The following is a 144,179-nucleotide window of genomic DNA, read 5'->3' as shown; positions in this document are numbered from 1 at the left end:
AGCGCTGGCAGTGTTGTCTCCCTTTCCCACTGCTGAAATAAAAGCAGAACCTGCTTCATGTGAAAGCCAGTAACTGCTAAACCAACACTTCTTGTAGGATTGATAACAAAGACCGCCTTCAACACCAGCTGAAGGGCAGTTTTGCTGCATGGGTTTTCCTACTCTCACAAGTAAGCAACAGGCACATCAAGCAATCTGTCATTGAGAGGCAATGTTGGACTGAGGGATGTGGGGGAAGGAATACAGCAGTAACTCACAGGAGACACAATTAAAACCACTGTAATTAAATAAACCTTCAACCTCAAAATGACAATCAAAATGACTACATCAAAAAGGACGAGTCTGTTTTTATTAAATCGGGACCAACTTTTTGCAAAGAGATGGGCTGGTAGGTAATTAATTCTGTTTGTTTACTCAAAGTTCAATTGTGTTCCACCAGTATTAAATATTTATTTAATTTCTCTGTGAATAAATGATGGGACATACTAGCACAAAATAGTGACACTAAAAGCTATATCCATTAACTGATGCTTTGCGGGAAGAGGAAAAATGCTACCATGGATCTCGCATTATCATCTAACGTAGGAAATAGAGAGGAAATGGCCTTTTCAATTCCCCAATGCATGCAATTTGGCAATTCTCAGCACTCTTATCTTGTGCAGAGATTAGAACTAGGCAAATAAATTAAAGTAGTGTGATCAATGAATGCATTCCTTTTTCCTGTCTGTGAAGAAAGGAGGGAGGCTGGGGTAACATCAGGCGGCCAGGTTAATAAATGTGTTCACAGGCCAGAATTACTAAATGAGTATTTGTGCACACACACATACACTGAGCTATTGATTACTCAGAACCTTATTTGCAAAGAAAAATCTGAATAGTTCTGATTAGACATCGGAGCTGTGAGGCTATCTGTAGGGACTGCAATTAAAAATATCCATACCAGCCTAACTTACCAAGATCATTGATTTAACTGCACCAGCAGAAGAACCTCTCTGCTGTAGGATATTGAATGTGCATTACAGTTTAGTGGTTGTATCATTACATCAAGTCAACTGAATATAGACAACATTCTACCTGAGTGATCTGCCTGAATGATCCACCTTCACAGATGACTTTGGACCCTAGCTAAAACCACAAGAAGATTGGACTCATATCAAACATTGCAGTCAAAAATAATTTAAAAAAATACAGGGGAAAAGCTAATAGGTAGAAATAGGGATACAACCCAAGCAAAGAGCCTGGTTTAAGAGTTGCTGACATGTTTGCAAATTAATTGTATTTTGCAACTTTAGCACCACTGTTTTGTACTCCTCAGTAAACAATATGAAATGGAGTTAACATGAGTCATGAATGATTTGGGTTGGAAAGGGACCTTAAAGATCATCTAATTCCAATATGGCAGAGATACCCAATAGACGAGGTGGTTCAAAGCTCCATCCAACCTGGCCTTGAACACTTCCAGAGATGAGGCACACACAGCTTCTTTGGGCAACCTGTTCCAATGTCTCACCAGCCTCACAGTAAAGAATTTTTTCCTAATATCTAACCTAAACCCACCCTGTTTCATCTTAAAGACATTCCCCCTTGTCCTGTCACTACATGCCCTTGTAAAAAGTCCCTCTCCAGCTTTCTTAAGCTTGTGTTTAGCGCAAATGTTCTTCCAGAAATAAAGTGATAGGAAGCATTTCTAGACCAGAGATTCAGGGCTGAGACCTTAAAGTTTTCTGCACTGCTTCAGGCTCCCTCAGGGTCAGAGTCTACAGTATTTTCTCATCAGGAAGCTGAGTGAAGCACACAGGGCTGCCTCACCTCCCAAGCACTATGTAAGCAGGGGTGATCAAAGGTCAGATTGCTCCAGCAGCAAAGGCAGTACCCATCCCAAAACCTCTCACATTAATCCAGATAGCTGGCAGAGGGATTTACTGCCATAGCTGAACTATCTGATCTGGCTAGCCTTTGTGCTTATCCCTTGGGGAGTGCAGATTATCTCCTCTCTAATCTCCTCTCTCCTTTCCCTAACCTGCAGACTGCTACCTGCAAACATGCAGTGTTTGGTTTAGCCTTAAGCTGTTAGCTGTTCGCCTCAAGGCCCTACCTTCTATTCGGTCACAAAGTCCCAGGCACATTTTGGCGTGACATAAATAAAAAGAGAACCCATTCGATTTGCTCCTCCTTGTCAGCCGCAGCTTCCTCAGGTTACCTCTTTGTTTGGGAATAATAGCTCTTTTCATACCTTAGATAAATACTGTCAATCCTCTTATAATATTTCCCCTGTGTCTCCACATTCACTTCATCTGTTTGCTCTGGGATGCTTCCAGCTATTTTCGGTGTCTTTCTATGGACATTTATAAGCAGGTCTTTGTCTCCTACAGCAAGGTGCCCGGTGAAACGCAGAGTGGTGTCCAGCTGCATCAGTACTGGAAAGAGGCAGATTTTCAGATTACCAAAAAGAGCAGAGGGCGGGAGGAATCACCATAACACAACTACAGACACAATTCTTTCCTTCTGAAGGCCTCACTGCCAAAGATAGGGAACAAACTACTAGAAGATACACCCTCCGCTCCGTATTTGCAGGTTTCCTTCTCCAAGACACCAAACGAATGAAGACACCCAGCAGCCTGCTGCATTCGCCATCAGCCCCTTGCTGCTCCCCACCACCTCCAGAGCCCGGACTGCCTTCCCTGCTTTCCCCAGAAACAGACTTCTCTCCCTCCTCTGCAAGTGAAATCCAATACCCTGGGCTCCCCCACCACCACATCGGGTGTTTCAACAAGAATACGAAGTAGTTGAATTTATTACCAGGGCGGTGCGAAGCTTCGATCACAATTGCAAATGCTGCTTTTCAATTTGTAATAACATATAATGTATTGCTAGAGGGAGCCATTACAGTAGCAGTGAAGACTGAATAGTTTCTGCCCCCAGCAGATACGATGCAGCTAGAACAAAACCATCAGGTCATACACCAATTTTTCTTTCTTACTTTGCATTGCAGTTAAACCTAGCTGAAAACTGCTTTGTCCTGATACAAGCTTTTCTGTACATTACAATGACATCAGGACTTATTTGCTAGCATTTGCCAAGCCCTCAATTGCATTGCTATGCAGCCAGTTAAAAAAAAAGTCCCACTGAAGGGTAATATTTGATGGTATAACTTTGTATAGCATAACAGGGAAAAAAAGCCCCACAGTGCTTTTCGAGTGAATTCATAGTGTTTTATAATGGGGAGTTTTATGGGAAAAAAAAGCAGGGATAAAGTAAAAAGGAAATCAGAAGCACACCACAGCATACAAACCCTCCTCCATTCAGTTACTCCAGAGCAGCAAGAACAGCTCATATTTGTATGAGTTGGAAAGTAAAGTCTGCCAAACCCTTTCCCAGGAAATTATTTTGGGGAATGCTACTGAATACAGAATAGCAGCAGCACTGTTATTTAACTTCAACATAGAGCTGACAGTTTGATTTTGTCCTTTGCATCTCAGATCCACCAAAAGGCAGCCATTCTTGCAAGAGGAAGGGGTAGTGCTTGGCAATACAATGGAGAGCCTGCGGAAAACTTTGGTTAATGATTCACAGACAAAGCTTTGCCCTCAGAAGAAGAGCTCTAAAATACCATTAGAACTTTATTAGAGCAGGCAGTTTTTGATTAATAAGGTCTCATCCGAACAAATGTTAGCTATTAGACCCGTTTTAGAGACCAAAGATAAAAGCACAAGTACACCTGGGATTCTGCCTCTGTGAGCTTTTTAAGTGGGGGGAGAAAAACAATGGAGAGCTGTGCAGCTGAAGGAAATACAAGGCCTGCTCAGATATGGAGGAGAGATGAGACCTGCTCCTGCTCAAACTCGAAAGCAACACTTATTCTCTGTAGAAGGAATAAGAATAGGCCACAAATCATCTATGTTAATGCAAATGCCAAAATCTTCTGCTAAGTGAATCTGGCTGTTAGTGCTAACTGGTCTATTGCTTTCTTATTGCAGCTTCCCTGAATAAATTATGGCTTTCGGTCTTTTACACCAGAATTTGTTCTTCAGCGCTCTTTGACTGGGCTTTTCTCTTTGAGAGTAAAGTGCCCACGGTGATGACAGCACAAATCACCTCCCATAATCTCTCCAATCTGCCTCTGTGCTTGAAGGACACATGATGGGGGCTCAAGTAGCGCTGCCCAGCCACCCTCTTACATGGCAGCTGGGAACTACTGCCCGGGCTCAACCAAGCAAAGTGCTCTGTACCAGCTTACCTCAAGGCTACAGAATCACATTGGCTGCTGCATAAATTAACACCAGCACCTGAGAGCAGAGTCTCACATGCCTGCAGTCCTATGCTTGCACACGAATTTTACGGTAACTTTTCCCCAACATGGTTTGGTGAGGGGATGCCTTTAGAGCTGATGGTTCCCTGATTAGAAATAGCACTAAAAAAGAAATCCAAAAATCCACCAAACAAACAAACAAACAAAAAAATCAAATGCACATTCAAAGACAAAATTTGGGAATATTGGCCAGACATCTTAAAATCTTACTATAGGATCTTTTTCTCTAAAATTGAAAGCAAAAGGGTGAGTTTAATTTTTTTCTCCCTTTAAAGCTGGCAAGTGTCTCCCAGCTCTATAGTGAAGACATGAAGGTGAGGGGAAATGCGAGAATGGTTAGTGTTTTCTTGTTTTCCTGTGATGCTTCAAGGTAGGATTTTTCTTATGCTTACTGTACATGAAGCATTATTTTAAAAAACAAGCCAGGAAATTTCCATCAAAATCACTACAATTTATGGATACAAATCAGCATATTTTTTTCATCAGGCCTTTAAGAATGTTTGCCTGAAGAATTCCCTATTGAATCACCTGAACATTATGACAGATGTATAATAACGTTGCTAAAAATATAATATCTATTACTAATAGATATTAGTACTTACTGCAGTGTCTTGAGTCACCTTTTACTCCATATAGCCCCAGCAACCAAACCGCACAAAACCCACATTAACCTCTTTTTAAAGTTCTTGGTTGCAGCAGATCTGAGATGAGGAGAAGCACAGTGAGGCCACTGAGAAATTCTGTCTAATTGAAATCAGAGTGCTCTTCTTGTCTTCTTGATGGGTAATTCCTCCATGGTGCTGTCAACTTCCCCTTTCATGAGAAAGGAGGATTTTTTCACTTGGGTAAACCTCAAAGCAAATTTTTTCACAGTCCTCCTCCCCTCACCAGGCAGAGTGGGCTCAGTGGCCCCAAGATCCTTCTGTTTCTGCATGCAGCTGGTGGTTTCTTGGTGTTTCAAGATGAAGGTTTATGCTAAAATAAAAAGAGAGGAAGCCTGCAGGTTGTCCAAAGGACAATACTTTTGCAGTTGCCAAGAAGATTATCGTTCAGCCCAAGGACCCAAACTAGTGGTGCTATCTGGCTGCGAAGGATGATGATGAGGCAGAAGAGAGGGACAATGTGCTTTCAGGATGACTTATTTTCAGAAAGAATGGCAGACAGGGGATTTAGAGTGAAAGAAACTGGATATTAGTAAACAAGAGCAGAAATGGTGGCCAACAATCCTGATACTTTTACATATATTTCAAATTTTAGAAAAAAACCCAAACTTTAGAACTGGAAAATCATTATGGACAGTTGGAAACATCAGAGATGTGGGCAATCAAGTCTGCAGGTCACCAGCAAACAGTAAGTAGAAAAAAATTCAAGCCTGCTTATGAGTCCTTCCAGGATACAGAGCGTGTTTCCCCATGCTGGCATGGTTGCTATTTTCCAGGGATGGGATCTGAGCTGCTGGCTGCACTGATTTCCTCAGTAGTTATTTTCTTGGAACTCAGCTTGGTATTTCTTCCTTTTTTTCCCTCCCCAATAGAAAAATATGTAATGTTTAATGTGACACACCAGCTTTCCCATCATTTTAATTTCTTTCCAGGAGAAGCACCCCACAAGGAAAATACACAACGTCACATAATACTGTACCAAAAGGTCTGAGTGGGGAGCAGGGAACTCTTTCAGGGATTGTCTAAGAGGGTGACATGTAATGCAGAGTTTTTTCTTCATTTTCTTTTATTTCCCTCTCTTTTCAAGGCTTTCAGTCAAGTGACATTTTGTTTGATATTCACATCATTTCCCAATTACAGTTCTTCTAAAACTCTTGTGAACAGCTGAAAAATTCCTCGTGTGGCTTTGTTACAGCTCATTTCACTGCATTAGCTTCCACTACCTCTCCTCTTCAGAGGCTGAACTCGGAGATGCAGTTCAAATCTCCCTCTCGCATCACTCCCTCTCCACTTTCACTTCTACTGAAGCACATCTCTCTTATCTCAACTTCCATTTCAAAACTTTTCTATTATGACCTGGTTTAGTGTAATTCTCCTGGCATATGATAGCTAAAAGAAAAGTTAAAAGGTATCCCAGGGGTATAAGTGCCCCAGCAGCTCAGTACTACTTACCTGAGGCATTCATGATCGGGCAGGGCACTCAAAAACCAGCAGGATCAAGAGCTGTAACATGACTGTTGTGTTCAAGACTCTCCAGCACATTTTGCAATTGAAGGAGAGCAGTACATTCGGGGTAGGATATTCTGAAGAAATAAAAAAAAAAGGAGCAATCCATTTTTTTATGCCTTTGAGAAGATGGATGCTCTTTGAATATCTGTCCTGCAAATATTTGTACTCACTAGGAAATTCTTAGATATAACACAGCCCATTGAACGCCACTGACAGGCCTCTCTCAGGTTAGACTATTCACAGGGGAAGATGTCTTTTTTCCCCCGGCACAGCAGTATAAAGTCTGTTAGCCCAGAGGCTATCCTAAATGGTTAGTGCAGTCCTGGCTCTGCAGACCAAGTGCTTAGCAATCTGGTTTCTCTCATCTCCCTCGCCCCAAATTAAAATAGCTGTGCAAAAGCAGAGTGGAAAATGACAGGCTTATGGAGGAGCCTTGACCATGATCATTAGTGAATTCACCCACAGCTACACCAGCTGAACAGAGATTCAGGTGGTAGTCAGCCAGCCACAACTCTGAAGGATTTTTCTGCTGCACATGCAGATCAATTTTGCGTGTTGTGACACCATGGACACTCAGTGGTGCTGGAGGGGAGCTTCCTGAAACACATGAAGTTTGTTTAAGATGACAATGCCTAGAAAGCCACTGAGGAAACAATTCACTAAGTCAGTCGACCAACACCTACACTTTGGTGCTTTGTTTTTTTTCTGAAGAGATTGCAGGTATAGCTTAAGCTGCTACCAGGGCTTAGTAGAAAAGGGACTCCTGGAGAGTCAGGAGCCTTCAACTGCTGTCTTGGCTATGCTGTTAATGCTATGCAATGATGAGCATTGCAATGACCCTAAGTAGACTGAGTTATGCGTCCACAAGCTGGTCTCAGCACTGAGGTTAACACAAGTTTTTTTCACACTTCCCTTCTTTCCCCATGCACAGGGAACAAATTCCTCCTCCACTCATAACCCACACCCGAGCTCACACCTGTGCCAAGAGGTTGAGATGTCCTTCCTTCCTCAGCCCAAAAGATGAACAAAGGTTATCTTGAGGTCACCTTTGCAGCAAGAGGCATATTTCTGAGAACATTCCTGACCACAGAGTACCCACCATGCTCTGCTTCTGCTTCACTGAGCCAAGAGTCTATAGATTTCCTGCTCTTAAAATACATTAACGTAATAAAAGTCAGAATTACACAGCGTGGTATTTGTGATTTACAGTCCTGGGCCAAACACAACAAGTAAGAAATAAGAACATCCTGTGGCAACTCAAACAATCCAAGCCTGTTATGCAGAGGTGAACTTTTTACCTGCAATGAGCTACTGTGTCCATTACAGCCAAAACAAAAGTGACAGAGAAACATCTGCAATACCCTTTTTTCTGGTTTTCAAGTGAGTAGATCAACATAACTAATGACTGCCCTTGGCAGCTGTCCTGTCTAATTACCAGCTGCACTTGGACATTATCATCTAATATTAATACCACTGGAAAACCTTGTTACATTCAGTTTATCATGATGTCATGTCTGGCTTCTTTTATGTCTTCTCCAAGTCTGCATAGTTAACCTAGACCTGTATCATTCCCTGCTTCCACACTGAGCGGACATTTTCAGACCTTCTTTGCTGAGGATGGTTTTTAAGAAAAACATCACAGAGCAAGGAAATCACTGTATTAGACATTCAGTTTTTGCTCTACAACTAGCTTTGGTCTGTCCAGAGGTTCTTATTTTCCATATCACATCAGTATTTAGTCTTTATGTATAAGCACAACCGCAACAACAAACTAATAAGGCTGAACTTTAATTTTAAAATGTGTTCTGACCTGAAGAAAAGTGCTATTACTGGCACTGACTGAAAGACTTCAATGAACAGCAGCAGCACTCCAATATTGCACCTGTAGCACTCAGACACAAGACTTTTGCCTTTCAAGCCTATGTATCAATAGTTGAGCCATGCTTCCCTGTTAGCTTCAACGTGCAGAAAAGGGTGAATTTTCTAATTGCATTTAAATGAATTATCTTAATGACATTTCTGAAGGGAGACCAAGGATAAGTCCAATTCAGGAGAAAACTCAGGCTAATGATACATTTTATTATGTGTTTGAGGTTCTGCAGTACCAAACCACCAGGAAAAGATGCATTGGGGCTCCAACTCAGGGTCTACATGCTCTTCTGAGGGCAATGTAGGCTCTGTCACATTGAGACCAGAGAAAACCAAGTTTCACATGTACTGATATACTGATCTCTAGGTTAAACTTGCGGCTGACAATAGAAGCTTGTTTTTTCTTTCTGGTACACTTCATCAGCCAGACACCCAGAGGAACACATCTCCAGGGATGAGGGGGAAGCCAGATCTTGCCTTTGAGGTTCAGAAGCGTTTAGGCTTTCTCTTGGTATCAGCTTCTAGGAAATGGGCCCTGTTTCCAAAAAGATGGATATAAACTGGGCATTTTCCATAAGCCAGTTGGCTTGTTGATGTTTATGAACTATTTTTTCCCCTGTTCTTGCCAGACCTCTGGGGGAATGGGCACCCCATTCCTTCAGCCTTGCCACTCAGCCTCCTTTCATCATGCTGGCAGCAGCTGCTGTGGCAGCGCTTCAGAAACCAGATGCTGCTACATCTGGGTTACAAACTGCATGACCCCACTCTGTATAAAAGGGTCACATTAGTCATGGAAAGTGCTTCCAGGAAGGCTAATGGAAGGAAATGGACCTTAGCACTGATGCTTTGCATATTACATATCTCTTACTGCAAGGATCTTCTCTGCTCTTCAATTAAATAATATTCAAAGGAAGTATTGGTCATGAACCTTCTCCACCATCACCCTTAATAGCTGGTAAAACAGTTACTTTGACCCCTTGATGATGTTGCATGACCACAAAAGCAGTGAAGGAATGGATGCTGTCATCAAGCGCAGTAAGTCAGAAATGACAGCACACACAAGGTTGAAGTTTTCTCATGGGCATCTGCTTTGAGGTCCTTAACTCCCATGCACCCCTCAGCTGCCCTCAGTTTCCTCCATGTTATTCACTTGCCAGAAAAACAGCAGTTGTTTTAGTGAAGAGAACTCCTAAATTGGGAGCCAAAGTTATGATCAGACCACTAATATATACAGGTCTCCTCTTCAGAGGGCACACTCGAGTACTGAGTCGTTACACACAAATTTAGGCAGAAGTCTAATATAAATGAAAAAAATGCCTTTTTAGCATGTCATTAAGCATAATAACAAGTCTGAATTAGAAACAAGTTACCCTGGTATTAAAAAGAAATAAATTACAAGTGAACATTGAATGATACTATACTGAGGATCCTTTCAAAATCACAAATAGGTTTACTGTATCTGGAACACATGTAAGCATACATACACTGTCTTATTATCATCATCACTGTCAACTGAAAGACCTTAACCACCTAATCTCCTTCTGTACATTTTGTTTTTTCCACTAGCATTTAGTTTTCCTTTTTCTCTTCAGTGCAAATGGCAAGAAATAGAGTAATTACATTTTTGAGTATTTGCACTATTTGGGCAGGTGAGGGTTTAAGCAGATCAAGCAATACCAGGGTATACATGCCACGAGCAAGGAACAGTTGAGTACTAGGGCTAAATATGATCAAAGGGCGTATACGTATCTGGATGTGCTTCCTCTGCTTTTTGCTTGCAAGTAAGTAGTAAGTACTAGGATCTGTGTCCATAAAACAAACAATATAGAGCACAGGAATGACAGAAAGGAAAGTGGAGAAGACAAACAGAAATTTTTTGATATAAACCCTCACATTTGAGCTTTTCTTAGAAAACATAATAGTGCTCCAGAAAACAGAAGGTAAGGGTTTCCATAGCATTAAATGCTATTTGCTCAAATATGGTACCTAGACAAAAAAAGAAGTCTCTGTATGGTAGCAAAAGAAAACAAAAACACATATCTGGTAGCAGCTGGAAATTCGAACAGCCAAGTAAGGATCTGAATTAGGTAAAACTCAAATGGATTTGAACAAAACACTAATGTGCTGTGTCTCCAGCCAGTGCGCAGCAGTAGCTGTAGTAGAGCTCCATCATTTCCCACCCTGTGCACCAGGGCACTCCAGGTTCCTGACATCATTCTCTCTTTTTCTCATGCTGGTTGGTGGTCTTCCATGCATCTATCAAAATGTTTTTAATGTCATCACCTGTTAAAAAAAATCAGATGTTTTAAAAAACATTATTTTTCTCCTTCCAATGAAGTATGGTTTTCTTTAAGCTTCTGAGTTCAGGATAGCAGCTGTAGTGCAAGTTGAGGATGATTATTTATTTTCTTGCACAGCAAGCAAGAGCCCTAAACATCTCTGGAATAACTTTAGACCCCAAATGGTACTTTACATTAATTTCAGTCCATCAGATTTTTTTTTTCAGGTGAATATTCTTACTGCTTCTGAGTGTATTTTCTCAGGACTGGCAAATTCCCACTTTTGTGAGAAACATCACAAAACTGAAGCACTCCCCAGCTGGTTGCTTGCTCCCTTGGGATGCACATGTATGCCTGATATCAAGAAAGTTGTTGTCAGTCCACCTGTGAAGAGGAATTGTTATTTTCTCATTTGAATGTTGAAGCGACCCCAGGTGAGACAACAAACCTTGCCAGATGGAGAGGTCAAGGGAGCTCAGTCTCATTTACAGGACTCTAAACCCAAGTTTTTTGTCTCTTTCAGTGTACAAGCCCCAGCTGTGTCTCATTTGCTGGTGACAGAGGATACCACCTCTGCAGGTGGGGCAAGATGCCAGGTGAGATGAGCTGTTTTATTCCCTCCCCAATTCCAGGTGACTCTGACCAAGGCCAAGGTGGCCCCAGCAGGTTTCAGATGGTGAGGGAGAGTAGATTCCCCCTCTGAATTTTGAGGCTATCGCTGATTCCCCTTCCCCACCCTGCCAAACTAGCAGGGTGAAGGAGGCATCTCTCCCCCCACCCCAGCATTGCAGGCATCTCTTCTGCTGCTGTTCAGACCACCAATCCCTCATATTAGGCCATGACATGAAACACCAAATGAGATCATGAAAAGCAGTGGTGTGTGTGCAGCACAGCTAAAGGTCACTGCTGCATGTGAATTCACTTTTAAAAATAATTAATTGAACAACAGCTTGACATTTACCCTGCAAAGGGATTTTTGAAAGTTTGCTTGCTGAACCCTGATGTTCACAGGCTGCAATGTTTACTGTTGGAGGAGCAGAGGATCATTGTTATTCTACAGCAAATAAAAGAAAATGGATCAAATTCAACTCAGAATAAAAGGGGGGAAAAATCCCCTGTAGGCAAACTTTGCTTTAGATTCACTCAGTTTTGCTCTTTTTCTCCTGCTTTGTTTCATGAGATCGGTGAATACCATTAGGCTGAATAAACATTCCCAATGCAAAAAGTAATTTTCGCTTGCAAGTAGCAAGGCTGAAGTTTCATACACACCTTTTCCAACCTCAGAAACACTTTTAATAATGCTACTTGGAGGAATTAGAGTCTGAACAATGGTCGGGCAGGGGTCTCTTTTAGGATACAGCGGAATAAGAAATAAAAGAAAGGAAACTGTATTCTCCTTACATCTTCTTTTTAACTGATAGCTCAGTTGCAGTGTCTCACCCCTCTGTTTCACAGATGGGTTGGGTGGCATGATCAGCATCAATTGTGATGGGCCAACAACCCAAACTCATTCATTTTATGTACTTGGCTTCTGCATGTCTCTGGGCCATTAATTTCCTTCTGACTATACATGCCCTTTTAAGTCCTGGAATGAGCAGGCCACACTCTCATCATTGGTGACGTTGAACACAGTGGTTATTCACCCAGAAGCCTGTTCCACACAATGTTCATTAAGTATTTTGTCTCACAGGACTGCTAAAATGTGAATTTTCATTGTGGGCTTGGACCAGGATCTATTTTATTTTCCAAGCCTCTGAAATTTGAATGGAGAGAATCTCATCCTCTAACCAAATTTCTGCCTATTAAAAAAAAAAATTTAAACAAGTCTTTCCCCCAGTCCCACAGCAACTTAGTTTTTTTACTAACCTCTGGTGTAGGCCCTTGACTCATGCTGTTTGAAAATCCATGTACAACCCCCTCCCAGGCTCTCCTTATCCATATACTTAGTGACGCCACCACTTGGAGGTGGTGGACCCAGAAGGCTACAGTGGTAGGTTTCCCTTTACCAAAGCCCTGCTGACTGCTTCCCACAGGCCTTGTTTATATCTACCTGCCCAGTGCTCTTATTCCGTCCTATCAGCTCTAAAATCTTGTTGCTGCTGAGAGTCAGACTCACTGCCCTGTGGTTCCTGAAATACCCACTAAAGCTTCATTTAGAAAGGGAGTTTACAATTAGGGATTTCAACATGCCTTTAAAGAAATGTGCTCTTTATATGCCACGATACTGATTTTAAGTTTTGGCAAAGAAAATCTCAGTCTGATGTCTGTATGTTCTTCTAGCCACAGCCAGTTCTGTGATTTTCAGCATTACAGCAACTGCAAACAAAAATTTGATTCTTCTTTACGTATCATATGTCTTGCCCAATCACCTGCTACTTATTAAGACACAATTTAAAGGGAACTTCATACACTATCACATCATAGCATCTGGCACTAGAATACATAGAGACAGCATATACATCTCCCAAATCCTCAAATATTGATCCACAGGATCAACCAAACATTTTTCTTTAAACAGTATATGTTTTCTAACATATTTGCATAATTAGATTTTGTTTGATTTATCACAATTGCAACCAGCTTTCTGAAGACATATTAATACACACAGCATCATATTGCAGACTGTGTGCAATACTGAGATACACAAGCCAGACTTTCCAGCTCTGCTACTGTACAGCTACCAGGGAAAGTAAAAAAGCTGGCTACTGTGTCAAGGTGGTCCCTGCCATCACATGAGACTGACTGGATAATTTACCTCATTAGTTTATTTCTAGTTCTGAAATTAATGGTGCAGCCTGAACAGACCAAGCTTAAGAAGCAGGTAGTTTTGCAGATTTACTGCAAATGCATTTAGGTCAATAATTTAAAAAATCATTTTAATTTTCTGAAGGGACATTATGAAGCCAATTAATCTTATGGCTGACAGCTAGATGTGACCTGGGACATCTTGTACACCTTGGCTTTGGATCCCTGCTCTCCTGTCTAATGACCAGGCTTATTTATGCTTGACCTCTGTGACAAGCCAGGTGTGGTACCCAGCCACCAGGGCTGGGGTCCTTTACAGGCCACTTGTTTCTCAAGCACAGCTGATACAAAGACACACTTGGCATGTTTGTCAACACTCAGTACTAACATTTTGTAATTCCTTTGTCTGCACACTTCATCAGCAGTTTCTCCTGTTCACAGACTCTGGTCTAAATGCCATTCTGAACTCTATAACCTCAAGAGAGCTGAGCAGGCAGAAAGATGGCAAGTGAGAGTTGGTGTCAAGGTAAGCAAGGAAATACACCTAGAGAAAAATAGCCTACCTGTGCCCACATGGTGTGAAGCTTGGAAAAGGCAGTTACAAGTAAGAAAGGAGAATTTAGAGTGATCATTGACAGCTCTTAGCAGTTTCTAACAGCATATAGGAGATCAGAAAGAAGGAAAACAACACAAGTTGGGTGTCATCAGGAAGGGTAATGAGAACAAGACAGAAGGAAACGTTTTACCACCACATATGAAGTTGATGGCCTACATCCTGAAAATGGTGTGTGGCTTCGGTCTCTACAGCTCTAGAAGGACATAGCAAATATAAAGAAAATACAGAGAATGGTAACTAAAGTGATTAAGAGGGCAGTGCAGATGCCCAACAAGGAGAGATTGTAACACACTGGGACTCCTCAATTTGGGGGGTATCACACAGTGCAAATCAATATCATGACATAATATCAAAGCTGATGGCCATTCTGAGTGCCAAACAGTTGTTCACCAAATCCCATACTGCAGGAACTAGAGAACACTGCAGGAAACTGCCAGGAAACCAGTTTAAAAAAGCTGAAAGAAAATAATTCCTTAAACAGAAAGTAGTGAACTTCTGTGACTTGCTACTGCACGAGATTGTGGATGTTGGTAGTGCTAGCTAGCTAAAAAGGTAATTAAACAAATTCATAGACAATATATAAATGATTTCTGAAAGGACTGCACAAAGCTGTGTTCTGTATAATTTTTACGATGGTGTTTGTGGATGTTGGAGAACTATGAAGAGCATGGACCAACACAAATGGCAGGGCTTGCAAAATCTCCTTGAACAGCCCCTCCTGTTGCCAATAAAATCTGTGTGAATTTTGCAATCATCTTTGCAATCTATACCACAGAACCAGCAGAAGCTTCTGCATATCATGAATGGGACTTGTTGGTAACCCAGCAGCTAAAGGCTGTGATGGATTAAAATCTGCTTGGTAAGGAGGCTCATTGTCAGGCTGGATAATCCAGTTCCATCACACATGGCACAGAGTGGACTTCATCAGACCTTGAGCAAACTCTGAATGCAAACATTATGACATACTGCTTACCAAAATACAAGAAATATGTTGTTAACAATCCGCAATGCACTTCATTGTAACTGAATACTGTAGAGTCACACATATTTCTGTCAACATACTAAAGACATCCTTGACCTTCAAATTTTAGAATAGAGACAGACAAAACACACCATTTGGGAAAGAGCCAACAAACTGGGATTCAATTAATTGGGCTGCATCAAGGTTTATCTGAGCTTTTCTTTTTCTTGATTTAGAGAACTCTTTGGAAGAGCCGATAGGGATACTCTCAAGAACAATATTCCCACTTATAAGTATCTGCAAATTATCTCCTAAGCTCCCTGCCTCTGTATCACATATTTTTAAACAGCAGGAAATCCAGACTACAATAAAACTCCCTTCATATTCAGCTCTTCCAGCAAAATGCCAAAACCACATGGTAACTTATTCATCTAGTTTGAGCTGAGCCTTTAACAGAGAATGGGCAAGACTGAAGGATGGGGCTATTTACAATGGTCTTTTCTATGCCAGTTCTTGGTTGGAAGGGTAATACTAGTCACAGTAAAGAGCTTAAATCATGCTCTGTATCAGCTGATAACATCAAAGAGAACACACAAGGGAAACGACCCTTGTAACTACAGATGAGACAGAAGTCCCAGATTATTCATGGCAAAAGGGATGTCTGGCAGTGAGAGAACACTGCAGGTAAAACCTCCAGGAGTTCCTTGGTAACCCCATACCTAAGGACCATGCTACATCACACTCTGCTCATTAAGGTGTCTGTCTCAGACACTTGGTAGGCAACTCAGGCTTCTATAATTCAGGTAGGTGAACTGGAAAGTATTTGCTTTGGTTTTGCTATACCAGAGACTGTGAGGGTTGCAGAAATTTCCTAGGTCTAATTTATGTGTGCCAACCTACAATTTACTACCAACCTGTGTCAGTAAGGAAATCTGAGAGAAGGCTTGCAGGAAAGCACATGAGCATTATATCTCAAGAATCAGAGCTAAAATTATACACATAATCCACTTACAAAGCCTGCTATTCATTGCAACACAGGTGATCACCCCTGTGATTCTGCTAATTGATATGTGTGTATGGTGTGTCCCAGTTAATATCTTGTTCCATCGGGTCTGTTTAGATTCCTACAGATCAACATCAGTTTAGAGAGTCAGAGATGGCAACTGTTACTCCTCCTCAGCTATCCGAAACAGTAATCACAGGTACTAGGCACAGGTAAAAGTGTATTGGCAGTTAGTTTCAGAAGCAATAACCTTTTGCCAAGATACACAGACACCTTTTACTCCACATGAACTCATGACTTTTGGAAATAAAACAAAAATCAAAAACCCCAAACAAACCCAAGTCTATTTGCTTCATTGCAACAATAACTTTTTTTTTTTTGCATAGATTAATGTTAATGATTAGCTAAACCCCACTTCACCTCCTTACCACAATGATGCATTTGTGGGGAGCAATATCATAATTCCTCTCTAAGGTTCACATTACACAAACTCCCCCTTTACTCAGCAGCCAAGATACTTTATGAGGAATTTCTTAGGAGATGAATGAAGGAACAGGTCAAAACACGCTGCTGCCCAGTGCCATCCTAGATAAACCCTAGTAAATACTTACCTTGAAAGCTAGATAGAAAGAATGTGTTCATACCATCACAGCTTTTTGATGTGGTTGGGTATTACAACATCCTGAAAGACCAATCGCTATTTCAAAGCCTCAGGAGCAGGGAGGCTGATCCGCAACTTTCTACTCCTTTGATCCATGGATTTTGTTGGGAGTGAGGGATGGGAGTGGAAGTGTGTGAAATGCTAAATTACCACATCTGTGGTAACAAGCATTTTCCATCCACAAGCCAAGAGTATTTTCATCTTTTTACTTCCTTAAACAGTTTAGCTCTGTTTAACAACTGCTTTTAGAAGCATGTGCTGTAATATCAGCTCCTCCCAGATATTTGGTTATTCCTCTCCACTTCATCTACAAATACATGAGGTCATGTCTGTTGCTTGCTCGTAACCTCTGCTCCTTTCTTGATCAGAGAAGAGATTTCACATGCCTTCACGGACTTGGATGTGACACTGAAGGTCAGCTCTGGAGCAAATCTCCTTCTGCTACATGACACTGAGCCAACTTTATACTTTCTCTCTCATAAGTACACCACACCAGGGCATTTAGGTGTTAGACATTCTCTTAATGCAATTCTGTCCACATGAACTCCCGGTCTCTCTTTTTGATAACTGTATTTCCCCAGATAGAGTCTCCCCATTAGACACCACTTACAAGACGGGAGCACAAATGGAGAAACAGAAAGGCTATTCCTCTGATCCACTAATAGTGGAAGGCAGGAAGTAAAGGAATTGTACACACACAGGTTGACACTGCTCCTAACCTCAGACCTTTATTGGTTTGATTTTAAAAATAGCTAATCAGTAGAATACAGACATGAAAGATGCACAGTGTGTCTCTGCTTCTCTGTGATCATCTGTGCTCTGCCACCACCCACAACTTCTGGAGAAATGTGGTCCTTCCAAACCAAGTTATGAACTACAGCTGAAAAAAAAATAGCCAGTATGCACTAATCCAATTTGTGTATGACAACTGTCACTTTTATCCATAAACATGAGTGCAATATTGACTGTACAGGATACCCATGTGATATGTGGATGTGTGCTGCACATTACTGGTTCAGGAAATGTGAACTAAAAATCTAGCCTGTTTAAACAAAACTGAACTCAAAGTATGGCACTATACCTGCTCCTTATATGTCTGCCTTTTTTCCTATTCCTACAGGCACTTTTTCCCAGTTTGTTAAACTTCCTTTCCCTTTTTATACCCTTTCCCCTCTGAAGAACTTGCCCAAATACTAGGCAGCCTATAGCAATAGGCATTTCCAGTCAAGTGAAGGAACATCCAGGCCAGCATGAAGACTTTGCAAATTGCAGATTAAGGCCTGATAAAGCAGGACAAAAAGAAAAATGGACAAAGAAACAACTTTTTTTTTTTTTTCCACCTATAACTTACTGTTGCTAACATTCAAATAACAAAAATTAGTTTCATAGAGGTTGTTTAGTGAGGAGGAAAGGAAAGAAAATGTGGGGGCTGCGCATTAGCTAAACAGAAATGCACATCCATCCATCCATCCAAGTCTGCACAAAGCAGATAATGTACATTTGAGACAATCACCTGCTTCACCTGCTGACATGTATTGACAAGCATATACTCCTACACCTGGACTTTGCCTTGATGGAGGCAATATAACCCAAACTGTGCTTTAATAATATGACTGCACTTTCAAAAAACTACTGGTAACTTTGAGTGTTGTTATATTCAAACCCCTTCCATCTCTGGACACCTTCATTCAATGTGAAACCAGAGCTGATTTTCAACTGATTTTCTCTTCATGTGAGGTCAGTATGCCTTATCTAGTTAAAAGAAGCTCTACCTCTAGGATTAGACACCTGATTTCATTACAACGTCTGAAAGCTTTTAATTAAAGATTCTTCCTCTTTACACATTCCTGCAATCACACAGTATTGAAGACACCAGTTGATTTTCTCATCTTAATTTTGCCCCCAGTAGCTTTCCTTCAGCTGGAAGTCTTTTTGCTGAGCCCTGGCAACAACCCCCCCAAAAAAGCAATGCGATGTATGACAAGTGCACTTGCCTCTGGCATGTAACCAGAAGAAACTGCAGCTCCAGGCCTTCAGGGCACAATAAGGAGGAAAAGGCCATCCAGGTCTAGCGCTTACCTCAGTGGGCAGTGTGACTTCTGAGGTTGCGATACTGATGTAACCAGTCAGGAAAGGCAGCAAAGGAAAGGTGTGATTTCAGTTCAAACCGGGAAACATCTGAACTTAAAAACGTACAAAAAGAGAACAAACACTGAGAAACTAATATCAAAACAAAATATCAAATCAAAATCCAGAATTTTGCTTTTCTGATTTTTAAGGACCATTTATGGTCCCGAGAAAGTTTTAACACCATTCCTGACTTGGCATTTGTGCCACAGAAACAGAGAAAACAAAATGTGTTATGAGGTCCAAGACAAGCAAACTGTAAGGCCTGCTGACTCTGCCTTCTTTCCAGGGTGCTCCCAACTTCTTGGCTTCTTATATCCCCCCAACAAATCAGTTGCATGTTAGCAGCTGCAAATGCCACAGTGTGGAGAAGGACAACAAGGGCAGAGAGAAGAGTATCAAAGCAAGGAGGTGTTTATTGACAGGGACTACCTAGAGAGATTGCCATAAGACCATATTTATCCCATGGTAAGGCAATTCCTTTACTGAAAGTTGTGTACAACCTGAAATGAAGCTCAGGGAACACAAATAAGGCTTTAATGCTGCAAATAAGTCTGCTCACCTATAGAATTCTTTCTTGTTGCTAGACCCCAGAGAACCCAACAATCTCCTTCAGCTTTTTTCCCCCTCAGTGTCTCTATGGAAAATACAGGCACAGCCTTCCTCTCCAAACAGTGTTGATCTTTTGGAGCTCCTCGCTGATATTTCACTGTCCTAACCCAAACTTTGAGAAATTAAGTTCCTACCTTCAATTCCTCAGGTACCATAACCCAAAATTTATTAATCCATTATCTTCTTGTAAAAACTTAGATCTACCTGGCCAGACAAAAATATCCTATTCAAGCTTGGTGGATAAATACACTCCCAGAGATAAAGGTCTGTGGTGGGTGAGTTTCAGGTGCTGCAAGACAGAGGTTGACAGGAAAAGCACCCCAGCCCCCAAGCAGAGGGCTGTTTTCTCCCTGGCCTGGCTGCTGCCTTGCTGCCCAGTTGGACCCTGCAGCACGCAGTGCAGGTCATAGCTAGGCCAGCAGACAGCTGGCTCTTCAAAACAATGCACCTCACTTTGCTAAACGCATAAAATGCCACTGCTGAACTCTACAGATGAATCAACTACACACAGAGCATTGATGAACAGCAAATTAGCAAAGTAAATGACAAAGAGATTATGCTCAGCCTGCTTGTGTGCATGTGCATGGAACAGCAACTTAACAGGAAGGTGCCTAATAAATCGGAGGAACATATACAAGTGGACTAACAAAGACTGCACCTAAATGCATCAATACACAGCAGTTTGCCTATTTGGATATGTTTCATTTTGTAGGGCATTTATCTACACCCTCAAAGTAACTTTACTTACCAGCATAAAATTTCCATCAATAAATATGGACAGTGATTCAGTTGTCTTTTTCTAACTGTAAAACATGGTCCTCATGACTCTAATCCCTCTGTAAAATACCTCACCAAAGATACCATATAGACACACATTAATATATCTTATTTTTATACATGCGTATAGGCATATTTAATATTCATACAGCAGCTTATACTAAAAAAGGGTTCTCCAGCTATTTTCCACTGTAACTACTTGTTATGCTTTATTGCACACAAAAACGGGTTTGGAACTTGGAAAATAAATACAGTTTCCATGATATTCCTCTCAAAAATTAGCAGCTGAACCCATGCACGTACAGTGGCCAGAAGGGGGGTGTGAGTCCACAAGCAGGTGGTTTGGCTGCTAGAGGCCTGATTTGAGTAAAGGGGTCCATCAAGCAGAAAAGCATTTCCAGGTACTTGGGTGCCCCGGGACCAGCTCACCAGGCACTGATGGCACATATTCAAGCACCTTCTGCCCCATGCAGTTCTCAAACATCAGATCCCAAGAAGAACTGATGGAAAGAATAGTTTGGGTTTACTCACACCTGGAAGAATGAAAGAATTGAATGTTATGGTATTGAGTACATAGAAACACTCTGGAATGTAAATATTTAAGTGGTATTTAATCCCAATAAAGTGAAAACTTGCTAACGATAAAGAAGAGGACCTTGGTCATTTGGCAAAGCGATGTACATGGTATAATTAGCAGCTGCCAGACACATCAGGCAGAGAAAAGTAATAGGAAGGGTCCAGGATGAGATGAGCAGTACAACACAGTTTTGAGTTTGTGATTGATCCAGGAATGATTTTGACCAGTCTCCCTGACACTGTCAGGGCCAGAAAAGATATCTGCAGTGGAAGACTCCCAAACTGCAGTGGGAGCCCAAAACAGCAGCCCTAGGGAGACTACCAGGAGACCTGTACTTATCCCTGGATAAATCAATTCAATTTCTGCAGATTGCACACAACCTGAAGCTCAGACTCTGATGCTGCAATCAGGACTGTCTGCCTCCAAAATCCTGCAGCAGGAAGCCATGCTGAGCTTTAAACCCGTTAAGCAAACTGTGCTAAGCTCCACAGGTCAAGACAATATTAATATATAAAGGGAGGGGAAAAAAAAGCAAGCATGCAATGGATTGCCATATTTTTTGGCAAACACACAGTGGACATAAATGATCACCTCAAGCATTGCTAACTAAGGGGAACTGACAATCTGTCCACAGCCTGCTGCAAAGCACTCTGAAAAGCAAATGAGATTATTAATTTTCAATTGGACACCATTACACAGTTACAAGTCAGTTGCCAGAAACAGTATTAAATGGAAAAAGAACTTCTAGGCACTGAAATTTTGTCAGGGAGTTCAGGGTTTATTGTGAAGAGCCTGTCCTGTAAAAGGAGAAAGGAAACTTGATGGTGCTGATTGAACCACCATCGATATTAATGAAGAAGAAAATATTTGTAGCAGTGCTTAGGAAAACAGTATTTTATCTTTACTAGATAAAAGATGGGAATAATCACTCATTGCTTCAGCACGGAAGCAAAAACTCAAGCGTTTAAATATATAAAACCTGAAGACCTGGTTAGGACAACTACAAAACTACATCTTACAAAGCTTCACCCTCCAAATACTTTCCTTCTAGAATGAATGCTTGATTTGGTTAAAAATATCAGGAAGTATAAACAATGATGACTGACACCTCAGGAAAAAGCCAAACACAAACCAAAGCAAGTTTCGTAACACAGGAACTGATTAAATAATGAAGCAGCAACTGACAACGGACGTTAGGCTAAAGCGTGTTTAGCACAAATCTAAATTTAAAGTGGATCTACAATATAACACAGGTTTCTGGTACACAAAGTGTTTTTGTGTCAAAAAGTGGGTGGCTGTGATGCTGAAAGCTGGTATCAGAGGGGATAGCTTTTTATGGATATATAAGAGGTAGATAAATCTTCACAGAAAGCTCTACAATATTTGGTTCTAAGTGCCACCTCCACTTTCTGCAACACAAACCTACATCTGCTGGGGACACCAGGGACTTAGGACAGCAGTCATCTCACCAGCTTGCCACTCAGAGGAATGTGCATTGAGAGATAACAGCAAACCTCAGTTTCAGGGCAGAAGGGTGCCAAGAGAGGATGAGGACCGAACTCCTGCTTCCCAAAAAGGCCCCAGGCCTTAATCATCCCCAAGATGATTAAACAAGCGCCTTGGGAGTGTTACAATAAACAGATAAGGATGTTTCAGTTGCAAGTCCAGGCAGCCACGTGAAGCAACTTGCAACTTATGTGAACACCAATAGTAAAACCAGGTGCAAGCCTAGGAGCTCCTATTGTACTGCAGCAGTCTGTGAAGTTGGGTTTAGATGGGAAAAGATGGATGTGTTGTGAGGGCCACAATACTCAGCAGCCTACGCACCCCTCCTTCAAAGCCACGAGACAATTATTTTGCTTACACTTTACCTTTGTGTTGTGCAATGTTTTCTTCCTTATAAGAAAAGACAGAAGATAGGGCAAGGAGGGAGAAGAGGGCCAGCTAACACATCCTGCCTATTAGGACACAACACTCACATACTCCTCTGCCAAACCCCTCATGCAAAACCATCCACAGTCTGATGGAAGTGTTGCCTGACAGAGCTCAGGAGGCTCACAAGAAGCAAACTACTGGTATCAGCACAATGCAAATAGATGAACGAAAAGTCTACTGAAAGCGCTACTTAAATAGAGGAACAACAAAGCAAGTTTATTTGGTAGCAGGTGGTCAGGCTTTCAGGAGGAAGTTAGCTATGCTATGAGAGGCTCCCGAGACTGAAATACCCCAAATACTACTGTAATCTCTCCCTTTTTCTTTTCAGTCACAACTAAATGTATAAGAAATAACAGAAATACATTCAAAGAAGAACACAGCCATTGCACTCTGGATTATTTCCACATGAAGCCTTAATTTCAAACAGATGATGACTATTACATGACACGAACAAGAGTAAAAAATACTGAGTAATGGCCTCTGAAATGTAATTATTTTAAACAACCTACTTAAACCATAGCTAGCACATTAAATTCACACATCCACTGTCAAGGAAGTGGAAGTATGAAGACTAAAAATCTGTGCTGCTCGGCTCAGCACCAAACATGCTGGAGTCTGATGCACTGCCACATACTCAGCACCTTCCCCCATCAGTTTTCTCTTTTGAACTCTGGTGTCATCTAAACTCAGCTCAGGAACTTTCCATAAATGTCTGAAAGAAGTTTAAAAAAAGACAGATTCGTGGTCTGAAGCAGTTTCTCCAGCTTAACTCTTTGGCACATGGTGCAGTTGCCAGAGGATGACATTTGTAGCCCAGAGAAACTTCTTTGGTAGAGTCATGCATCAGGAAAGGAGCTCTGTTATGTCACAGTAGAAAACCAATGTCCTCTTCTGCGGGTTTTCTTTAGCCTTCACTTACAGGTTCAGAGCAGCATTGTTATTTCCAAGTTAAAAGCAGACCATGCTATTTTATTCAAATTCTCTCCTCTCTCTTTTTAGCATTCTCAGTTTATTGGAAAAAAATTTAAAATTTACTTGCTTTCTTCAGCTGAGTGATATGAAAGTTCAATTCAGTTCTAGGTCCTTTCTTGAAGTACAGTAAACTATAAGCACAGAAAGGAAAATTCCCTGGAACCACCATTATTTTCATCCTAAAACCCAAGGTGGAAATACGAGAAGATTCTGTAAACGTCTTACTTAGTTTTAAAGCAAACAAGGCTGAGGGTTAAAGCACAATACCTGTACACACACTGACCTTCAGGACTGAAGTTAAGCCCTATGTAGCTAAGCTGAAAACAAAAAAGCAGATTAGATTTTTTAAATCACAGGAAAGTTGTAGTTTCCTCATCTGAAAAAAAAAAAAAAGAAAAAAAAAAACAAACAAGAAAAAAGAAAAGCACTAAGACAGGTACTTTCAATTTACTTAGCCAGTCAAGCACAGGAGAGATCATTTATCAGCAGTGCAAATTAATAACTGAAGCCACCTTTGCTTCTTAAATTAGGGCACTTGCTATCTGTCAAATCCAAATCTACAAACTAAATAAAAATCACACATAATTGTCTTGAAAATTTTAACCATTAAGTACTGAATCAAAACGTGGTGCCAATAGCAGGTTGGGTTTACATGTGCAGCTGCAAATACTTTCAGTCACACCTGGAAAGCTGTTTGATACAAGCATGAAAGATTTGTATTCCTCAGCCTTTTGGAAAGACCCCAGAGTGGAATACTTTGGACAGGGGTAATTCCTGCATTTTAAGCCAGCTATGACAAAGTTTGACAGGACAGCTGGTTATTTCTGCTAACACTACAAGTTCCTAAAATTTCAGATCACAGAACTTACAGCATTATTAGGCACAGGAAAGAGGTTTTAATTTCTTTCATATGATTTTACAGCTGCCTGTGGCCTTGCACAGTTGTACTCATAGTAACTGATGCTCCTGGTTTTAAGAAAAAATAAAGGGGGTGCCAAAAAGTAGTCCAATACAAACATTTCAAATCTGTCTCAAACAATTGTTTAATGGTTTTCTCTAAGACTTGATACCTTGCTGCTACACAAAAGATTTTGCTTGCAGTGTCCAGAAATTTTCTGAAAGGTTTTCATTATTTAGAGGAAAAAAGAAAAGCTGCACATCTTTGGAGAAACTCAAAATTCAACTCAGAAGTGAGGAGATTGCTATCTAAAGAGATGTCATTTTGGCTGCTTCATGTTCCCTGATTTTAAGTTAGCTTTTCATAGGTACTACTAGCTGGACAAAAAACTATGCTGATGGCTGACAGCCACTGGCAAGATCCCTAATACCCTTCTAGCACCAAACCAAAGCAGCACCTTTTTTCTGTTTTGTTTTTACACTTTTAAAACATTGTCAAAAATCAAAATGCTCACAGGCAGTTTATAAACCATCTGGAACCAATTATGGCATCAATCAATTTTGTCTCTGCCACAGCTTTAAGTTGCCACTTTGAAAAGCGTTGCAACTTATGGCTAGGTGCAACAGATTCCATTCATGCAGTCAAGTGATCCGTGGCAAAGCCCATCACTTAAGGATGGTGGCAAGGACAGCAGGAGCCTGGTGGCCAGTGGCAGCCACAGCAGCCCAGACCCAGTGCTGGCCATGCCTTAACTGTGTCTGCCACAGTGATTCAGTCAGAGAGGTAGTTAAATGAAACCACGGATATGGAGCTCCCCTCTCAGAGGGACTCTGACTCTAAATATATGATATTTTTGCATCAGGGAGGGAAAGCAGAGAGGACATGTCAGTGGGACACACTCTGTGAAGAGAAGGTTTTGAAATTTGATGGTGTCTTTGGTCCCTGGTTTGAGTTCAGAAAGAGAAAGATGGGTGGTTGCTCTGATTTAGTGAGGGAAAAGCCACATGAAGTGACTGCCTGTAACAGTGGAAAAAGGAGGCAGAATTGTGAGAATAATTACAACCGAGGAAAGCACAGATCAACGCAAGAACAGCAAGACACCACAGCTGCTTGCCTCCTGCTCTGCCCTAGGATTACACCTCTGATGTAAGCACAGAGTTACATTTTTGGCCTTCAATACAAGGGGAAAAGGAAAAAGTGAATACACATTGTAATGTCAAGAAAAGGGGAATAGGCCCCCAAAAAGGAAAAAACGAGCTCTTTTAGCTGTCATCATCAAAATACTCTGCCAGTTCTTTGCAAAATGATGTGTTCTGTATTATTCCTTAAGGATAAAGCTTTCAAAATACTCAGCCACAGGAGTGTTGGGGTTTTTTATTTCTTTAAAACATTACTTTATGTATTATTTTTTTGCTTCCCATGAACTAGATACTTATGCTGACAGCTGCAGAATCCTGACTAGCGGGGCTTTCTGTACAATTTGCAGGAGACATTTAAGTCTAAACAGACTATCTTAAGATTCTCTGCTTCACCATACCTGCACCCTCCCTTTTCCACAAAAAGGGAATCTAACCACTGTTTATCCTTTGACTGTTAAGCAAAGCTTCCTTCTCTTTAAAAATAACCCTATTCTACACATGCAAAAAAGGGAGAAAAAGACAAGCACAATCTTTCCAATGAGAAGAGGAGGATGGCTGTTGCGGGCTATGCCTTTTGCAAACGAAAATTGAACAGGGTATGGAGCAACTGCAGTGGCCATTCTGACACAACCATCACTCCTGTGCTTTGGTGAAAGTCTCTGTTACCAAAATTCCAGTCCTGGGTCTGGTGCTGCTTTGACAATTAGAAAGACACTTCCCCAGTCTCAGCACGCCCACCTCTTTCAGGATGTCCACAAATCCCTCCTGTGAAGCAGACATAAGTGATGCCATGCAAGTGACAAGGAGTTATGATGAGCAAATCTTCAGCATGATGCCTCTTCAGTTCACAATGTTTCATATTCATCTGCAGTTGTCATCATGTTTTAACAGACCTCTGCTCTTGTCTCTCTATAACTTGTCTCTGTGCCTACCACAAAACTGAGCAGACCAGGTTCCTGGGCTGTGCTCTGCAGCTGCAGCCCAAAGCAAAAGTTCCCTGAGCATCTGCAGTAGCAACATGCAGAACTGGCCTTTCTCACTGGCTGGGAAGTTTCTCACAGAGGTGACAGGCATTAGTTGGTTAAGAAGCATATGAGCTTGAGCTCAGTCACTTGTTTCAGAGAAAGGATTGTAAAATAATGGTTTAAGTTTAGCTCAAACTTGTGAAGACATCTCCTTTTCCATTAGTGATCAGATACAATATTTGGCTCTTCTAACTTAAAAGAAAAATAATTTGTTTTTTCCTAGGACTCAGCTATATGTATCTATTGCAAACTACTTGAACCAACAAAACGGCTCCTGGGAAAGTATAACTTGCCCCTGTGCTGACCCAAAGTATTTCTCATTTAGAGTGGTTGCAGAGACAGCAAAAACTGGCTAAGAAGATACACTAACTTGGACTTCACACGAGAAAAAATTTCTGATTTCAGTAAGTAGAAAAGCATTAGAAATTAATATTTGAGGAAATCAAAAAAAGCAACATATTCAATTGTTCATTGAGGTTTTTTTACTATCCCTGTAACTGCAAAAAATTAAAACATAATATGGTGACTAGCAGGGCTGGCGTGTGTGGGGTTTTTTTGTTTTGTTTTGTGGTTGTTTTATTTTTTTTTAAATTATTCTTTATTTATTTTTTATTTCCCCCTTTTTTATTTTTTTCCTGTGCCAGCAAGGAACAAATCTGTCTAAGTCACATTTATCCCACTGCCTTTTAATCCAAACACTATCAGGTAGAATATGAGCTTCTATTTCTTCTCTCTGTGATTATATACAGCTGTATTAAATCTATTTTAGCTAGTTAACATTCCTAGTCCAGGCACATCCTAAAAAAATTGAGCTGAACTTTACAGTCATCAAGCTACATCCACAGGATACAGGAAAAATCACTTCATTAGCCTTTTGCAACAGCTTAGCTTTCAATAAGCTTCATGCTCTGAATAATCAAGACAGTCAAAAGTCAAAGCTCGCTTCATCAGTTTAAAAAAATCATACAAAAGTTTGCATACTGTGAGATTACCTCTAACTGGATTTCTTCAAGTTGCAGTCTGCTTGAACATTTGCATCTTGGTTGTATGTATACCATAATTCTTTATTTCTAGCATCCATGGTGGGATACTTCTACTCCTCATATTTCGGGTGCAGTTGTTCCTAGCACCATCTAAGTTCCTTCTTATGCATAAATTTTAAAGACTCTTATGGAATGGGAAAGGAGGGAGGAAAATGAGCACACACATATGGATTAATTACAGTTGTGGGTTTTAAACTGCTCTATTATCAAAAGAAAGCTGTATGGAGTCACCTATAGAGTTAACATGAAGTGCCCAACACATCGATAACTACTTGTCTGAGGGCTGCTTTTCACAAACACCTTATTGATGCTAATTTAGCCCTAGGTCCTGACATCATCTGCTTGAGAAGTGGCAGTAAGAACTCGGTATAACCCTGGTAATAATATAACTGCAGTGAAGAACTTTGCAATGGAGGAGGAAGACATGGTGTATACACCAAGGTGATTGTTCCCCTGGCTTTGTCAACTAATAGTACAGACAACATTAGGTAGACTTGTCTAAACAACCTCACACCATTAACTATATGCAAAGGTGTCTATGGTAATACTACGAAGCACAGGTTTTGAGGGGCATGGTTTAATGAAAAAGAACAGGTAGCTTTATGTAACAATTAGAGTGGACCTCAGATTACTACAGGAAGAAATTTATGCTGAACTACCGTATCTCAAAAAAACCTTGTGTAAAGGTTGGTGTAGGGCAGGGGAGTTGCTATCCACAAATGTATTATATGTTCTATGCCTCTGGTAGAATTTATCCTTCTTACAGACACATTCAGACAAGTTCCATCAGGGGATGCATAGGATTCAACTAACTTCCTTATGTATCAGTAACATCATGGAATGTGAACACAGCAAAGGACAATATACAAAAAAAGCCAAACCCACAAAACAAAACCAAAACTCCTTACATTATGACGTCCACAAAACTGAAGGAAAAAATCAGTCTCCTCCAGTTCCTACTGCTCTAATCAGCAATATTAAGGATTGTAAAAACAACACACTAAAAAACATACATAGGTATACGCTGTGTAAACCTTTTTGCTACTGCAAGGCAGTAGAGATGCTCCTAAAGGAGCTGTCTCACACACTCGTGCCTGAGATCAAGCATAAACCTCTTTTGCACAGTGCTCCACATTTCTCCATCAATAGGTCTGGAAGAACGGACAGCATCACTGAACAGCTTTGAGAGAGTGATAAAAGTATTCCCACTATCACAGTCCCCACCAAACCACATTATTACCACATTACCATCATTACTATGACTCTAGTTCTGTCATCTCTTTGAAAAATGAAAGAAAACTGTACATCAGTCTTTCCAGTCCTACAGGCCAGAATCACATCTAATGGACATATTTTTTAATTTCCCACACATCACTGACAGGATGAGAACAATTAATGTGTCTTGTTGATGTCCAAGTCAAATACACAGTTAATGGGCAGACTCAAATAGCCCCATGTCTGGAAGAAAGTCCATTACATATTCCTCTGGTATTTCCTACAGGAGATAAGGGGACTTGAAATAGAATATTCAGAGCATATAGTAAATGAGTCAGAAGAAAATCTGAGGCTCAATACAGCAATATAGCAGTAGTCAACTGCTGCTACACTAAACACAAAATTCCATTGTGTTGGGGATATTACACCAGGTGGTTATGTTGTCAGCTGCATGTAACAACCCATCAGACACTGATGAAACACCATGCAAAAGGCATTGCCTGTTTACTGTGAATATGACCTGTTCATGATGTCCGTGTTGCACAGTGGTAGCACCATGCTGGTAGAGGCAGAGGTGCTCACAGGCAGGTGGCTGAACTGGAGTGAGCCAGTAGCTCTAAAATGCCTATGCCTGAGCATAGTTGAAGAGTCATCTCTTCAACTGGCCTGAAAAAGGCAAAAAATCCCTTCTTTGCTGACAAAGTGTTGGGGGTGGGATTTTTGGGAACCTGAAGAAAACAATTTCTTTTAACGATGCCAGTTATTATTTAAGATCACTCCAACATTTGTTATAAATCCAACTGCGGGAACTAACAGAGTAAATGGATTATACTCAAATGGCCTCTGAAGCATTCATAAGGCTGGATTATCATTGATCCAATTGGACTGAAGTGTCAGAGGAACAAAGCATGTCTTAGGCAACTGATCTTGACATATCCAGGAGACCCAACCTCTGGCAAGTCTGTAGCCGGAAAAAAACAGACCTTATGGGTCCGGTTTCTACCAAAGCCACAACTTAGAAGATACAATTTCCATTGAGACGTATTTCAGCACTGTTTCATAGGGTTGAAATGCACTTTCCAAGGCAAAGGCACAACACAAAGTGGAAAGAGCACACAATGCCTCCTGGCAGTCCAGAGCCTTGAAAAGGAACAAGAACAATGCAGCGTTTCATCGCACCTGGGACCCAGCTGAGCAGGGTTGAGGTGGCAGTGACCAATATATGTACCAAACATGACAGGTAGGGCTAAACATGCCTATAACAGATAACACAGGAGTAAAACAGCCTGTTGTAGGGTTGAGTTTCAGTTCTAATTGAAGTGGTTTAATGCACTTTGTCTAAACTACTTCACGTAAATACGTACACATGCACAATTTATAATTGAATAATTCTCTGCTTTTTCTTTTAGTAATTTACATTCAAGACCACAAACCACTCAGGCCAAATTAGAATAATGATTAGCTTTGACTACAAAGGGTAATTCTGACAGCTACTACATTCAAACAAACCTTAAGTATGGATAATGCAGAGCTGGTTTCTATGGTTTTCAGCATCTGGGAATGTGAGAGAGGATTTGGGGATTGAGATTTGTTTCCAGTTCATTCACCATATAAGTACAGCCACATTTATATGGAATTATATGTGCAACTTGATCTCACTGCCTCAAGCATACATTTCTTTCATCATTTCATATGGGGAGAGGTTCTTTACTCCGGGGTAATGCAAATGACACTTTCCACTCCCAGCACTTCCCTGACTCAAGAGTACAGGGGAAAGTGCAAGCAAAGGGTCATCGGCATGCAACAAGCCATCACTTACCATATTACAGTGATCATCTATAGTGACAGCTGTTATAACCCGGGATCCTAGAACACTTCCCAACAGAATTGGTCACTGGAGCTGTATCTATCTATCTGGCATAGATCTGAAGCTGCCATTTGGCTAATCTGGTTAGCTACCTGAAAACATTTTCAGACCAAAAGGATCCATTAGAGACTCGGATACCCTAATTAATGAACTCATGTACATCAAAACCAGGATAGAAAACAGCAGCTAGAAAATTCTTCCTGTTTTCACTGAACTTGAAATAAGGTTTCTACTCCGAAAGAATCCATAGCTACTCATCGTGCAGCCAAGGCAACTACAAAACTTATTCTCAAATTCTTTGGTCTGAATATTTCCAGTACTGAAGTTGCCACAGCAATAAAGGCTGGGCTTCCTTCCCACTTCCTGTGGGCTGGACATAGACCCAACAGCTTTTCTTGGACCACTTCACAGGATAGGTGCCTCTCTTTGCCGAAGTTAAGTTTGTAGGAAAGGCATATTTCTAGAATTTAGAGGAAGCAGTGGTGAAGTCTCTTAAAACACTGGTTTAACCTCCTTAGCAGTTCAGAACCTTATTAGCAGTTCACTTGCAGTATATAAACTGTACATGGCCAACTAGTTATATTCCCAGAAACAGGGAAATGACATAGCAGACAGCATCTACCAAGTAAAGATTTATGATTAACTTTGAAATGCACAGTGAAAGACACAGACAAGTTGCAGGAGAAGAAATTCTGATTAGATAATGGGGGGAAAGGTGAGGTACTCTTCACCATGAGAGGTGTCAGACACAAACAGGTTGGCCAGAAGTTTGTATCCTTCAAGATACTGAGAAGCTGACTGGAGAAGGCCCTGAGCAACTTGATCTAACTTTGAAGTCAGCCCTGCTTTTACAGGGTTTGGACCAGATGACCTGCAGAGGTGTGTTCCAACCCAAGAGAAAAGCAGAAGTGGGAATGTCCAAAACTTGTGACTGAACCAGTATCATTAAGTGCTGAGAAAAAAGTCCCAAGTTATTTAAGACAGCAAAACAACCAAAGCTAGGTGATTAAACAGCATACATTCAAAGAAAGCAAAAATCTACAAATTCGACTTAATGCAAAATAGAACAGAGAGTCACTTCTACAGTCCTGTATTATAAGTTAAATGTTCCTGAAAACATTTACTTAATGCACTATTAGAATGCATAATGGATAACACAGAAATAATGCCCATCTATAATGGCAATACAGATGACCTCATCACTATCATAAACACCATAATCCAATATTTGAAAATAAACCAAAAAAGACTCAAAGAAAGGTGATAAAAATGAGACAGGACTTAACAAGAGGTGAGGCCAAAAAGATTTTCTGATGAATACAAAGTATGAACAACATCAAGGTTATAAGAGAACTCCTAATGACATTCATCTACTGAAAGAAAGAAAGAAGATGCATTTAAAACTGAATGAAAGAAAGTTCTTCTGTGTGTCTTACTAGTTGCTTCAGAGGCAAGGAAACCCATAGTGACTGTTTCAGAGGCAGGTTACTATCTATGCCCTGAACCAGTGTTGTGACAATTACTTGGTTTATTGTCAGAAACAGCAGTTTGTTTTCATCTCAGAGTTTGACTCTGTTATGGAGTAGCATCACATAGCTAAATGGTAAGGATCAGTTGACACTGCACGAAATGCAAGCAGAATGCTACAAAAACATTCTCCAAGATTCAAAAGGAAAACAAGAGAACAATACAGTAAATTAGTTTTCGTCTCAACATCATAACTTCTGGTCTTTAAATAATCTATTTGTTATGGGTCAATTTTGTTTTCTGCATTAAAATCTTACTACAGAAAAAGGACTGTATGCAATGTGTACAATCATCACACATCACAACTACGCTTAACTGAACAATTCTCAATTATTAGTGTTTAGAGTAAGATGTAAATGTGAGAACTATTTGCTTTTAGGTGACTGTAAGAAATGTTCTTACTGACCTGGGAGCAAACAGCACTCTGACACTGTGCAAGTTTTTAATTTTGCATATTCCTGTCTTACCCTAAATCTCTATAACTTATTTCAGATAAGATGCAAGGCTCCTAAAGCTATCAAAATCTGCTCTGTAACACTTATGCTTCCCACGTTTCTTCATTTAAAAGCATGGAGGAATAGTTAATACAGTGAAGGAAAACTTTTAGTTACTATTTCTCAATCAATCTTCTGAAGCACATTTGTATCTCCTTACTTACCTTGAAGGGGAAGTACAACAGAATAAATCTGCCAGGATTTTGCCCATCTCTCTGAATGCTTTACATTACTTGAAAAAATAGAGCAAGAATTAGAAAGATCATCTTAGTTTTGCTGCTAACTTGTAACAGAGATTCTCTCTTTTTCTTACAGTGCATATCTCTGATGAGGACCATTGCTGTAACAAAATGAAGAGACTGCTGAGCCCCTTGATATAAAACTACTATAAAAATAAAGCTACTAAAATACAACTTAATTTAATACTGATGAAATAAACTGACTGGGACAATAACATAGTTGTATGTACACACAGATAACTGTTTTGCAGCTTTCAGTATCTGAACAGACTGAAGATGACCTAATCAGACCTGGCACAGTGTAGTTACCTGAAGTTTGTACCATAATATGTAATATACTTTAACTCATTTAAAAGGCACTGGTGTTTCTCAATAAATGTCTTCACAAAGCCAAATGAGAAGCGAAGGAGAACAGAACACTGCCTTTACAGCATGCATAGGAAATTTATGCTAAATATACTGAGCACAGGACAGACAAAAGGTCAAAAAGAGAGTTTACCAATTGTCTTCAAAATGCAACTACTGGGTCCTTTTCCCATTTACTCTGCACATATTTGCTGTCAATGTCAAATAAGACAACAGTGGATTTTTTTTTTCCTCTCCTATATCTGATCTGAATAGCTAGAAGTTCTGAAGCACTGCAGAACAGAGTAGGATTTCTGTTAGAACTTATTCATAAGTTCATAACAAAGGTGTGTTTTTCAGAACAGGTTAAATAAAAATACCTACAGAGGTTCTAAAAATTCCAGCTAAAAACTTCAGTACAAGAGGACAAATTAGATGGAAAGGAATTAAGAGTGTCTATAACTGATAGAGTCAACTAATATTCCTATTCAAAGTCGGTATATAGAAGCACTGTGCCTTTATGTGGAGGAGCACTCCTGGGAGATTACAGCTAAACAGAGTCCTAAGGAAGCTCACTTTCAGCAGGGAGCTCTGGTGATAGCCACATTTGTGGCAAGAGAAGATATAAGATAACCATGTGTGGGAAGCTGTTCTGTGGCCATGTTTGAAAAGTCCTTAATACGACAGATTATTTGAAATGCACATTGCTACAGGGAGAGGGAGTCTTTGTAGAAACCCTATGTTGTCCACCAACACAGCTCAACTGCTGAGCGTGTGCCATGGAGACGTGGATAAGCTAAGCACGGCCCACTGCCCCTCAACCAGCACCAGTTACCCACCAAGGGACTGGCTGAGCTACAGGGTTTTGAGCCAAACAGGTTGGGGCTCCAGCCACTCTTTGGTCTGCTGCTCCCCTCCCCCCATATTCAGCAGGAAAGAACTGGTAACATATAGGCTGGAAATCACACTGCTGCTCAAGCTTTCTGAAGCTGACAACTCGATACATGCAATTTAAGTTGTGTGATTATTTTTACTGTAGTTTTATGTGGCCAACATATAAAATGACTTGTCGAACTAAGAAAGGTAAAACCATAGTAACGCTGAAGCCTACCTACAAGTTTAGTAACCTTGCAAGCCATGGCACTTCAGTTTTGTTAATAGGATATCACAACAGTAATCATAAGAGTTGGAAATATAAAGTGAAAATATGTTCTTTTTGTGTGTTCAGTGATGTGCCCTATGCCTATGAAATCTGAAACATTAAATTAAGAAATTTTGAAAACTTATAGGACTCTTGCACTGCATTTCTGATGCTCCTGCTTTTCATTTCATGAAAGCTTAACCAACTCTGATCTAGAGCATCTTTGCTGGCAATGTTTTTAAAGGGAAGTGTTTTGTGTTTGGGAAGTTGTTTCTGAAGTAATAGATACCCCACTTTTAGGCACCATCACACACACACGCACCTTAAAAAGTACTAGTTTGCTAAGATAAACTTTAAAAAAAAGTAAAATAATTAAATCCAAACCATGACCCAAGTCATCATTCACCGGCACACAGTAGAAAACTGAAAACAGTATTTTGGTGGCTAATATACACTATCAAACACACATTGTACTTCAGAAACAGTATAAAAGTAGGAGGGACCACAAAGTATCTGAGGAGCAAGAAAATGCATCAATTACACTGTCACCCACTCTGTTCTCTTCACTGATCATAATAAAGGAATAAGTCTTCTCACATAACCTCTAAGATAGACATTTTCATTCCTTTTTTTTTTTTAAAGTCATCTTGGCACACTTCAATATATTTTTGATAAATTACTTTCATAAATCCCCTTTGATCTCATAAGATTTCCAAACAGAGGAGTCAATGAAAGATAGTTAGATATTAAGATGCTCTATCTGATATTAATCCCATATCATCTCATGTATTTTTAAAGTAACAACGTAATATTACAATTTGTTAACATTTCCCCTGCTTTGTGTATGAAAATTCTTGTGTACTGCTGCAGAAATAATGGAGATAACACTGACTACAGCAACCAGGAATAGCAAATGGCCACAACAGCCAAATATAATTCCACACAACTTTTGCATGAGTCTAGGTTTAATTTGCTTTACAGGACAGTTGGCCAAACAGTGACATTTATCATAAAAATATCCTCTCCATTAAGCAAATCTCATTTTTCTTTCCAAAAGAAAATTCAATGTATACTCTGAGCGGTCAGTGGCTCATTTTCAAGATCAGCCCACACAGGTTTGTTTTTTTTAACAAAACAAAGCAATTCAGTTAAAAAAATGCAGACCAATGTAATGACATAGTCATATTGCTTTTGGATATGTTAACTTTAAAAACTATGCCAATTTTGCTATTTTTCTTTAGGTTTTATTAGAAAAAAGCAGCAGATCAACATTACAATTCAGAGTCTAATCTAAATATGCACTTGACAATGAAGCACATCTGAATATGAAGTGAAAAAGGATTCCAGAAAACCTGCAGTTTTGCCAATCTTCTGCTCCCCAAATCATGTATCTTTTCTTCTGGCTTTCTGATGACTGAAATCAAACAAGGAACAAAAGATTTATTGCTATGAAAACAAAACTGTAGTACAGTAGTACAAGTCCTGGGCGCTAAGCTTATTCCATCAAGTTAACTTAATTTCTAAATGTACTTAAATCTTTTGTTTGGCCATGAAAGTCCATAAGCTGACTGACCCAAGTATAAACTGAAACGGTAGGTCTGGAAAAAAAAAGTTAGACAGCATGTTAACCTCCAGTTTTCAGACAGTAATAAAAAGATACAATTCCAACAGCCAAGAAATTAAAATTAAAAAAAAAAAAAAGTTGATCTGACATTCAAGAGCTAAGTTTATTCTTATGCTCATTTTGTTTGCGCCCAAAATAATTTCAGACTCACCAGAAAAAAAAATATTTATGGACTATCACACAATTGTAAAAGAGAAACAATTGCCTTTTGACTTGGTTATTTTCCCCCACTGAGGTATAAAATCTACATATAAATTTGATACTTCACTATAACAAATTGTACTTTTCATAGTTCTGATTTAGTTTCATTAAACCCTGTTTACTTTTTGTTTTTAAACCACAGAATTCTTATTTCATGTTACTGAATCTGATTTCCAGCTCTCTCTTTCATTTATTTGTGGATCTATATTTAGTAGTCTGGTTACCGCTGCTAACCAGGAAAAAATAATTCTTGAAACTTTCTTCGTTACAACAGCACTTTCAGCAGAGGTTACTGATGTGCAAGCAAACTAAAATGATATGGAGCTCTTCAAAGAGACTATTTCATTGATTATGCTTCCACTGTCCAAACGGTCTCTAAATTATTTGCTGGAAGAAACTCTTTCGATCTTGTAAACATCAGTGGGCACAGTTTCACTAGTATGTGTGGTAGTTTCACATCCTTATACAGGAAGGCTGGTTCACAGATACTGAGAAGCTGCAGGAGTTCTAACAGCTGACGAATTGTGGATTCTGCCGAGCAGAAGTTTCTTCTGTTGCTACTTAACAGTGTAGCCAAAGTATCAGCCGAGGTAGCCCAGTCAATCTTTGCTTTTCTTTAGAACCTCTCAGAATATTTCTGGAAGGGTGACATTGCGGAGCAGCCACTGCTGGGAGCGGCTGCCGGTGCAGTCTCTGATGCTGGGTACCTGGCTGTCCTCTTCAGTGGCTTTGTCCAGGCACTGGTTACTGTTCACATGCAACAGGGTTAATTTCTTGAAGACAAAATAAAAAGAAATTGGCTTTAAAAAAAAAATCACTAGGCATAAGGTAATCAAAAAATTACTAGTTGCCATCAAAACTCTTCCACAGGCAAGTAGGAACTAGACAAGACCCCATGGTTACTGGTTCCAGATCCCAATCATACAAAACACTCAAATATGCTATTTGACATTGTAGATACTAAAAACATTGCTTCATGAAAAAACAAACCAGTCTGAACTTTTAAATCAAGCAACATCCACCATTCTTTAAATAGGACTATGCAGCTAGGGATCCTCAAGGAGTTAGAAATTAAAGTTCGGTAAGACACACAACTTCAATTAGTAGTTATAATAATAGCTTTTATCAGATCAGAATGAACACATTGAATATGTATTCACAAGTACATTTTTTTCTTAATTAGTTGGGGACACAAAATTGACTTCACTTCTATGCTCTTTTAGCACTATGCCCTTTTAAAAAAGCATGTTATTTCATAAAAAGTGTGTGGAAATTCACATAAGTATATATTTTTTCTAATACCTACTAATCTTACTTATGCAATCTTCGATAGAGCAGTCCATTTACCTCAGTACTACTGTCATGGAGAAGAGATCTCTGGTGGTTGCATTTACTGCCACTGTACTACAGATACTTATCAGTGCATCAATTTGTCTATTGCACCAACAGGCAGTACTATCAGTATTTCTTCCCTCATTCAGCAGCACAACCAGAACTGGACTGACTGAAAAGTGGCAGAACAGGCTGGCCTTATGCACACAAGCAGCAAAGGGAGAAAACGCCCAACAAACAATCAAAACCCTCAGCACATCAATCTCCTGCAGTCATACAGCCACTGAAGAATGAAGAAGGGAGTTGAACAGAGGCAGAAAGAAAAAAAAAAAATCACTCAACCAGGTGGGCATACTTTTTAAGTATTCTCTAACTTATTTTTGTGCTTTATTAGCCAACTTTCAGTAAAGTTATGAAGATTACTCCCAGATTTTCTATTGACAGAATAAAGAGAAAAAACACATACAATCAAATTTATGGCTGAGGATCCACACAGGGGAAGTCTGTGGCAATCATTGCAAGAGAGACTATTGCCATTAGGTGTCTAAAGATGCATTTTTCTTATCATTGATAAGTTAGAAATATAATAAAAAGCACTTTCCCTTTGGTGAATTACTATGGGTAGTAATATTACTCATATTATTTACTTAAATCAGGTAAACTAACCACATTAAAATCAAGAATGAATGGTTCCCGAGACTGATTTAATCCTTTCAATTAACATTTAATCCCACCAGTCTCCAGCTTTCTTCAGTCTCCTATCAACAGTTGCTAAAAATGTACAGAAATCCTAGAAGAGATCCATCATCTTCCACACTACTATCCTAATCAGAAAATCATCATTCATACATATTTGCTTTTAGTCTTAAAGGCTGCCGGTTTTGTTAACACCTCAGCTACTGAAATCTATAGCAAGTATATTTAGTCAGAAGTACCCACCTCTTTTTCTTTAATTAGTGAAATGACTTTTTAGTACCTAAATATCTAAAATTCTTCTTATAAAATAGCCATCACAAACACATTGGCAAGATTCTTCATCCACAAGTTGTCTCACAACTGTCTTTCGTAATAACTGATTTTAAATTAACAAGCTTGGGCACTATCTTTTTCTAGCTAGCCATGAAGTTAGAGTTCTTGACTGCTTTACTCCATCACAAAATTGTTTTTAGAGTGTGCAAATCAAATTAGTGATGAGTGGATCGATGGGCAATGATTTCTAGATCTGGCAGTTCAACATATGAACTTCAAAGTAAATTTTAACATTATGTACAAGAAAGAGAATTATTAAAATAAAGCTGTTTTAAGCGTCTATACTTTAAACATACCATGATTAGAAATGTAAAATCACCTTTGTAATTTTGTGATGCTCTTTTTTTTTTCAGTTAGAAAAGTATTTCCTTTTAACTTCGTGAAAGAAAAGACACCAGGTGCTGAATTTGTCACAACTTTGTTAGTGCTATTTTTTATTGGTCCAGTAGATACCTGGAATATTTTTCGATTTTTGATCTCATTCTAATACAACACTACAATAAAAGACTATATTTCTGCAGAGGATCCAAATGTACATTCAAAATATTCTTCTAAAAGCTCCCTCAAAACTCATCAGGTAATTAAATCAATACACATGTCCACTGAATGACTACATGGTGAATTAATAACAGAGGGAACAAAATCCTGACTTTGTTTCCTGTTTTGACTGTCAAATAGTGGTCCCACACTGGATTATGTTGCTCTGTAGGCTTGTGTAAAAGCCCAGTTGTCTCATTTTTCTGTCATAAGTCATTAGAAGACTTACCACTGGATCATACTCCCAAAGCTGATTTCCTTTTAGGTGGTGGCACTTGAGCATCGTTACTGGGCCATTAAGTTTGGATACATCTAAACACAAATCATCTGTTCGAATTTCTTTATTGGCAGTATATGAGAAAACCTAGACAGAAAAAGAATGAGAGGAATTAAAAAAAAACCCTTCAACCAAAAGATTCCTTGAGTGAGGGAAAGGGGGAACATTTGTGCATTATTTCATTAATACCCACTATTTTTTTCTTTTCTATTCTGTTCCCTTCAGCATGTATAGAAAGATTTATTTTTTGTAGGGAACAAATACAAACACCATGTGAACAAGCTCTTCAGTCAAAATAAACGTATTGTTTAAATTGCAGACTTATTCCTGTGCAGGAATAGGAGAATCCCCAAACACAGGTAATCTTTGTACATTGGAAAACAACTCATCAAGAATCATTAACAAAGCAGAACAAAAAACCAGATGTAAAACAAATCACACAACTGACAGCCAGAAAAATATATATTAAAACACCATTTCAGGCACAGGCATGGTTTTTTTTAAAGTAACTATACCAGTCAGAAGGTCTAACCAAGAAGGCAGTTCCAGAAAACCCACAGGAGGTGAAGTCTAGCATACAGCAGTTTCCTCCTCTCCTCATTTTGTTTTTGATTTTAAAGTTGCTCTGAAACATACTGCAATCAGGCCTCAAGAACCTACAAGTACAAACCACCACCAAATCTCATGCATTTCCTCTTACAGGCGTCTTCTTTAATGAGGGTTTCCTAAACTTTAAAACTTAAGTGTATTTTGAAGATAAGCACTGAAAATACTGAATAACTGTCCCAATGAGAAGTGATGTTCCAAATAATTCAATACATTAAAATAATTATTTTTTAAAAACTGTCACCTGATTGCCACCCATTCCATGGCAGTTAAAGATTCCAACTTTCTCATTTTCTTTTCTTGCCATGTTATCCAGACATTGATTTGTCTCCACATTTCTTATCTATGAGTGAAAAAGAGCACATCATCAAAAGTTGCTATTTTTAGAAAAGAACTAGGTCCACATCAAACCACAATGACACCAGTTCTCTCCACTACACACCAGAGGTTATGCGAAATAAAGGAACCACACTACAATGAGACACCACTGTCCAAGACTCGAAGTCCCAAGTAAATGTTCAAGCTACCAGGTTACAGAACCGTGTTTGTTTCTTTGCTTTCTTTGGGGGATTCCATATTGAGAACACTTTTTGCTCAAAGATTCAGCTACAACAGAATGGACACAATTGAGTTTCCAGTCGAAAACTTTCAGAAGTATTAATCCCTGTATTACTCTATAGTAAGCAGGTATGAATATCAAGTCTTCTGATAGTCATACAGCAGCATGAACACCTGCTCTATTTTGCTAAAAGTGTTTTAAACCAAACAGTACAAAATCACCCTACAACAGGCTCAATACTGAGCTCAACATGACTTGTAGGGGAAGGTAGGTGCCTACTTATTTAGGACAGCATCATTTGTGCTACCTCTGTAGTCACTTAGAAATGCTAAAGAAAAAAAACAGAAATGCCAAGCAAGGCTGAGGCATCATTCTGAAGGAAGATTTCTAAAGCCCTCCTACATGACATTTTGTACTGTGGTATAAAAAAGGAAACCATTCAAATTACAGTACTGTATACCGAAGTTCAGTTATCTGCCCCACTGATAGGCCAGATTTATCATTTTACAGGTGACAGAACACAGGGGCAAGATACTTGAACTTTGCTGGTGATAACTTGCTTGCACTACTCAGTTTAAAATACAAACAACTTACTGCCCAGTGTACTTTATAAAGGGAAGATAAATATGAAGGATAAAATCTTACCTCTCCCAGAGAAAAGTAATGGCGTGGAATTTGGGAATCAGGATAAACATTCTCCAGGTACCAGGAGAAAGGCTTGCACTGGAGTTTGCGTCTTAGTCCAAGTCGTGACGATATGTCTCCATAATCAACTTTAGTAACTCCTGTAGAAACAAAGAAAGTTTTATTCAATGGCTGCTAATAAATTTTATATAATACCACTTAAAACAAAAAAATCATCAGTATAATATACTACTTCCATGAAAGACTATCTTTTAAAAACCACCTCTATACAAGGAAGTTTTTGTTTAATATAGCATTATGCTGCTTACACTCAGAGAGGACATAACCATCAAGACCTGTGACTTCTTTTTCTACCTAATTATACAAAAGATAGAATCACTACATTTGGGCTGTACATGGCAATTTCTTACCTGTGGCTTGTGGAACAATTTGAATGCAGTTGCTAACTAAGTTAACTGAGGAGAAAGGCTGAAACCTTTATAGTCACTTCTGCCATTCTACCCCCAATAGTAACCGGGGTGCATATCTACGCAGCCTAACACAGCAGTCTCTTTCTGTGTAGCATGGAGAATTTAATTTTAATTTATTTCTGTAAGCCAGATACTACCTGCTGGACCCTTCATCATCTATCTAACTGCACAAAGAAGCAGGCAGAAAGCAGCCTTCATACAGGGAACTTAAACCTTTAATAATTCAGTATTTGCACAATATAACCGCAGCATTTGCAGGAAGTATGTTCACCATTAAGACTGCTATAATTTTCTTGTGGTATTTTGCTTGCCTTTTTATTCCTTTGCTCCTCATTTATCACAGTGCTCCTTCTTCCTGTATCTCCCCACTCCTTAATGGTTGCTTTAATTCCTTCTGAAAATTAATTTGTGCAAGTCCCATCTGCAGATGGGAAGGTTGAGGAAGGTGCTCATGAACAGTACATATTTTTGCTTCACCAGAATTAAGCACTATTGTAATTAATATTCCAATAATTAGAGTGGGATAATTTTTAGTTTTCAAGCATCAGGTCCTTTTCCTATTTTCCACACCACACTCCATATCTCACAGGTCAAATGCAATACACAACCAAAAAAACCCAAACCAAACAAAAATCCAAACCAAAAAAAGAACAAAACCAAGCCTTAGCAATTTTAAATTCCCCTAACAGACCACAAATATGGCTCAACTGGCCACCACAATACAGACCTCCAGGTGTATACATTTCTCAGAAATCCCTCCACTTTAGAGGACTGTGAGTTACCTCTTAAACTGTTGACCTTTGGAAACATAGTTTGAGACATTTCTAAGCTGATATACTGTGTATTAAATCAACTTGCCAGCAGATGGTGTCTTTCCACTCAATTGAGACAGATAATTGGATAACTTTAACTAAATGTCTGTAAATATCAATAAAAACATTAGTAATTTCAATATTCCAGAAAGAAAAAAATGCTAGCCAGGGGTCCAGGCCTCTTTTTTTTTTTTTTTTTTTTTTTTGTTAAAGACTTTTTATTAAAGATGCTGGGAAACTATACTGGTAAAGGAATGAATGCAAAGGAAAGCCTGTTTTTACAGAATTTCAGAAAATTTCTGTCTGGGTATTCAAGTCACATAAATCCCTAAACCAAAATACAGAAGACAAATTTGAAAAAAACCCCCACCACAGAAAGCTGTCCTATCTTCATTAAAGTAAATATTTGTTCTACATCAAAAGCAACACTCTCTCAAAAGATGATGTAAGTAAGAACAGAAAGATTCAAACCACAGCCAAGTATGGGCTTCTTCATTTTTCAGTGATGAAAAAGAAGCTGATGGATGAAACAGTTACCATGCCATCCTCACAACCTTAGACACAAAACTTATTCAGTTTGCTAAACTGACCTCCGAAAAACAACACTGTTAAGGCTTTATCACATCACTGAAGGGAAATAATAGTTACAGTCACAACCATAAATAATTAAATGTAAAGTGAGACTTAATAGCGTACAAGCAGGCTGTTTCTTAAAGTAGTTTTAAATGTCACCACATAGAAAGTGCCAGATGATTTTTTTCTCTGTTGCAATGTATTCCATTAAACCATTTTTATTCTGAGAGATGTTTAAAAAATCCTCTCTGAAGTCAGGTCTGCAGCAACCCATACATTGTCATATAGACTACAATTAGCATCAGGTTAGCAGATGGACTGAAGAGCAGAACAGGCATATTTGCCTTACGAGTGTCCTCTAATACGGCTGAATTACTCACTTTCCAAGATTTCTGGTACATTCTCTATATTACTCAAAACTAGCTTGAGTATTTCTACCCAGTGCAGTGGTAGTTACTTATGAGGAATTTTTTTGGGGGAAAAAAAAGAATGGAAGAAAGTAAGGAAAACTACAGCAAAGTATAAGGCATACCAAAAATTAAGTACATTATTCCTCCACAGACCAATAAAACTGATATATATATATATATATACATACATACATACACACACACACACACACACACACACCAGTTACATATGACCTTCTAGTCATTTTGGACTTTTTTTCCAAAGGCTTGTCTAAAAAAAACAAAACAAAACCAAAAGACAAAGCATGAATTAGCTCAAATCTTCCTCCCAGGAGAAAATTATGCCAGACTCTAAAGGTATGTGCATTATGAGGAAGACAGTCCATGTCCACTTGTTGTTCTTTCAAATCTTCGGTTCATTTAAAAAAAAAGAATTAGGAAAAATCATAGAATCACAGAGTGGTTTGTGTTGGAACAGATCTTAAAGATCATCTCATTCCAATCCCTCTGCAGTGGGTAGGGACACCTTGCACTGAACTAGGCTGCTCAGAGCCCCATTCCACCTGACCTTGAACACTTCCAGGGATGGGGCATTAATTAATTTAAAATGGTCTTTCCTCACAAAAAAACTCCACACATGTAATTACGTCTATGAGAGAAATACTTCAGTTTAATTGTCTTTGGTACCTTATATTTTAGCTTCCCATCAGCTGTGTTGCAACAATTCTGCCATCCTCAAAATTTCAACAGTTGAAGATTTGCTTGCCCAAGTTCAGTGTGTGGCAATATATTTATGCTAAACTGCTTTCAAAAAAACCCCAACAACGCATGATGTTTTCATCATGATTTTTAATTGCTCAATCATTTTAAAAAGCACAGTATGGAAACTGTTTCATCTAAATTTAGTCTTCTGATAAAAATTACATACCTTGTTTTTATTTAGTATTATGAAACTTGATAAGCAATAACAATTTAAATCCAATTTGAACAGCTACATTCTTTGCATTCTCAATTAATGCTGATAGGGAATAGTAGCTGAATACAAAACCACATGGAATCACTTGGTATGGACTTTGAACACGGGCTTAGCTACACTGCAAGATGTGGACTCAGTTCCTTCTCTGTCCTCCCTATCAACCATAAATAATGTTATCCATTTCAGTCTGTACATACTGAACCATGGCTTACTGTGGTTGGCTAGAGACTAGTGCACACAGTGATTAGATATGAGGCCTGCTGATCCAGTTTTCATGATAACACACCTATGTCTCTGTATAGATGACTTGCTCAGGTAATTCCATAATGCTGTCTTTTCAGGCCTTCTGTATGCCCACTTAGCCCCTGGGCAACAGAAGATGGCTTATGGGGAAACTTTTGGTAAAAAATAAAATTAATTTCCATAAAAGCTAGACAAGGCTCTACCCAAGCTCACTGGAGCTGCTTCTGGGGATGTCTTCAGCTCACCAGCTGGGATTCAAGACGCTGCTGAATGCCAAGGATGAACACTGGACAAGGACTTGAGGGGTGTATGTAGGGGCTGGAACCGAGACTCACATGTAGCATGGCAAAACCACGGAGTCTGAAAGTATCCATGCTTCACCTTTAGATTAGGGATATCAACAAATTCTACAACTGTCAGTTTTTATCATTAATTAGCTAGGAGAAGGTTAAGGGTAGGTAGCTGGGGCAAGCCAGCCTAATGCCTTGCAGCTGCTGCTGCATAAAGCGGCAGCTTTCCCTTGCTCAGCTTCAGATTCCTACAGTATCCCCTATGATGACACTCGTGCTAACTTAACCATGGGGAGCCAGCCCACAGAACAAATAATCCTAGCAAGTTCAGCAAGTCATAGAATCACTTGATGCAGACGAACAATCAGAAAGTGAGGGGAGGTGAAGCCCTAGTGCCTGCCAAACCAGGACACCTGCTGTGGAATGCAAGGTGCTCTTCCCACAGCAAGCTGTAAGATTGACATCACCATCTCGTGAAACCTCACCTTGGACAACCCAGTCCTAATATTTTAGCCTGGAGAAAGTGATGAAAGACCAGTACTAGAAATAAAGAAGTGGTAGAGTCCACAGAACAGAACGACTGGAGCTAGGAATCAGACTATTCACCTGCACATGCTGGATTTGTTTTCTGGAAGCCAAAGAGGAAATAGTCTGGGAAACAGGGCCCTGCTGTAACACATGATTGCAAGTAAAACTATCGGCTAATGAGAAAGGACTGCAGCTAGAGCAATTACTGCCAGGGAGAATAGCTGTTGGTGCAATGAGACAGGCTTGATTTTGGCTGAGCACAGCTGCAGCAACACGTGCCTGCCCAACCTCCAGCTGTACCTAGACACTCCTAAGCAGAGAGATGGCTTCTAAAATGCATGCAAGCTTAAAACAGACAAGTATCAGTTTCTACGAGGCTATACTTATAAATGAAGAAAAGGATTACTGGCTTACTTTTCAAGAGGGCAGCTTTGCATTTAACTACATTACATCAGTAGTAAAAAGTCTCTTGGGTTCCTATCATTCAAGCAGCAAGCCTTTTTATTCCAGGCAACACAGATTACATGAAATGGGAAAGCTACTTGAGAATCTTAGGTTTGCTTTCCTGGATGAATCCCTCTGTGATTCACTATCTTAGGAGAACAGAAGAGAAAGTATATAAAGGAAGAAACAAGTGTCTTGTTAGCTAGGCTCAATAATGCTTGTCAGTATATTATCTCATTCAAAATCCAATTTTCTCACCCATATCAACTAATGAGAAAAAACCTGGGTGTTCAGAGGATTGCCTGTTTTTGTTACTCATCTGCACCCAGGCTTGCAAACCAGCATCAGCTTAAGAATCCTCACTTTGGTCCTTGCAAGAACATGTGATGCTGCCACAGTAATACTGAAAGCACATGCCGTACTAGCAAACAGTTTCACAGGCTGCACACAGTACTCTGCCTGAGGATTACTAAGCCAACATTCTGCAAGAACTATACATCTAAATTTCTGTCTTAGAAGGACATCTGGAAAAGCAGAGTATGGCTAAATGAGCTAAGGTAGCAGAGATTCACTGACTTCCTAAACAAGTAATGGCCACAGAGACTTACTGAAACTTTTACTGATGCTATTTGTTGTCAATGGGTAAAATCAGGGTCTGCAACACCCAGCTAAGATTAGAGATACCAGAATAACAAGAATAAGGTGTTTGTGAACTTCCTAAAATAGTAATCCTTGTTAGTTTATATATACTGCCTCTCGCAACTTACATGTATTTGGGGGGTGAGAGGTACAAGTGGCACTGAGTACATTTGTGTGTTCATTCTCTGAACAATAGGTATTCATCATAGCTAAAGAATAACCCCCAGTACTAACCATTCTCCTCACAGCCCCAGGCAACAAACCACTTTCAGAATAACCCATTTTATTCAGATACTATATGATTCTATTCTTGAAACACTTGGAAATTCTAGCATTAACTTTCAGTGCACTGTCAATACGGATATAGGTACACAAATGAGATCATGTGACAGTCAGCAAGTGCAGATGCTCTAAGAGAAGCCTGGTAAGAAGACATCCCTATCCAACAATCATTCAGGCTGCTAGCATATGAACTATGCAGACATGTATCTCTTGAAAGAAAATATACAGTGCAGTTACAGATAATGGCTTAAGTTACTTCCACCATTTCAGAATTTTTACTGTCTTTAGACAATGCATGCATATTCTACAATACTGCAAAGTTATGGAAGTCCTATCAAAAAAATCAATCCTATAAAATCAAAACAGTATAACTCCTCTTGTAGATTATGCTTACCACATGAAATGGAAGGACTATACAGATTATATATAAAGTAACAGAGCCGTATCATGGCTTATCACTAATTTACATTTTTTTAAGAATTAGGTTATTTTTGGAGTTAGTTGTTCCAGCTATTTTGTAGATTTTAAAATCTAGTTTGACAGGGATACATAAAGCAATCTTAAACAAAAATGATGGCACCTATTCACATACAACTTTCCTGAATAACTATACAGGTCATGTTTGAATTCAAAATGCTGCATTAATTACAAAACAAAGCAGTAACCATAAGATGTTACCTTGCGATTTCACCTCAAAAGCTTTGAGTAGTAGCAAGATATTTTTAATTATAAATCTTACACAGTCCCATTTGAGTAATGCATTCTTTTAAGACAAAAACTCACCCTAAATCCACAGTCAGTTGCTCTCACAAGCATTCTTAAAACCCATAATCTCAAATTTGACACTCTTCAGACTCATAATACATTGCATTACAACTTTCAAATTTCAATACTAATGCAAGTTTAATACACAACTCACAAGGAAATATTGGCTTTAAAGAAATCTCTTTGGAAAAGCAGATGTGGCATACAGAACTACCACTTAGTATTTAAAGTCAAATGTCTCTGATGTCTTAAGTATTTAGAAAGGTTGTCTGTTGCCATCCAAAGTTTGTTTGTATTTTCATACAACAACAAAAATATCCTGTAGTAGAAAGTAATAATTCAATATTTCATAGGCTTCCTTTCTTTTCTTGATATTTTTTTCAGAAAGTTTCAAGTTCATAGGAAATTTGCTCTCATATTTTATATCCTCTTGTTTTGTTAAAATCCACTTTAAGAAACATAATACATATCATCAAGTATATCGGCTACTTGTCCCTATTCTCTTGATAGTGAAGTACAAGTTCTACCAGGACAGAAGATGTTAACTTTTGCCACTCCTGGTAATGGGTTTCACTTAAATAACATCTGATCTATTCAACCTGGAATGTCTGCAACACAGAAGCCAGAGGCAAAATTTCAGCACATTATGATATGTATTTGGATGGCTAGTTTTCAGCACTACAGTTGAGCTTTTCAATGTTCCACTGAACTTTAATTCTGTTGCACAGGAAGCTCATTCATAAATCATGATGTTTAAAAAAAAAAGAAAAAATAATAATAAAACCAACCAAACAAACCAAACCTTCAGGGCACATCTCTGCCTAACAAAACTATTTTTTAATTAAGATCTTCCTTTTTGTACATCTTATGTGAGTTCTGTCTTAAGAACCTCAAAGTAATAACATTTTTATAGAAATAGCTCATGTTATTTCCCAGTAGTAACATTTTAATTCTTAATAAGTATTTCTCATAACCAAAGACCTGCTTACCTGGGGAAATGATATAAAAAAAGTTTTTGAATTCATCCATCCAGACTTCTGCAAGGCGCCTGTTATTTTTGTTGATTATCTGCCCTGTACCTCCTGGAAAAGTGTATGGTGTTGCTTTTCTGAATACATGCCCAACATGTGAACAAGTCACAATTTCCAAAGTGCCACCACACTGCCAGATCTGGAAGTGATAGAACAATTATTCCATAGTTACAAACTGTCAAAAAAAAGTTTAAAAATATTAGTCATGTGCTTCTATTCAAGTTGGGAAAACAACATTAGTTGTGGTCTAGAACAAATACATACTTCATGGAAGAGAACTGCACATTTTTTCCTGCTCAACAGCTAAAGATACTCACAAGCCTAAGCAAGGCAGCATAAGTAAGTATTTCAGCCCTCACAGCAATGACGCATCAGCAAGAGGTTACTTTAGAGAACTGGGCGAGCTGACCGCAAAGGAAGGAAAAGGCTCACATGAATCACAGGAACTAACAGGTGTCCAAAAAAGTACATTACAAAATAGAATCTCCATGCAAAAGAACGCATACACTTCTCATGGAAAGTTTCTGAAAATATTTTCAGTTTTGTTTTGGACCTTGAAAAACGGCAGATTCAGAAAGCTGAAGTACTTCAGAAGTTTCTCCCTATATACTCTGAGCTGATAAGTAAAGCGAAAGGAAATGGTGCTATATGGCAGGAACAAAAATGAAAACAACAGTGATTAGGTCCACATTACAACGAACACATGCAATCATTAAGTCATTAAGGAGCAAGAAGAGCAGGTTTGTAACAGAGGCGCTCACATTTCATTGACACACTAAACTGCACTGATGAATCACCATTAACTGAAGCTCCCTCCCAGCTTTTCTAACTGAACTCCTTTTAACACACACACACATTTATTCTTCAGAATGATCATCTCAATGTTTTAATCACAAAGCTCTACCATGCATTTTTCACTGACAGATAAAACCTTTGCTTATCTCCACTGGAGGGAAGGGAAGTGCTAACTGCAGCAGAAGAGGACGATGCAGGTAGCAGATCTGTATTTTACAGAACTCAACATGCACTGTCCTGAGTAACAAAACACTGCAGAGTTTTACCTACCCTGAAGGAAATTTCTAAGTTTTCTCCACCCCAAATATCCATTCCAGCATCATATGTTCCAATTTCCTGAAAGTAATCTCTGTCTATTGAAAAAAGACCTCCTGCCATTGTAGGTGTCCTAGGGGAGGGAAAAAAAAAAGTGCACCAGTCACTATGAAAACATACTTAAATACATTTCACACTTACACTTACAAAATACATGTTTATTTCCCGAGTTCCTAACATATTACTTCTCTGTAAGCTTCTATTCAAACTCAGTTATCATTGAGGTACTTGGCTAGCTCAAAATTTTCCAGAGATGGAACTAGTGACAGTTGTCCTTATATTCCCACTTCAGACTGGAGTCTGGATAGAGAAACAGCCCCTAGAAAGCTGCTGTCATTTCTGAAAAAGACTTCTGCCTCCCCTGCTGGTAACTCACACAAAGGAAACCAGTTTCACACAGGAAAATCATAATTCTGGCTATTGTGCTTGAAAAAGTTATGGGAGACTATGAAGTGGCCTGCTTGCTTTCACTATTATTGCTTCATACAAGAAAATTGTACAGTCAGGGCTACATCCAGATTTTCCTTTCAAATTCGTTACTGGTAGAAAAAAATAAAACAGTGCTAGTAGTTTCTCAGAGCTTTAGAAACATCTGTCAAATTTCATCTTTTTTTAGACAACAAATACACAGTAAGTAAATTATATATTAGGCTGATGACATAACTTTGTAGTTCAACTATTTACACTTTTAGCATAAATGATTTTATATTACTAGCTATTTTCCTGAAACGTTTTTGGTTTTTTTCTGAAAGATACATAATATACAAGCTAGGTCACAATCTAACTAAAAATTTATATGTCTTTTCCCCCTCCTAAAAAGGAAACTGGAGGAGGGGAGTAGTACAATTAGCCATATTCTGAGAAGACCTCTCAATTTCTTTATTTAAAGACAAACAAACCAGTAAAGGCTACATGCCAAAAATTAACGTATCTTTTCAAAATACTATTTACTTTGTTAGAATAAAAGGTTCAATTAAAAAATAAAAATAAGCTTTGTTAAAACCCGTGCATTATTATAAAAACTAACTAAAAGCTAGTAATTCTGCAGTAATTAACATGAAACTTAGAAATATTTTCAAAGTGACAGGTTGATTGCTTCTTTTATTGCTGCCAAAAATTAGCGACAATCAATCCATGTAAAAACTTCCTTCAACCAGACAAAAAAGATGCTACAATGCTTAACTAAGTACTTAATAACCTCAAGTACTTACTTACAAGTTTAACCTAGAAAGGATATGAAAATCTTAACCAATTGAATAATTTCTTGTTACCTAACAGGAAGGGTTCGATCCCCTTTCCGTCGATCCATCTCTCTCTGAGGAACAGGGTACCAACGAAAATTCAACTTCCAGTTGAACCCACCATAGGTCATGTCAGAACCTGCCATATATTCGAAGGTGTCATCACTGATTACATCAATGATGGGACACACTACTGTCCTCCTAGGAAAAGGGAAGAACCAAACCCTATTAATTAAAGTGTCAAAAAAGATGGTTTGTTGTTTTGTTGCTGGTTTGGTTTTGTTTTTTTTATTAAATATTGTTTTTAACACATATGGTTTAAATTTTCATTTGCCATCTCTTAACAACAGTACTCAATAAATTATTACCAGGAAACATTCTCACATTCTGTCTTGCTAATTAGAGTTAATTCATACACAGGAAAATGTGTTTTTCTGATACAATTTTCGCAATGCCAGATCTTTTTTTAATTGTATTTGCATCATTATCAGCAATAAATATTCATTCCTCTTCAGATGGAATTATTGATCCCAGCTTTCTCATTGCTCCATAGTGATTGGGTAGAAAACAAGAGGTTCTTGTTTCTAGTTGCGTGGTCACAGTAACTTGCATGTTTTGAAATTAAAACTTGGACATTAACTCTGGGGAAGTATTCTTATACACACTCAGGACTAAGAAATTATAGTCATTGCTAACGAAGTATAACTACTGCATCAAAGTTGACAGGAAGTGGCCTCTCATGGGAAGTTCTGTAAAAAAATTCTGGGGTTGGTTGCAACTGAATTTAAAGGACTTAAGTTTGAGGCATTTGCACAAATTGTAACAACATATATATATATTTTAGTCTCACGGAAAGTGTATTAATGATAATTTAAAGTTTAGTACTTTGTCTTAGCACAGTGCTGAACAAAAATTCTTCATTACTTGTAGCTTATTCATCATGTAATACTATATTTTGTAACACCAAATTTTAAGTGATTTTTACCTATAATCATAGGGAATAAATAGAGATCTGAACACCATACTTAATAGCTATTCTATTTAATATGCTGCCTTCTAACAGACTAGTGTGCAACTACAGCTACTGCTCGGATATAAGATTGTTTTATAACGCAGACCATTCTCTCACTGTTCCCCCCAATACAATTTCTATCACACAGTCATGGGAGTAGATGAACATGATTTCGGTAATTATTCTATCTGTAAAAAATACATCCCAGAAGACCAAGACACAGCACATATTTCCACAGTCAAAATCATTATGAAATAAAGAAATTGCAACGAGAACCTGAAAACAGTAAACCTGACAGTTCTTGCTCACACTGTTGGTGTTATATGAGATCAGGGTTCCATTTCTTCTTCAAAAATATCTACCCAAATTCATGAAAGAATGGGCCAGGCTGCAGACTGACCTCAAATTCCCTTGCTTTCTCAACTCCATTCATGCTCAGGATTCCTGCTATTTAACACATTATTCCATGCATTCCAATATAGACTTCACTTGAAACAGAGTTTTACTTTTAAAGAAGTTTACCTGAATTAGCCTTTTATCCTTACACCAATGAGAATTTATTCAGCCCTTCAGAAAGTAGATATTTGCTTGTAGACTATTTTGTAATACTTGGAAGATTTCTTAACAACCGAAAAAACCCAACATGGGTGAATAGATGGATAATTACCTGTCAGCTTTGATCCTTGCCAGCAGAGGTTCAAGCCAGCCTACTGTACATTCACAATGAGCATCTAAGAATGTGATGACCTGGCCTTTAGAAGCAGCAGCCCCCTTTAATCTTGCTCTAATCAATCCAGAACGCTGTTCCATTCGAATCACATGAACAGGTACTTTTAATTTTTTCACATAACTCTCCAGAGGTCTTTTCAAGAAGTCTGCAAAGAATGATCAGAACCATGAAAACTGTCAGTTACGTAATTTTTTTTTATCACAAAGAGACTTGAATTAAGAAACATTTCCTCATTTCTTTTCTACTGTTTTCCTGCTTCTCAGCTAGTTTCCTCTGCTGCTTATTCTACACTTCCCAATATGCCCTTCCACATTTCCAAGTGCTTCACTTGATAGCACAGAAAGTTCTTTCTCCTCTTTATTTCTTCATTATGTAAAACACAACAATGAAGAGAAGGTAGAATGCTTATAAAAAATCCAGATGGGACAGGTAAGTTTTTACAATGGAAAAGATGTGACTCTTATATTCAAAAACACATGCATAAGTGCTCTTGGACATAACGCTTCTCTACCAAGAAAATACAGAAATGATTTGACTAGCTGAACACAATTAATTGCCTCCTAAGTTACAGTAATGTAACTTACAGATAATTTCTTTATCAGGAGTTTAAAACATGATCAAAATAATTTTTGAACTATGCTTTCTCTAGGGTTTTCTGGCTCACATTTTTTCTACAAAATTATCACTATAACATCTAAAAAACCCTCCTAGAATCAGCTATACATAAATCAATATCTGTAACACCAACAAATCTCAATGTAGCTGAGGAACAAATTATTCAGAATAGAACAGTCATAACTGACTGCCATATGCCTAGAGACTCAAAATTACTTGCATTGCAAAGACTTATTGTGCTATGATGAACTTCCAAGGAAGAACAAACAGTTGAGGGAGAATGCAATTGACAGTCACAGAAACAGACTTCTGCAATACTTTTCAGATTTCAAATCTGTATAAAAGGGAAAGTTGTCTTATACCACAGCTATGGAATATATTAGGGTATACACTCAAAGCACACAGGAGTTGTACTACAACAGTGCAAAGCATAAGGCACTTTTAAGTACCTCATACAAGAATAACTGTGACACTGGAGGAGGGGAAAAAAAGCACGGCATGAACTCTTAGTGGCCGTTTTGTAAATCTCAAGAGGCAGGGCTGACCTGAGGGTGATTACCACTCCTTACCACTGCTCGGGATGAATGAGTCCCAATTGCCTCCTAATTTTTTTTCTGTGCATTGTTGGATTGTAACTAAAACCCACAGAAATAAGTTCTGACACATCTTGAAAGCTGAACTGTGCTAAAAGTGCATAAGAGGTTGATACATCTTAAATATTTGTTTCCAGAGAAACTCAAAGCAAGTTAGTTCTTATTTTGCATATTTACAGAGACTCAAATTAAAAATGTTTATTAGTACAAACCAAATGTACATGTCTGAACATTTTGCAGGGCTTATGGGGTTGAGCACAGAGATCATTTAGCTGACTGAGTCTGTAGCATCTCTTTACACGGTAGCTTTCCAAAGCCACTAATTTAAAAGAACTAGTATCATGGTAACGTTTGTATAGGGCTTCCATGATATACACAAAGAGAGTGTGCAGCATTTCTCTCTATGCTAACCATAGGATGAGCAAGTTACACAAATCAACATGTTTCTCTGCAGATTTCAGGTGTAGTACTGATAAGCCTTTAAAGTAGTTCTAACCATGTCAAAGCTGAATGAATGAATTTGGGCTGTGACAATGCTTCTTGAATGTAGTTACATTAACATAATGGTAAAATTCTGAAAGGAGGAAGAGAGAAAGATTTCAATAATACAACGGCAGCCAGTCAAGAACTAACATAAAACACAAATTTACCTTACAGAAAGTCATGGTCAATATTGCATACAAAAATCTTAAGTCCTACCTTCATCTTCCCTGTAAAGTATTTAAAATTTCAATTTATCAAGTACTTTTCAACTTTTTCTGCTCTAAGAAACAATCACAGATGTGTGCAGTGTTTTTGCTGTGGAGGGAATAAGGTTAAGAACAGCCCGTCTCCCACGTTTAACCATGTCCATATGAACTACCACTTTGTTCAAAACTTCAGAAGGGACTATTCCCAGAAACAAAGCAATGTGACAGACCTTCAGTAACCATGCCCTTAAAATATTACTATAATTTCAGAAAAATAAGCAAAAAGATAGACCTTGATGTCTCATCCCTACAAAAGCATGATAAATAAAACTCAGGCATCAAGATTTCTGAAGTTCCTCCGCTACCAGCAATTAAGGTTAAATGCTCAAATCTAAACAGCTATTTTCCCTCCAGAACACCCTCTCTAAAAGCAATAAACATCCCTCACAAATTTCTCCCTTTTCTTCCAGTAGTAGAAGTCAAGCTTTTTGGATTAATCATACATCCAGAAAACGGTAATACTTTCTTGTAAGGTAAGACATTTTTCCTCTTAAAGAAAAAAGCAGGTATTTGACTAGTCTTTTAGTGTATGTAATAAATTTTGGCCTAGAAGAAAAGAAACATCAGGATCAAGCTGTAGAACTATTTTCTATGCAAGCTTATTGTAATGGTTTTATTTATACTAAATTCTATATTCATTTATACTAAATTCTATATTAAACACTGAAATGAGAAGTTCTATGCATTACATAGGCAGTTGCCTATGAGTGACCCAGGATGACAACTGAGTATTTTTTAGCATTGCTTCATACACTTCCAACAGAGTGAGGTTTGATAATATAAAAAACCCCACACATCTAAACAGACACACGATACTTCTATGTGGAAACAATAATAATTCATGTATTTTCAGAGGTATAACTGTAACTCTTTGTGGTAGATATTCTTTTTAACCTTTATCAAAAGGGTGCATAATTTTACCTAGGACTACGGACAGTTTAAAGAGCAGTAGCAGAAAGAATGTCAAAAAAGCAAATATATTCAGTTCAAGTCAAGTAAGTGTATTAGTTGAAAAATACCTTGCCAATTCTATTACCGAGTCACCTTGATATGAATATAAATGAAAAATTTAGTTTCAAACTTTTTTTTATTAAACTACAATAAAAAACAGATTTATCACATACAAGCTTGTCAACACAGTTTTTTAAGAAGAGTAAATATTTTTATAAGATGTTATTGGCAGGAATTTAACTTTGGTTACATTGCTTTGATCTCTATCTGTATCACTAACTTCTGTGGATGTAGTCTACCCTAATGCAATCTGCCTATCACACTTGGTTATTCAGTGCTGACCTAATTTTAAGTACTGCCTAATCCTGATTTCTCCTGTCAATTTTTTTTAAATAGCTACCAAAGATCAATATTTAAAAACTAAAGTTGCAATCCTGATCAGTAACTAGAGAACAATGATACAAATACGTCTTGTTTCTCCAAAGCTTTTCAGTGTAAATAAATGTGTGATATTATGCAAATTCATTCTTCTAAGAGCATGACACTAACAGGTACAAAGTGTGCTTCAGGCAGACTGAATGCTTACTTTATTCCAATTAAAATTACTCTGATGCTAGAATTCAATATACACACAGGCTGAACACTGTCTTTTTCTGGAAAAGTACGCTGTTTTAATTCAACACAAACAGAATGCTTAAGTAGCATATGTAAACCCTTCAAATTTTCAGGGGCATCATACCCGTCTGTTTTGTTTAATCTAAAAGCATGCTTGACGGAACCATAACTTGTTTTTGGAAAACAAAACAAAAAAAACCCTTTTTCAGTAATTGTTGAAAATAATGACAAATAAAAGATGCCTAAGTGATCTGAAATGAAGATCACAGGCTTCAAAATGAAGTATTGGAACAGGTTCAATAACCACCAAAACCTATGAAATACTCTATCTTTCAGCCTGGAACTAAGTTTCTTTGTTTTTATTAGCTAACCCAGAAACAGAAAATTTATCTAGACAAAGCCACATGCTTTTTCAAGTGGACTATAATTTTACAATTCATAGTGAGGACACGTCTATTGCTATGCTAAAATTGATTTTTTTCTAAAACAGAAATTGAAGAGACAAAACATAAGTAATATTATTCATTACTCTAATACTAGCTTGGTCTTTATTTCTAGGTCATACAGAAAGCTGACCTGTCACAAATAATAATTAACACTGATTTTAAGTAGTGCCAAGGACTGTTTTAATAAACGAAATATGGAATTTTTATATAAAGGTTGAAAAACTACAACAAAATGGGGGGGTAAAATTATAAATTACCCACAAGTGAAAAAAAACAAAAATGTGATACTGTGCCTTTCTAAAAGCAGTTGATCACACGCCTCATCTAATCCTGAACATACTTACGTGGCAGCCCTGCACTTTGCATGGGCATTTCTCTTCTGCTGCCTGAATGTAATTGTATTTAAGGCCTCTGTCTTTTCTTCCAAATTATACTGACTTTAACTGCTTCAGCCAATTTCAGTGTCAGTAAAAAAGGAAAAGCAAAAGCACGTGAGAGTGCCCAAGAGAGAAAAGGAATACAGTCAAGTGCAAACACAACCTGAGTGCACGAGCTGTGCTTCCTTAGGAAAACAGACCGGTTAGAGGCTGATCAGAGTGAGCTGATATGATCTTTCTTTAGTCCACTCAGCTACTCCACAAGTGGCTGTACTCTAGATCCACATAGTATGGAACAGGTCAGTTAACACGCAAGGCATCATGCACACACGTAACCTGAAGAAGTAAATCATTATACCTTCTATCAGGTTAGAGATGAAGTGCAAAAATCCACTTCTAGTGCTCTTCAGCTAGAAAACCTTCTGTTATTCATTGTAATGGTTCCTAACTATCTATCCTAAAACCTCCTGTTAGCCACTGTAATCCATGTACCATTGTGCTGCTTAGACCATATGATCTGAAATCCAGTGTCTCTCTTCATGCATGCAGATCTCAGGCACATCTTGCTCTTTGGACAATAGTCAGACATCTTACTCTGAAGTTGCAATTACCATAAACAGCAAAATATGAATTTTGCATCACTGGAATCAGAACCATCAGGCAGAAGTGTCAGCATGCTGAGCGCAAAACTCTTTAATGTCTAAAAGACGGGAATTCCTTCTGATACAGATAATAACCTACAGTTGGTGACTATTAAGACTTTTTACTAGTGTCCTACTAGCCATTAGCCCTAGTAGAAAACTTTCAAAATAGAAATACAGAAAAAGGGGTGATTCAATACAAAAATACAGAAACGTTTTAGATGAAAAAACCTCTAATACCCTCTCACTTCCATTTACAAAACAAGAAAAAAAAAATCCAAGTTATACTTTATAACCCATAACACCAAGAAAGATTAAGCAAAGAACAAGCCAATTATCAAACAAAATGAAATTTTTAGTGTTGTCTAGAATATTATTTTTATTTCTAATATACTGTAATTTAAAAATACTATGAAGAGTAAAATCTAAATAACATTACATTTTAAGAAAAAAAAAATCAGCTCAAGTTTTGCCTATTACACATGGCAAGTTCCATTCTGTTGCATGAAGCTTTCATCTGGAGCACTATTATTAAGAAATGGAACCTCTAACAGCATAGAAACTCAATCTTCACTTCCCATGAACTGAATAATCAAAATTAATTCCTCTGAATGCCAAGCCTAACGGTGGTAGTGATAGTAAATTCGGATATGTGTAACAAACGGTTGCCTTTGCTATTATTCACCAGGTGATTCTACTATTAAATGCCCTCAAGCTTTATAAATGTGCTAAAATTCTAAACACAGAACATGAAAGCTATAATAGGATAAACCTGCTAGCAAACACAAGCTCTACACTGTCAACAGAAAAGTAAACAGACAGATAAACTTACACTGGCTTTCAGTGCAGAATGATCCATCTGTATTTCAAAATGGGTGTTGCTCCCTTTGCCTTCCCCTGCCCCAGCAAATGTGTTTTGCTGAGGAGGGCTAAGCCTATATGAAATCAGCGTCAATTTTTGAAATAAAAAGAGTAGCAAGCTAAAGCACCAACATCATCTTTACCTCTTTCACTGGCATCATCGACAAGGACGATTTCTTCCAGCATGTGTCGTGGCGACCGGTTTATCACGCTGTGAACAGTTCGTAGAAGTGTGCTCCAAGCTTCATTGTGAAAAACAATGACAACGCTTGTTGTGGGAAGGTTGTCTGCATACACCTTCGTTTTACACCTACAAATAAAAATAAAGCATGCATTCGTGAAGGTCAAGCCTTCAGTTAGAGCTGCAAGTCTGAGGTTTATCTCTGAGTATCAATATTAGCATTCCTCTATGCATCAACTGTATGCAAAGTATGGCAAAGGAGCAAACAGTGCACAGATTCATATCTTTACCTATCAACCACCATGACTTCCATGCGAACATCTATGTATTCCAACCTACCACTCCGAAAGAAGAACATAAAATTCAATAACCAATTCTAGAAATCAAACAGAAATCCAAACTACTAACAGAGCATGGCAACAGATGATTTATTTCTGCTACCCGTTTTGTGTAGTATGTTCAGATACACTAATCCAAGCCCCTCCTTTAGGCCTCCATTTCCTCAGAGGGCAAAGGGGAAACACTAGTAACTGTAACTGGGATAGAAGGGGAATGGAGAGAGAGACACATGATAAAAAATGGCAAATTTAAATTAGGAAGTAAATGCAATAAAGGTATATAATGAACAAAACTAAATAACTAAAAGAGGTAAAGAATTCTGGATACAGCTGATGTTTGGAAAAAGCTGAGACTAAACACATACTACCTACAGTACCAGTGAGTTAAGTGTATTTCATAATTTAATGTGATTATATTACATAAAAAGCAGAGTTTTCCCACTTCATTGTATAAATGTTTAAGTGCTATAAAGATTCATCAAATTAAAAGAGAATTACGCTCACATGCCAAAGTTAGCATAGAAGACCACAGGTCTAGCTCTGCTAACAGTATATACAAGGCATTGATACAATCTATGACATACACTCCAAGTAATTCCACATTCAGCCAACATTTTTACATTCTGCAATGATATTTTTTAAAACAAGACACATTTTCAGTATCTTCTACAAAAATCAATACACTGTACACAAAGTACTGATCACAGTTCTGAAAAAAGGCAATTCTGTTCTAAAAAGATAACCACGCAAATTTAAGTGTTCCCTGCACAGATCTGTTCCTCCTGCACATTCAAAACCACACACGATTACTTACATAAGATTTGATAGTACTGAATCTTTTAAGAATCAAAGCTAAAGAGATATATATGCATATCTCAAACACAAGGAAAAACATTGAAGTAGAAAAAGAAATATATTCAGTGGAGCTGCATTCCAACAAAAAAGCTTTTATTAGATCTCAAATTTTTTAGTCAGGTCACTATAATGTAACCTGATCCAAATGCTACTAAAATACATTAACAGGTATTCATGACTATCATCCTAGCAGCAGCACAGTCCCAGTGCTTGAACAGTACACAATGCATATCCTCTACCCTAAACATACAAAAACAATACTGAAGGATCAGCCTGCTGATACAGGATCGTGGTGTCAGCATCCAATACCATGCCAACCAGTGAATGTCAGCCAGAACTAGGCTCCCAACACGAATATTTTATTTGCTGGATAACTTGGCTAGCCAGAGCTCTTCTCAGAGAGAGCAGCTCTCACAGCACATTGGCATTTCAGCTCTGAGGTGGTGACAAAAGCCCAGTGTGCACAGATATCTCAGAAGAGATCAGTAAGCCCGGGTACAAACAAAGAATATCTGCAAGAGCTTCTGTGGAATCATTTTTCATTTCTAAGAATTGAAGCAGTAGGATCAGGCACTATCTGTCTTCAATATTATACTTACTTATTATACAACTATGGTCAAATTTAATTATTTATCACACTGAACTGAACATTATAAAATCTTTATGAAAATCTGCATATATCTCTGTGTTATCCCAATTTATTTTGCGCATAAAAAAAATTGCAAAGCATGCCAACTGAAAAAGTTATTTCTTTGGTATCCCTTGAAAAACAGAAAAGCTTTTCAAAAAAATGCTATCAATTTCAGATGAAAAATTCGATCACAAGACAATTTTATCCCCATGTTTGCCACTTGTTTAGTCTATTTTCCTATTTTAAAAACAAGATGGTTTATTCCTTCTACTGCACTGCTCCCTAGACCAGAAAATAAGTGTGTCTGATTGTAGACCTCCAGCTACAATAGTAATACAAATCTACCAATTGCTCCTCTGCTTTTTGGAAGAATATTTGTAAAAAAGTCAAGAGAAGCCTGTTAGCAGTTCTCTATAAAAAGCAGCAACAATGTGTCATTCACCAGGAATATCATGCTGGGGTAGCCACAGGATCCACTACTGAAGTATGAAATCTCTCATCTCCAGCCTTCCCTTTTATCAGGGTTTTACAGAAGATTTTATTTCACTGAGCTCAAATTAATGAACTGTTATAAATGTCAGCCACATGATCAGGGACTACAACGTTTATACACCATTACACTTTCTGAAGTATAAATATATCACAACATTTGAGATCTGCCTTTGAAGGGGAACTTTTTAGCACCAAGAGGAAGGCTTCCAAAATTTTTTGGGGACAACCCTGCCCCCCTGCAAGGCAGTCCTACTGCCCTTCCTACAGAAGGTGAACATCCTCCTTGCCATAATGAGATGTGCCCATTTTCACCCCCAGAGATCAATGCTTTCTGGGGTAAGAATCTAAGAGTGACCACAGTTTGGTACTTGGGTGCTGGCTGGGTTTAAACCACGACACTTGTTTACCAAGATGTAAAAGGCTGCCATGCATAACACAAGGATGTTTCATAACAAAACTGGCTTGACATTTTCGAGTGCTCTTCTTAATAAAGTGTTTGGTATGAAATTATTCTGGAAAGATTCATTGATGCAGGCAGGATAAATGAAAGAATTAAGAGTATGAGATCTGGGTTTTAATACTCCTTTTGCTTGCCTCTCTACATATACCTTTTAGCTATATTTGTACAAATTGTTGTGAACACATACAAATAAAACCTCCTGTTTTTAATTTTGAAAGCACTGATAACTCCTTCCGTTCCAGAATACATTGCTGCAGAACATAAGACAAATAAAAAAGAACACTTGATGCTTGTGATTAGACATTAGCATTCTATGCAAACCTCATGTTTTATTCTTATTAACAAACATTTAAATTAAGAATCCTTTTTGTCTTTCATTTGTAAACAAATTACCCCAGAAAGGGAGTACTATAGAATTTAAAATAAAGCATTAGCTTCAACCAACAGTTATGCAACGTTAGAAGCAGAATATAACCATGAGGGGTATGACACATAGGCTATGAATTAAGGACAATTTGAATTTTAATGACCTACTAATATATTAGGTTCCTTTTGTTGAATCACGCCTCAAACAGTTTTAAAATTGAGTGCATAATATTAGGAAGGCATACCATCTCTGGTAATTTAATGAAGACTCCAAACAGCAGATAAGAATATCTACTCCACATGGAATGCATCATCCTTTCCTTAATCTACAGCATTCACCATGAAAACTCTCAGCTAATGTGACTCCATTTATTATTTAGATTGTGGAAACTCCCCAAAAATGTCAGACATTTTAAATACAAGCAGAGACTTACTGTCCTATTACCTACAGACACAGAAGAAGAATAGACCAGATTGTTAAAATACGATCAAGACAAAAATCCTAATTAGTCTACATTTCTTGATGTATACATTACCATGCTCAAAACAATTATGTTCTTAATTTCATAGCAAGTCTCTGTCTCATGCACTGAAATCCCCCTTTTCAAGTTGCATTAGCCTTGTATTATTCCCTAATATTTGATTTCTTGCTTTCATGTAATTAGGAAATTGTGCTGGTTTTGGCTGGAGTAGAGTTAATTTCTCCACAGCAGATAATAAGGGGTCATGTTTTGGATTTGTGATGAAAACAACATCGATAATTCAGGGATGTTTCCATCCCTGCTAAGCAGTGCTTACATAGAGTCAAGAACTTTTTTGTTACTCACCTTACCCCACCAGCGAGGAGGCTGAGGGTGCACAAGAAGCTAGGAAGGGATACAGCTGGGACAGGTGACCCCAGATGACCCAAAGGACATCCCATACCATATGCAGTCATACTCAGTATATAAAGATGGGGGGAGAAGAAGGAAAGCAGAGAGACATTCAGAGTAATGGCATTTACCTTCCAAAGTCATTGTGACGTGATAGAGCCCTGCTTTCCTGGGGATGTCTGAACACCTGCCTGCCCACGGGAAGCACTGAATGAATTCCTTGTTTTGCTTTGCTTGTGTGCATGGCTTTTGCTTTCCTGATTAAACTGTCTATTTCAATACACAAATTTTCACTTTTACCCTTCCAATTCTCTCCCCAACCCACTGTGGGGGGAGTGAGCAAGTGGTTGCATGAGGCTTAGTTGCCAGCTGGGGTCAAATCACAGCAGAAATAAAGTGGAAAATTACATAGGAAATAAAATTTAAATTGTCAAAGATTTTTAATGTCCCACCAACATTAGATCTGAGAAAAAATAATTAAGTTTAGAAGCTAGACTTCTTAAAGTTGCTTTATGAAGAAGCCACAGGACTATAAAAACATGACCCTCTCTGACCTCTGTAAGGTGCTCCTATACATTCTTCACAGAATTTCATCGTTTTGCAATTTTGCATCATATATTTAGAATATTGAGTACTGCATTCTGCTCTGGGGCCTCCAACATAAGAAGGACATGCTCTTGTTAGAGAGAGTCCAGAAGAGGGCCACTAAGATGACCAGAAGGCTGGAGAACCTCTCCTACAAAGAAAGTCAGAGAGAGCTGGGATTGTTCAGTCTGGAGAAGAAAAGGGTCTGGAAAGACCTTATAGCAACTCCCAGTACCTAAAGGGGGTACAAGAAAGCTGGAGAGGGACTTTGTAAAAAGTGCTGCAGTGATAGAACAAGGGAGAACAGCTTTAAATTGAGAGAGTAGGCTTAGATTGGATATTAAGAAGAAATTCTTTACAGTGAGGGTGGTAAGGCAGTGGAACAGGTTGTCCAGAGAAGTTGTGGATACGCCCTCACTGAAGTGTTCAAGGCCAGATTGGATGGGGCTTTGAGCAACCTGGTCTAGTGGAAGCTGTCCCTGTCCATGGCAGGGGGGTTGGAACTAGAAGATCTTTAAGGTCCCTTCCAACCCAAACCATTCTATGATTCTATGAGAATAGCCTGGCCCAGTTCATTATAACTACATTGTTATTCCTATGTCCATATCTCCCCAAGAACACATGGCAGTGTAAAAGGTCGGAATCCTTCAAAAATTGAAGTCAAGTTTAATGGACTAAAAGCAAAAAAGGTAGACAGATCCTAACATATATCTGTATAACACTGCTAAAGGAGAAGTGACGGCAAAACAAGTACATGTTGTTGTCCCTAACACCCTGTAGCCAGATTTCAAAATTTTAAACCCATTACAAAAGTTTTTAAAATGAAAGGTTAAAAACAGCTATGAGTTCTGTTATGCTTCTCCATTATTGTGACTCTTTGTGAAGGTGTTAGTTGAGTCTTACATATAAGCTCTGCATGCTTTACATGATGATGTTCAGAAAAAAAAAAAACTCAGAGAATTTTATTCAGTGGATTAAGTACAGCCACTTGAAAACTATCTGATGCTACTTCAAATGCACCTGAAGAGCCTCTGAATAAACTGCTTTCCTACTTTCTCTTTCAGCCCAGAGTACAAACAGTCCACAGGAGACATTATAAAAATAACCGGAAGAGACAAGTAAGGCAATTCTGCCCAAATAAAATTAAGTCATTAAATCTCAGAGTTTAATTGCTACTTCAGCACTATCTTGCACAGAAGGCAGACAACTTTTCATTTTGCACTTTCTACAAGACGACAACCATACACACTCAATCCTCCTCCACATCTGGCAGAACTGGAAGCCTCTCTTCTGTCATGTCAGTGAAGGAAGGAGAAAAAAGACATACTTCACCACTGGAGGGACAGAAGAAATCTAGGTGATCACACAAGATCCTTCAATTGAACCCATCAGAAGGTGAAATTCTTCTAATACCTATCTGCTCTGCTCAGTGACCTGGAGGTCAATAAAGCTTACCCACTCTAGCCATTGGCACACACAAGATGCAGACATGCCAGGAACTCGGGACACCACCCTTCACTATCCTCATGTCACCTCTTTACCGTTGGTTCTTTGACAAATGCCCCAAATGTTACCTTAAAAAAATGCAGCCATCTTATTACAGAATATCACTTGGCATTTTATCACTATTATGAAATTGTATTCATGGATCAATTTACTTAGAAACTATCCCTAAAACCCAAGATTGAGTGCTACATGTTTAATATTGTCAAACCTTAAAGGACAAATATTTACATTCTTAGCAATGATCTGTTTGTACACCCTTCAGTCATGCTAAATCATTTCTGAAAGTAAAAAAAAAAAACCCAGGATTTAATATTCACGTAACTCTTAAATACTTTTGTTTCATCAGCTAAAAAAAATCACACCCCAAACAAAGCTACAAACAGCGTAGAGATCTTGTAGGAAATCAGTTATATGCTACCATAATGTTTATGCAGCGAACACAATGAGGAAAATCTCATTCACTGAGACAGAACATGAAATAAATTGTAGGTAATTTTCTAGAAAGATGAGGTCGTAATTATATCCTGCATTAGAAATAAATGCTGAATTTCTAAATACTACAGGACAAATCTCTATCCCTTCTGATACTGCCAATATGTTATTCTCCACAGAGGAGAAATCAGAGAACAAGTTAACATAGGAACATTTATTTTTTAATATGGGTTTTTCAAAACAAGGCCACTCATGCCTAAGTAATCATGAAAATTAATAGACTCAGACACTACCTGAGCCATGATTTGCTACAATTGATATCAATTTTATTCCCAGATTCCACCTGCCTTTCAAAGAAACAAGTCATGAGCAATAATTTACAGTGGCTCAAAAACATTAACAGCAGTAAAACACGTATGTAATCCTTGTTTTCTAGCCCAGTGCATGCAGCCCAGAGCACTCTGATAAAGGACAGAGATGCGACGAAAGTAAAAGTGTCTCCTGTGCACTAAATAGCTCAGTGAGGAAATCCCAGTGGGGCTCGGATTAGTGCTCGTACATAGATCATGACAACACAGTGCCAATGAGGTTTTGAAAGCTGTACTAGCAACAGATTGAGGCAGGAAGGGGAGCATCTTTACAAATCTTTACAATCTTTTATCCTGAAAACTACAAACAACAGTTATAAATAAAAACTGCAGTTATAAATAAACTGCATCTTAAAACTTAAATTTGACAATGACACATAGGAATAATCCAAGTCTTCCTGAAAATCAGGTTAGAGCTGAAGTTTTGAGGAAATACTACACAGCACAGCCCCTGTAATAAATCTATTTAATATTACAGAGGTAGTACAAGTAGCGTACACTTCAGTATTAAAATATATTGAGAGTCTCTGGAAAGTAAGCATCCTTTGACTTGAAAATACACATCTATTGTCCTTTGAGGTTATTAAAGTTAATTCCTGATCGATAGAAAACAAAATCAGAAAATCTGAACTCTTCTCATGAAACCTCAGGTTTAATTACTGATATCTGATGAATATCACTGCAGTGCCATAAAATGTCAGTATTTCATTGCTTACCTGTTCATACGCCTGAAGTTATAGCCTGCAATAAAGTTAATGTAACAAAGCTGAGGCACAGCTATGCCCAACAAAAAACCTCCTCTCCACTTAAATCATGGGTGAAACCAGTTTTGAAATAAGACTCTCAGAGTCACCCTGAAGCTGCTGAGACTGACCTACATTTCCATCAGAGGAGAACGCCCTGTAGTAGGGTGGCAGAAAAAGTGTCAAAACACTACAGCACAAATCACCAGGACTCAAGTCAAGGGGTGTGTTTCTGGTAAACACTAACTTAGTCTTTCCTGGATATAAGCAGCAGCCTCCTAATATAATTTAAACAAGGGTGTTAATAAATCTGCTTCCTATGTAAATTTTAAGAATGCTCCAAGCTCCCAAACTGAAGACAATCAAGTTGGATAAAGATCTGATTTTCATACAGAAGCAAAACAGCTAAAAGGACTAAAAGCAGTACTCCTGAGAAAGATGGAATCACTGGCTGTTACACGTCAAACCACGTTTCACTCCAGACTTTGCATACAACCACAGCTTTAATTTGCAGCAGCACTGCAGATAAGGTTGCAACAAAACTTCACACTACCCTGAAGCTGCTTCTTCCAATCAAATCAGAATAATTCAGTTTAGAAAGAGGTCTTCATTTCTACAATTCATATCACAACTCCAATTAATCTTTCTGAACAGGTGCCTTGAATGCAGGCAAATCCCTTATTCTTATTTAAACATTTCAGTGGAGCCTGCTTCATTTCTGCCTTCAATAGTATTACATAATTTACCTGACATCAAGAGTATGAAACTTTCCTTTCTTCTGATCTCAAAGATTTGGATATAAGAAAGGTCGCATTATCTCATGAATCAAGTAGAAATCTTCTTTAAACCCTGAAAACAAAATCCAAAATGGTTCTTAAAACCATTGTGGTTACAGAATTCAAGCAGAACTTAACAAAAATAATAATAACTGCAATTGACTATTTCCTTATCCTGAAAGTGATCACAGGAAAGCATCTCTTGACAGAAGCAAGACCAGTTCTGTCCTCAGAGACTGAAATTGAACCTTAAGATCTCTAGACAAAATATTTTCCATACCTGACCTATCAATTTGAATACAGTTCAGGATATGGCGTACCATAACTAAGAAGATTGCAACTAAGAATGAGATTGCCAAGTGTTTGTGCATATATACATGTATATATGTGTGTGTATGCAGCACTAAAAAAAAAAAAAAAAAAGGAAAACAGAAAAAAAAACAGTTTACGGGAAGCAAGCTGATTTTTAGAGTGACTTTTTCCCCCCTCTAAGCTTTCTCCAGGAAAAAGATTTACAGGGAATTTCTTCCAGTTAACTCACTAAATGAAAGTGACCAAGAACAATTCCAAACGTTGATTCTACAGGGGGCCAGTAACAAGCTATATGCACCACAAAAGCCAGATGAAAAAAACATTCCTGCTTGAAAGGACAGTAAAGTCTTTAATACCTCACATGCTTTCAGACTTCCATGACATTGCTGAAAGTTACATTCTGGGCGATCAAGTCAGTAGATTTTCTTTACAGATGACACATTAATTAAGAGCCTGGATTTCTAGCATATATCAAAATGTTAAATGAAATTCTAAAGTCTTCCACCACCTATGTTGACAACTTTGCCCTTTTTTTATTATCTTTACATCACTATTACCTGAGCTAAATGAATACTAAAAGTTCAAAAAGCATATCACAATTTATGGGGCTATTTAAATCGCCATGGCCTTACGGGGTTTTAATACACAGGTTCTGTAGGAAAGCTTTTTTTCCACCATATTGCACTGGTGTGACTGTGGGCTGCTACCAAAAGCAACAAACCCATGTTTCACCACTGCAGTTTTGTCCCATCCCCTTCTTTGCACCAGATCTGATAGTCATACAGCTGCTGTGTGTGTTGCTTCAGTTTGCTGAATCAACAAAATACACTTTTTTTCCCCTTTTTGGTGTCAGTGAATGTCAAGGCCACATAATCATTAGGTAACTATCAACAGAAGCAGTGAGAAACTTGTTTTGTCTGCAGTGTACATTTATACCAGATTATATGTAGTATAAAACTACTCCCTTAGCTATTCTCCTGAATTAAAACAACTAAAAGCAAAGCGAGCACACCTCCATAAGCCTCATATAGAAGCAAATACCTCGAGAGCTGTTATTTTAAAAAACCCGTGAAATGTCACATTTCAGTTCCAAAAGCACAGTCTTGCCTGTGTGCCTTTACTAGTTTTACTATGAATAGATCTACTCAAAATATTTTCTTCACACAGGGATTGTGTTAATTTTATGAACGTGTTATATTATGATTCAACTGTAGTATCCTAAAGTATACAGCAAATAAATTTGTTTTGAGAAATTCAAATTCCCATGTACTCTCACGTGCATATTTCATACTTAAAATCAACATTACATTTTTAAAGCACAGATATGAAAACCTGATTGTGGTCTCATAACAGAAAAGCATCATATTGTATCATCCAATTAACAGTGCCTAAATCTAAATTCTCTTCTTTCTAATCAAAGAGATGACAGAATTAGTTAGAATTGCTATTCTACTAGACTTAATCAGAAAGAAGCCCAGCATAATTGCTATAAACTCCACAACATACATGTAACTCAGAAGAACGGCTTTTAACCCAGAAAACTGCCTACTTCCTCCTGGTTGTGAAAGCAAGCTTGGCAGCAGGAACTGAGCAGGGTAGTTTGATTCAGAAAAAAAGCCTTCAATAATAACAAACTGACAACATTAACGCACCAGTTACACTTGAAGGTCTCAGAGATCTGCACTTTGTTTTTTCCATTAAGTGGTTGAAGTCATAGTTTGTATGGATTTAGACCCAGTTCACTCAAATACATAAGGTCATCTGGCTAAAAACTTTGATTATATCCTAACATGACTTATACCACTCAAAACACCACCACACCTATCTTCCTGAATACAGACAGTTTGAGAAAAGGTCAGTTAAAAGATCCCAAACTTTATGTAGAACTAACTGAGGTATAATAAGATGTCTGATTCTGGCAAAATTATACCAACTAAGGAAAAACGGCAAGGAAGATCTTTTATGCCAAATTTTATAGAATCTGCAGCCTTAGAGAAAGGGTTGCTGAGGTGTCAGCAAGGAGAGTGGATACTTCTCCTTGCTTCAGGTCTTCTTAGGAAAGCCCATCTCCCTTCCAAGAAATCTCAACCTGCAAAATATGACACCCTCCTAGTGCTGCATCATAAGCTCCAGTAGGGACCAGAGCTTACATGAACAACATCATTCTGTTCCAGCTATGTCTCCATTGTTTCCAGCCTTGATTGCTTGTGCCTGAAAAAGAAAAGTGTTTTAAGAAGATCTTTGCACATGTAAAAACCTCAGAATTTGGCTTAAACCCTCACATTTTCACATGTAAAAACCTCAGAATTTGGTTTAAACTCTCACAACAGGAACACAAATGTCAACTTAAACGTTTTAGATATTCCACAAATTATTCTGTAAAGGCTGGAAAGCTCAGCCTTAGAACACTATACTCATTCTTCATTTTGCAAACCAGCTTCTAAAGTCACCTTCAACAAGTACTGAGAGCCAAACCAAGTCATACAATGTGTGCAAATTTCATGCTTTCAACCACCCTACTTTCCAGCCTGAATACCAGTCTAAGACACACAGGTACAGCTGAACATGCACTTTAGTCATTGACACCTATTTTATTCATTGCCTCCCTCATCTTCAGCAAAATCAAGGCAAGACTCTAGTGCTCCTAATCATCCATCTTTTAGTCTCTGCTGTCATGTCAAGCCCACAGCTGCATATTTTCCTGGCAACTGTGAACCAACTCTCACTTTGATGACTGATTCACGGACTAGAATAAGACATGCTTACAAGAATTATTCTATTAACAATTTAAAACCAATCTGGTATGCCCAGCTGCTTATTCCCCAGCAACAACTTTCCTCCAGAGGTTGTAGCCCTGTCTGTCATATTAGTTTGTTACAGTAACATGCCCCAGAGTCCAGATTCAGGGAAATATCCAGACTAAAAAAAAATTACTTCTGGTTTGGTTTTTTCTGTTGAGCAAAACACATTCAGCTGGGATAATGAGAAGAATAAGTAGAACAATGTTTCTGGTTTCAGATACAAAGTGACTAATAATTCAGGTACATGTCAATGATTTTAAAGGCATTTATGTGAATCAGTAATTTTGTGCCAAATGACAAAAATAAATATAAATTTGTTAATACCACTAGGGTACAGCTCAGCAGAACAGAGGTGTCAATGTCCATACCTGCCCTGTACTGAGGAGTTCCCTCAGCTGGAGAAGTGCCTAGAAGTTATTAAAACAGCTCATATTTTTATTCTTCTAGTAAGGGAACAAAATTTCTTGGCCAAAACATAAACAGAATGCCCAGAGTGGGTCATCTGTAGAGATTAACCTATGAGAACTCTAGGACCAAGCACGTAAACCAATGACCTTGTCTTCACACAGATGGCAGGGGGCTCGGCAGAACTAGAAATTAATTAAAGGATAATGTAGACTACTTCACAAGTTGCTCTCCAGCTGACAGGTCGTGCCATCCCCATTAAATACATGTGGCAAATTGGTCCTGGCACTCTTAATTCCACCAGCTTTCCCATGATTAACTGTAAGGCAAAACTTTTACAGGCTTCTGTACTTCAGAAAAACTGACATGCTGGAGAATTAGAGGACTTCAAATAATCACATCTTCCCTCTACAACACATTAAAGGAAGCAACCCACAAAACCTGTGAAGAAAATAATTACATGGTTGAACAGCTAAGTGTGCCTTTGAACATATCCTGCTTTTTCAAAATCTTGATTGAAAGTGCTACTGGCAGCTGTTCCGTAGGCACATAAATGTCGTAAGGAATGATTAAAAACTACCCATTCTCCTTCTCCATAAACTATTTACATATAGCCAGGGACATAGAACAAGTTAAAATAGAAGTAATTCCACTAATGCAGCACAAAGCATTTCTGACCTTTGAGTATTTTGACTAATCAGATAGTTTCATAAGACATACACATAACACCAGAGGATATTTATAGTTTTAACAATTCTGAAAATGGTTACAGCGTTCTTGAAAAGTAATACTAATCCACCCATACAGATTAAGATATCCTTTCATTGTAAAGACAGTATTGTTCTCAAATTTGCTAGGGAAATGCTAACACACTCCCCAGCTTCTTAATTAGAATGACCTTATAAAGTACATGTTGAAAAAAGACAAAGGAGATTTTTGGGAATAATTTTTCTCTCAAAATCTACTAAAAAACGCACACAGAAAGTAAATGTTAAAAAATTTGGCAGGAATTTACAAGAACAGAAAATCCAACTGTGCCCTGAGACTTTACCCAAAATTTTATTCTAAGATTCCGCTTTCACACACAGAGTACAGTGACAGTATTGTATCCAGACAAATGGAAAAGAGAAGCAAATGCAACATTATAAAACTTACAATGCATGTCTTACTGCAAAACACAATAATTCTAGAGCATAACCAAGTGTGAAAGACAAAAATTTCCTGTAGCTAAACTACATTATAGAATTGTAATTTCATTTTTCTGCAAGCTTGTGTGATGCTTAGGTAATATTTTTTTAATCGTTTGTAACAATTTCTCTTTCCATTTTTGGCTAATTCAAAGTCTAGACCTCACAAAACTTAATTTTGAAGTTGATTATGTCAACTTTTTAGATCCACAAATTTATTTTCTTATCTTTTCACTTACATTATGGAAATGGTAGAATATATACATGCAAGTTTTCAAATATGAATGCTGAAAAAAGATATTTGATTTCTTCATACTTCAGGGTCATAACGAAGACTTTACTTCTATTTACCATCCAAATAACCAAAAATTGTAACTATTGCTTCCCCAAACTTTTGTTAATTCCTTCCATTATGCTCTTCCAGAAAAACATGCAGAAATCATCCCATATTAGTATCTCAGCTTTGACAAAATTCTCCAATGAAGCAGATGATTTTCCTTGCAGCTAAAGCAAGTTGAGAATCCTAACTACAAGTTCTTTGCCAGCGGAAGTCACCACTTAAAAGGGAGGTAATTTCTTACCCTATAGATTGTGAAAAAGGGGGCAGACATTACATATGAATTTGCACAAATCCAAGAGATCCCATTGCCAAGTTACAACAATGACCAGAGCAATAACACAAGAGCAAGGATATACCTCTCCCCACCAAACAATATCTGTCAGATTGGAAAGAAAACCCTGCAAGTTCATGATTTGCAGTCCTCCACTACAGTGAAAAACAGACAAGCAGTGACCAAAAAATCTGACTAAAAATATATCTGAAAATTGATTGAAAAGTTACAGTAATTCAAGATTGTGAAATCATATTTTGAACAATATGCCTCAATTATTAAGAACACCAGCACTACCAGGAACTCACACACTACATAGAATCACTTTCATCACAACAGATGAAGGTACCTACAAACCAGCTCTTTAACACTCATTAAAAAAGAAAAGCACAGAGAGCTTCATCTCATTCTCTTAATATTAATCTTCTGAGGTAGGAGATGAAAACAAATTCATCCAGAAGCTAGGCCTTGTGTATACAGAAGCAAAGCAGAGCTTCTAAAGAAATAGGGTTTCTATAGCATTTGATTCTTGCATGAGAATGCAGATAATTGGGAAAATTTTGTTTCGTGAGTTATATTCAACTTGAATGTCCCATTCATAAACAAGAGAGGCTGGGGAAGGGAGAGTCCTCAGCTACTCTGTCAGAGGAGTCCCAGGAGAGTAATGGAAGCTCAGTTTTCTTTAAAATAAGGCTACAATTTTCTTTTTAATTACTTATGACTCAAATAGCTCTGAAAGGATCAATATTTCAGAGGCAAGATCAAAACCAAACCAGATAGATATTAGAAAACATTACAATGCAATCTAAATGAGGCTTTGCACATTTCATTAGGTAACAACATTTTAAAGTATTTCCCTCATCATCCAATCTTTTCTATTTTATATAATGCAGAATTTTAGTCTGCCTCCTTACAAGCAGTGCATGAATTTTTCAAATAAGTAATTTTTTCCTGAAATGTGAAGTCTTAACTAACTTTGTTTTCCTTCAGCCAAATTAATTTCTATTCTCTGAAGGGGCTTCATACTTGTAATCAGATTCAAAGTTAAATAACACTGAGGAAAACTGGTTTTCTGCTGTTCCATCTCATTTTACCAGTAAGTATCTTATATACAGGAAATTATTCAACTGTTTGCTTGAAAGTTATATCTTACAGAACTGAACTGTTGTTTTGGATTACTCTTTACACAGTCTTCATTTAAACAAAAATACCTTCTTGATACAACATAAAGTACTTACCCTTCTAACCTGACATCAGGTAAAGATCTGTTGAGTGCAATCATTTCACTTGCCATTAAATTAAATTGATTTATTTTAAACATTTCTTTCATTTTTTCTTGCTCCTCTTTAGGAATGACCACAGGCTTCCCCATCTCTCCAGGTCCTTCATGTGGTTTTTGTATGGGTTCTGGAACTAATAATAAATAAAACATTACTAACTATTTTTAGGCTTGTTTTTGTTTGTTTATACATTATTTTACACTGTAGGAGCATTCATATTTAAGATAGTCCTAAACCCCAGCAGCTTTTGAAAGTGAAAACAAATGTTCACATTTGGGAGTTTAACAGAAATAGTTAAGTGCTATTCTTAGACACTACAATTCATGTAAAAAAACCCCAATACCGATTTATTTCTATCCATCATTACATCATAATTGACTTTACTGAAGTTTCTGTAAAGGAAAATCCAACCTTTCCAGGAAAGTCTGTGTGTGCAAGAAAAATCTGGGATATAAATGAGGGGAGATTACACAGTACTCTTCAACTTTCTCATGAAGTGGAAGGGGCAGGCACTGATCTCTTCTCTCTGGTAACCAGGGACAGAATCCAAAGGAATGGATTGAAGTTGCATCAGAGGAGGTTTAGGTTGGATATTAGTAAAAGGTTCTTCACTCAAAGGGTGGTTGGGCACTGGAACAGGCTCCCCACGGAAGTGGTCACAGCACCGAGCCTGACACAGTTCAAGAACTGTTTAGACAGTGCTCTCAGGCACATGGTGTGGTTCTTGGGGCTTTCCTGTGCAGGGCCAGGAACCGGACTTGAATGATCCTTGTGGGTCCCTTCCAACTGCAAATATCCTGTGATTCTGTGATAAATGTCTGATGTTCCAGACCAGTAAAGGTTCTATTAAAGTAACAGTGTAGCTTTACATTTATTTCCACATTTTTATTTTGACAGAATGACATTAGCATTTACAGTTTAGAAATAATTTCTCCTGTTTGCACTAACATTATTTTTAGTCAACAAAATTATATTTGTAGTTTAATGTTAGCACTCAAACCAGTAACACTATACATCTTTAAACAAACAAAATCTTAAATATCAACTATCTGATAAAATTGAAGAGGGAGAGAGGGAGGAAAAAAGGAATCCAGACTCTTGAATTATTTGAGGGTTTAAACAAAACAAGTGAAAAACAAATGTCTTTTTAAAAGTTACACTTCTCTTTACAAGTACTGTTCACTTTTCTTCTGAAAAGAAATGTCAAAACAGTGAATTTGAGGTATATTACTCCTTTAAAAATTCAGCAAAAATATTAATTAAAAAAAATAGTAATTTAAGATCTAAACAGAGGAATAGGAAGTATTTTAAAATAAAGGCACCAAATTCCTTTAGAAATAAGCCTAGGTTCAAATTACCTTTAATTTGCACCTTAGGATAGCAAAGTGTGATTAAAGGTGTGAAGTGTGACTAAAAAGCAAATAGCCACACAAGGCACAAAAGTAAAATTAAAAAAAAAAAAAAGCCCAAGCCTTCCATCCTTGATGAAACACTGAGGCTTAAAATATATATATCAAATAAATAAGACTTTTTGCTAGCCTGCATGTAGCGCTAATCAGTAACAAGCACAACGTGCTCCTTGAGAAACTTTCATTTTCAAGTACCTGAAGAAACTGCACTAGTTGCATTCACGCAGTAACATTTAGCAGAGAAAATCCTCCCACCGTAAGGGTGCTTTCTTTTTACCAAACTCCCCACGACTGCCAGTTGAGCTATAAAATTCTAGAAGTTGTAAGCCAGCCACTCATACACTAAAAATTGATAGAATAAGTATGTTCAAGCAGATCCTGAACAGATTGGCCTAGGTGTTTGTTTTGGCCATGGGCTAAACTGAACAAACAGCTTGCTTTGCATCGTTGCCTCTTAAGAAGTTATAGTTGAACCTGCATCAAAACTTTCTGATTTGCAATTGCACAACCTTTTAAACTAGAATTTGTGCCTTTCTGGGTGTAATTAACATAAAATTATGGTATACAATAAGTTAATTATTTGGGTTTAATTTTATATACTCAGTTTGGTATTATTACGTGGACTATCATAATAATTTTTATTAACTGTGTAGCAATGAGTATATAATTCACTTGGACATAAAATGATTAGACAACGAGTGTTCCACATACTTAAAACAATTAAACCAAAACAATCAGAAAATAGGTATATGCACCATGTTTTTCAGAACTCTGAAGAGTGAATGTCTTATCCTACCAAAGTACCTATTTAGAAGAAAAAAATCATTTCCTTTTCATTTACACTTCCAGTTGTTCCTTAACGTTTACTAAACCAGTCAAATTGAATAGCTAAATTAACTGAAACCTCATCTCTCACATTTGCAGACCTTGCTGTTAGATGAGAGTTTAGCACACCAGTGACTTGGATCCTGGTGTACAAATTCCACAAATTCATCAGCTGAATTTTTAAATTTCATTAGTAAATACATATTACTTGATTACACATTTTACTTCAGTAATGTACTCCATTCTTTTGCAGAAAAATTAAGCAATGACAAACTAGATCCAGATGTTTTGTGCAACTCATTAAATGCAAAGACAGTCAAACTTGGTGCACAGACAGGGTGATGACTTTCCAAGAAAAGTTAACCATCTGAAGTTTCTGAGAATCATGCCTTTTTTTATGGTTTTCTGTTTTCCCACAAAAGCATGTAGTTTTCACATAAACACAAACCAACAATGTTCTCCCAAAATGACTAATACACATTGTTAAGCATTCAAACCACAGTGCTCTTTTGTCAGCTAAATACGAAAAAAAATATTTCCTTTGAAGGACTGTAGGCATGTACTGATGACATACTTCTAAAAAACAGAAATTTAATTTATAGCTACAAGTTTCAGAACTAAATGAATTAAGTCATTAATCATCACCCGATCCAATGGGAAATCTAGTAATGTTTTCCGAGACATCTCTTATTTGTATCGATAAACCATTGGTTTCAAAGGGGGGTTTGATAGAGATCAAGCCCTTATTAAAGAGATCAGTTCCTTATTAAAAAATAAGGAACTGCTTATGTCTGTGGACTACAAATTTCTTTTTACCAGGCAATATGCCTGATGAAAGCCAGATACTTCAAAATCTAAGACCACTTAAAGCCAGGAAAAAGGGGTAGATTTTTCTGGTGAGATGTCTTTAGTGGCTACAACAATGTAAACTGACCAGTCCAAAATCGTCACCTTTGGAGGCATCACCATAATTACAAGAAAGCTGTTTGGACAGGTAAAAGTTCAGAGAAGTTCTGTCTCTTGCACACACCTCAGCCTTAACAAAACGAAACTGATTCATGATGTACAGTTTGCATTTTCAAAAATTGAACCTGTGTTTTATATCTTGAAATTGCTCGCTTTTCTTAGGATTTTTTTCATGCAGGTGAGATTTCTCAGAACCAAGACACAATTTAGAGATTCTATCTTTACCAGAGCTCAAAATTCAGAACATAAGACTTGATTGGTACTTGACAAAAATGACTGACCATATTTTAAATTTGTCATTGCCCAAGAAAAGAGCATAAATAGCAAGGAGCTGAGACTACAAGACTCTTGCAATACCAATCCTAAATCTGAAAGATTCCCCACCATCCTGCATTTCTAATAATTAAACAAGGGGAATGCACCTTGAGGAAAAAAAAGGGAAAAAGAATGAGCTTGAAAGTTTATTTAGAAACCATATCAAGTGCCAAAGCTGGAAGTTGATTTGCAATCATACCTTTAAGAAACTTTTAAGTAGGGGTAAAGAAGGATTTATTTCCTATGGAAAACATCCTAACTTCATGAAAGTGCAAACTGTCCTAAATTATCCCTGAAATCCTGTGCTCCTGCCGAAATAGCTAAAGACTAATTTTTCCAACTAGAATAGCACAACCTAAAATAAACAAAAACTCCTCAGAAAAACTTACTTATATGCCAAGTAGGTTCATTAAATGCTATGGAATTCTTCATGAATTGCAAAGTGAAGCTATATACCAGAGTGACACGGACAAGAGGCTATTAAATTCAGAACTCTTATATAATTTATGCTGAATCAAGAAAACTAATTCAATTATGGAAATTAATAGGAGTGAAGAAAGTGAAGTGAAAAAGCAGATTTTGATAAAAGCTTCACAGAAAAAATATCCTCAATGTTATCTGAAGATTCTAGACATTCTGAGCAGGAATCAATCTACTACAGATTCCAAGCTGGTAAACTACTGGAACAAGTAAAAATATCTATGATCAAGCATGCAACTTGGTTAAAAGGAAGTGTCACAGGGTCAACTACAACCATGGTTTCTAGCAGACATATTTCTGCACATACCTTATTACAAATCAGCTGTTTAAAAGAACCCAAGAAAACATACAAAACTATACACAAGGTTTTGTTTGCTTGGTTTGTGTGGTTTTTTGTTTGGTTTTTTTTGTTTGTTTACCAGTCAACTATAAGATACTAAAAAGATATCAAGGATTTTAACACAGATTAGTGAAAGGTCAGAATGAAGACTGTACTCACCTAAGTAAAGCTAGTGTTGCATAGGGAACGTCATAATACTAATCTGTCAAAACTGCAGGCTTTCCCTCACCTGAAAGTTCCCCCCACTGACTTTACACATAAAGTCACCTAAAATTTCAACATCATCAAAATATCAAACTAAGTTTGATAAATATTGACTTTAATTGTTGTTTGTCAACAGAAAAAAAAAAATAAACTCAACAGCACTAAAGAAGCCTGGCATAAATTCTCTTCTTAGCATGGGGTAAAAACTTTATGGGAATCCAAAAAGTGGATCCATTCCTATACAACAATATATCAGTCATCTTACCATCAAAAAAATTTCCCAACTTCTGAAAAAAAAAATAAAAAGAGAACAAAAAAAAGACTGAGTTTCTATAAAAGATATACTTTCTACATAAGCCTAATTAATTTTTTCATCACTTTCTTGTGTGCTTATTGAAAAAGAAACCCAAAAGATTAAATGCAAGCAACTGAAAATTTAAGTTCCTTCTGCAAATATTCAGGGGAATTAGAACCTCACTAAAATGTTTGCATGTAGTTGTGGAAAAAACAGACACTGTACACAGAAATTCTGCATTCTTACACATTGTTGTTCTCTGTATTAGCCTGTTTTCATCACGGAGAAAAAACACAACTAAACCAAACCTGACATTTCCTAAATATCTCTCCAGTGTTATTCTGTAACAGAGCAACATTATTCTTAAAATACTTCAGAAAATTTCCCAGGAAGGACAAGGTTGTCCATACCAGATGTAACAGTTGAAAAAGTTTTTTGTGATGGAAAGCATTAATCTTGAGTACAACTGGCTGATTAGACTTAATAACTAGTATCACTGCGTAAGTTTCTTATATCAGCAGTGAAACACAGACACAGCCTTTCAGGTGGGAGAGACACCACACTACAAAATTAGATGTTTCACAAATGAACTGGAGGCGGCAGCCGCCTGCAGTTCTAAATGCATATGCTGAGACATTTCAGGGATGAGAAATCTCCTCGCACCAATCCTTTCTTCCATGTGATCAACTATGCTGACCTCCTTAAAACAAAGTTGGCAACACAAAAGGTAGTGCTTTCAAAAAAAAAAAAACCAAAAAAAACAAAACCCCAAAACCCCCACACTCAGCTCATCTAACTGGTACTCAGAAATGAAGATGGTAATAACAGAACTGAAAGCTTATCTGAAGACCTCTAGCACACAATAATACAGGTGTCACTTAAAGCATACATTAGCTTAGGTGGGGTTGGGGGCAGGGGGTGGTTTTTTGGTTTGGTTGGTTGATTGAGGTCTTTTTTGCAGGGGCAGGCAGCCAGGTAAGCTTGGTTGTTCGTTTAGTTTGTTTTACTACCAAGTCTAGGGAAGATAAAAGTGTCTTTGCTTCCTCACCAGTGGAAATTTAAAATATACCTTAGATTATATTAACATAGCTTACATTCTTGAACTTCTTGTTGCATAGTTTTATTATTTTTTTCATTTACATTAGTGCTTAAAATGCTACATCTTAAGCATTTAAGTCTGCATCATACATTTCAGGCAATGTGGTTATTCCCTAGTCATTCAAAGAAACATGGAACATTCTACAACACCTAAATGCTGACGCAGCGCTATATTGTTGCTGAAAAACAATCCCAAATGTTTAAAAAGAGTGCAATTTTAAATGACCATAATTTAAAGAACACTCAGGCAGAAAACTTACCATCTCCAGCAGGCAGGCCTCGTTCTTTTTTCTCATCACATTTGTTGCATTCACTGAAGTACAGCAATAGAAACATGTCCAGAAGGACCCAAACCAAAGAGGTGGCAAGGACCACCTTGCAATATGCAAATTTTTTCATGGCACTTTAAGTCAAATACAAAAAATAAAAAAGTATAAATAAAAATATCAACAGGTTGTTTTAATCCAGTTTGAGAGACCACGTTCTATATCTGAAAAAAAAAACCAAAAAAGAAAGTCACCAAATTTACCTGAGAACAGATGCTAAAAGCAGAAATTTTAACTCCAAATTTAATCACCAAATGCTGTATGTAAGAAAACGAATGCTCTATGCATTCCAGTGAGATTAAGGGAACAGGGTCAATTAAAGCAGCATGACTCCAGTCCTTTACTATGTCAACATTCATTATCTGAAACGTTAAAATGAGTGATCAAAAGAGTCTTCTCCTGTACCACTGAAGAAGAAGGTAGGCACATCAAATGAAATTGGAATTCTCTGGATCCTCTGGAAATCGAAAAATCTAAATGAAGGAAAAACAGGAACATCCTAGGAAGCAAGGTATCAATGTGTACTGTGTGAAGCCCACGGCTAATACTTCTCATGTTCCTCCCATGTAGTACACACACTGACTTTCTGGGCCCATACTAGGAATCCTAGCCTACAAATGTCTTGTGTTTTACATAGGGTCTAATGGCACATTATACATTTGTCACAAAGACAAACGCTTTGCTTTCAGCAAACCAAAAATAAACATCCTTTTTGGCAAAGTTAAACAGTAGGGAAGGTTAACAAAGTACCCATAAGCCACCATGATCACTTACTAGGTATTCAAAGCTAAAGGTATCAACTAGTAATTCTGACACTTACAGGGACTTTAATAGCTCAACACTTGATTATAGAGTAAACCTTTATACAGTTTTCAACATGTATACATTAGAATTTTAAAATGCCAACCTTTGAAATTCTCTTTTGCCTTACTCAAATTACAAACAAACTTTGTTACAAAGACTGCCTATTTCCACGACTGGTAGCGCAGAATCAAGAACAGCTTTGAGCCTGGTCAATTACACTAAAATATAGAGTTTTTTAATTTTTTTTTTTTTTTTACACTAACAGGTTTCCTGCCATTGCAGACATATTTCAATTCAAGGTGCTCCCGAAATGTTTCCCAGTGGGAACAGCTTACCAGTTAAAATTAGAATTGCAGATACTCTTAAGTTATAAAATAAAGGGAAAGTAAGTCTCTTCAAATGCACACTAGAATTTTAAAAGGTACATGCACACAGTTTTCCATACATGCTTTCAGTGTAAACTAAAGAATTTATTGAAAAGGAGAACTTTAATCACAAGCCATTGTGTTGGTTTTGGCTGGGGTAGAGTTAATTTTCTTCACAGCAGATAGTTGGGGTCATGTTTTGGCTTAGTGCTGGAAACAGCATTGATAACACAGGGATGTTTTTGTCACTGCTGAGCAGCTCTTGCATAGACTCGAGGCCTTTCTGCCTCTCACCCAACCCCATCAGCGAGGAGGCTGGGGATGCACAAGGAGCTGGTAGGGGCCACAGCTGGGACAGCTAACCCTGACTGGTCCAACTGATATTTCATACCATATGGAATCACAATCAGCATATAAAGCTGGGTGAAGAAAGAAAGAAGTGGAGGATGTTCGGAATGATGGCATTTGTCTTCTCCAGCCATTGATACACATGATGGAGCTCTGCTTTCCTGGGAATGCCTGAACACCTGCCTATCCATGGGAGGTAGTAAATGGATTCCTTGTTCTATTTTTCTTGTTTGTGTAGCTTTTGCTTTATCTCAATCCATGAATTTTCTCATTTTTATTCTTCCAATTCTTTCCCCCTTCCTACCAGGGTGGGGGGACAGTGAGTGAGTGTCTGTGAGGGGCTTGTTTGCCAGCTGGGGTTAAACCACATCAGCCATGACTAAGCAAAAAACCTCATAAAAAAAGCCTGTATTATTTAAGACAGCCCTTCCTTTAGCATTTCATTGTCATAATTTGACCCCTACTTCCCCTCGGTCTTCTGAAGGCAAAATAAGATGACAACCCTCTTTTAAATACAGCTTATTTCTTCTTATTGGCAGCAGACATATCCATGCATCTAAATACAATGAATTGGCACAGGTTTGGATGGCATAGCAACATAGAAGCCTTTCAGTTGTACAGTGCTAGAAGAGTATATATCCCTCTGCTTCCTGCATAAGGGAACATCAAATGCCAAGAATGAATTTTGTTTGGGATCCCAGTTTGCAGCTATATAGTTTCAGTGTACAGGGATGGCTGTATGAAATTAAGAACTGCAAAAGTATCTGTAAGTAACAAATTGAGGATAAAATGGACGAAATTACCACAACAAAACATTAAGTGAGGTATGTTAAGAAAAAATCCTAGGGCTTGTTTGTTTGAGTTTTTTGGTGCCTTTTATTTTTTTTAAATAGACACAAGGACAGACCTGAATTCTGGATCTTGGGAGCTGCACTATAAAGTTCTGTAAAACCATTGGCAGCAGTAAAAGAAAAACAATTTGTTACAGACTACTAAGTAGAAAGCAGAAACCAAACCAACCCTATGCCGTTAAATAGTATCTGCTTTCTCATCTTGAGTGCTGTGTGAACATCCAGTCTTGTAATTTCAAAAAGGATATAGAAGGATTAGAAGGAACAAGTGAGAAGTGCAAAAGGATGAATTCAACAAAGAACAGCTTCATTATAAGATGAAAGTAGCATTTTTCCCGGTTGAAAAGATGTAACCTAAATCAAGTGGCAGGTCTGTAAAATCAAAAGTTGTATGGAGATGGTAAATTGAGATCAACTGTTGCCTTTTACTCCTCCGTCTTGTATTGGCAGAAATCAAGTGAATTTAGCAGCAAGAGGTTAAAAAACAAAAAGGAATGTATTCCCTATAATGTGTAGTCACACAGGGGAACTGCCTGCCACCATACACTGCCAGTGCTACAAGTCTATTCATCAGCTATTAAATATCAAGTGCTCACCCCTACTTCAGGCAGTCCCTGACTGTGAACCTCAAGTCACTGCATGCTAGGAGTGACAGTGAGGAAGCATCCTTACAATTTCCCCTATTCTCTTCCCTAGATATGTGTATCAACACACTAGCAGAAACCAATACTGTATACTGACAAGATCTCTCAGACATAGTATGACTGCACTTAAACTCTCCATAGAATAGTTTTCTTTTACTCCAAATCAGGACACTGTAGAAATGACTTGGTAAAGAATCAAGTCATACCACCATCCTGCTTGTACTTAAAGAACACAAATGTTAATAAGACATCACATGTTTTGAAAGAAAATTGTATCAATTCTTATAATCTCAGACTTCTTGAAGTTCAGACTTGTGAGATACTAGGCTATAAAAGAAAGTGTAAAACACACAGGAACACAGTGTTTAGGAATTCTCAAATTAGCAAGACACCAGGAAAATTGTAATAATAATCTAGACTTTCTGTCCATAAAAATACTAAATATATCAAGTGTTTTAGAATGCATAGGCTGGTATATCTGCCTCTAACACAAGAAAATTCCTTTGACAATTCAGTGAAATGTCAAAGAGACACTCTGTGAACCCTTTGAATCCTTTGAGGATTCAGAGAAGTCATGAAGAGATGGTTATGCAGAAATTCAACACACTGTTTACCATTGATAAGGCCCTTCCCTGTACCTTTAGAGGAAGCCTTTCACTCTCTTGGGCAGTTTTCCATCTCATGATTTTTTTACCACTGATTTTATGACAGCAATCCCCCAGTCTGCTTACCAGTAGAATTCAGACAACACACCAGTGAAGCAGAGGGGCCCAGAAACTCAGATGAAGTAAGTGTTCTTAGCATATCAGAACCCTGACCCAGAGGTCTGGGAAGAGGACTCCACCATCCAGGGCTTGGGCTATATGCCTGGTTCTTCTCCTTAGCACTGAAGCAGTGGTGGTGGTCTCACCCATGGGATGCATGTTTTGCCTGAGGTGTTGCTTCTTCAGTGGAAGGGTCTATGAGACAAAGCAAGCAATGATGAACAGTAGGTAGATGCATCTTCAAAGAGACCTTGCAGCACCACAAGTCTGAGCTCCATGATGCAAGAAAGGAGACACAGCTAGGCATTGCACTCAATGGATAGGTGGATGGAGACTCCTAAGATGGGGAGTGAGTGAGAGACAAATCCGGGAAATTAGTGACTTGTGGCAACAGAAGGAAAGCCCGTGGATGTGCCTTTCCAGAACAGTTATGCTTCCTAGGATGCTGTTGAAAGACTGATGAATTTGCCTGAGTTTAGCTTTTAGACAAGCACCCCTTGGCTATTCATTCAGGTATGAATCAATGACACTGCCAGGTGCCACATGAACCTGAGCATGTGAGCAGGGACAGCAGAGCTCAGGGTGTGACAGTAGAATGTAGCAGGCATGGGATCCAGATACTGCTCCCCTCAATTGCTCTAGTGGGATGGCAAAATACTGGCAAGTATGCACACAACCTGTCAACACCTGGCTGCATGGGTGGTCACAAAGGTAGGTTTCTAAGACCACAAGACTTGCTTTGAGGAATGACGGCTGCTGGCCAGGAACTGCGAAGTGAGGCATGCAGCATCATGGAAAACTCTTGCTCTGCTTCTGCAAAACACATAGAAAGTGGTAGCACAGCTACTTTGGAGGAATATAGAAACATTTCCTGAGCATGTGGAGAGGTTTTCAGATAATCCTGGACTATAAGTTCAAAAGAAACAAGAGCAGCAACAAGAAAGGCATACTGGTAAAAGGATACTGGCAAAAAAAGAAAAAAAAAAAAGACTGAGAATAATGCAGGTCCAGTGCTCAGCATAAAAAAGGCCGAGATACTCAGTTTCTTTTTCGCCTCCTTTGTTATTGGGTACCCTAGATCAGAGTTCATGGCAGAGCCTGAGGGAGTTAAACTTCACACACAGTACAGACAGACTGAGTCAGGGATCTCATCAGCCACTTGGACATGTGCAATTCCGTGGTACCAGATAGGTAGCATCTGAGGCTGCTGAAGGAGCAGGCTGATCTTGCTGCACGGTCATTCTCTATCATCTCTGAAAGATCATGGTGACCTCAAGTTGCTTCAAGATCAGAAAAAAACCCCTATCATCAGGAAGGAAAAGGAGAATCTGGAGAACCATCTGCTAGTCAATCTCACTCCAGTCTCTGCAAAGATTATGGAAGAAATCGTACATACAAAAACACAAAAAACCCAAACAAAACAAAAAGCCCAAACAACAAAACAAAACGAACCCAACCCCAAACAACTCACCACAACACAGAAACTATACCATACTTGAACAGCTTGGCAGTTTGCTTTAAGAAGAGAACTACTTTGGTAAAGAGGGGAACAGCACCGAATGCTATTTACATTGACTTCAACAGGGACTGTGAAAGTCTTCCAGAGTACTTTTTCAGAACTTAATGAAATTTAACCTGAAGAAGTAGCCTACTAGCAGGGTGGACGGCTAGCTGGCCCACCAGGCTTTATGGGTTCTGACCAACAGTGCAAAGTCCAGCTGACAGACAATCTCCAGCGATAATTGTCTGAGGCCAAACTAGAGCTGATACTGCTTAATGTCTTTACCGAGCACCTGGCAGATGGGACTGAATGCATGCTCAGCAAGGTTGCTGGTGACACCCAGCTGGGGTGGAGCATGCAAACAATACCATTAAACAGTATGCAGGAATGGCTCAGGGTGGCTGATTCAAGAGACATCCAAGAGTTAGAAAAACAGTTTGAAACCTCAAAAAGTTCAATAAATGCAAGTACAAAGTCCTGTATGCAGTATAGAATAACGTTATTCCATGCAAGATCAAGTTGGATGGGGCCTTGAGCAACCTGATCTAGCTGGTGGCATTCCTGCCTGTGGCAAGGGGATTGGAACTAGATGATCTTTGACTTCCCTTCCAACCCAAACCATTCTGTGATTCTATGATTATTATCCACATATCACAGAATCAATCAGGTTGGAAAAGACCTCTGAGATCATAGAGTCCAACCCATGACCCAACACCATCCTGTCAACTAGACCATGGCACTAAGTGCCACATCCAGCCTCTTCTTAAATACCTCCAGGGATGGTGAATCCACCACCTCCCTGGGCAGCCCATTCTAATGTCTGATCACTCTCTCTGTAAAGAATTTCTTTCTAATGTCTAACCTAAACCTCCCCTGGCAGAGTTTAAGACTGTGCCCTCTTGTCCTACCTCTGATTGCCTGGGAGAAGAGACCGATATGCACCTCGTTCTAACCTCCTTTCAGGGAGTTGTAGAGAGTGATGAGGCCTCCCCTGAGCTTCCTCTTCTCCAGGCTAAACAACCCAAGCTCCCTCAGCTACTCCTCATAGGGCCTGTGCTCCAGTTCCTTCACCAGCCTTGTTGCCCCCTTCTTTGGATGCTCTCCAGCACATCAGTGTCCTTCCTGAACTGAGGGGCCCAGAACTGGACACAGTACTGAAGCTGGCTATTAGCATGCTAGAAAGCTGCTCTGCAGAAAGAAACCTTTGGAGCCTGATAGCAACTTTAACATGAATCAGCAGCGTGGTCTTATGGCAAAGAAAGTCAACCGAATTTATAAACAAGTCCGGTAATCACAGAAATTATCTCCAAATACATAGGTTTAACAATTGTATTTACCTACTGAGCAATGTAATAAAATTGAAAATTTTTTGCAAAACCAAGTATTTTTCATCCCTTAGAAATACTGGATAGTAGATGACAAAACTCTTACACCACGGAAGAAAAAGGAGTATTAAAAACACCCTGGAAAGAGTAAAAACAAAGGTTGTAATTTATCAAGAATAAAGTGAAAAGAGGAAAAATGGGTACGTTCAAGCCTTGTTACTTCTGAAGGTCAAGTGCATTTTTTTTTCCTCTGTGACAAAATCCGTGATACATTTGACACTATAGAAAAAGGTCATCTTGAAAATTACTGCTCATATAAAGAGCATTGTTTCACTTTACGACCTCTTTTACAAACACAGTTGGCACAAGAAAGAAAGCTTACTCTTTTTTCAGTATGATACATAACTATTCAGTCATTTTTGTCTTTGGATCAACTTCATCTTTGTTTATACTAGTGATCAGTCTTCAATACGACTTTGTAACAGACTTTACAAAGGATTTCATTGCCGTTATACAGCTAAATCAAGATTCTACACTGGATGTGTCACGTAACCAGACAAAGCTGATGTAAAGTTTGTTTTCTAGACTTTCAGATACGAATAAACAGAAGCTGGCACAAAGTAAGGGCTCATCAAAATCCTGACACAACATTTGCTATGTCTAAGTTATTAATATCAATTTAAACCAAATGGAAAATGATTAACCGAACAGCATCTAAGGAAAGATTGATGGCCTACACGAAATTGAATTTTCAGCTTCTCAGTCTACTTAGTAATGAGGGAGAAAAGATTGGCATACTCTAAGGTAACATATTAGGCATATGTATGGATTTTTGAGCAAAACTCTAAAAAATGAAGCCAATGCAAATTGTCATGAGCAGTGTCTACAACTCCCTATCTCTGAACTATTTATTAATGGACCAATCCAGTTGATTACACCCATATTTGAAAAACAGAAGCGATGTCAACACTACAATCAGGTTTCAGAACTACTTTTGCTACTGTGCTGATGTGTTGTTTGGTTTTTTTTCTTTTTTACTGGCCTATGCTCTGTTCAGTTGGTTTCAGTGCTTGTTTGCAGAGGGCTCATTACTATCAGATCATCAGTAAACAGGTCAGTTTGACAATAAATAAAGAACCCTTTCAATGCTATAAAAGCAAATGCAAAAAACCCCATTCAAACCAGAAGGTCAACCCATCACCTGTGGAAAATGCGTGTATTCTGCATCTTCTTCACAGAAACACAAATGCATCCAATAAATTTCAGCAGGCAAAAATAACACTCATGAGTTCAAGGATGCCAGTACTTTACTGCTTGGAAGTTAATAAAAAAGAAGTATTTTTCATCAGGTTAAGCTCGTTTGATGGATTTTGAAAGGTTTTAGTTCAGTACAGTTCAGCAAGTAAGTTCTGAAGAGCTGATGAAAGAAAACATCATACTAGTCTGAGCAGTGTGAAAACAATTCATTAAATCTTATTCTTAGAAAAATCTGAGAAATGTTGGTCAGTAAAATCAATTTCTATTCTTCTTGTTCTTCTTCTTCTGTATTTTTAATTAATCAGAAGAGATTTTTCAATTAATAAATCAAGTTTTTAATTGACATTTGAGAAAAATATCAATTATGTTTCTAAAACTTGTAGGCCTTCGAATGAAGGAAGAACAAACATAGGAGTAGCTGACTACAGTTGAAAACCAAGGATGAACTTCATACACGAAGGCAGAAGCTTTTGGTTCATACATGCTTTCCTACAAATAAACAGAGCGTATTTTAGGCTTATAAAAGCAGAAGCTCTCGTGAGATTAAAATCTATCTCATCACACAGGAAAGTACTACCAAAAAGAGAACAACAGCTATGCACTCCTTCCACGATTTTATCCAACTATTTACAACTGTATGGAACTAAGTCACTGTGTACTTAAACTTCTGATCCTCCCTATTTAGAATCAGAGAATCATAGAATATTTTGAGTTGGAAGGGACCTTCTTACCTAAATAGTCTTTACTTAAAATCTAAACTTTTACGATTAGTTCTAATTACTTCTACAGATACATAGTAAAGAAATAACATTTCTAAACTGAGTTAATAGGCTTTTAAAACCAAGTGATTTCAGTTAATGCAAGAAGTTAATTGAAAATACATTGGTATTTTGGTACCTATAGTTTTCAGAAACATCTTTACCATAATCATCGAACTTCTGAAAACAGTATATCATTTGGCAAATCAGTGATAATGGTTTCTCAAATGAGTTTGTAGGTGTGCCAAAATCCCTCAAAATATCATTTTTGAGAATGAAATAAAAGATTATTTGCACAACTCCTCAACTGAAAACCTCTGAAATCACTTAAATTACATTTTTCCCCAGCCATACTTAAAGTCAATAGCTTTTAGATTGACTTGAAGAAAGCCCTATCTTGCTTGCAGGAAGAATGGGCTAGGTTTCAAAGAACCAGATGAACAATATTTTAGTCAAATTCAATCCACAGATTTTGGATTTACATTCTTTTTACAACACTTTTTGCTATTCAAGAAAAAGAATAAATTGATCCAGGAGGGACACAAATTGTTCCCTATCACTGTAAATTTGGAAATTAAGAATACAATAAAAGTACAAAGAATACTACTGTCGTATAAGCAGCTGAGAGTCACTGGATGTCTATTCCATAACTTTAAAGTAGCTTTCAAATGTCTGAGGCAATAATTTTATTTCTCTGTCTGCTCTCCAGGTTGAATGAAAATTATCTAAAAACAGACATCTCCTTCAGGGATCCTTCATACATTTCCACTCTCTCAACTGCTTTAAAATTTAAAATATACTTCTATTATGTCCAGTGAACAATCAGTATACATTACTTAATATTGCAAATCCTATAACAAAAAACAACTATACATCATTTTACAGTACTGCTTCAAATATTTGGAGTACATCACTAGTCCAAGTTAACTGCAATACATAACAAAATGAATACACAGTATATAGAACCTTGAAGCAAAGAGCAGTAAGTGTTTGCACAGGCATTAAGTTATTGGGTATTACAGTACTGGCAGGGAAGTTCAAAACCCTGCTATTCAAATCTTTTCCTTCTCATACCAAATGGCAGATATTGCCTCTCCTGACAGCTGCAGAATAGGCAATACTTTTAGAAGAGCAGACTTGTAAGCCAATAGACAGTTATTTCTTTTCCTGAAACAACTGTAGTCTTAAATTGGGCTACTGACACCTCAGATGCTGACAGAGAGCAAACATCCCTCTTCAAAGCCATACCTACTTCACATGTACACTCTGGGAGGACTACTGAGTGTGCTTAACTAGGAGTAACAGCCAGCTAGAGAATACAGGTGGTATTTTCATCAGTGAGTATCACAGGCAACATGAAGACAATGAGCAATTCATGAGTGAAAAGCTTTTGTTATTAACAGCAGAACGAGATGATCTAAACACCAAGCTCATAAACCCTTGACATGCAATAATTAATGGCTGAAGATGCATCAGTAAGACCTATTCAAGCCTTCTGCTACCCTTCACAGCAGCCTAGAAGGCTGATGGAATTTTTTTGCTTTTTTCTTTTCTGCAGATTCACAGATGGTGACCCAGCACTTAGCTTTTTCGGCACAGCAATACTCCTGCCGATCAGCATCCCAGAGCTATAAACTGACTCCAATCTTCAATAAATCCCTGAAGAGCTGTGCTAGCTGGTCTTTCAACCCCAACACTACAGGACTTTTAGAGGAAAATCGAGGTCACATCAACACAGGTGTTCTAGGGGAGGACCTCCATTTCCTCAAGAAAAACAATTTTGTCATGTTAGCTACAGACAGTTCAAACTCACCATTACTCAGAAGAAACAGTTTAAAACTAAGTTACTTTAGCTTCCCTATCAGATCTAAATGGTCTTTTAAGAAATAAAAAGCTGAACTACCCAGAATTTATATTGCAATGGAATGGTGTCACAGGAGTATAGATTAGGCTATTAGTATACTGTTTGCTGTCTGCAAGAAAAAGCTGTAAACACCTCCACATGTCTTAAATGCTCAGGCTTGTGACATGATGTAACACAGCACAAAGGCTTCTAGTCAAAAGCAGCATGACTTGGCCTTACACGGCATATTCTAATTTCTAATAATCAAGAAGCCTTATATTCCATAGACTATTTTAAATGCCTTGGCAGGTGCCAGATGAGCTGTAAGTAGAACAGGCTAGCTGATAATAGGACTTCTTTTAAAGTTAAAATTCCTTATGAAAAAAATTAAATTTAGTATTGTGAGCAATCTTCTTGAAGAAATCATATGCACTAGATTAGACCATGTGGAAACAAAACCATAGCAAGCTGTTTCATATTCTCAGTGCTCACATTTTCCATCTTCCTTTATAATGTTTCTGCATGGTCCAAAAAATCAAATTGACTTCCAAAATATTTTAAAAGTTATACATTAAAATGTCCAACTGCAAACTCAGAATTTACTACCTAAGGCTAAACTAAAATGAATACTATCCTTATCAATAGGTCACTCTCCATACAGACATGTCAAATAACAGAATTTTCTGAAGAGGATACTTTCTTCAGTTTGCTCATGTCAACATTCACAAATGTCAGGTAGCATTTGCTTTTGAAGTATTTTGAGAGAATAAGCAAATTCTTCTTGAAAACACTGATGAACAGAGACAAAAGGGTTTCAAATTTACTCTCTATTCTACCATTAAGGTAGAAGCTAGAAGAGAAGAAAACTAGAAACTCTGGTATCAGGATTAAAGAATTACAAATTTCAGGGAGAAATCTTTACTTAAAGGTCAGGAAAATTCATCATCGCTAAGCTAGTTACACAGTTTTCATAGACCAAGACCTAAGCAGACTCTGAACAATCAAGTGAATAAATCTTTATACAAGACATTCTTGACAACTTCCTCGTATGTTGTGAGAAATTGTAAAATCTTTCAAGCTAAGTCTCAAATGTTCTAAAATAACCAACCTCCATAAAGCTTCTGATTATTTTTTAGGTATGCATCAAAGTCAAAAGCTAGAGTGGAATAAAACTGTTCATTAATTCTTCAAACACTTTTAGAGATGGCAGAAAATTACATAGGCCAATAGTCAGCATTAAGGATGAATCACTAATGGGCAAGAATTTGAATTAAAGTAAAGCAGAGTCAGTTAATTAGAAAAAAATTATTACAAAGGAGACTTCTGGAAACATTGGGTAAACTGCAGTCAAAAGATTGAATCATGCTTATGTGATTAACAGTAGAAACCTTCAATCCTGAAAACTTTCTACTATAAATTAAAAAATCCAAAGGGAAATTTGAAGAAATACAAATAACTTTGAAGAACACACGTTCTCTGCCTTCAATATATTTGGAGAATACTCAAAATACTGTGTTTCAGAAGAAAAGCTTTAAAAAAAACCACAAGTAAAGAAAAATTTAAGTTACATGCTGGGGCCATAGGATGCTTATCCTAGAGAAGCTGACTTAATTCTGCCTAGAGTCAGAACTTGCTGACAAATACAGGCAGATATTGAGTTAAAAACTGCTGACAGGATAATGCATGTGACTAATTGTGAAGACTTAAAGAATTAGGAAATATAATTTGAAAAAATAAGGGCGATAATTATTTAACACATAGTGGGTTATTTAACTGCAAGTAAAATGAAGAATGGTAAAGAATTCAAAGGTTATGTTGGCAAGTTTTACTTCCCATCCCATATCTGGGGAAATACCATAATTCTAATCAAAAGTAACTCAGCAGCTTTGCAGGGCTAACCACTTTTTGAAATAGAGAGAAAACATCAGATCTCCTTCCAAAAAAACCTAGCATCAAAAAAAAAAAAAAAATCAGAACATATGCCTGTTGCTCTTTCTCTAGAAAGAAGAGACTGATCAGATAGATATGGAGAAAAAAAGGAAAGCTAGCATCATCCCATTTTGTGATACATTCATAATATTTTTGCAATGTTTCTCACAAAGACTTGTGCTCCTTTGCTATATCCATATGCAAATATAAAGTCTACCTAGAAAGCAAAAGGTAGCATTTATACAGAAAAGCCATACAGCTTTTAAGCCTACATTCACACATAAGTCGGTTCTCACATCATAAAGCTGTCTGCTCAGCAGGTAACTTCTGCTGCTAACAACTGTTTTCTACTTAATTAACACGCACAGTATTTCACTAAGGATAAGATTCTTCACATCCATCCTTCCCTTTCCTTTTTAGATTCACTTGTTTTAGACGTAGTTTTTCTTAATTCTGTCTTCCCAGAGATCACTGACAACACAAGCTTGGGAAATATCATAATTCTAAGTTCTTTATTTCAATTGCTAATCCATGCAAATGTACAGATGGTATAAAAAGAACAACCACAACATTTTCTTCAAGGACCCATAAACTTGTCCATGTAAAGTCTTTCTATCTAAAGTAAGCAATATCCATATTTTAGGTTCTACTTTGAACAGGTGAACAAGAAGAAAAGAATGTCAGATAAAAAACTAAAAAAGGTAGAATAATAAAAGCAGAGTTCAGTAAATCCTTTATAACTTGGGATCATTTTGCAAGACTGGACAAAGAAAGAAGAAACTGAAAGGGAGAAGTTGCTAGAATAGTTTGCAAACAAACCAATATAGCAATGGCTCTTCTTCAGCACTAGCATCCTGGATACTTTCTTTGTCCCTATGGCACCTTGTCTTCAGCACTGGTACTGGTATTTCCACAGGAACAGACCTTAAACTCCAGAATTCAGACTTCAGGTGAGCTACAGAGATTTATATGTTGAAGCACCTGTGATGCCTGACAGTACAAGAGAATTTTTACAGAGGTATCGGTACTGTCCATTTTGAACAAAGGCTTGATTCACATTTTGGGACATTCTCAACACAGACGTCTACTCTTCCTTTCCTTTTCACTGCATTTTCTCCTTTATTATTCAAACAAGCAAACCATCCTTAACTCTCAGACAGGCTGCAGCTATGACCAATTCAGTTCCATGCAAGCAGATGCACTCTCCCTCCCCGTTGCTCTTACATCTCCTAGCTTGCTGCCATATCAACAAAAACGAAGATAACAGGTAAAGTAGATACAGGATGGAAAAGTGATCTTCTGTTGTTGGTGGACTCAAGACCATAGAACAAAAGAAGGAGAAAGAAGTAGAAGTTAAGAACCCACCTATCTGAGAAATATAAAGCTGACCATGTGATTCAAAAAGCTGGTGCACACAGTATTCACCTATCCATGAAACACCTTCCTGTAAGTGCAAAAGTAGACAATTATAAATGATAAACCAGATCACAGAAATTTTAATGGACAATGGACATACGCCTAGCACTATAAAGTATTAACTGGCGGAGCTTCAATATTCCTTTAAGTAGAGGGGAGAGAACTTAGTTTGATCCACATATGCCAGTCCTAATACAAATAAATGAAACCATTTTACATTAGCAGTCCCTACAAAAAAGAGTAAGTGACAAAGTGGATTGGCAGACAGGGAAAACAAAATGACCAACCAAGTAGTTTATGAAAAATTGGCAGTTCAATGGTAAGCAAAACCAAAAGACAATATAAGGCCAGCCAGCAGAATTAAATCATGTTTACTTGCAGAATACTGAGACTATATAGGAAAAAAAATCACAAAGATTAAAAATTACAGAAATCCAGTCTATTAATTTCATCATAAACACTTTACACTTTGTCCTCTTTCACCCTGCCCCAAACCAGATATATCAGATAGCCTTCAAAAAAGAAAATAAAAATTTAGAAACCAGAACTTCATTTGCCAGTATTTCCAGAAAAACTAAGTGCTAGCTACATTGATGGTTTCTCTTAGACTCATCTGCAATACTACAGCAAATATTTTAAGCAACTCCACATTCACTGGAGTAGTACTTCCAAACAATTTAAAAAAATCCACTAGTTAAACTTGGTTTGCTGAATCTCAAAAAAAGAAAAAAAAAAAGGTATGAATATTGAGACCAAGAACATTTAAATTTAACAGTGTGACAAAACATCTTGGGTTTGTAGTTTTTCAGAATGAACTTTCTTCTGCACTCTGGACACGACAATATAAAAAAATATACCATTATTAATGAGACAAAATGTAACAAGAAAGAAAAAGGTCTGCAAAAAGGAGGATATAAATTTAAATAAGCTCTTGGGTAGCCTTATCAAGTCATTGTTACCACAGCATTTGTGCAGGATTGGATGTACATTTTTGGTTTTCCAAAGGTTAAACAAAATCACTGAGTACTTTTACCAACTTTCAACTTCATTGAAAAATACAAAAATTGACATTCAATTTCACACTGTATCAAAAGCAGCAATATGGAAAAGATGAGTTCTACAGAAAACAGCAATTATCTTTTGTTAACAGTTTCAAAAATCTTCACTTCTTAAAAATAAGAACAAATCTACCATGTTTTGAGTTTGTTTTTGAAAAAAAAAATGCTAGAAAACCAAAAATCAGTAAAACTGCAAAATATTAGTTTTCACTTAGATCATAGAAATTATTAAACCAAAGTCCTTCTCAAAAGAAAGTATTGCATTTTCATTCTTCTGTAAGAAATGCTTTTCAAATGTTGCTGGGTTTTATTTCTTAATATTGCAGAAGAAAATAGATTCACTCACATGTTAAATTTGAAGACTATACTCTTCAGCTAGTAATTCCAAAAAAGGTTTTCCATCTGACCTAACTTGTAAGTTTTCATCCTAGTATGAAAAAAGCTTGAAAAATCTAAATAAAATAGCCATATCAAGATATAGAAAATGCATCAGTAAGGTAAAAAAGTAAATAAAATTTAGAATTTGTTATTAGTTGTGCTGTGCATCAGTCCAGAGAAATACGAAGAGTGTGATATGTAATTTGAGGCCGAAAGATTATTTCATGGAAGAGTTCACTTGTTTCCCCAGTTACCTATAAGAGATGGTAACAATTTTCTGCATAGTTGCATAGAGAAAACAATCAGCAGAACACTAGGTATGACAGGAATGTATCAGGCTTCACTAAATTACTTAAGTTTCTTCAAATACTTAGGTGCTTATTACTTCACCAATTGTTTCGCAGAAACTGTAAAGCACTTTGTGAAAAACAGCTAGTGCATCTAATTTGACACGACTTTTGAAGGTACAAAGCTTGTAGCAACTTAAGCTTTTTTACAATTCAAAATGAATTCTTGACTAGAAGCCAAGAGAGAAACAGGTCACCATAAAAAGGTTAATCTGTCAGAAAACATTAAAAAAGGGAATATGACAGAACTGTTTTGCAGTTTTAGCTACACATTAATTGAAAACCACAGAACTTGTGTAATACAATCACTTCAAAAATTTAAATTAAATCAGATCAGATACTTTTTAAAGACTCTTCTAAAATTCTGTGCTCTAAAACATTTAAAATTACTTTTCAGTACCTTTTCTGAAAGATTTTCAACTTCTCTGAAAATACTTTAGAATCTTTACAAGAAGAGAGAGTAGACATGTCTGAGAAGCTAGGCCACATGATCAGACCACAGTTAGGGATTCATCAACACACTATTACTGTGCAAGTAGCTGCTAATCCAACATGCTAGCCTTATGCTTTGCCAACAAAAATCTACACAGCAGTGAAAAAACTTAACTAGAGAACTGACACAACTGCAAAATAACTGAGAACAATTGTGTCTGGTCAGCCAAATCAGTCTCTCAGTGCAGATCCACACCAATCAGGTATTCCCCTCAACAGAAGTTATTTCTACTCAAATCTGTTATCTCATTAAACTCACCATTAGAGTCAACAACCACAGAAGAGGTGACTGGGCTACCAAGAAAGCAGTATCACTGAAGCTACAGCTTGAGCAGTAAATCCAGAAGTAAAAAATTTGTTCAATTTTTCTTTACCCTAGGTTTTTTTTTTCTCAGTAGCTTCTACTACTAATAAACAGTATTAGTAGTAATTTGGAGTATATTTTTCCCTCTCTGCTAAACTGATGCTTGTTCAAACTACACCTTTTAAGCACTGAATTTAAGAGTACATATTAGATCTTTTGAAGTTGTCTGGAAAAGGACCCACTCAAACCTGAAACAGATTTTTCCCATTTTACCCTGCTGAACCTGAATTTCAGAGTTGGACCCAAAGAGTTCTTCAGATCTCAGTCTGTGGAAACTAATCTATGAAAACTGCTAACAGGTTTCAAGAAAGAAAAAAATCAAGATGAAAAATAAGCACAAAATGTCAATACCAATGATACCAAGTGCAGGACACGAACTGATGCACTAAATACAACTACATTGGTTAATCTTTTCTGCCAAAGGAAACGGACTGGTCATACTACATCTTTGCCTGTCTGTCCCATTAAACTTTGGTTCTCCATCTTGTATCAATCAAGCTTAAAAAAAGCGGAAGATGCACACAGAGAGAAGACTTCGGAAGGATTCGGTTGTTAAACACCTCACTGGGCAGCCAGTGATTACACAGCGGTAGTTTAATAAATCATCTCTTATCTGACAAGGATGCTTTCAGGGAACTGTGTTTACTGTAGAAAGAGAGAAAATAAAACTCAGGCTTTGTTAGTTCATCTGGACGGAAAGTTGATCTGAATTCCAGTTCATTGGCCTAGATCATTCTTTATACTGAGAGGGTAAATTTAGGAGAACTAAAAATGGGGTGCTTTACCTACTTGGATATTGTACTTTAGGTGTGCAGCTATTAAACAATCTTATGGATTGTTTAATAGCTGCAGACAACTGAACTGGTCCAACAGGACCCTGAAGGAACAGTACAATATGGAATATGCATGTGGTGGATTGATCCAGGCTGAATGCCAGGTGCCCAAAGGTGCTGTATCACTCCCCTCCTCAGCTGGACAGGGGAGAGAAAATATAACAAAAGGTTCCTCGGTTGAGGTAAAGGCAGGGAGAGATCACTCACCAGGTACCAGATCACTCACCAGGTGAAACAGACTCAATGAGAGCAAATTGGTTCCATTTATTACCAATCGAATCAGGGTACAATGAGAAATAAAACTAAATCTTAAGAATACCTTCCCCTCACCTCTCTCTTCTTCTCAGGCTCACCTTCACTCCCTATTTTCTCTACCTCCTCCTCCCTCCAATAGCGCAGGTGGACAGGGAATGGGATTTACAGCCAGTTCATCACACTCTGGCTCTGCCTCTTCTTCCTCCACAAGGAAAGGATTTCTCACACTTCACCCCTGTTCCCATGGGAAACAGTCCTCCATAAATTTCTGCAACATGAGTCCTTCCCACAGGCTGCAGTTCTTCACAAACTGCTCAAGTATGGGTCCCTTCCATGGGGGGTACAGTCCTTCAGGAACAGACTGCTCCACTGTGGGCTTCCTATGAGGTCACAAGTTCTGCCAGCAAACCCGTTCAAGCCTGCATCTCTGTCTCTCCTTAGGGTCACAGGTCCTGACAGGAGCCTGCTCCAGAGTGGGCTTCCCATGGGGTCACAGCCTCCTTGGGGCATCTACCTTCTGCAGTATGGGGTCCTCCCTGGGCTGCAGGTGGACATCTACTCCACCATGGGCCTCCGTAGCATGCAGGGGGACAGCCTACCCTACACCCTGGTCTGCACCACAGGCTGCAGGGGAATCTCTGCCTCTGTGTCTGAAGCACCTCCTCCCCCTTCTTCACTGACAGTGGTGTCTGCAGGGCTGTTTCTCTCACATATTCTCACTCCTCTCTTCAGCTGCAGGGTTTTTTTCCCTCCCTTCTTAGACACGTATCCCAGAGATGCTACCACCGTAACTGACAGGCTCAGCCTTGGCCAGTGGCAAGTCCCTCTTGGAGATGGTTGGCATTGTCTCCATTGGACACAGGGCTAGTTTTAGCAGCTTCTCACAGAATTCACTTCTGTAAGTAACTTGCTACCAAAACCTTGCCACACAAACCCAATATAATCCAATCACAAAGCAGTAGTATACATGTAGTCATTAAGTGCTCCCTTTGCTGTAAGGCACAAAGCATACAGATCTGACCAAAGCATCAAAAATACCTGCAGTACATTCTTTACAAACCTCCTCTGCAGGTTTACAGCCATCTGGATGGTCCACTAGCACCGGTGGCAAAATCCCGATCCATTGCTGTAGAACACCTGTGGCAGGAACCATAGAGCAACAGACTGGCCTAGGACACTCCGACATAAACATAGAAGCAAAAGAGGTCTTCCAACCACAAGGTCTTAAGGTTGTCCTAGAAGAAAAACAGAAATTCATGTAAGTTCCCAGCTCAGTTCTGGTAGAGCTTGAGGTGGAAGGGGAAGAATGTTTCACATTAAAGATTTCAAAATCCAAATTCCTGTGCAAGGGAGAAGGAGTCAAAGATTGTTTCTAAAAAGAGGCAGTGAACTGAGCTTGTGAGGAAAACAACATATGCAGGGTAGAGTGGAGAGGTGGAACAAGTCATCAACATTTTTTAGCCTTTCAGATGATATGATTTAAGTGGGAGGACTGCCTGTCCTCCCAAATAAGCAGTTATCTATTTTTGAGTTCTATATATGTCATCCTCTATCCAATCATGAACACTTAGCACAACAAACTATGAATTGTTCTCAATAAGGCTAGAAAACAGCCTCCTCAACAGCACACATTCACATGAGCAGCTCTCCAGATGATCATTCTTTTGGACTAAATTTTCCCATACATATTCAAGTTTATAGATGTAGGGGGTTTTACATTCTTTCATCTCTCGCCCACAAGTTAAACATTAGCATTTATAATGACAGCTTTTGTAAAAAAAAAAAAGTGATATTATACTAACATAGACCTGATGCTTAAGAAGTAATGTTTCTTCACTTCTAAAAAAAAAAGTGACATCTTAAAAATGACGGTTGAGCCTTTCCAAGTCTTATCTGTTTAGCTTTATTGAATGAATTCCTTCCTTTATCCAGTTAATACAGCAATGTCTGAAGGAAATTCTAAGCAGCTGAAAAGTAAAGATTATATCATAACAGACAAGAGAGGAGGTTTGTTCAATTTTTGATGCAATTGTAATTTGTCAGCACTTAGGTAATATTTGCCATATATTATATGAGTTTATATCTTGTATTTGCCATATTATATATGAGCCTACTTAGTTATTCAAGTTTATTGCTCTACCTGTTTAAACTGTTAGCTGTATGTACCTGTCCAGATGAAAAATTATGTACAAGGGAGAAAAAAAATAAGATGCTGACACTATGACAACATGACAGTATGGGGGAAGTACATGATAAGGAAAGTTAAGATTGGCAGTGATAGAAAAGGTGTTTGTCAACTGCTTATTCTGAAACAAATTATTATGCCAGTACTGAAGCAGGTGAAGTAAGTATAGTACTTGGCAGTTTCCCATTTATTTGCATACCAAAGTAGAAAGGGAAAATGTTTCAACTCCTAATTTTGATCTCCATTGGAGGATAGATTACCAAAATACTGGTAAAGTATACTGATAGAATAGGAATACTGAGCAGAAGTGGCTTACAGTCTGATTTTTAAAAGAACTGGCTAAGGATCTCCCAGAAATGATACCAGTTTTTACCAAATCTGAAAAAAATAGGGAAGTTTCAAAGGCCAGAAAAATATGATCCAAGACACACCCAGCAGGGCACCTAACATAAATCATGTTTGTTTCCTTTCTGAACATGTTAGTATAAGAAATCATGACATCATCACAGTAACCTTCATCACAGCAAATGCCTTCATGAAGGTCAAACACAGGCTTCCATGATATATCTGACTAGACTCTTCACATTGCACTGTAACATGCAATACACACACCAAAAAAGTCAGTGCTGCTTATGTTAGATTAGCTTTTTTGTATTACTTTTCTTCAGTAAAGCTCAAGTGCCTTACAGAAGCAGAGAACATGATTCATTTTTACAGATGGGGAAACTAGTCTGTTACTGGCTAAGTGGCTGGCATCTGGGAGCAAATTTTCTTCTATCTTCTCAAGAGTTTTAACTGATATATCTATCTATACATCTTATCAGGTTAGATGAAGATGCTTATTTAGTAATTTTGCTAACTCATATAGTTTTTCATAGGAGCCTAAGATGGCAGGCTCTTTGTTCAGTGCTGTCCAGACACCAAATAGAAATAGCCCTCATAAAACACAAAACTAAAAAGCAAACAGTGAGAGCAGGACACACAGTGAATGGTCCATGTTGCTGTTAGTAAGCAAGACACATCTACCAAAGGTAGATGTTTGCTTATTTGTAGTGAGCTTCCACACACTTAAAAGCTTGTGATCTCCGTTGATCTCTTCTTTGGGTTACAAAAATGCCAATTCAATCATTCCTTCTGCACATACCATCTTTTCTAAATCGTCCGTCATTACCATTACACTCCTGAGGCAAATTAACTGTGCCTACAGCTTTCTTGAAGTACAGTGGCCAAAACTGATAAAAGTACTTGAATTCCACAATATAGAATGGAGTAAAAGGTTCAACTTCACATCCTCCACATTATATTATTTAGTCATACCAATACGTACACACACCTCTTCTTCGTGAACAATTCTGCATTGTTAACTCTCCTTTTATAATCTGTGGTGAGGAATGGGATGGGAGGAACAACTGAACAGTTGTTCTCCATATTTTATTTCATTTTGACCTCAACATAAAGTATTTCACTTATTCGTGTAAATCACATTCCGTTCTTTTAGGCTATCTTTCCAACATTTAAGACTTTCCTGAGTTGCCATCCCAGCTTTGTGTAACTGCATTTATTCCCAAATACATCTTGTCTTCAGATTTCATAACCATATGCTTATTACCCAGTTCATGAAGAAGAACAGTAAGCTGAAACAACTACACAAAACCCCATGCAATATGCTTTCCTTGCTGTAAGTGAACCACTGAAAAAACCTCTGGCTACTGTTAACCTAATGATTTTACACGCATCCTAAAATAGCTTTTTTTATCTGGGCCATGTTTCCTTAGCTTGCTCTGTAAGAGTATCACATGTGGCTTTCTCCAGTCCACAAGCTTCCTGTTGCAGAGGATGTTACACTGGCTTGATGATGCATTTCTAATCTTCACAGAATCACTGAACGGTTTGGGATTGGAACTAGATGATCTATAAGGTCCATTCTAATTCCCCTGCTATGGGCAGGGACACATTCCACTAGAACAGGTTGCTCAAAGCCCCATTCAACCTGGCCTCAAACACTTCCAGGAAGGGGCATCCACAACTTCTCTGGGCAGCGTGTTCCAGTGCCTCACCATCCACTCAGTAAAGAATTTCTTTCTTATATCTAATCCGTATCTGCCCCTTGTCCTATCACTATATGTCCCTGTAAAAAGTCCCTCTCCAGCTCTCCTGCTGGCCTTCTTTAGGTACTGGAAGGTCTAAGGTCTCCCTGGAGCCTTCTCTTCTCCAGGCTGAACAGCCTCAACTGTCTCAGCCTGTCTTCCATAGGAGAGGTGTTCCAGCCCTCTGATCATCTTCGTGGTTCTCCTCTGGACTCATGTAGCAGATGCACATGCTTCTAATGTTGGGGGCTCCAGAGCTGTTTGCAGCATGCCAGGTGGGGTCTCACAAGAGCAGAGTAGAGGGGGAGAATCACCTCTCTGGACCTGCTGTTACTTTTGCTGCAGTCCAGGACATGGTTGGCTTTCTGGGCTGCAAGTGCACATTGCAGCTCACATTGAGCTTCTCGTCAACCAACAAAACCATACTCCACCCAACTGTATTTGTACTCCAGCCTGATTCTTCACCCTCAGTTTATATACAGGGCATGGCATTCTATGATATGCAATATCCCTTTGGCCAGTTCAGGTCAGCTGTCCTGGCCATGTTCCCTCCCAGCTTTTTGTGCACCCCCTCACTGTCAAGAGCACAAGGCACTAAAAAGTCCTTGACTTGGAGTAAGCACTACTTAGCAACAACTACAACATCAGTGTGTTATCAATATTATTCTCATACTGAATCCAAAATACAACTCTGTACTAGCTACTAAAAAGAAAACTAATTCTATTCCAGCTAAAACCTAAAAATGAAATAAAGCTTTTTTGAAAAAAAAAAAGTTTTTGATTTTTCAGGAGAATCCAATATTCTGAGCTTTTATTTAAACCTAAACAAATTTTAGCCAGTCATTCTAATATGCTGACCAGATTCACAGTCACAATATTTTTAAAGTGCAAAATATAATTGTCTCATATTCAAGCAACTGTCTATACTGAATAGCCTCAATATTTCCATTCCTATTATACAGAGAACTTTCTTCTGACACATTTAATAACAGCAGCAATCATGCAGAGCTATCTCTGCACAGTATCTTTTCCTAATTGTAACACCCCACTTACCACTTTCACCTCTTCCTAAATATAATATGGATTGACTGTATGATTTTTCATTCATACATTATCTTCCCAGCTTTTTCAATCAACTTCTGTTTATTCACTGACACTCCTACACACACACAAAAAACCCTGCAGCTGCCATAAAGTATGGAGCCAACTGCACTGCTTCAATTTATTTTTCTACCACATCAGCACAGTGGTATGACCCTGCACGTGGCCATAAACATCAGTGCAAGAAAGTGAACAGCAAAACATGGAAAGGAGAAAAAAATTTAGTAGCCTGCCATTAAACTCCAGAGAAAACAGATTTATAACACTGAGAAAACCACATCTTCTACCTATTGTTCTTGAGATGAGCAACAATATTTAAAAAAAACAGCACAACACCACCACAGTTTTATTCCATAGGTCTCCATGGTTTTATCTTATACAGAAAGACAGCAAGGGGAAAAAAATGAATTGAATTCTTAATGGAGACAATCCAAAGTTTTTCTTCCCTGCATGCAATTTGTCAGGAAAAAAAGATTCATAGATATCCTTTATAATAGAATCAGCAAAACCATAAAGACAGGTATGTGTTTAACAGGTCTAAAGTACACACTGCTATGATACTGTCTCCCAAAACTCAGAAAAAAGTTGACAAGCTAACACTTACTTTGATTAGACTGACAGCTAAAGTGTATGCCATTACTTTTCTCGGCCTTGACCAATAGCTTGTTCACCAAACAAGCAATGATTCTGGCAAGTACAGCCATGCAAACAACACAGCAGCACCTTCTTCTCACAGGCCTCCTGCTGCCTCCTGTCTTCTGGGGACACTGACTCATAGCAACACAAGAAGTGTATGAAAGGGACCAAGAGTGACTGAACCCACAGAGGTATTTTAAAGTAAACATGATTTTTAGAGATCAACTGTAAAATGCACCCCAACCCCCACCCCCAAATCAAGACCATTGCAAAGCTCATTTTCACATTGCTTGAGAGTACTACACTGCTGGAAAGCACTAGAAAAAAATAAAAACACAAGACAGTCTACTGCTTTTATCAGTGAAGTGTCTACTGTCATATTCAGCATCATTACTAAATCTCTTTGGACTGCAAGAAACAGCTTTTTCATAATTCAAACCATACCTACACGGTGAATCGCTCAACACGAAAAAAAAGAAAGCTATCTTTCATAACCTCACAACTGCTCTCCAGAAAGAGATAAAACCAAATTATTTGCAAATCATGAGTAGCACCGCTGCCATTCTTAAAACTATTGTGATGCAAAACATTAGTAAGGCAATCAGCAACGGCAGTTTATTTTGATAGCATTAACTTACATCGGCTTTAAGTAGGAGCATGGAGCATCAATCCAGACACGCTTGCCTTCAGTGGGACTATCAACAAAGAGTTGTGTGTTGACTGCTGCGAGCTGGCAGACACCCTCTGCACCTTCTCTTCAGCCACCAGGAAACACTACCCTCATTGTTTCACAAGTATGCAAAGCAACCAGCAAGGGTGCGTAGGGAGGATGTGAGCCACAGTGCAAAATGCATTAGACACTTCTCAGCTCCTTCAGTTTACAAAACGTTTACTATGAAGGAACTTAGAAGTCAAAAAAACCAGGATTTAGTGTCGACCAAAGTTTTTTGTTTGCATCGTTTGTTTACAAAGAGTGGGTAGTTTAGTTTTTCAGTAATATTTCTATTGTAATAGGCTATGAAAACAGAGACTGAGCTGTACTTTGCTCTCAAAACTTCCACCTTCCTATCCTATACTGCAATAATTTCAGTCTTGTTCTCTTGCCTCCTGCTCATGTGAACTGAGGTGGGACCAGCAGCAGATGCATATCCCTGACATTACAGACAACACATTTCTTGTGTAAAAAGCACAGACTTTGGACCTCACTGACAACTTTACCAGAAATCACAGAAGCTCAGGAGAAATCAGATAATTATCACTTACTCTAACAGCTCATGTAATCCTCTTTCTCAACAAATACAAGTATTGGCAACACCCTTAAACCACGCAGCAGCAACCAGGCAGAAGTATCAGCACCTCCTGCATGCCAACCAGCATCAACCCCAGCTACCTATATAGGCGTGTGCATGTGCACAGCTTTGTACACAAAGTGGATTTCTTCATCTAGTTTTTATAAATGTTGTTTATTTTCCATTTTCTGAATACTGTTCTTTGCTAGAAAAATTGTACATAACACTAACACTGGCAAACAGAGGATGCCTTCAAATGAGAAAGATAGTGCTTTCTGTTTCACCTTTTCTACTCTTTCCTGAGTCATCAGAAAAGAGTAAAAGTTTCCAGACCCACTGAGGAAAAACGTCCTATTAAATTATGAATACAAAATAGTTAAATACATAATTACATTAAAATCAATGACAGCTGCCCTCATAAATTTTACATTCTGTAAAATTGCATGACCTATGATCAATGCTTTCTTCCAACAGCAAGCATAAGGCTTCAGAAAAGCTGTCTGCTATATTCTCAGGTCTAATACTCAAATGAATATTCTGTAACATCCCTTTCTCTGATGTGATGCAAACACTCCAGAAAGCAGGAAAGCTTACAGGTGGATGGCACAGGAGAACAGAGCTTAGGGAAAAAAATGTACATGATTTATTTCCATACCCAGGTTCTCCATTTCCACTGATAATTACTAATGGAACTACAGACAGTGAAATACCTACAAATATTTCCCATTACCTCAGATATGATCAGAGGGATTCGAAATTACAAACATTCAAATATGCTGCTTTAATGGTGCTTAAAAGACTACAACCTCTGCCTTTCATGGGCCAAGAACTCAGTTTGCAAGTGGTAACAAGCCACTGTGGGATAATAAAGTTACAGCAATCCTCCTATATGCAGAGAAAGGGAACTACAGAATGTTCTACTTCTAATAAGAGGCTTAGATTTTTTGAGTTCACACATATACAGAGAGTATTATAGCAGGCACTGCTAGAGTTTTAAGAAGCACATTACTTAAAGTGTAAAAAAGTGGGAGGGGGAGGTACCCAAGCAAGATCCTAAGAACTGACATTCACAAGAGGTAGTACTTGAAATAAATCAACTGGTAAATTTGTAAAAGCAAATGTCAAATTTACACAGTGCTTCTCAACATTTACAAAGGACCTCAATGATATTAATATTTTCACACAAAGATAATAAACAAAGTGCTAAGTGATAGAAAGTCCCCTAGGTAAAACTACTGCTCCACACATCCAATTATGTCTCTTTAGACACTGAGAAATCATTTCTTCCAGTACTCTGGCATAAGAGACAGATTACTGTCCATTCAGCTCTATAGCTTCATTGCAAAAGAAATACAAATATTAGAGTTCCAAACCAAATCATTTGTGGGTGTTTACAGAGCTAAAAAAGGCTGTTTATATATTTAATGACTTAGGAACCAAATGAAACCATAAAAAATGCTCACAAATCGAAAAGGAAGTAGTCTCCTGCAATATGTAATTAGCACTTGTTAATCAAAGAGGAAAATGAGAAAATTGTATTCTTGTCCACAAGCTGTTACAAAGTCCAATATTATCATGCATTACAACATTAGTCCCCCTGTAAATAATGGAAATATTAGACACAGCTGTTTAACAAGTTAGCAAGCATATCATAACTCCAAAGTCCAAAATAACACACTGTTTATTAGGAGGACTTTAACTACGGGAGTAGTTAAGTTTACATTACATAAAAGTAAATCTTTAGAAAGAAGTTAGCCTAGGGCACAGAAGTAATACATAGAACCTCCCATAGGAAAAAAGTCTAGCCTAGGGACTCAGTCCTTTAAAAATATTAATGTTCTATTTAAAACCAAAATTTTGTGGTGAGGGAAATAAATGGAAATGAAGAGGGAATGGGTTTCGGCCTTCTGCCAGATTTAAAGCATTTCAGTAAGACTGTCTGTCAGTGTCACCAGGAGAAAACATACCCAAACCAACAAACTGCTTGACTGAACATATGTCTTCATACACAAATACTAACCCTCCCACAGAAAATCTAGTTTTGGATACATGCATCTGCCTCCAGGCAAAGCTCTGTTACTTGCAACAGTATCTGAAATTTGGCTGAGCTGACAAATGACTATCATTTCTCACTTGCAAGAGTAGGAAGATCACTTTAAACAAAAAAAAAAAATAGTTCCATTCTTCTAAGTAGAAAAAAGCAAACAAACTCCTTCTGGCTTCAGGTGAGATAATGGACCTTAATTCAGGAAGTTTTGTTTACCACAAAGGAACAAAGGAAACGTTATGTTACCAAGTTTCCAAAACAATGGATTCAGTTAGTAATATGGATCCTAATTTCTTTCTTATCCCTTTCTGTAAAATCAGTAACAGGTAGTTGAAACAGAATACTGAGAGCTATTAACACTGTAATAACAAGGATGAGGAAACTGCGACAATAAGCCAATGAATTAGCTTTTCTAAAAAAAGCACTGCTGTTTTAATGCAGCCTTTGGCAAAGCAGCAATCTGGCATACAGTTTCCCAATTCATGCTGCAGACCTTAAGGTTTCTTCCTAGGAATATCCTGTTTCACTTGGTTTACTAACTGCTGAGTCAGCCAGCTGTTTTTGCAGTGTCTTTCTTTCTACAAGCATGAACCCAGAAGATACTATGGTATGCAGGTAACAAGGTATGCAGTTTACATATACCCCATGCCTAAAATAAGAGGAAAAAAAATAGTCAAGAACACGAAAATCAGCACTGCAGCCCAAGGAATGCATGGCAATGTCCCCTAGTCCCTAAGTGTCTATCCCCACACTCCTTTCTGACATCTCATTTGGGCACAGGTTAGAGCTAATTCAGCACAGATATATACTGCACTCCGGAAAATTTTGCCATCTCTTTCACAGTACATGCCTAAGAAAGGGAAAGAATGGCCAGGAAAAGACTGTTTACTTCAGCAACAGTAGCAGACTGGCATGCTCACTAAGCTAACAACTTAATTCCTAAACTTTGAGAGTTACCACTGTTCTTACACTAAATCTCACTAAATCACATAATTACCACTACTATGTGGTAATTATGTCTTCTATTTTCTCCAATTCTTTGGGTTTTTTCAGTTATTCTGTATCAATTTTTCATCTCAATTTAAACATCTCTTTAGCAGCTGGCCCGAAAACATTTTGAATTACATCATAACATCATGTGGGAAGGATTATTAACCTGATACCTGGCAGAATGCTTCAGGGTCTGAGAAACTTGCATTACTGGAAATCTCTATCAGTTATTCAGATATGAATTCGACCATGTAGCATTTTCAGTAACTGGAAAGACACCAGTTGTATGAACCCTTGCTTCCCTAAAACACCTGACTGATTCAGGATTGAGGAATTATTCTCGTTTGAATATTCCAAAAAGGGATGAAACAGTAATCTTCCATATAGAAGCTCATCCTAGCGTACATCAAAAGCTAGGCAGCAATATGAAAACATGCAGAATGTTTTGGTTCCTAATCAGCCCTAAAACCAAAATTACTAAAGACAAAATAATGTAACAAGTAGGCTAGGTACTTGCTATACTGAAAAGAAGGTCAGGATACAGAGAGCTACAACTTACATAAGAACAAAATATGAACATTTTATTTGATAGCAGGTATACTATACTAGAGGACACCTCAGCAAGCATCAAAATGAAAGAAGGCACCTTTTAAAAATACAGTTAGAAGGAATAAAAAAAAATAATGTACTACTTTTATTCAATCAACACTGAATTACTTTTATTCCTGATGGGAAAAAATCTTTGGAAGTACTACACTGTCTTAAACTACTTATCCAAAATGCTTAACTTGTCATCCAGAAAAGCAAGCAGGGAGCTTTCAACACTTTTGCACACCTCGTGACAGGCCAAAACAAAGCCTCTCAACTCATTCAGCTCCCAGTTCAACTGTTTGACAAAGTCATATGCTTAGCAAACAACTTCTTAACATTTCCTCAGGTGGAAAGCATCAACTAACTTTTTTGTATACGTTAGGAAATGTACTATGTTTTTTAAAGACTCAAATTCAATTCATCAAACTAGAGAAGCAGTACCAGCTGAAACAGCATTTCTAAGACCTTCCTCAGCAACTGAAAACTTGGGGCTTTCAAGTACCTCCCTGTGAGGCTCCCACCAAAAGAGAAGACAATCCATTTGTCAAAATACTTGAGATGGATTTCTATGACATGATATATGAACATTTAGCTTCAAATTACAAAGTAGAACCAATTACAAAGTAGAACCAACTTATAAGTAGCGGCTAAAGTGTTTCATCAGCTTCAAAAGAGTAGCAAATGCTGAGAATGGCTATTTGCTTTGCAAGCTGAAGTGTTCTACAAACCAAGTATGCTCAAACCACTGATTTGTCAGTATTGTTCTTAGATTTGCACACAAAAGTGTTGCACACTTCCAGAAAGTAAGTTCTACATAAACTCTAAATAAAAATATGATGACTTATATATGATCCTTTCAGCAAAAGCCTTATCAACATTCCATATTCATGGAAAAATTACATACAGAATGGAAAATTCAGTTTTGTTTTCCACACCATAACAACAACATTCTGCTTACTCATCAAGAATGAATATGGCAAAAAAGGTTTGTAAAATACTATAGTTCAGAGCTATCTTCACTATATGTACATAAAAGAAAATCACAAATATTTACAGGACATGTACACCTAACTTTTTATATATGGTCCATGGTTTGGACTACCACGTAACTTTTTGTTCAAAGGACATCACATCCAAATACATCATCAACTACATCTACCTCCCAAACAATTACTCCAACACATGCCAAGGCTATAGTGGTGTGCCCTATGCTGTAAATGAAAGCAGATGGTGTGTCTATTCTACATTTCAGTGGGGTATATAAACTCATCCTATTTCTTGTAAAGATCCCACTGGTATTTTCCTGGAAACTAAATCCTATGTCAAGAGTAAATTTTACCCTTGTCAGGGTCAAGAGGGGCAGGAAGGAAGAAGGTCAAACTGATTTTATCATCTGTGAGATTGGCTAGACAGGCAAATCATGCTAGTCAAAACATTAACCTGCTTGCTACACCTCCACAACTGTCACTATTTGACAAAAGAAATAGGGAGATACTATTTAGCCATTTAAATATTTTTATTATCTTCTAGAGCAAAAATTTACATTTTATTCTCTCTTGCCAATTCTTCTGTTCTCTTCTCCTACAGCTTTTATGTTGCCCAGTTCCTGTTTGCCTTCATTTTGAGCCCCCCAATGCCTTTAGACAAAGCACTGACCAGGAGACTCTTCAATACTGTTTGTAGCTGCAATAAATTAAAAAATTGAAAAGGTGGATGTCATTACTTCCATCACATTGATCAGTGCAGTTGTCCAGGGAAGGCTGGAGATCACAGCTTTAATCTCATCAAAAGGATTGTGTACAAGAGTTCCTATTTAAAACCTGTTCAGATGTTACCAAAGCCTCTAATTGTGACCCACCCTCAACTACTCTTATTCACTAAAAGATGCTTGGTAACACCACTTATGCCATCCAGTCCCAACTTTCCTCAGCCTCAAACATTTGCTCTTTGAGGCAATTTACTTCTGTAATAGTTTTCAACAAAGCAATGTCTCATTATCAGATTTTGTTTTATTTTTTGAAGCAGAGGCAGGGTAGGTGACAATGATGTTAAAAGCATGTCCATTCTTACATTAACACTTCACTTTAGCAACAGTCAAGTTTAAAATCATATCACCTCATATCATCTAGTAGCATTCATTCAGAAAAGTGAGAGAATATCATGTTTATACTATTATTTGCAACGTAAGAAGTCTTTCCTAATAGTTTCTGTGATGCTATCCAGAACGTGTAGAACACATCCACCAAAGACACAAGGTCATAATTAAGTATCCAACAACTCAATTTGAAAGTTGCAGTAAATTTCGATTCTTTCATGCCTTTTCCTCATGCAATTCAGAAAGGAAATAACCTAGGTTATCACTCTCCCTAATTACATCAGCTTACATACTTTACATGTATGAACAACTATGTTGTTCATACTTTACATGTATGAACAACTATGTTGTTCATACTTTACATGTATGAATTGTCTGTAGTCTGCTCTCCTGTTCTCCTCTTTGGTTTTCCAAGAGAGGAAAAAGAGATGTTATACTTACAAAATAGCCACTTTAAAAGCTAATTTTCTATGAGCAGCTTTCAACTACTCCCTTTAAAAATAAAAAAATAAGAAAATAACACATTCAGTAAATTCATATTGAACAGTTCCTTAGCAAACTGTGGAAATTTTGTTTAAGTGAGAAGAAACTACATGACGAACTACTTATTAATGCAAGGAAAGTGGATTAACTTTTACCACTACGTTCTTCTAAAAAACTACTCTGTAGCAGCAGCTGGCTACCTTTATATAATTTAAAAGAACCAACTGCAGTAGGAGCTGCAGCACACTGAAAAAAAATGTCGGTGTAATGTTGATCCTTAGAAATAAATTACAGTCTATCTGCAAACAGCCCTTGTTAAAACAAGTTATGCTTCCTTGTGGAAAGCAGAACTTTGGGGTTGATCTCCCACAGACAGCCATAACCCCAGCACCCTGCTGCTGCCCCTTATGAGCTCTCCTTTATTCCTCCACCTCTAAAATGTCCATTCCCCACACAGTACTATGATCTCTTCCCTGTGCCTCTTAATTACTAAATCAGCAAGAGGCATCAGAAGCTAGGGTTTGTTCCAAGGTTTAGGTATGCCATCTGCTCAGTGAAAAGCTCGGCTCGCTGGTGAACTGGCAGGATAGAAAAGAATTGGTAAATGTTGAGTTGCCTTTCTTCCTTAGGATCAATTTTCTCCAAACCTGTGCCAATTTAATATTTTAGGGATTTTTGCCCACTAAGTATGACTACAAGCAGTCTAAAAATTGGAGGAGAAGGGTGGCACAAGGTAAGCATGATGGAGGGCTGAGGATAAACAGAGCAGGAGATCAAACTGTCTCAAAAAGGCAACTTTTACTCTCCAGCCAAAGCAATTTCTGTTGCCTAACTGGGGTAAGCATTTAACTAAAAACACTATTAGCTTTTACAAGAACGATTACCACAGGGCATGTCATCATCATATTTGACATACGACTAGAAAACAGACAAACTGCAGGCAGAGAACAGAACCCAAGCCAGTGCTGGTACAGCCAGGGAAATGCCCCTCCCATCACTTGAAGACTGAACATTTGATCCATACAGATGCAACCAAAGCCAAATGCTTTCAAGTTCTGTGTATTCACTTTTTGTGTATTAAAGTTTTGTCTTTAACTTTCCTCTCTCCTGAAGGATGCATGGAAAAAAAAATAAAAATCTTAAACTTTCTTTTTGAAGTTGAACAGAAAACAGTATTTCTTCCATAAACCTTCATTTACAGTGGATACAAAGATTTTCAGACATATACACAGTTTTAAGATAGAAGTGTCTTAAAATTTCCCTAGTTTTCCAGTTATGTTCCTCCATAAACACTCAAGATTTTACAAATACTTTATGATTTTTACCCCTCCATCTGAAATAAATCCCTTTTGGAAAAGGAAAATAATTCTTCAACAAGTTTGCATAAGACTGTCTAAATTTCTCCTTTTTGTGTCTGAAAGTGACTGCTTAGCGCATTACAAATTTCATGATGCCAGAGTAGTAGCAGTTCCAGACACCACCAAAGAGCGAAACTAATCTCCTTTTCCTCCAAACCTAAGACTTGGATATGGAAATTTTAAACTTAGTGTTTGTCAGCTGGGCCATTGTGATCATCTCCTCTTCAATATGTCTGAACATAAATAGATTTCAATTTACTTCAAAAATGAGTCATTACTTTTCTCTTAAAGAAGTCTTGTCTCTCTCCCCTGGCACATTCTAGTTTACCTTTTTATGTAACAGTTTAATACATTGTTAAAACACAAAGAAACTCTTAAGTTATTCAAAATACATTGAAATATCTCTAGTAAATTAAATTATGTCAAATAATTGGCATGCAAAGAAAAACTGGCATGTAAAGAAAAACACAAAACTTTACATCATTCTGAATACTCTCCAAGACCAGTACAGTAAAATGAACATCCTCAGCAAGCTAACTTTGAGGTAATTTCCTTCCTTTTTTTTTTTTTTTTTGGAAATACTTGAGTTACAGTAAAAGTGATGATGTTCTGAAAAACACTGAGCTTCATTTTCAGAAGCCAGGTCTCTAAGACACATGAGACTATGTATCACAGAACCCAAATTATTAGCAATTTCTATTATTTTGATTTCTTTCATATACATTTCTCCACTCTCATTCTTGAATCATTACCACATTCTTCTGAATAAAAATTAATGTTACACCCAAACAAATGGAAGAAATGGAGAAATCACAAATTATGGAAAACTTAAGCTGGTATGCTACAACAGTAACTGATATGACTGGTTCAAACTAACAATTAGCAAATATTTTACAAGCGATAGATAAAGAAGCAGTCTCTTAGAATAATGAGAAATTCTTCTTGGGTTTGCTCCATAGAAATACACTGTACCACTCATCCCTGCACATGGAAGCAGTAGTGAATCATAATTTCATTAGCCTCTGCAATAAAAGATGATTTTACTATAAGAAAGTTGGTATCAAATATTTTTACAGTTGCAGAGTTGAAAATTTAGCTATGAAGATTGCAAGGTCGAACATTTGACTTGGAAATCAGTGCCTGACTTGCATGCTATTTAACTCTTCTGCATAGAAGTGATAATAAAGAAAGCCTGTTCATTTTAAAAACCATTCCATTGTGGATTCTTTGTTTAAAAGTGCTAGTGATCCAAACTATTAGTGGATCCACTATTAGTGGAAATTAGTGACCGCAACTCATTGCTATTGAACTGTACTGCAACATGAGGTATTCCATAAAAAAAATAAAATAAAAAGCATTGTTTTTCTGGCAGAAGCCAAGATGTTTTATGAAGTTTTCAACAAAAAGGAAAATGTGGTCAGGAAAGGAGTTGTTAGATGCCTTTCAAATATACATAACACTCGTGAAATAAAGAGGAACTATTGTTTCAGCTCTTAGAAGTTCTTGCTGTGTTTGGGAAAGCACAATTTTGGGGGAAAAATGAATAGTCACAATAGTCTAAAACTGCATAAGAAAGCTTTGATATGATCCAAAGCAAGCAAATTACATATTGTTGTACTTCTGTGAATCAGATCACAGCTGAGATTGGGTCAACTGGTTTCTTACACACAGTAGATTTCAAGCATTAGCTGCTTGCAGAAAAGTGATTAGTTTTCCTGGGCATGGAAAGACAAAATAAAATATATGATTTGAGAACTCTGCAATATCCAAAAGCAACTAAAAGAGAAACATGAGGAAGGAAGGAATGAAAATAATGCCTAGTAAACAGGGGGCTTGGTTTTATGGGGTTTATGGGGTTAGTTTTTTAAAGATTTAACAAATTCAATATACAAGGTTACTTTGTTTCTTTTGGGGCATCGGTTACCTTAAATTTTTTTAAATTAACTGCTGCAGATACAAAGATTTTATGATTTAGAAGTGCAGTGCAAAATTAGATATAGAGCCTGACAAGTATATTTTGCTAGAGAAAAAAAGTTTTGTGCTGATTCTGCATACACAATCTGCTCATTGTATTAAAATATTTTAACCAGATCTAGTTTCTCACTAGACTCCTAGAATTCTTCATGTTTTTAAACACCCTTTTTCATTTGATGAGATGACACTATAGCAGATTAATGTGAATAATATTATGAAAAAATACTTGAATTTGTAATATAAAAAAAAGGAAAAAATCAAAACTGTACAATATGCCTTTTGAATACGCAAGCATGCAACTTAAGACTTTTTTCAGATGCTCTTGTCAGAGTAACTCTGATTCTGATGTACTCCATTTACATACCTATCTTCCAACTACACTTTCACAGGACTTGATGAATTGTTTAATATTTTCTGCATGAGTCTGTTAGTGTTATTGGACAATTATGGTACCAATTTTTTTCTCATTCTTTAACATTTTGTACAACCAAGTAGTATTTTAACTACCAACATACAACTTATTTTAGACTTGATAAAATATTAATGCAGCTCCCAGCAATTCAATGACTCTATTCACAGCCAAACATCAAATACAGATTTTAGAGCACAAAAAACCTATAATGAACACTATCTTTTTTAAAGCTATACAAACAATACTTCTAAGCTCTTATAAGGCACATTAGTTATTTTGAAGGCTAGATTATCAACCATTTACTTCTGTGCAGCCTAAGCTGTCCTTAAAGATGATGTTGATCTATACAGTTTGAAACTACTTTAGTCCAATGTTCATAAAACCTGTGATACCATACGTTAAAATGAATTTGAAGCTGAAAAAAAACACTAAAACACTCCTGATGAGTATGCCATCTAACATAGCAGCAGCTGCCCCACTGTTCTGCTTGAGTTTTTACAAAGAATGAAGAATTCCTGGGCATCCTTCACATTATTCTCCCTATTCACTTCAGCACCCAAATAAACCACAGTAGAAGTTGAAGCAAAGGGACCACTGAGTAGCTTGGAGTTTTTTCCCACAGCTATGTCAGACCACATTTCCAAATGGTTACCAGGCTGTTCTTTAAAGAGGACAGATAATTACATCGAAGTTAAGTCTCAAGCAAACCCAAGTTTAACTTACTGGACTTTCCTATCCTATCTGTAACCCTTTCTATACACAAACAGCACTGGAGCAAGGAGCAGATCATGGTAAGAACCTGAATGCCTTTCAAAGATTGTAAGAAGGCACAAAGAACGTATAATTTTTGACATATATTAAGGCTCCTGGAAGTGGTACTGTCCTTTTCTACTCCCTAAAGTTACTGTACAACTTTGTATTTTTCATGCCACTTCTGAGACTTTCATTTCACAAAAATAAACCACAAAATCAAATATTTAGGAATGTCAGCATGAAAAAATATTCAATTTTATAACCATTCTTTGCAGGCAGAGAGCCTTAAGAGGCAAGTTTTATTTTTCTTGAAATACAAATTTAAAATAAACGTATTTAAATCATAGTACCTCTGGTGTGCTTTAGGAAGCTTAGGATTTGTTGTGTGCTGTGTGTACATGTCCTCACTAGCTCCAGAAATTGAAGACTGAAAACAAAACAGGTTTACTAAACTGTTACTAGTTTAGTAAACCTATATTCTATATATACCTATATTTCTTAAACCTCTGAACAGAGAGTACTGAAGAAAAAATTGCAAGAGTATGTTGGAAAAGGGATGAACGAAGTTACACACTGCTAGCAGGGGTAGAGGTTTTCTTAGCTATTCTAAATAGACCTGTTATCTCTTTGAAACAGGACTGCTCTGGTATGCTGTCTTTAACCATTTTTCAAAGATAAAGACAGCAGACGTTTATTTCATTCACATGACACTATAGACAATAGAGTTTAAAACCACAAACTTGTCTTAAAAAAAAAAAAAAAGTTCTGTGAAAATGCATCCTTAACTTCCTTATGGTAAACTCACCAACTGGACCTTCAAGGTAGTACTCTAATCAGCAGAAACTGAAGTAATTCCTTCCAGAAGTATTGTCTGGAAATAATAGTTATAGCTGATTTTTGCATCTAGAATTAGGATTCAGCTTCTGTGTTTGAAAAGTGTATCAATCCCAATTACCTTGAGTACATAATGAACTGAAAATTAAATAAATCCATTAGTTTAATTTTAACTTAAATGAGTCCTTAAAGATACTTTAAAAATGCCCCATCAGTGAATGTTCTCTCTTGAATGTATTTAATGCAGAAACATAATGAACAGGATATGCACATAAGAGCCTGGGCTGTTCTTAATGCTAAATTATTCATGATGGTAATCAAACTGATAAATGTCACCCAGTGAAAACAACTCTGATCAGTCCTATTTTTTCCCCTACAACTAATATGCATTTGGACCATCTGAAGATTCAGATGTACATTTGGTTTGGGTGTTTTGTTTTAAAAAAATTTATCACCTAGCAAAGTTAAGAACTGATCATATGAAATTACATCCGTTTGTTATCCACTTTTGATTGGGGTGAGAGACATCTTTATGCTTGATCTTAGTCCTTGCTCATCCTGGCCACAGTAGTTAAACTCATTTTAAAACACTGTAGTGGAGACATCTGATTAAGACCAGTACTAAATATCTCTTTCTCTTTACAGATGTCCATGGTCATTTTTTCAATTTCTCATTCTGCTTTTCAGTCAGCTACTTAATTCAGATATGTAATGAGCACTCCCAAATCTCTCTCGACACACTGACAAGTGATTCCAACCTGTTACCAGTATTCCTATCCCCTGGTTTGTTCCTTACATCTCCTTGTTTGTTGCTCACAAACAACAACAACAACAAAAAAAAAAGCCCCAAACCCCAAAATTTGTTTCCCTCTCCCTGAAATAATCTGGCATTATCAATTTCCTTTTAATTTTCAGCATAATTCTAATTATCATTCACAATTTGCACTAAAGCATTGCTACTATACAGAACACAAGCTTAAAAGGTATGAAAAAAGGTAAGATAACAATGACCTGTGGCTACGGAAAAGAAAATAGATTGGAATTCAAGTTCTTCAGGTTCTGTTGGCCTTTGTCATAGAATCAAAAAATCAGCTAGGTTGGAAAAGACCTCTGAGATCATCAAGTCCAACCTATAAATGTTATCATGTTGTGCCTACAAAATGAGGCTAGTGTTCCTGCCTCCTGTAGAACTACTTACTGTGAGATATTTACGCACTGTGTTATTATCATCATTCTTATTGTTGACAGGAAGCACCAGCTGAAACTCTGGAGTCTATTCTAATGCACTATAAAAATAAAAAGTCAAGGAACATGTCATACCCTCTCGCTTGCCTTTAACAAGTTTTCACAAGCAACTTGGATGTTGAATATCATCCTGACTCAATTGTTCCACTTAACTAGGATGACAAATTTTGTTGTATGACTTCATTTACACAACAGGAACTCCCTTATATGAAGATATATTGATATTCAACATGAAAATGGTACTGCATCCCATTACAAAGAAATACTATTTTTACAAAAAATGCTAAGAGTTTATCTACAGTAAGAAATTCCACCAAAAATATAATTCCTACAGATTCTAACACTTGTACAGCTTAACCAATACTAGTACTACTGAAAACAAAGTAGACTTACCAAAACATTTACGATATTACACTGGCTTACAATTTACAGGACAAAGTCATACAAAGCAATATGAGAATTATAGAATAAAGGATCAGTTCATACATTCTGCCTACAAAGGATGCTAATGCTCTTTCAGCTAGACAACAAAACACTGAACTGGCTTATCTTTTGGATAAGTTTTCTAACAGAGTATAAGTTTCTGAAAGTTGATACCAGCACGGCACGAGGAAAAAAAAATTATGAAAACACTTCCCTCCCTAATTAAGAATGAATTCCACAGCAGCTGTACATCAGCTGGTCCCAGAGTTGAACTTCCACAGCAGCAAATTGTTGCTGCTTTATACTGTTCTTATCTAGCAGTAACTTCTCATAGGAAAACAAAAACAAATGTCTTGAGGTCCATCAGATTACACAGAATAGCGACATAACCCACTGTTCAATATCCCTACCTGCATATTACTTTTAAATGCTGGAAAACATCTGCTAAAAAAGGACAAACACGTGAGTTGAAACTATCAATGAGAGTTGCTGTGGTCATTAAATACAGATTCCAGTGAAAAGGCACCATTGTTAGGATAACTTTTTAATTCCAAAGAAACAAAACTGACTACTCTAATGCCAAAACCAAATACCTTGGCAAAAAAAAAAAAAGTTTTGAAGCTACTTCCAAGTCAAGTTCCATACCACAATTACCTACTACTTAAAGACAGAAGAAGTGAAGGGAAAAAAAAAGTTATGTGGCTTTTTTTTAATAACTGAAAATAAAACACTCGATCACAAAAGCAAGGGTGGTAAATTCTATCAAGAGACAATCTTGGGAGACTATCTTGCCAAGGGTACCTTTTCTTAACTAACCAGGTCTCCAAGCACATTTGCTTTCAGTGACAACTGAGGTTATCGACTAGACACATCTTTCAACGTTGACTGCACAGTTCCATTGGCCCTTCAAACAAAGACACAAGGAATCAAAATCTTATCTCCTACGAGAAACTACAAACCATTATCCAGTAATGTGAATAGTCCAGGTCTTCAGAATTCAAGTTAATTCTCTCTCGTGGATTATAAAAAGACCTTTATGTGAACCCAATGGCAAGAATGCCTCAGTGAGTTGGGAGTTACTGTAACAGCACATACGTGAGATATTTATGCAGTGCTCAAAGTCACAAGATTCCAATTTAGCTGAAAGTAAATGCCGCTTAAGAACCTTCATATTTCATAGTGCAAAACCGTATTTAAGCAATCAGAAAGTGAATAATAGAGCAGTTAGCCAGCTCTTTAATACATTAGCTAAAAGTATATCAATTCCATTGATTTTTACAATGGGCTGATTTCACATAATGGATTAAGCTCGCTAGAAAGGCCATAAATGGGAAAAAATGCTTTGCCAGAGTCAGTGGAAGATGGTGTCAAAGTGCTTTTGTGACAAGCATACAGTTAAAACATTTTATTTTGGAATGCTAAATTTAGAATACCTCTGTCAAGAATAGACCTGATGCTAACAGTTGAGTAAAAGCCACGATTTCAACACTGCAGATATATTTTGCAGATTCCAGTTACATTTTGCTTTAAATATTTTATTCCTACCTAAGAAACAGGAAGCTTGGACTATGAATACGTAATCAAACTTCAACACGGCAAAAGGTTAACAACAGGATGCTTCAAAGATCCATAAAGCAAGCAACATTTAAAGGTATTAATTAATGAACTGAAAAAGAAAGTAGAAAACTTAATACTTATACAGGTTAGTCAAGTATATAAGACCAAAAATGTAATCAACTGGAAGCTAATCAACCATGATGCACAGCTAATACAGTGGCAGACAAAATTCCATGTTAATAAATGCAGAAGAAGCGTCACTGCAACTTAAATAATTATTAGTATAGTCAGCAACCTACCAAATTAAGTAGGCCTAGTATAAACAAGAGGATTACAAGCATCCCTGTGGAACTCAGGAAAGATCTCTGCTCAACATGAGAACATTGCAGTAGAAAATTAAGAATATCAAGATTCAAAAGCAGCAGTGCCAAGCATTAGCAAAACTGTGGTATCTTCATATAAAACTAATGCTTCATTCTTTATTGTTACCTGAAAAAGGCTGCTGCAGTGTAAGATTAGGTGAAGAATTAGAAATCAAAGATTCACAAAGCAAAATATGAAAAACCACAGTTACAAAAAGACTAAACAATGTAAGCAGAAGGGAAATAACTTAATCCTCAGAAATAAGGATGCTGCTCAGTGAAAGGGGGAAGTATAGTGTTCAGAGGTATGCTATTTTGATCCAAAGCATAATTAAATATTCAAAGTTATCTCTAGTGCATCTTTATTATAAACAATCTGTCAATATTCAAAGGAAGACAAACAAATGGACTGAGATGAGGAGCGTCCCATTTAAGGATCCAAGCCTAGTTTTATTAAGCTCTGGTGCAAGACCCATACCATAAAAGAAACATTTAACGTTTGCCTCCTTTAACACTTCTATCTGTCATGAGCTACTCATCCAGATAAACCTCAGTGTCACAATTTCAATACTAAAAGCACCATCCTGACCATGCAAGGAGGAGGGGTCACCAAAAACACCACCTTCCAAACAAACTTTAAAAATCAAGATCCTGAAGAGTAATGCTGGAATGAAAAACATGCACTATAACTTGGCCTGAAGGACAGCACTACATACTTCCAGATTTTGATTATAATTTAAGATGGATAAAAGAACTCCAAAATTCTTGATAAATTCTTGATCGATAAGGTATGAAACAGCACCATTTTAAAAAGCACCACAACAACTGTTAAAAGGTATTTTAACGCATCTTACACACACACACAAAAAAAGCAAATAGTTCTATTTAAATTTGTAGGCTATTCCTTTTCCTTACAAGTACTGACAGTTCCCAATACAGGTCAACTTGCATCTAGAGGTGTTTCCTGCACTTCCACATAGAAGCCACTTAAAGACACAGGGTGGGTAAGACTGCAGAGCCAAAGACCATACCATTTTGGTCCTGTGAATCAAACTTCTCTGCTAGGTGGACAGTCTGACACTTATGTGCCCTAAAATAAAAATTAAAAAAATCACTACAAATATAAAATGCAAAATCTGTCAATAATCTCTTGCCTCTTGAACTAAACATAATGTCAATTGCATTCAAAGGATTTAAGTATTTGGAAATACCCTATTTTTGGATGAGTGTCCCTTGAGCTACATTTTCTTCTCAGCCCAAATATTATGCTCTTTCTGTGACAGAAAAAAAGAAAAATATTTAACAAGTTTATAGCTAACATATAGCTTATCGACACATGTGCAACAAAGACAGCAGGGTACTATTTCACTAAAGCAGCAATTTGGCATTGAAATTTATTCTAAACTACCTCCATTCTTTTTCTGTATAGCTTATTCCTGAACTTATCTGAAAAAATCCAATATGAGATGATGAGGGGGGAGGAATAAATCTTTGTATAAAAGTGTAACAGTACCACCTCACCACTAGGCTATGCAATGACTGTCACATGGTATTTTTAAAGCATTTCCATGACTTTAATTAGTGTCTTTGAATAGCCCTATTCCTACAGGAACAAGGTATATGAGGAATAAGGTATACTCATTCACGCAGCTTACAGTTCTAAACAGACAGACAGCATCCAGTAATAGTCCATGTGCTGTCATTCACCTTGATCTCAAGGGTGGCTTGTGTGTGGTGTCCTTGCCAGGTACCATTTGTATCATTTTTCTTAAGATGACCATGCTGCCACAAGCTCCCTATTTGACAATATTTGCCTTTGATGTGCGTTCACGTTTCACAGGTAAGGCTGATACAATGCAGCAAAATCAAATTCAGAGTGCTAGTAATACCACTCAAAAAACAGGCTAGCATCACAGGAGGACAGAGACAAAAGTCCAAGTCACAGAAAATTATGAAGCTGGCACTAGAAAGTAAAGTGCTCTCCCAATATAAGCAATCCTTTGTATTTACAAGAAAAACAACTTCTGTGGTGTTCCAAGTGTTCAGAGTAGCATGATCTTGAATGCCTTTGCAAAGAAGCGAAGTTGAGATCAGCAGTGTATAATAATACATGGTTAGTTACATAGTTTTGGTTTGCACAGCTGTTGGCTATGTTCATTTACAGTTCATGTAGTGCCAACACCATTTATATAAACAGAAGAGACTGTTTCACTCCTGTTCATCGCCATAAAAGTTATTTCTCTCAGCAGCTGCTGCACAAAAATCAGTTTCTATTTCAGTATCTCACCCAGTAAGTTCACAAAGTAGCAGGTTCTAGAGTTTGCTAAAACCAAGTAGAACCTAAAGAAACTTGCCGGGACTTAATAATAAAAGGGGAGTGGAGGTGGAGAAGGCAGATGACACACACTTCTGCTTTCTTGAAGTGGAAGGAGGTAGTAACCCTCTGTTAACACGGGTAAAGTCACATGAAAACCAAGTTCCTGTAGGCAACCACTTGGAATGAGAGTCTTAGCTTCCCCGACCTTCTTCAGTTTTATGAATTAAAAGGAAATAAAATAAGGCTGATCCGGATTCCAGTAGATAAGAGAAAGCCTAAAATATTAGTCACATGTTACATAATAAACATTAACTGAACGAACTTGATATGACAGCGGTGCAGAGGTAGAGCCGGGGCTGCTGCCCTGGTACTCCCCCCCTGCACAAACACACATGCACGCACACACACACACACACACACACACACAGAGGCACGCTGCCGGAGGCTGCTGACACACAGCAGCTCCCGACCCCTGGAAGCAGCAACAGGACGTCCCCAGCTCCCCCGACCATGGAGCACCTCGGGGAGCCACCGGAAGGCAGCCGCGGGCTGTGTGTGCCCGTCCTCCCCGGCGGCTGCCCCCGGGGCAGCACCGGCGGGGCCACCCCGCTCGGAGGAAGCGCGATCGGCCCAAGCGGCGGCTCCCCCGCGGACTCACCGAGAGGGAAGAAGCCCGGCGCTGCCTAAACTTGGCGCTTCCCTTCCCCCGAGCCCCAGCGCGGGGGGAAGCGGAACCCGAGGCGCCCGGAGCCCACACTCACCTCGGCCCTCCTCTCCGTCGCTGCAGGGCGGGCGTCGAGGAGAGGCGAAGGGCTCCGCCGACCCCGCCTGTCACCGGGCGCCCGAGGAACAGAGTCCAGTGGGGTAAATCCTCTGGGCGGCGGCGGGGACGGGGACCAGCCGCGCTCCGCCCGCTCGTCGCGGCGGCCGCTGCCTCGCACCAAGTTGAGGCGCGGCCGCCGCTGCCGCTGCGCTGCCGGCGGCGGCCGCTACGGCCACGGGGAGCCGGCGCCTCCGCTCGCCGCCTCGCCCCTCGGCCGGGGAAGCAGCGCCGCACCGCCGCCGCCTCGGCCCCTCTCTTCCTGCGGCTGCCGGGAGCCGCGCTCCGGGCGCAGCGGCGCGGTCACACGGAGCCCCGCGGAGGAGCCGCTGCCGCCGCCTCCCTCGGCGCCTCGGAGCCCGCAGCTGCAGCCCCCCGGCGGCGCCCGCCCCGCATGCCCCGCGCTCCGCCGCTCCCGCTGCTGCCGCCGACGGCGGCGCCCCCGCCCGCTCTCCCGCGCACCACCGCTGCCGCCCGACCCGCTCAGCGCCGCGTCTCCATCACCGGCGGCAGCAGCGGCGGCGGCGCGGGGAGGCGGGACCAGGGAAGGGGCGGTGACCGCCCCGCTCGGCCCCGCTCCGCCCCGCCGCTGCCCCGGATGTGCGGGGGTCGCCGCGGTGGGTTGGGGGTCGCTGTCGCGGGGGTGCCGGTACCTGGCGAGGTCGGGGACTGCCGCCCACCACCCTGGTGTAGCAAAGCCGGCGGGCGGCAGCACACTCGGTCCCGCCTGTCGCCGTGCGGGGAGCGCTGCTCGCTTGGGCCGGTTCTGGTCCAACACGTGTCGCCCCGGGGGGCCCTGACCGAGCAGGGCGTGCGGTGCTTCGTGCACGGCCCTGTGGGCTGTGGGTGCGTGGCCGCCGCCCGGGGTTGCGGCTCCCCGTGGTGTCTCGGGTCTGTAGCCGGTGAGCAGGTGTGGTGTTTTCCTGTGTCATTCCTGCTGTGCTGGCACCTGCTGCACCCGCGGCTACGTGCGCCTTAAAAGTAGGTCTGGGCTGTGAGGACTTGCAAAAACCGCGTGGTACTGAGTTGTCCTTCCTACGCATTGAGATGGGGGTCAGCGGCAGCTCCCAGCTCCTTGCTGGGCCACGGGTAGCTTTGGCATAGCTTGGGTACCGTCAACGTGGTGCGCCACAATCTCCCTATTTGACAATATGTTGCAGCGATGTTGGAACCCATGGCTGAAAGAATGTTGCAGCGCCTCGTTAGGCTGCAACAAGCCTCTTAGCAGTGGCCCCTGGGCAAGGCAGCATCAAAATGTTAAGACATCTGCCCTAGAACCATGTTTGTGGACTAAGATTATTCAATGTAACTAAAAAATTACTTATCACGCACAAAAACGCACAAAACCACACACCCCCCCTCAAGAATATTTTTGACACTTGAATTGTGGAAAGTGTTTTATCATCTTCCTACTCTTAAATTCAGCTTTTTACAGCTTATAGATCAAAGGTGGTATGCCCTCTTTAGAAAAGTCTAACTAGCAAAGTTTCAGTGAAGAAAACACTGGGTTTCCTTGACGAGTGAATCTTAAGTCTCTGAAGTGATGTACAACTTTAAAGAGGTATTTATTTACAGAACCCAAAAACCACGCTGTGCTCATTATAAACATTTTTAACAAGTTCCTTGGCAGGAACCCTATATTCAAAATAGAATTTAAACAGGGAAAGGAAAAAAAATGTGCAGACAAAGTTAGGTGAGTGCCAAACACGTGTCAGACTGATGCCTCATAATTTTGTGCAGAATTTTGCTGCTGCTTCCATTTATTTCTCTCTTTAAAGATCTTTTTGTTCAGATGCTAACTAGTAATAGCCCTTTACCCACCACACAGCACCACTAAATCTATGGTAATTTTAGTTTTTCTAACTCTGAGACTGATTTTTTTATTCTGTTTGCCACATATGCAGGTGCTATTTCCTCTTGCCTCCTTCAAAAGTAACTTAGGCCTTTTTAAAGGCTCTTAGGTTTTCAAACCATTCACTTGCGATGCTTTTTCTTCAGACAAAAGCAGAATCCTCATATCCAGATCTGTTGAGGATGAGTACTTAGTTTGCTAGGTAGCATACAGGACCCTATTTCTCCATATATTTTGATTTATATTTTGAAGCTATTTCAGGCCCAGCCTCTTTAAGCAGGAGAGTGCCAGGCAGCAGCACGGTGGTTGCACTTGAACTCCATCTGCTTGCTCTCCCCTCACTGAGGAAGAGTCAAAAGTGCAGGATGGATTCCTGAGGAGACATCTAGCCAGGGTGACCTGAGGATTAGACTAAAAGAGGATTTGACTAATATTGACAGAAACAGTTTGAATAAAAAACATTTTGAAAAATGCTTAAAGTTGTAGTCAGGTGACAGAGTAAACATTCCTGTGAAAATACCAAGGTAGCCAATGCATAAACAGTAGGACAAGGAGGCATTCTTAGCCCAGCACAGGGCTCCCACATATGTTCACCTTCAGTGAGCTGAATGAGATACCTTGTGTGCTTAAACAACTTAAACGTTTGAGCTTTGCTGTATTGCTCAGCTGATACATTCATCAGGGAGCGTGTACTATGACAGGTAACTTCCCTGTGAGACATAATGCACACAAAAGCTATAGAGCTGCCTTCAGTTAGCATTTAAAGGCTGGGGGCTGAATATGTGTGTGCTTATACACAGGTAGATAATACAAGAAGTATCAGGCTTTCCTGTGAGAAAAAAAAATGTGTATTTCCAATTTACACTACAAAGTCTGAGATTTGTTGTATACAAGGGCTTAACACTTGTTCTGTTATGACTGATGATGCTGTAGGACATACCCCAAATCCCTCTGGTGGAATGCCTTTATGACACCTTGATTATCTATTTTATTACACTGCAACCAAGTCCAGGAAATTCACTTAGCAAAAACATTATCAATTTCATGAAAATAAAAAGTCAATGTGAGACTTCTAGATACAGCAAAAGACACTTTAAGAAGTGGTATGAATTTATTAAACCACGTAAATAAAAAGATGTAATTTTGGAGTAAGTCAACTTTCAAAAATGTAGTCTATAAGGACTAAGTTTGTGGTATTTGTATTAAGAGAAGTGTACTGGGATTCTGGTTTATGGATTGTGCAACACTACTAAGTCAACTTTGTAAAACTACTATTGGAGGGATCTTTTAAAATATGTACCTCTCCAAGTCATGAGAACAAATAAATACATTTTAAAACTCCTTCTGATAGTTTGTAATTATAGTCCATGGTAGCCTTCTGATTTCACAAGACTCTCAAATTCCCCTAACATACACACTGCAGAGTTGCCTGGAGGGGAGAAAAAGAAAAAAAAGTATTTTTCTTTCTTTGGTTACATGTTTGCCCAAGCTATGCCACTCCTCTGATGTGCCCAGAACCCCAAAAAATACCAGGTTTAAGGAGAATGTAGAGGAGAACCCCCTATGTAATTTGTACTGTACCAGGCATTAATGGGCACAGTTACCTGCATAAGTCTCCATCTTACATCTGCAGCCCACCTACAGCTGCAGAGAAGTGAACTGAGGTTGACCAACACAAATACCACAGCTACCAGGCTCTGGGCAGATGAGGAACTGAAGTTCAGGCTACCTGCAAGGTAAACAGAAGCATCGGTGACCAGATCCCACAGGTAAGATATGTTTAACCATAATTCACGTCAGCAGCATGGCTTAGTGTCATGAGGACAACAGCCAGGAGCAGCCTTGCCAAAGAATCCTCACAGAACCGGAATTAAAGTGTTCCCCAGCTGAAGCAGGTCACTGTGTCAGGGTTTGGCAGCTTGCTGCATCTGAAGCAGCATCTCATTTGAACTGAATGCACAGAAGCAGTACATTAGTGGAGGTCATTTGCACTCATTCAGTATTTAAATGATGCTTAGAAATCTTAGAAATAAAAAGTACACTTATGTGCCAGATACAGTCCGTTTTGTAAAAAGAAAGAAGTATGTAAATACTGTCTTCATGTCAACTTTGGGGAAGTGTTTGTCTCACCAGAGCTAATTGCCAATGAGGAAATTGGCATTTATTGTTGAGGTTGTTACAAAGGGTGTCATAAACTAACTTTATTATAGCAAATGTTGAACTGTATTTGCATTATTTCCATCGCATTGTCGTTGCTTTACAAGCTGTCTGCAATAGCTGTTCTTGGAAGGTCTCCAACAAAGCGTTCTCTTTGGGGCTACTAACTGCAAATAAGATTAAAGCTTAATATGTCTGGTAATCAGTTTTCTTTTAAAGAGTGCAATTTGATTTCTTATGGTCAGTTGGGATCCCACATATCCTCATCTCCTGTGTTTTTCAACTTGCTGCTCTAAATAACCCAAAAAAGCAATTTGCCAACAGATGTCCTTTCACCAGTTTTCCTGAACTGGAGCGTCATCTGAGAGGCAGTCATACACAGCTTCTACTCCAGGGTCCCAGACTTCTGTCTATTAAATGCAACCTCTTTTTTTTTTTTTCTTTCCCCTTGAGCCTGGGCAAGAATGAAGTGCTTTATGTCCTCCATTTGTTCCCACGACATGCAGTGAATAAAGATGGGAAAAGCTCCTTTGCTCAAAACCAAACAACAGAAGCAGGTAATCTCTGTACTCCTCACGCAAATAATTGATTTGCTCCAAGAGAACTGTGGCTGTACTGAGTAGATTTTTTTCTTGATAATAACAAAAACACCCTTTGGGGCAAATGGTAAACAGAGAAAGCACCACAAGAACGTGTCTGTCTTTCATGAACCCAATCTCACGTCCCAGCTGATCTGATCTCACCTGACTTGTAAGGGTAGGAGAAGGGGACAGCTGGGATCTGTGCTGATACCCGGAGGGAGGGTAAGGACCTCATCTCCCAAGGTGAGGAGCGCAAGGCACTTTCACTTCCCATGAATGTTCCCCGAGCCCATAAGCTCCCAGCCCTTGTCTGCTTTGCTCCTTTGCTGGAAAGGACTAGAGGGAGAACAGGTCTCCTTCACACCACTTCTTCCCCTGTATTGGACCAGAACTAGGATGCTATCCTGTGTCTGAGGAGAAAATTAAGGACACAAAACCAGTGAGACTGGACTGGCAAAACTGGACTGGGTAAGCCTAGTCCTAAAGATATCATGTTGGTTTGACAGCCTAATAGCTGTTAAGTCATTTGCCACCATGTGCAAGCTGAATAGCAGCCACACGGTGCTACTGACATCTACGCTGTAATATTGTACCACAAAATGGTCAGGAGTTGCAGGAGACTGTGAATCATTAAGCAAAGCATTTGGTAAAAGAGTATGCTGTTGGTGACCCTTGCAAATTTTTTTTTCAATATTCCTAAAATTCATCTTGACTGATACTATACTTTTTCTATCGGGTCTACTGGAAGAAACCGCCAGAGGATAACAATGTTAATTCCTCATTGGGGGATAGTTTCTCAAATTACAGTCCGTAAATGTTTAGTTTTGCTATCTCTCCTATTGAACAGGTGGCCCAGAGAGGTTGTGGTGTCTCCCCCACTGGAGATACTTGAGAACCGTTTGGATGCAAACCCGTGCGACTTGCTCTAGGATGACCCTGCTTGAGAAGGGAGGTTGGACCAGACGCCCCACTGTGGTCCCTTCCAACCATACCCCTTCTGTGGTTCTGTGATTCTGTGAAAACAAGCTTTTAGACAACATTGGGGTATATCAGTATATTTGTCAGAGGTCCGAGAGTATTTAAAACAAGTTTGCCAAAGTAGGAGGTTGCTTCTAGATATAAACATTTCAAAGAATGTAAACACTAGTTTTCAAAATGTTGTTAAAAGGTTTTGGCAGGTATAAAAGTGCTTCCATTTTCATCTACATTAAACCTGGAACATATTCATCACTCTTACACAGCCTGTTGCTATTCCATATGTCATACCTTGTTTTGATACTTATTTCTAAATTCTGTAACAGGAAAAAAGGTGAGTCCTGTGTTTTTAGGACAATTTTGCCACAGCAATGATATGTTTTAATATACTTAATCCACAGCTACAAAATGTGGATGTTTAAAAGACAAAAGAAAAATAATTATTACATTTCATTCAAATATACATGTGACTGAAAGGACTGAAGATTTATCACAAACAGTTCCAGCCTTTACTAAGTGGTCCTATTCTGGAAGAAATCTGAATCCACCTTCTCCGAAGAAAAATAGAAGTGGCCTGAGGGCAACATAAAGGTATAGCAAACTTCTAAAAGATGAAGTCTCTGTTTTATTTTTTCTGGAATAACTTTATGATATGGATAAACAAAGACAAGATATAATTTTATGCAGCCACTTGAAAGTTCGTAAGCCTGGCTAAAGGAACTTTTCATGAGCAGTCTTAAAAAACAACAGTAAAACTAGCAACTAATATCTTTGCCTGATATACTGTCACGTCGACACGATCGTAAGATCTGTCTAACACCACCCATTCTCCCCGCAGATGGGATCCCAGTGTTCCTATTTCAGCAGGATGTTTTTGTCACTGACTTAAAAATAATAAATGATTAAAGTGAGAGCAGATACTAAATGTTTTCACACAAAAGCCTGTCACAGATTTCTCACCCAACTGCTTCCATCTATCCTTCACTATTTACCATCACTGTTCACACAGCGGGCCAGCAATATTATTTTTTGCCAAATGTGAAACAAGGCAATTATGTAGGGGGTGCTGGAGGCCACTTGGAAAACAACTGCTTGAAGGAGGAGGTACCTTCTGAAAAGGGACTGTAAAAGCGGCTCCTGAGGCTTCAACTTTGTACCTTGATGGCTTCTTTAATAAATAGGCTCCGTTTATCACATGCAGAAGAGAAAAGGAGAAGAAATGGGCTTTCCACAGACAGGTCTGCAAAGCAGAGGTACCATCTGCTTCACGCACCATAGATTAAGCACATTACAAAGGGTGAATTCATCAGTGTAGACATACTATATCATTAAATTATGCCTTCAGTGACAACTGGATAGTCCATTTGCCTTCAGTAGGTTTCTAGTGGAGGCAATGATTGAAACTTAATAAACAGGTGTGTTAGGAAAACACTATTTCTTATATATATGGCTTGTGAAGCACAAGCAGTAAAAAAAAGCAAGAACATTTCTTCTTTTTTTTGGCACTTTTTTTTTTTGTTTGTTTACAAGCATGAGAAGAAATTACTAGCAGGTGAAGGAAGTAGACTAATGTGATAAAAATACACTACTTACCACTCACTTTTCAGGTAGAACAAGCCCTTAAGATTTATTTCATAGGTTTTCCCATTAGGAAAATGTTCCTAAAGTGTGTATTGAGTAGCATTCCTACACGTTATTTTCAGTCAAAGCACTCCACCCCTAACCTAGATTCCAGTTTGCTTGCCCTGTTAGGTTTTTAAAATGATCAACACCCACTGCAACTAAATTATTTAATTATATTTACCATTTACCAAAATGACATTGCAAATGAGCTACACCTGCACCAGTGTATGGTTTGGGTCAGACCAAAGGTCTAACTCCATATTCTCTCTCTGACACTTCTCAAAATGAGTACCCAGAAAAAGATGACACAGGCCACTATAAACACATGGTGTCACCTCCCCAGCTTCTAGATGAACTTAGGTTTCCTTTCTCTTTTCAATACAAAGGTAATTTGCAGTTCACCTGTTTTTTACAACTTGCAGGAGTCTGCAGGGGCAATAATGCTGAAGATGATTCTTAGCTAGTTCTCTCCTTAAGTACACATCTAACTGAAAGGTACCGACAATATGTAATTACTGCAGGTGAGCTTTGTAGACATGCAAGCTGCTGGCAAAAGCAAAAGGCAAGAATCACCTCTGTGTCTTATTTAGTTTCTCTCTTATGGTCTGCCCAGACCATGGGAATTCACATATCTTCCCTAGGAGTTTGATTTCTGGAAACAGTGGAAGACAAGTGTGTGGAGCTCAAATAATTTATCCAAAGTACAAAGACACTTTTCTGTAAAACCAAGGAATAATCCATCACTCAGACTTCTTTTTTAAACAATTTTCAAGAATTAGGAAGATGTCAAAATTTTTACAGCTCCATTCTTATTATTAAATCCTTCTACCCCACAATCTCAAAGTATATAATAATATAAAATATTTGACTCAGGATACACTTAAGTGATAAGGGCATTCCTTCTGTCTTGCTGTGTACCAGTGATCTTTGATCTTATATATTCACTGCCTTCCTTCCAGACTTGCACTGATTTTAGACAAGGTGGATGAAAATCCCTTCACCTGGAGCTGTTTTAATGCTTACTACCCACTTTCTAAATCCTGTATAGGAACAGAGTGCACTGTGGCTGAGCACAAGCCCAGGATGGAGGGATTAGAGAAAAAAAAAAATCCAGCACCTCAAGGCAGTACTTGGCAGCTGCTGTTTTAGGCCTAGAGCTACAGCAGCTGCCACAGCCATAGTAGCACTGCTTGGCACAGACACAATAAAGAAGGTCTGCCTGATCTACTTCTCCTTCCCACCTTGTGGCTTACCTGCATTCTTTAACTCTTCCTTTACGTAATGCAAATAGTTCTGCCTCGAGAATAATCTTGTGGATCCAGGGGAAAGACTATGTTTTCATCCCTATTACACAAACAAGCCACAGAAACCTCCCTCTACTTCTTCCAGCCCCAGTCAAATATTATGTTAAATTAAACACAAGCCACATTATTTTCAGCAATTATATATTAAATAATTATATACTATTATATGTTATAATCATGTATCAGAAATCCTAGCACACATGGAAAGTACAGAAAGACCATTTCCTCAAACGTAACAAACATGGAGACCATGCAAGGAATGAGCTAAACACTTGAGAAATGAGAAAAAGATTCAGCATATAGTCTAAAACCAGCAGAGCAGCATTAATTTATTGAATTCTATATGAATCTATTTTCATACCATTCTTTTCCTCCTCTCTGTTCCAGAAAAAGTTTTAACTCTCCAGAGTGCCATTTCTGAGATGGTTTCCCATAATGCAAAAGCGAAACGTCTACAAGCATTCCAGTATAATAAGTGAGCAGCAGATGTGCACGAGTACAGTTTAGAAAGTAGGTATTTCCAGAGAGCTTAGATAAAGTGCTTAGTACAATGCCCAAATACCACAAGTCCCAGTGGGATCTTGAAGCTTGCTATGGGAAAGAGACAATGGAAGAAAGTCAAAGACAGTGCAGGAATACTATTTCCTTTTTGAACCATTTCAAAGTGTGACAGCCTTCGTCATATTTGTCAGTCCAACGAAGTAAGAGAAAGATGAAGCATGGGCTGTGGCCATGGAAGGTAAAATAGTACCTGCTCAGGGTTATTAACTGCATTCCAGTTGTCCTATAGTAATGCTGGGGCTAATCATCAGTTAAGAGTAAGCACAATATTATAATTTTTAAAATATTGTTTTAAAGTTGTACTTTTGCATCTAAACAAAGTCTTGCTTTTTGCTACTCATCTGAATGTACACAAGATCTGAGTTTTATTAAATATTGAGAGCATTGGCATTGGCTAGTGCAAGTTTTATGTGAGCAAGCATGTATATCCACCACATTTTTAACCTGAGGTTCTCAAAGCTTTTGGGGATGAAACTGAGTCCCATTTTTTTTAGACAGACAGCTACACTTGCATCAAGGCTAGGAGACACCACACTGAATCCTAACTGAACTACACGTGACCCTGTAATGCAGGGTGCAATCCTGTGACCTCTGTCCCTGCTTCTTGGGAGGCAAACTGGAGTCTTGCTTCGGGCTGCAAAGCAAGTCAGTGACATAGTACCAAAAGGATTCAAGGTCTCACCTCCCCTTCCATTCCTGGTCTTCATTTCATGCTTCTATTTTGTTATGTGCATCTCACTTTTCATTATAGTATATCACTGTTTAGCACCGTTTTAACAATAAAACTTGTTTTATAGTTTGAAATATCCTTCTTTAAAGAAAGAGAAAAGCATTTTATTTGAAAATACACTCTCATCTTGCAAAATAAGTGTTAAATCTCTGCAGCTGAAAGACTATTTATGGTCTGCATAGATATCCTTTCAGGGTATGACATCATCCTTAGCACATGCATAGCCCAGAACCCAGTAAATTATTCTCCCTGAAAATTCCTTTCATTACTCTCAGATTGTTAAACATCACCCAGTGGCAAATTAGTAACTGGTGTCTGTTGTCTGAAATTGATTTGCATGCTTATTTCTTTTGTTAACTCACTGGGGTCTCTTACCTTTTGTGTCTAAAATAGAACTAAGGATGTAAATATTTTAGGATTGAGGGAATAAATTATTTTAGCCTATTTGCTGTTTTCTAAACCTGTATTTATTTACTTTTTAAAAACTACTTTTTGTATTGCAAACAATACTCATTAACACAGTTACACATCCTCTGGTATTACCTCAGATGCAAAATAAAAGCCCCCAGCCTCTGATGTGGAACTTTGGGCCTCCTGTGCAGCCAACTTCTGCCTGTAGCAACTATCCCTGACTTTGCAAAGGAGCGACCTTTTCAAGTTAACAGTTTTATTCATTCAGTATCACTACTCCAACTAGTTGAAAAGTATCAGTATGATCTGATGCTTCTGAAAGCAAAAGGTTTAATTAGAGCCCCTCATTCAGTCTTTGGGACTATTCTTCAGGAACACAATATAGGTTTAAAATTGATTTCTTGCAGGACCTCTGAGCTACTGCTGTAGAGAATAAGGAGGCAGCATAGATAGGAGTCCCATGAGGAAAATCACTCTAGCCTGAAGAACACTGGAATTCCCAAAAGCTGAATGGTGATGAAAGCAATTACCTGAGAACATGGGCAGTGTTTTGATGGTTTTGCTGTTGCCTTTTCTTCCTGGCTTTTGGAGTTGTTTTTCTCTTAGTTCCAGTAGTAAAACCAGCATCTGCAGCTTGCTGCTGTCTACCCAGCTAAGCAAGTGACAAGTATTACGCTTTTGTTATGGTGGATCAGGCCCTTAATATGAATAGTACTCTCTGTTAATGAACCAAATAACCTCCAGAGCAGTTCTCTTGTGCCTAAAAAGCATGATTTATATGGAAGTAAATAACTGCCATATACAAGTGCTGTACTGCTCCTAACATCCAAACAGTGATGAATTCCTTATCACATATTCAAACAGAGCAGGAAATACCTCCCTTTCTATATTTCTTTCAGCTATGCTGTCAATCAACCACAGTTTCTATTTCTATTAAATAGGCAGATTTTCCTTCCCTCATGTGTCCAATAAAAGCAACCTACTCTAGTGGGAGGTGTCTCTGCCCATGGCAGGAGAGTTGGAACTAGATGATCTTTAAGGTCCCTTCCAACCCAAACCAACCTGTGACTCTATGATATTTTTTTGTTTGGGCTCTTATAGTTGTTCACATTGCTATATACCAAACAGGCTCTGATGTTCTGAATGGTGCCTTTGTTAGGATTGTTGTTCTAGAGGCACTTCCCTGGAAATTTGGTTGAATTTTTGGATGCACACAGATACAGAGGTGAAGAAAGAAAATGCACAAAACTGATTATTTTTCTGTTTGAAAACAAGTTTTTTTGCTGTTCTAGACAGATGGAGAAGAAAAAAGGTAGTACTTAATGAGGTGGGACATATTGTACTCCTTGACAGCACTGTTGAGCCAGAATACCATTTTTTAACAAGAAAACCAATGCAGTAGATAATGTGCCTTTCAAACACAGTTTTAAAATAAAAACCAATACACAAACTAACTCAGCTCACCTAATTCCCTCATAACAATGATAGACTAGTTTGTTTTTATTGCCAAAATAAAAACTTCCCATCTTCCTCCCATTTCCTACCCCCCTCTTTTTTTCCTCAAAAGAGAAGATAAACAGATGCTAGCAGAGTAACCCTCAAGATAAAAATACGTAAGAAACCACGCACGATTTCCCATGAATTCTTTCAAAGCATGCTCCTAAAGGAATATCATCATGTAAGCCTCATAACTGAGCTCTGGTCAGTGTGGGACATTGTTTTACACCAGTAGAATAGAAATGCTGTTCTAACTGTACCAAAAAGCTTGCAAAGTTTATAAACTTACAAAGTTTAGAAATTCTCTGCTGGCAAGGTTAAATTACCCCTTGCTCCAAAAGGAAAGATTGAAACCTTCTGGGAAGAAAAAAAAAAAAAATGAGGTGTCAATTATCTAAAACAAGCTTGTGCCTTATATACAGCTTATTAATAAACATATAGTCAGACCACAGCAATTCTACTGAGCAAACCCAGCCTGCAGAAAACTTATTTTAGGCAGGTGATTTGGGAAGCAAGCAGAAGAGAAGGCTCATCCAGAGCCGGTGCAATCAGTTGGAAGAATGCTATTAACTGGATGGAGTTCAAAGGACTCTGATGGGTAAGAACGGATACCTTTGGCTGTCAGCAACAGAGCTAACAAAAGCTGTGGTTTTCTACATTTACTCCCAGCTACACAGAAGCCAAAGTTACCTTCACTATCAGTGTTCATCAGCAGGTTGGAATCTTTACTATTCAAGGTCTACAATCCTTCCTCTCTAAAAAAAATCCCTATTTCTGTAAGACCCTTTTTCAATGAAGGCCAAATCAGACAACTCCGGGAGCAACATTCAAAACTGTAGCTTTTGAAATTTCAGAAAGCCAACTCAAATTCTTCAGATGTAATTTTGGAATAATTCTAATTTAATTGTTGTCTTTTGCCTCAGAGTTTTTGTGCCTATGTGTTTCAATTAACATTTTCAAGCCAAAACCTAAAAGCATTTTGCAGTAAGTAACAGAAGAAGCTAATGTAAAAGCTAATGGAGATTGTCCTTACTATTGAATAAGGCACAAAGGAAAATAAAAGCCCCAAAGAATTTACCATCTGAGGGCTCATTAAATTCTGTGGGCCTACTTCCAAGATTAAATGCACACTTCTGGGCTAAGTATTTGTGAGATCAGTTTCATACTGCAGACGTAAAATAGAGAATTGCCCCTTGAGACTGGGAGAATAATTATGCATGACAGGAGGCATGTACTCACTTACTGTACTTTATAGCAAAGCTTTAATGATGGTAGGAGAGCCCTCTGAAGTGTTTTTTACATACACTCACTTCTATATACATATATAGATATTTTATCTTTTTTTTGTGTAAATATATATATATATTTGTGTCTGTGACTTCCAGTCACATAATACTGTAGTCCCTATATATTCATATAGATATATATATTTATTAAAATCCAATCTACCACTGCTGCATGGCATCTAGTATAATAAGAATACATAACTTAACAAAGCAAGGAGATGGTTAGATACAAAGTCTTTCATACAAGTTACAACTTCATTCCCGTAAGACATCAGAGACTTCCAGTTTTAGAGACATTTTCTTAAGCACATGAAGTAGCTTTTCTTTCTGCAGTAATTCTAGCTTCTGCTATGGTCAATGGAGACTTTTCCACTGCTACCATGAGGAATCAGCCTAGGCCTTGCTCCATCCAAACAGAAATCACTCAGACAAGATTATGATGCAGAAGTTACATATTTTAAAGCAGTAGATATTTCATAATCACCATAATCACCAATACAGGAAAAAAAAAAACCAAAACCCAAACAACACAAAAACCAACCCACACTTAACTAAGCCTATTTCTTATATGGATTATTTCAGATGTAGCAAAATTCCCTCTTTGCAACCTAATGTACAATTTTAAACAATCAGTTAGAGTTTTATAGAAGTGGGAAAGCGGATATTGACCACTCCTTTGGGATTAGGCAGGCTAACATTCTGAAAAATATAAGGACTTCAACCTTAAAATTACAAGGGATTATGATCTGCAGGAGAACAACTATACTTTGCCATGCCTTTCAAACTAGTTTCTAGTACTCATATTGAGCTCCTACTAGGTTGGATTTTTGTTTGTTCTAACACCAATTTGAGATTTATGCAAACATTCCTGAAATACAATCTACTTATTACATGTTTTTAAGTAGGAGATTGAAAACTGCTTACCCACCTACCAAATCATCATTGCTCCATCAGTTAAAATCACATCCCATATTGCTCTCATTTAATCAAAAGCCAATCTTGTTAAGTTATTAAAACAAATTGGCTTTTTGATGTTAGCTAATACCAACATTAAACAAACAAAAATAAATTAATAGCTCAGTCAAAAATTAAGAGAAGTGTGAAAAGGAAAAAAAAAATTAATATAATTGGAGTAGACTGTTTTCTCCAAGAAATAAAAAGGAAATATTGTCAATTTTCAACAAGCATTGGCAGAGCACACATTAAGATTTTCATCATGGTAAAAGTAAGATAGCATCAATATTTTAGATTCTGTGACATCTGTTTACAGTCAAGATTTTTTCCCGAAGTACTATAAATTGTCAATTGTTTATCTACAGTAACGGACTCAATTACTGCTACCCCAGATTATGCAATAAGCATATTTAGTAACTGAGATAATTAAGCAACACACATATACTTTAAGCTACAGCAAAGACTTGCCAGCATTAATTCTGCCAAATCAGAAGACATGCACACATTGCAATGTCATTTCTTCACACTTCATTTTTCAGTATTATGTGTTTCACTGCTCGCTTCTGTAATGCTAATGCACTATTGCTTTGAAAATAATTAAAATTATGGTCTGACCACATGCAGTTTGAAGAAATTAATGTGTGACCTTCAACTGCACAGAAACACATACATAACAGATAACCAGGTTATGCAGCATTAGGGAAACCACTACATGCAAAGTTATGTACATTATAAAAGTCAATACACTAACCTAAATTTTAAAAGACACCTTTTGGTTGCACAAAGATGTGTTCATTACAGCCTTACATCACAGAAAATGTATTTTTTTTAAACATCTCCCTCAAAGTCTCGATTTAACCACCATCATTTGTCTCCAGCCTTTTAAGCTGTCAGGAATATTCTTTATTTCCGTTAATTGTTCATTCTTTTTTTATTATTTTTTTGTAGGCTCAACAATTAAGTTGCTGGTGGTTGCCTTTGAAGGCCTAAACATCCTAAACCATGGCAGAACAAAAATGTTTCACATCATCAAACTTGCATTATCTAACATCTCTTAGAACTCGTTAATTGGAAGAGACTGAACGTCACTGCAGATTAATGCACCTCCTTTCAGCTTGAGCACCTGAGTTGAATCTAATCTGCACAAAAGTGACTAAAAATCAATCTAATCTGACAGTGGTGAAATTATTAGGTATAATTATATGCATTTTCAGATCCTTAGCCGGAGAAGACAAATTCCTTGGAACATTTCGAGAGAAGAATTTAAATATTTGTAGCATGTTGGGATTTTTTTTAATCAAAACCATGCAGAAAACATTTGCTTTCAATCATAAAAGATGAAAGGTGATCAAGACAATATCTTCTGTTCATATCAGCCCTCAGTATTTGCTACAGGAAACAACACATTCCCATGCCAGGAGTGTGCTGGAGGAAGGAAGGAATTGGGGGAAGGGAAAAACCTTGAAAAGTACTCAGACGCATCATTTTTAATCACCTAAAAATGTGCATTAAATTTTTAATCATTGACTCTTTTTCATTAAAGGAGCAGAGATCTTAGCTTGCTCATACAATGACATAATTAGCAAAATTTCTTTTTTGCAAAGGGCTGCATATATCTACCTAATACAAGCAAGTAAACTCACTCTACCAAACTCAGAGCAATGAACATGACAGGAGAGCATAACCCTGACTTGAAGCTACTTTTTCTTTTTCCTCAACCACACAGTCTGTTGAGTAGTATTCAAATACAAATTAGGAAATATAAAAGACAATACACCTATTTTTTTGTCAATAATCCCAGCAATAACACAACACTAAACAGTGCTGAAAAAACAATCTCGTTTGTTTCAATAGGCATGATTAGTATTTAAAAGATTCAAATGTTTTTGCAAACTGTTTATTGTATAACATGAAATGCTCAACAGCACTCAGTTAACAATGTTCTTCATCAAAATCTTTCTTCAAGCAGTAAAATGCATCCATTTATGATTATATTTTTTTATTATTACCAATTCCAGTATTCAAGAAATGAAGACGCAGATGATGAAATTGTTCTGAGAATTAAAAAGCACAGCAAGTCCGTGTGTCAGAACTGGAAATGTGATAGTGTGATTAAACTAACAAATTTGTATTTGGTGAAGAGAACAGTGTCTCATGTAAAAGATAATAATTTTGTTTGCTACTACTGTCTTATTTTTATGCCCAAAAGCACATTACCAGTGGAAATCCAGTTGATACAATCTATCTGGATTTCCAGAAGGCTTAAGGAACCTAAGCACCTACCAAGAAATAAAGAAGGCCCTTGCACAGATAGAGAACTTGTCCAAAATTAGAATATAATTACCTACAAGAGTTAGGGAAGTAAACAGTCCTCACAGAAATCTATCCTGGGACTCATGCTGCTCCTTGTATTTATAAGCAAGCTAGAAAAAGGGGGTGTAGCACGGTGGCAAAAGTTGCTGACGCTACTTTATTATTTAGGGTAGTGAAAGTGAAGGCTCATAATGAACAATCACCTTATATGACTTAGAAATTAAGCAATAAATCAGCACAGGAAATTTGCTACAGACAAACGGTAAAAGATACACAGGAAAATAATGCTGTCCAAATTTCATATATACAATAAGTTGACCATTATTACTTAAGAAGGGGGGCCTTGAGGTTAGGACAGCCAGATAATGGAAACATAAACTTAGTGCTCAACAGAAATACAATAAAAAAAAATCACTTATTTGAAAAGAAATTGAGAAAACATCTCTTTGCTACCTATAGTCTGCATCTTAACTTCTGCTTGCAGTTTGTTCCCTCCATCTGATCCAAAGAGGGCAACAAGGAGAATCCAAGCATCATCTACCATATAATAAATAGCTAAGTAACCCAGAACTCTTGAGTCTAAACACAGAAATGCTTAAGAATGAATAAGGTAAAGGTTTATTAAGTCTTTACCTGCAATGGAGAGAGTGAGTCTTTAATGTCTACCTAAAAAAATAAGAACCAAGAAGCACCAAATGAAGCTAAAATGGGGTCAGGTTAAAACCAAGAGAAAGGTCTTCACACACAATTGAGCTACAAGAGCTTCTGCTTGTGGAATACCAGGAACACTAACAGCTCAAACTTTTTCAAGGGACACAAGACAAATTTATGGAACTGGAATCTAACAAAAGCTACTAAATACACAGAAGCCCTTGACAGAAAACGTATCATCCTGTGTAGTCACCCTGTTTGTACAGTCTTCCCTGCACATCTGCTTTCAGCTCCCACTGGAGATAGAGTACTGGGTTAAACAGTCTGACCATACAGCCAGCCTCAGTGCTCGCTCCCCTGTGTGAAGGCACATGCCTTTAATGAATAACGATGGAATTGACAGAATCACAGAAAACAGAACTGGAAGAATTCTTGAGAGGTCATCTAATCTCCTCTCCTGTCTCTTGGTAGAATCAGTTGTGCATGATCTTTTGTGGCAGATGTCTAACCTGTTTTTCAAAACCTTCAAAAGCAAGCTATTCTAGTGTGAATAGCCTTCTCTGAAAAAAGTTCTTTGTGATATAACCTGAATCTTCCTTGCTGGAAAGTTAATCCCTTTATTTCTTCATTGTTACAGACACAGAGAGAGATGGTCCCTCCCCCTTTGCAGTGGCCTTTTGTATCCTTGGACTTATCTACCAAAACCTAGAAAGAAAACCTAAGACTTCTCAAATTGTAGTCACCTAATCATTGAAAGAAAAAAACAAACTTCATTCTTGCAAATACCAAAATTCCTCTATGTATTACCCACTTGAGTGTCTCACAGAAAGTAAAAAAACAGACTCTTCTAGTAGGGTTATTACTAGTCAAAAAAAACCCCAACAAAACAAAAAAACAACAACAACAACAACAAAAAGCCAAACAACAAAGAAAAAGAAAACCAACCAAAAAACCAAACTAAAACTAAAAACAACTAAAAAACCCCCAAACATATGTGAAGTATGGTTAGTATATAAAGAATGGCCTATAGTGCATAATAAATTGAGTTCACCTGTAACAGGCACAGAGAACAAGTCTTCCTTTTCTGAAGAAATCTCCCCTAGTCCCCTTCTTCTCCTTATCCTTTACCACATAGGTAACCCAAATTCTCAATCACTCTTCACAGACTACGCTCCCTAGACCTCAGAGTATCCTCTTCTCTTCAAGAAAGACAGGAAAGATTTGGAGAGACTCCAGAAGTGTAATGCCCAAAGCTAGACATAGCATTCAAATTGAGCCTAACCAAAGCTTTGACAAGCAAAAGGATTACAGCGTGTGCCTTGCAGGCTTCCTGCTTGTGTGATGTGTGTGTTTCAAGGCACGGCAATAGCGCTGATTCATAGCCAGCTCATAAATCACCCAGGCTCTGCCATGCCTTCTACTGCAACTGTTATCCACTCATTTTTACCCCAGCCCACGATTTATGTAGTTTCAATGATTTTAATTTTTTTTCTTTCGTATGGAACACTTTTTACTCAAGAAGAAATGATCTTTTTAGGACTGTCTCAAAAATTGCACTGATGCTAAGCAGTATCAATTTGCTTCTCTTGGCCACTTCACACAGAGTCTAAGGATTTCCCAGAATCAACAGATGAGACTTTTAAAAATCACTGGCTGTAGAAATAAAGTATGAATTTGTGTTTGTCTGTGACTTATTTATATATATATATATATATATATATACATATTAAAAAGAAACTCAAGCCAACAAAAGACAAAAAACCCCTAAAAAACCCGAAACCAAACTAAACCAAAAAAAAATGAATCCAGAAACATTTTCTCTAAATTCTAATCTTGTGTTCCAACTAGGCTCCTCTTGAGTATCCTGAGTAAATTTAGTTAGGGCTTTTTTGTCTATTCAATCATCTGGTCTGCACAGTAGCAACCCAGCAGAGATCTTGGCTAAGACACTGGGTGCGGTCTGACTAGTTCAGCACACACCAGAGTGGTTTATCTAGCACTTGAATTCCTAGTTTGCATTTGGGAAAGAAAACAAGTGAGACTGACAAATAACCAACAAAGTCAAGACGTCATCAAGCAGATGTCACATACTGGCTACATTTTGCATCTTCGTCTTTCGGGTTTTTTTTCTCGCATTGAGAATAGAATAGTGAGCAAAGCAGATAACATTCACGGATGGCCCATGAACACTTAGAGATACTGTTGGCATTATTAACTTACTCAAATTTATATCCTAATTGCAGTAAAAATACCACAGCCTTCATCTACAGGCAAATGTAAAATCAGTATAGAACTAACAGTGCTACAGCACCAGAAAACTTGTTCTAACAAGTAGAGATGCATGAGCAAATCCCTGTGAGCAATTAACTCAGTGACTTGAAGCCCTGCTCTATTAATGAATTCAATGGGACATTTTTCTGTGGATTTATGCTTTAAAATTATTAATAAATTAATTACATGACCACACTCAGTCTCCAGATTGCTTGCAAACTATTTGCCATCCCACCAAGATTTTATGTTCATAAACCCGATTACTTACTCAGCTAATCCACATTTTTTTCAGTCTACAAACCCACAGCATTTTCAAGGTGGTTACTGCACTAAAGACTACGCAAATGCGTATCATGACATTTTTATCTTTCTCAGCTGAGCATTTTGGAAATCAAGAACTTGTTCACATGAATAATTGCAGAAAACATTCATCAGACTCTGAATGCAAACTAAATAGGGAAATTCTTAACCCGTTTCCACTTTCAAAAAGATAAGATTAAATTTAATATGATAAATTAATTCACAAATCTTTTGAGACACTATGTAAATATGCTAAATATTGTGTAATAATTAATTATCCAGGATGTAGAGAGTACAGGATTCCATTAGATTGCACAATGGCCAGTTTCTCCCTTTCACTGTGTATGCAAAGAGAATAATGTTTAAAATCAAAGTCAAATACTACATGTAATTTATTTTTTTTCCAGCATATAACTCTATTTTACCATAGTGAAATCTGTATTTAACAAAACCTTCTGGGTTAGATTTCCCTTGCCTACACAATATTTTGGTAAAACTTGCCAGGCACAGCATGAATACAATTTTTGGTCAGTAGTCCACACTTCAAGCAACAACACTGGTAAATGGCAGGTGTGCTGCCAACATAACTTTACTTGAGTTACTAAGAAAAATTCAAGTAAAGTACAACTAAACTGCAAGCAGAACAACACTTTGACTCTTATTGCTCATTTCTGATGTGTCAAATTTGTCACATTTTAAAACAAACTTTAAGAAGGAAAGACTACCAGGAAAATGACACAAAAGGCATTTCTAAAGACCCTGCTTCTCTTTTTGTGTTGCTAAGAATATAGAAAAGGCTTCAAGAAGATTGCATTGAATGTTAGATATTTGATGTGCTCAGTAAAATGGCCTCTAATATTACAAAAGTAGTCTCCTTAATCCACAGTTCAAACACCTATTTTAAAGGCATTTGGCATTATATTTAAACAAAGCTAGTGCAGTGCCTGCAGCTGCAAATTGCAGGGAACAAATGCAAATCACAAGAGTTCACACTGCAGGCTCTGAAAAGTCATCAAAGCCTCCAAGTACTTTTAAAGAATAATGTACAAAATGCCACCAAGACCTCACAAGCTACCCTGCAGGAATCCATTGCTTTTTACCTGACAGTGCAGCGAAGATAACAACTTTAATCCTTACTTTTTCCAGAGCCTCTATTAAAATGCAAGAGACACCCAGTAAACAAATACACTACCAAAAAGGAAAAAAAAAAAAACAACACTCCAAAACACAAAACCAAACAGTTGCTGTTCTTATTTTTAATAAGAGCTAAGTCTTTTTTATTAAAAATTTAGAAATTATAGCACAAATTGCACTTGTGCAACACTGCTAGAGATGCCTAGATTAACAGAGTTGTCTGAAACTGTTGGATACTGTTGCTAGGAAATTGTAATAGTACAAATCA

General features: G+C 38.1%; 1 protein-coding gene across 4 annotated transcripts; it reads right to left on the bottom strand.

Moving 5' to 3' along the window:
• Window positions 1-35,478: 35,478 nt before the first annotated feature.
• GALNT1 (polypeptide N-acetylgalactosaminyltransferase 1) lies at window positions 35,479-123,450 on the bottom strand. Of its 4 annotated transcripts, none has more exons than XM_032699057.1 (13): window positions 123,253-123,450; window positions 98,791-98,987; window positions 80,155-80,384; window positions 73,921-74,095; window positions 58,905-59,071; window positions 52,851-53,058; window positions 51,202-51,372; window positions 49,886-50,003; window positions 48,779-48,959; window positions 41,358-41,497; window positions 40,398-40,496; window positions 39,500-39,634; window positions 35,479-37,145 (listed from the first exon to the last, which is right to left on the bottom strand). In XM_032699057.1, the coding sequence occupies exons 3-13, from the start codon at window positions 80,291-80,293 to the stop codon at window positions 36,999-37,001; spliced, it is 1,680 nt and encodes a 559-aa protein (XP_032554948.1). In that variant the 5' UTR covers window positions 80,294-80,384; window positions 98,791-98,987; window positions 123,253-123,450; the 3' UTR covers window positions 35,479-36,998. The 4 variants fall into 4 exon arrangements, with proteins under 4 accessions (XP_032554948.1, XP_032554938.1, XP_032554955.1 ...); XM_032699047.1 differs by having other exon boundaries at window positions 98,813-98,987; window positions 123,253-123,449; XM_032699064.1 differs by lacking the exon at window positions 98,791-98,987.
• Between the last annotated feature and the right edge of the window lie 20,729 nt (window positions 123,451-144,179).

The sequence above is a fragment of the Chiroxiphia lanceolata genome, chromosome 1 (assembly GCF_009829145.1).
Source record: "Chiroxiphia lanceolata isolate bChiLan1 chromosome 1, bChiLan1.pri, whole genome shotgun sequence".
NCBI classification, from domain to species: Eukaryota; Metazoa; Chordata; class Aves; order Passeriformes; family Pipridae; genus Chiroxiphia; species Chiroxiphia lanceolata.
The sequence above is the reverse complement of the archived record's forward strand: the minus strand, read 5'-3'. Positions and strand labels throughout refer to the sequence as shown.

Bases quoted from the DNA above. Each gene is read 5' to 3' on its own strand.
- GALNT1 (XM_032699057.1), bottom strand. From the start codon at position 80,293: ATGAAAAAATTTGCATATTGCAAGGTGGTCCTTGCCACCTCTTTGGTT. The intron at 41,498-48,778 runs GTAAGCAGGTCT...TTGTTTCTACAG, and splicing joins TTTTTATATCATTTCCCCAG to GAGTTACTAAAGTTGATTAT. The intron at 37,146-39,499 runs GTAAGTCTTCTA...TTTGTCTTCAAG, and splicing joins TTTGGGAGTATGATCCAGTG to AAATTAACCCTGTTGCATGT.